Source organism: Dromiciops gliroides, chromosome 5, assembly GCF_019393635.1.
Source record: "Dromiciops gliroides isolate mDroGli1 chromosome 5, mDroGli1.pri, whole genome shotgun sequence".
Taxonomy (NCBI): Eukaryota; Metazoa; Chordata; class Mammalia; order Microbiotheria; family Microbiotheriidae; genus Dromiciops; species Dromiciops gliroides.
This window is the reverse complement of record NC_057865.1, coordinates 282,652,463-282,796,641: the sequence shown is the minus strand read 5'-3', so window position 1 is coordinate 282,796,641 and position 144,179 is coordinate 282,652,463. Positions and strand designations below refer to the sequence as shown.

General features: G+C 43.7%; 1 protein-coding gene across 2 annotated transcripts; it reads left to right on the top strand.

The window, feature by feature from the left end:
* The first annotated feature begins 37,362 nt into the window (after positions 1-37,362).
* NUAK1 (NUAK family kinase 1) lies at positions 37,363-104,881 on the top strand. Of its 2 annotated transcripts, none has more exons than XM_043967265.1 (7): positions 37,363-37,914; positions 65,374-65,494; positions 81,949-82,100; positions 83,778-83,843; positions 98,355-98,474; positions 101,703-101,835; positions 103,376-104,881. In XM_043967265.1, the coding sequence occupies exons 1-7, from the start codon at positions 37,594-37,596 to the stop codon at positions 104,530-104,532; spliced, it is 2,070 nt and encodes a 689-aa protein (XP_043823200.1). In that variant the 5' UTR covers positions 37,363-37,593; the 3' UTR covers positions 104,533-104,881. The 2 variants fall into 2 exon arrangements, with proteins under 2 accessions (XP_043823200.1, XP_043823201.1); XM_043967266.1 differs by lacking the exon at positions 37,363-37,914 and adding an exon at positions 38,936-39,008.
* Positions 104,882-144,179: the final 39,298 nt, after the last annotated feature.

Below are 144,179 nucleotides of genomic sequence, written 5' to 3'. Positions count from 1 at the left end.
TGATAGTGCAAGTACCAAAGGTAGTTTTTCTGTGCCTGATATGCTCTTGCTCCTCATTTCCAACTCTCGAAATCCCAAATTCCCTCCAAGGCTCCCCTAAAGAGTCACCTCCTACAGGAAACCTTACTGGAGCCCTGTTCCCCCTTCCCCTTAATGCTCTTCGCCCACAAATGACTTTGTATTTACTTCGTATACATTTTGTAATTATTTATCTCTATTTATGCTATCTCCTCCCAATAGAATGTAAGCCCCTCTAGGGCAGGAATGGTTTCCACTTTGTCTTTGAATCCCCAGGATTCTGCACAGTACCTGGAGCATACTAGGATGGGTGTGTCTTTCTTCTGCCCTATGGCACCTTTCACTCTCCCTGTAACTTTCTAAGCCCAAATCCCCTTTCTTAGCTGCCACTCCCCTATACCTACCTACTATCTCTCCCGTTAGACTATAAACTCCTTCAAGGCAGTGGCTGTCTTAGCTTTTGGCTTAACCCAGTTCCTGGTACATAGTAAGCACTTAATAAAGGCTCTTTCATTCATTCCTCACACTATCCTTCAGACATCATAATTGTTCCCACAAATGAACAAATGTGGATCATTCTTCCCAGACAATAGTTACAGCGACTGGCGTTTTCTAGAAGTTTTTTTGATCCTTCCTGCAGTTTAAATTGTTGTAAAGGTGAAAGCTTCTTGGGTATTCTTTGGGTCATTTCTGGATCTTACTAAGTGGATTTCTTCTGGTATAATAGTTCAAGAGATCCATGGAAGCAGAGCGGGGAGGTGGGGCTGGGAAAAGAGGTCCAGCACTGGGGGAGGGGGAGGGATCTGAGGAGCTGTCCAGTGTCTCTGCAGTGTCTCTGTGCTGACGCTCCTCCCCCACCTCCCCCACCTCAGCTGTTTTGTCTTCTAGTTTGCCACAGGAGGCCATGAAATTGGTCACTCAAAGCCTGTGCACAGCTGCAGGAGGTCAAATTCTGCCCTTCTGGTCTGGGCTGCTTTCATTTAGCCTCCTTGGGGACTTTGCTTTTAGCATGGGAAGGGCTCTCTTGGGAAGGAACAGCTTGGTGCAAAATGAGTTAGACAGTCGAGAGGACAACTCCAAGCAGGATTTTTAACCTCTTAGGCAATGCTCTGCAGTAAGATGGCAGAGTGTCCCTCCTCAGTGGAAACTGTCATTTCCCCCAAATGTAATGCATTTGTTTATGTGAAGCAGTATGGAAGGAAGACCTGGGTTCCAGTCCTGTCTCTGACATATCCTAGCTGAGCAATCCTGGGAAAGTCACTTAAACTTCCAGGGCCCCAGGAAACTTTCTAATGTATAAGTTAGAGATGAGTAGCAAATCTGCACGGGGGAGGGAATTTTCAACCCAGGAAATTTCCTATTTGGATGCAATCAGAAAGATGCATACATACATACATACACAGTAAACAAACATTCATCTATCTATCTATCTATCTGTCTATCTGTTTGTTTATTTATTAAGATCCCACTTCATGTTATTTTTTTTGTTTTTATTTTTTTAAATTTTTTTAATGTATGAGGTATTTTATTTTTTCCGTTACATGTAAAGATAGTTCTCAACTTTTGTTTATACATGCTTTACAATTTCAGATTTTTCTCCCTCCCTCCCCTCCCTCCCCCCTCCCCTAGACAGCAGGTAATCTGATATAGGATATATCTATATATCTCTATACATATACATATATATATATATATATACACACATAATAACATTAATCCTATTTCTGCATTAATCTTGTTACAAGAGAAAGAATCAGAGCAGTGATGCAAAACCTCAAAATAGAAAAAAAAAACACAACAGCACCCAAAACAAAAGAAATAATATGGTTCAATCAGCATCTATACTCCACAGTTCTTTCTTTTTTTTTTCTTGGATTTGGAGATCCTCTTCTATCATGAGTTCCCTGGAACTCTTCTGTACCATTGCATTGGTGAGAAGAATATAGTCCATCACAGTAGGTCAACACTCAATGTTGATGATACTGTGTACAATGTTCTTCTGGTTCTGCTCATCTCACTCATCATCAGCTCACGTAAGACCCTCCAGGTTTCTCTGAACTCTTCCTGCTCATCATTTCTTACAGCACAATAGTATTCCATTGTATTCATATACCACAACTTGTCCAGCCATTCCCCAATTGATGGGCATCCCCTCAACTTCCAATTCCTTGCTACCACGTAAAGAGCAGCTATAAATATTTTTGTATATGTGGGTCCCTTTCCCCCTTCCATGATTTCTTTGGGCAAAAGACCTAAAAGTGGGATTGCTGGGTCAAAGGGTATGCACAGCTTTATCTCCCTTTGGGCATAATTCCAAATTGCTCTCCAGAATGGTTGGATCAGCTCACAGCTCCACCAACAATGCATTAGTGTTCCAATTTTCCCACAGCCTCTCCAACATTTATTATCTTCCTTTTTTGTCATTTTAGCCAATCTGATAGGTGTCAGGTGGTACCTCAGTGTTGTTTTAATTTGCATCTCTCTAATCATTAGAGATTTAGAGCATTTTTTTCATATGGGAATAGATAGCTTTGGTTTCTTCATCAGAAAACTGCCTGTTCATATCCTTTGACCATTTCTCAATTGGGGAATGACTTGGATTCTTACAAATTTGATTTAATTCCCTATATATTTTAGAGATGAGGCCTTTATCAGAAGTACTGGCCTCAAAAATTGTTTCCCAGCTTTCTGCCTCCCTTCCAATTTTGGATGCATTGCTTCTGTTTGTACAAAAATTTTTTAATTTAATATAATCAAAATCATCCATTTTGCATTTTATAATATACTCTATCTCTTGTTTGGTCAAAAACTGTTTTCCTTTCCAAAGATCTGATAGGTACACTATTCCTTTCTCTCCTAATTTACCTATGGTATCACCTCTTATGTCTAAATCATGTATCCATTTTGACCTTATTTTAGTATAAGGTGTAAGATGTTGGTCTATGCCTAATTTCTGCCATACTATCTTCCAGTTTTCCCAGCAGTTTTTGTCAAATACTGAGTTCCTATCCCAGAAGCTGGAGTCTTTGGGTTTATCACTTCATGTTATTTTATCTAATGGAAAGGATACTGAACAGAGAACAAGAAGATTTGGACTTGAGTTTCTACTCTGACACTTGTATGATTTTATGCAAGTCTTCTCAGAGCCTCATCTGTAACATAGAGACAAAAATACATGCCCTCACTACTTTGTAGTGTTATTTTGGGGATTTAATAAATTAATAGACAAGAAAATGCTTTGCAAATGCTAAAAATTCTACACAAGTATAATCAATCAATCGATAAGTATTTTTAGGTACCTACTATGTGCCAGGTATGTGACAGGTGCTAGCTTTTACAGTCTCCTCTTTCATCCTCATCAAGAGGCTTCTTAATTCCTCTTCACACTCTGCCATCAGAGTGTTATCGTCTGTGTATCTGAGATTGTTGATATTTCCCCATGGCAACCTTAATTTTAGGTTGTTAAAAAATAAACATTTTTATTTAAAGTTTTGAGTTTCGAATTTTATTCCTTCCTCTTTCCCTCCCTACCTCCTCCCTAAGGCAGTAAACAATCATATACAGGTTATACATGTGCAATTATGTAAAACCTTTCCGTATTTGTCATTTTGTATAAGAAGACTCAAATAAAAGAAAAGAAAATGAAAGAAAGAGTGAAAAGTTGCGTGCTTCAGTCTGTGTTCAATTGATATTATTTCTTTCTCTGGAGGCAGATGATATGCTTCATCATTAGTCCTTTAGAATTGTCCTGGATCATTGTACTGCTGAGAATAACTAAGTCATTCACAGTTCTTCATCAAACAATATGGCTGTTACAATGTACAACATTCTCCTGGTTCTGCTCACTTCACCATATATCGGTTCATATAAGTCTTTCCAGGTTTTTCTGAAATCATCCTGCTTGTTATTTCTTATAGCACAACAATATTCCATTACAATAATATAGCACAGCTTCTTTAGCCATCCCCCAACTAATGAGCATCCCCTTGATTTCCAATTCTTAGCCATCACAAAATGAGCTGCTATAAATATTTTTGTACAAATAGGTCTTTTTCTCTTTTTGGTGTTGTCTTTGGGATATAAACCTAACAGTGGTATCACTGGATCAAAAGGTACGCACAGTTTTATAGCCCTTTGGGCATAGTTTCTAATAACTCTCCAGAAAGGTTGGATCAGTTCACAACTCCACCAACAGTGGATTAATGTCCCAGTTTCCCCACGTCCCCTCCAATGTCCAGCATTTTCCTTTTTGTGTCATATTGGCCACTCTAATAGGTGTGAGGTGATACCTCAGAGTTGTTTTACTTTGTATTTCTCTGATCAATAGTGATTTAGAGCATTTTTTCATATGACTATAGATAGCTTTGATTTCTTTGTCTGAAAACTGTTCATATCCTTTGACCATTTTTCAACTGGGGAATGCCTTGTATTCTTATAAATTTGACTGTTTTAGTTCCAGTTTTTTATTTATCTAGCCTGGCATTTCACATGATATACTCTGCATATAAATTAAAGAAATAAGGTGTTAATATCCAGCTTTGTTGTATTCTTTTTCTAATCTTATACCAATCAGTTGTTCCATGTTCAGTTCTAACAGTTGCTTCTTGGCCCACATACAGCCTCTTCTGGAGACAAGTAAAATAATTTGGCACGCCCATCTCTTTGAAGACTTGTCACATTTTGTTGTGATCCACACACTGAAATGCTTTAGTATAGTCAATGAAGCAGAAGTAGATGTCTTTCTGCAACTTCCTTGCTTTTTCCATAATCCAGAGAATGTTAGCAATTTGGTCCCTACTTTCTTTACCTCTTTGAAAACCAGCCTGTTCTTCTGATAATTCTCAGTTCACATACTGCTAGAGCCTAGCTTGCAGAATCTTGAGCATAACCTTGTTGACACATGAAGTACACACAATTGTTTGGTAACTGCTCTTCTTTAGAACTGGGACTAAATTAATCTTTTCCAATCCAGTGACCACTGTTGAATGTTCCAAATTTGCTGGCATATGGAGTGTGGCACTTTAACTGCCTCATCGTTTAGGGTTTTAAATAGCTCAGCTGGGATTCCATCCCCTTCACTAGCCTTATTGTTTGTAAGGCTTTCTAAGGTCCACCTTGCCTCATTCTCCAGGAGGCATGGTTCTAGATCAGTAACTACACCATCGTAGTTATCGGTGATGCTAAGATCTTTCTTATATAGTTCTTTTGTGTATTCTTGCCACCTCTTTAAGGCACTATAGAAATACTAGCTACTATTATTATCATTATCATTGTCATCATCGTTCTTTTTATTACTCAGCTCTAATTGTCAGGAAACTTTTCCTTATGTTGAGTCTACCTCTGCTTTTCTATAATTCCTACCCACTTTTCCTAACTTCTCCTAGGACCAAAAAGAACAAATGTAATCTTTCTTGCCCATGGAACACCCCTTCAGGTTCATTGTTGTTCAGTCATTTTAGTCGTATCCGACTCACCATGCCTCCATTTGGGGTTTTCTTGGCAAAGATACTGGAGTTGTTTGCCATTTTCTTCTCCAGCTCATTTGACAGATCAGGAAACTGAGACAAACAAGGGTAAATCACTTGCCCAGGGTCACATGGCTAGAAGTGTCTGAGGCCAGATTTGAACTCAGGAAGATGAATTTTCCCAGTATGTACTTTTTCTTCATGTACTTGACAGCGATTGTTGTGTTTCCTCTGAGTCTGCTTCCCCAGCTAAATATTCCAGGCTCCTTTAAGTGGTCATCCTATGGTACATATATGCCTAAGGCCCTTCACTCTCATAGTTGCTACACTCTGAAAATTCTCCATCTTACTAACATTCTTATACTGACTCTAGGACTGAACACAATAGGGAGAGAATAAAGGCCAAGACTCAGACACAACTGTTGGCTTATTGGAATTATAGACTGGGAGCTGGAAGGAACCTTGGAAATCACCTGGTCCAACCCTCCCCCTCCTCCCATTTGACAGAGGGGGAAACTGAGGCCCAGAGATGGGAAGTGGCTTTCCTAAAGTCCCACACATAAATAAACCTGGACAAGAACCCATGTTCTCTCACTCCAAATCCAGGGCTTTCTACTTCACCATGCTAGCAAAATGGAAACAGAGAACCCCACCCCACCCAGGGGAGAGGGAGCTTTCTGAACCACATGTTGTCATCTGGCTCAAGAGCTGGGGATCAGGATGTGAATGCATAAATGAAGACCAGAGCTAAGCTCCCCAAAGGTTGTCAAGCCAACCAAATAACAGCCTTCCTCTGGATGGAGGGAAGGGAAGATGGGGGCAGTGAAAGGATCTGGGGAATTTGGGCCTATTTGACTGTGCTCTGTGTGTAATAATATGCTCTGCTTGGATCAGCCACACAGTTTCAGCCCTGTTTCAAGTCCGTTATTTATTATTATTTCTCAAAACTGCCTCTGGGTTCTGTTTCTGAGAAATGACTTTTCAATTACACATTGACAGGAAGGTATTTTGATGGCTGAAAAATATTGCCCATTGTCATTTATGTTAATTCCTTGGAACTTGCTGTGAATATAGGACTCTGTCTTTGGAAAGTATGTACACTTTCTGTCACATGCTGGGCTATTGATACTTTTGATGAGAGAGAGACAGAGAAAGAGAGAGAGAAAGAGACAGAGACAGGGAGAGACAGACAGAGAGAGAGAAAGACAGAGAGAGAAATAGAGACACATACAGAGAGAGAAAGACAGACAAACAGAGAGAGAGAGAGAGAGAGAGAGAGAGAGAGAGAGAGGGGAGGAAGGGAGGAAGAGGAAAGAAAAAAGAAAGAGGGAGGAAAGAATAGAGTAAGAAAATGATCTTTGGAGAATTAATATTAGGGAAGAAAAATTGAAAAGCTTGGGTGAATATAGTTCATATCATTTCATGTAAATAGATGACATTATGTGAGAACCTAAGAACTGTTGAACTGGGTCAATTCATTCTCCAGCCAGGACTGGCTCCAATTCGTACACTGAGGGACATATGTGAGAGGACACTATTGTTTTTTCTGATGTCAACTCTATAATAAGCCCCCAGCAGCTTAATTTCCCCAGATGACTCATGGTCCTATCCATCTTTAAAATTAGGGGGTTGGACTAGTCAGCTTCTGAGATACCTTATAGCTCTAGAGCTAAGGTCCCATGAACCTCCCTGAGCCTTCATTTCTTCACATCTTTAAAAGGAGAGGGTTAGGGGGCAGCTAGGTAGTGCAGTAGATAAAGTACTAGCCCTGGATTCAGGAGGGACCTGAGTTCAAATCCAGCCTCAAACACTTGACACTTACTAGCTGTGTGACCCTGGGTAACAAAAAACAAACAAAAAAAGGAGAGGGTTGGATTTGGTGGACTCAGAGATCCTTTCCAGCTCTAAGTTCACCAAACTGAGGAGGGTGCTAGAGTGGAAAGTACAACAGGCTTGGGGTGAAAAGGGTTTCACACCCCACTTTAAATATGTACTTATTGTGTGACCTTGGGCAAGTCCTTTGTCCTCCATGGGTTTCAGTTTCCTTAATAATAAAAATGAAGAAATTGAACCAGATGGACCCTTCCAGCTCCTGTGATCCAAGGAAATATGTGATTGGTCATGAAGGCAGAGTGATAGCCCAAATGTCACCCTGCACTGCACTGATCATTCCTCTGGGCTATAGGAAGGGAAGGGGATATTATTGTGCCATAGGAAATGATGAAATAGATAATTGCAGGGGAAATTGGGAAGACCATTGTGAAGTGATGCAGGACGAAGTGAGCAGAACTAGGAGAACAATTTATACAGAGATAACAACACTATAGAGAAAAAAACACTTTGAAAGATTTTGAAGCCCTGATCAGAATAATGATAAAGCATCCATCCCAAAAGGAGGAAGATGAAACATGCTTCTCACTTCCTGACCGAGAAGTGATGAACTTAAAAAGCTGAAAGAGAAGCATGTTTTTGGATATAGCTGATGTGGGAAGTTTTGCTGGACTATGTTTGTAGATATATATTGAAGGATTTGTTAAATGGGAGAGGGAAATGGTGGGAGGGATACCTTAATTTAAAAAATTTTAAAATTAATTAAAATGTTTATTACTTGAAAAATAAATACTTAATCAAATACTTAAATAATTGAAAATACTTATTACTTGAAAAAAGAAATACTTAAATCATTAAAATACTTATCACTTGAAAAAATATACTTAAATGATTAAAATACTTATTCCTTGAAAAATAAATAGTTAAATAATTAAATGCTTATTACTTTAAAAATAAACACAATTAAATACTCAAATAAGTAATTAAAATATTTATCTCTTGAACAACAAACAATTAAATAAATAATTAAATACTGATTGCTTGAAAAATAAAACAGCTGGGTCTTATTAAGATCTTAAAGTACTTATTACTTGAAAATATAAATAACTACAATTTTTTTTTTTAGCTGAGTTGAGCCTTGAACTCAGTTCTTCCGATTCACATCCAATCCTTTTCTGGGCTGAATCAGGCTGCCCAGCCCTGAAGGTTACTGAGTCTTTAGTTAATGATTCAGAAACGGGCCTTACAGGACCCCAGAAATCTGTTTGTGTCTCCCCTGGGATCCATCATCTCAGTACTGGTGATGCATGCAAGTACCAGCTAAAAGAGATTTCCCATTGAGAGAATGACAGATGAAGCAGCTTTGAGTGCAATTTCCTCCCTTTGTCCTAAACTGACTCCTTCCAAGTTGTGAGGCCATGGCTTTCCCCAGTTCCCATGACTAATGTTGCTTAGTACCTTTCTTCCATAAAGTACAATCAGACCAAGCTGGGCCCTTTAGAGATCAAGGCCGCCTCACTGATGTTGGCAGGGACAGCCTAGAGCAGCCGCCGGTGACCCTGCCCTCCTTTCACAGACAGCTGGCCTTGGGAGGGGAGGGGGGAGGCTACTGGTGGTTAAGCTCCCCCTGCCTCGTCTTCCTTTCCTCTCCCTCTGCTGTGTGTGAGCGACTAGCCCTGTGACCCCTGTCTTTCTCACACTGCATACATATCAAGGCTGCCTTTTCCTTCATAGAGGCCCCTATTCTTCAGTCTGTGCCTTTACCACCCCTGCTCCAAATGACCCTAGGCCTTTGTTTCAGACACCCCATCTCTGCTGCCCACCAGGCTGGACTGCTGCTCAGCCCCTTTGCCTAGCTTGTCTAGGAACATCTGATGATGAGAGCTATAGTTATAGGAGACCATAGGGGAAACCGAGGCCCAGTGAAGATAAGTAATTGGCTCAAGGTTGCCATTCTTTCTTTGCCTCTAGTGGGGCCTCAGGAGTAAGTACAGTGGAAAGAGGCATGGGTTTGGAGTCAGTAGGTAGGGAGTACAGATGTGTCACTGTAGACAAGTCACTTCATCTCTCTGAGCCTCGGGACCAGAGAGAATCATCCTTGATACATCACGTATCTTCTACGTCATAGCTGGATTGTGAGCTGGGTACCTGAATGAGATTTCCACAATAGAAATTCCTCCCTACTGATGAGTCTTTACTCATTTGAGTAATGCCTTACACTTGAACCTTTCAGGTCATAGAGGTATGATGAGGGTTATAAAAATCTTCAAGTCCCGTGGAAATGTGAGTTAAAATTGTTTCTACCATCTGCCTAGAGGTTATTACGAATAGAGTACTTTGCAAACCATAAAGTTTTATAAGTGCAAACTATTATTTTTATGTAACAGTAACTATTGCTTTCCCCCCCCCCACTGGCTGATTGACAGGTAGATTACATTTCATGCCTCCTCTGAGTTATTCCAGGATCCTTAACGAGTTTGGGGAATCTTGCACTAGCCATTGTCTCAAGTCCCCAATGATTGTGTTTCTTCCAATCTGGGGGATTGAACTCAGAAACTGAAAAGGACAGATAAAACAAGACCAAAACCCCAAATCTATTTCTTGGGGCCACAAGGCCTAAGGAGAAAGGAAAGGTGACCCTTTTCCACCTAGCCTACTAAATGGGGCCTCTGCAGTGGGTGAACCAGATCTTCACTCCAGACACCAACAGAAAAGAGAAAAACTGTGTCTGTCAAGTAGGTTTAAAGATGCAACCAGGGGCAGCTAGATGGCGAAGTAGATAGAGCACCAGCCCTGGAGTCAGGAGTATCTGAGTTCAAATCCAGCCTCAGACACTTAACACTTATTAGCTGTGTGACCCTGGGCAAGTCACTTAACCCCAATTGCCTCACTTAAAAAAAAAAAAAAGATGAAACCAATTCCAGGTATGTAGCCAACAGAGAGAGGCTGCTCCCAACCCCATGGTAGGCCAACCTGGAATATCTTCTCCCACAAAAAGGTCCATAGTGTCTTCCATATAGGTGTCTCCATCTTAGGAGAACTGGGCAAGCCAAAACCCCATTACAATTATTATTCACAGGATCATTGGGAGGAGCTGGGGAGTATACTAACTCCAACATATCATTTTATATACAAGGAAACTAACTCCCATTGATGGGTCACACAGGTAGTAAGCATATATGCAGGATTCAAACTCAGGTTTTCCTACCTCCAAGTCTAATGCTCTTTCAATGGTGCAATGCTGCTGCTCCCTTATTACTGATTCTGTTTCAAGAGTGGGAGGATTATGGGTCATTTCTCTCTCTCTCTCTCTCTCTCTCTCTGGTGGGGCAATGAGGGTTAAGTGACTTGTCCAGGATCACACAGTTAGTAAGTGTCAAGTGTCTGAGGCTGGATTTGAACTCAGGTCCTCCTGAATCCAGGGCTGCAGCTTCATCCACTCTGCAATTATGGATCATTTCTGAAAGCATTTTTTGTTAGTAATTTTCTTTTTTTTAATTGAATAGAATTTTCTTTTCCAAAATATATGTAAAAACAAATTTTAACAATAATTTTTTTAAAAAATTGTGTTCCAACTTCTCTTCCTCCTCTTAACACTTGCCCATTAGAAATGAGCCAATGAGTATTTATTAAACACTTACTATGTATCTTCCACTGGGATTACCTAGAAGGGACCTTAAAGATCAACTGATCAAAGCTCTTTATTTTGCAGTTGGGGAAACTGAGGGCCAGAGAGGGTAAGTGATTGGCTCAAGGTTACCTGCCTCTAGTGGGGTTTCAGCATGGTAGAGTGGAAAGAGGATTGTGTTTAGAATCAGAAGGTATGGAATGTAGTCTGCTGTGTGACTGGACAAGGAGTTCGCTTAATGGTAACCTTAATTCTGGAAGAGCTAGGTGGCACAGTGGAGAGAGCTCCTGGGCCTGGAGTCAAGAAAACTTAAAATTCCGATCCAGCCTCAGATACTTACTAGCTGTATGACCCTGGGCAAGTCACTTAACCCTGTTCGCCTCAGTTTCGTCATCTGTTAAATGAACCGGAGAAGGAAATAACAAACCACTTTAGTATCTTTGCCAAGAAAACCCCAAATGGGGTCATGAAGAGTAAGACACAACTGAACAACAAAGAAAACCTTAATTCTGAGGTAAAAGATGGCAGGGGAGAAAATAGTCATTTTAATAGAAGCCTAATTGCATTAAGTCTTATTTTCCCCCGATTTTAAAATTGCCAGAAAGATAGAGACGGAATGTAATAGAGGAGATTATTGTGAGGCTATGGTTTAGACTAGATAGTGCCTTAGGTACTTTCCAGCTCTGAGATCCTGTGTGTGAGAGGGTGGTTTTTTTTGTTTGTTTTTTTTTTAGTGAGGCAATTGGGGTCAAGTGACTTGCCTAAGGTCACACAGCTAGTAAGTGTTAAGTGTCTGAGGCCGGATTTGAACTCAGGTCCTCCTGACTCCAGGGCCGGTGCTCTATCCACTGCGCCACCTAGCTGCCCCGTGAGAGGGTGTTCTTATCACAGAAATGGAACTAGGGTGGGTAGCCACCAAAGACTCAAATGAATGAGGGCTCTATAAGGAAAATTCCTAAAAAATTCATTATGAATTTGAAAAACATATTTTCACATAGAAAGGACAGGAAAAAAGAGATTATCAATGAAACCATGAATTCTTTTTATACCCAGCTTGTTTGAAATTTGTGTATAATAAACATAACATGATTATATCAACACTGCCTTGTTTTTTAAACAAGGGATCCTCCTTATTATGAATTTTTAAAAAAGCAGCTTGATGGCGCAGTGGTTAAAGCACCGGCCCTGGATTCAGAAGTACCTGAGTTCAAATCCGGCCTCAGACACTTGACACTTACTAGCTGTGTGACCCTGGGCAAGTCACTTAACTCCCATTGCCTGCAAAAATAAATAAATAAACAAATTAATTAATTAATTAATTTTTAAAAAAAGTAGGGGCAGCTAGGTGGCGTAGTGGATAGAGCACCAGCCCTGGATTCAGGAGGACCTGAGTTCAAATCCAGCCTCAGACACTTGACACTTACTAACCCTGTGACCCTGGGCAAGTCACTTAACCCCAATTGCCTTACCAAAAATAAACAAACAAACAAAATAATATAGAAGGGAGGTGGGCTGGATTACATTTGGGAAATTGCAGAACCTTTAACAACCCCACACTTCTTCCTTACACAAAAACCCATCTTCTTCTTTTTTTTTAAACCCATCTTCTTTTTTTTAATCTAACAGCAACATTACATTGTTGATGCTCTAGGGCTGTGAGTCATGGTACACTGAAATCTCCAAAGAATTGAAGCTGTGAGTCACCCAAGGGACAGTGGAGAAGTACACAGTGGGCGTGAGTGGGCTGTGGCATGTTACCTATAATGAAATGAATAGGAGAAAAAAGAAAATTTCATAGAAATTTGCAACTGGAAAAGGAGGTTGGCTTAGCCAAAAACAAGGGAAAGGACTGATGGGCAGCTGGCGTACAATTAGCTCCTTTGCTACCCAAACAGTGTTAAGTAGGAAGTTATTCTACTCATTGGGTGGGCCTCCTTGTGGTGAACATAGGCAAGGAGAAGAATAAAGCAGGATAGGCAAGTGTGGGTGAGTTGCAATCTTTGCCTTTGGTAGGAGAATGGAAACACACAACACTCTTTTGAATCAGGTGGCACTAGGGTCATCACTTCCATTTTACAGGTGAGAAAACTGAGGATTTAAGAGGAACTATGTCAATGGAAAGTGATATCTTTTATAATTTATAATGGACATCTTTTATTTTAAAAAATGATCTTTCTTTTTCACATTAATTTCTTTTTATCTTTTTAAAATTAAAAAAATTTAAAAAATCATTTGCTTTCTTTCTCACTGGCTTCTAAAATTGGAAGGAAAGAAAGGAAAGTAAAATCTTCTTAAAAATACGCAAAATATGGGGCAGCTAGGTGGTGCAGTGGATAGAGCACTGGCCCTGGATTCAGGAAGACCTGAGTTCAAATCTGGCCTCAGACATTTAACACTTACTAGCTGTGTGATCCTGGGCAAGTCACTTAACCCCAATTGCCTCACCAAAAAACCAAAAAACACGCAAAATACACAAAACAAAGTCCCACATTGGCCCTATCCAAAAATGGGTGTCTCATTCTGCCCTCTGAGACTATCACTTCTCTGTCCAGAGGTGGGTAACAGGCTTTATTGTTAGTCCTCTGGAATCACAGTTAGCCATTGCATTGATCAGGTTGCCTAAGTCATTCCAAGTTGTGTTTACAATGTTGATGTATTGCATAAATTGTTTTCTCACTTCGCTCTATATCAAATCATAGAGATCTTCCCAGCTTTGGCTGAAACTGCCCTTCCTTTGTTATGGTACAATAATATTCTGCTGCATTTATAGACCACCATTCGTTTGGCCATCCCCCAACAGGTAGGCACTTCCTTTAGTTTCCAGTTTTTTGCTACTATGGAAAGATCTACTACAAATATTTTTGTACATGTGAGTTCGTTTCCTATTTCTTTGATCTCCTTTGGGTATAGGCCTAATAGTGGTATTTCTTGGTCAGATGCACAGTTTAGTAACTTTTTGGACATGGTTCCAAATTGCTTTCCAGAATGGCTAGACCAATATGCACATCTCCCAACAGTGCATGAGCAGGTGCATTTTCCTGCTATCCCTCCAACCTTTGTTGTTTTCATTTTTTGGCCTCATGATAAAGAAGAAAAAATAAAGAGAAAAAAAAGGCAGTTTAGCAAGACTCAATAATAACACAGGAGCCAAGTCTTACCACATAGTGTTTCATACCCATAGTTCCTCACCTCTTATTGATATTACTTTTTGCTTCTTCAGTGGAATATTTTGGTTGTTCAGTCATTTTCAGTTGGGGTTTTCTTGGTAAAGATACTGGAGTGGTTGGCCATTTCATTCTTCGGCTCATTTTAGAGAGGAGGAAACTGGGGCAAACAGGGTTAAATGACTTGCCCAGGGTCACACAACTAGTAAGTATCTGAGGCTGGATTTTACTTCAGATCTTCCTGACTCCAGACCCAGCATTCTATCCACTGCACGACCCAGCTACCCTCTTCTACTCTTCCCTTATGCAAACTCCCCTCCCCTCCCTTTCTCAGCCTTCTACCCCTTGGGGAGTACTCAGATCAGGTACCCACTGAAGCTACAGCACAGGCATCATTGGGAAGAATGCCCCCATCCCCAAGCTGACCCACACTTTCTGCCTCTCCTTCCCCCAGACTATCTTGTGATTGTGGCAGTTGCCTCAAGAGGAAGACTTTGGTCTAGTGACCAGGGAGTAAAAGGTATACCTCTCTCCTTTTAATCTTTTAATGGAGGACTATAAAGAGAAGATAAAATTTTAATTGAAGAAATATGTACTAAAATGATTGACTCTTGGCCCTCCAGATCCCTCAGGTTTAGATCTTGGGGTGCCCCAGCAGTGGGTCAAAGCATAAATTTAGAGCTGGAAAGCACCTTCTGGATCATGTAGTCTAACCCCTTTACTTTACAAAGGAGGAAGCTGAAGTGCAGGGTGGGGGAGGGAGTCATACACATGGCAAGCATCAGAACCAAAAGGCAGCGCTCCCCCCCCTTCTGACTCCAAATGCCACATGCTAAATAGCAAGCAGGTGTTCCCCAGGATGGGAATCAACCCTGATTGGGAAACAATTAATGAGAGAACGAATATTACAATGAGGGGCTGAAAATGACATCTTTACCCTCTATACCCAGACCACTCCCAGCCTGGGGCAATTTAGACAAAAGGATCTGTCTCGGGGCAGCTAGGTGGCACAGTGGATAGAATACCGGCCCTGGATTCAGGAGGATCTGAGTTCAAATCCAGCCTCAGAGCCCTAACACTTACTAGCTGTGTGACCCTGGGCAAGTCACTTAACTCCCATTACCTCACACACACACAAAAAAAGGATCTGTCTCTACCCAAGCTTTGTTAAATGGAATTCACCTTAAACTAGAGGTTCCTTCTAACATTGGGTGGGGTTAGAGAGAGAAGGTTAACTCAGGCTTCAGAGACTGAGGTCTTGAAAATAGAAAAAGGGGAAATTCTGAATCTCCTCAAATCATTAGTTATTAATAATCATTTCTCTCAGTGACACAGTCAGGAGAATATTGGACTAGGGGTCAGAAGAACTTGAGTTGAAATCATGCTTTGGACACCTACTAGCTGTGTGACCTTGGGCAAGTGCTTTAACGTCTGGCTCGGTTTCTACCATTTCCATTGTAGGGTAGTTGTGAGGATCAAATGAAATAATACATGAAGCATTTTATAAACCTTAAATTCCTATATAAATGCTAGCAATTCTTTCTATGGGCAGGTCATTCCCTCTACCTAATTCCTTCTGGGCTAGAGCCAAGAGTTGATCATCTTATTGCATATTTTCAATTAATGAATAAGCGATCTATGATTTATTAATTAAATCCTAAGGAGTTGTCTGAAGAACATAGAAGTCAAGTCATTGGCCCAAGGTCACACAGCTAACAAGTATCAGGTGCAGGACATGGACCCACATTATTCACAAGGCCAATATTCTAACCATAGGAACCAATAAGATTATAGGACGGAAGGAGACTTAGAGGTCATGTTCTAATTTTATGAATGAGGGAATCAAGGCTGAGAGATATTAAATGGCTTATCTAACCCAAACAGCAAGTAAGTGGTAAGATTCTATCCAAATGCAGGTCCTCTGGCTCCAAACTGAACTGAAGTCCCAGATTGCTTTTTATTTGTACACTAATCTTATGAACTAGATGAGTCACTTTCTTATTGTTTCAATTAAAATAAAATTTTTATTGATAATAAGTTACCTAGCATTTATATTGTGTCTAATTATGTGTTGGGCACTAGGCTAAGTGCTTTCTTTTTTTCTTTTTTTTTTTTCTTTTGCAGAGCAATGAGCATTAAGTGACTTGCCCAGGGTTACACAGCTAGTAAATGTCAAGTGTCTGAGGCTGGATTTGAACTCAGATCCTTCTGAATCCAGGGTTGGTGCTTTATCCACTGCACCACCTAGCTGCCCTGCTAAGTGCTTTATAAATATGATCTTGTTCCATTCTCACAACTCTGAGAGGTAGCCCAGAGCACTAGCCGCTGAACCACCTTATTTCCTCTATTATCTATCTATTGATTATGTACTGGCCCCTTGATACCCTTTTAACTTTCATTACTTTCATTTTTTAATATACTATTGACCTACCCAGTAAGCCTTTCTTTGTATGAAAGATATGTACACAGCTAGGTGGTACTGGACCTGGAATAAGGAAGATGGGAGATAAAATCCAGCATCAGACATTCCCTGGCTATGAGATACTGGACAAGTCACCTAACCTATGTCTGCCTCAGTTTCCTCATCTATAAAATGGGGATAATAATACTACCTACTTCTCAGGATTTTGTTGTGAAGATAAAACGAGATATTGTTTGTAGAGCACTAGTTAAATGTGCAGCTAGGTGGCTCTGTGGATATATTACTTATTAGAAAATGCTAAGTAAAAGCTAGCTATTGTTATTATTGGATAGTGAGGTGATGTGGTAGACAGAACACCAGGTCTGGAGTCAGGAAGATCTGAGTTCAGATGTAGCCTCACTTACTAGCTGTGTGACACTGGGCAAGTCACTTTACCTTGTTTGCCTTAGTTTCCTCCTTTGTAAAAGACATTGGAGAAGGAAATAGTAAACCACTCCAGAATCTCTGCCAAGAAAACCACAAATGGGCATGAAGAGTTTGACTCTACTGAAACAACTGAACAACAGCAACCATGTATTACTACTACTGCTGCTATTATTACAAAAGGGGCAAAACCTGCCCACAGCAGTAGATAGAGCTGATAGCATTTGCAACGTTCTACACCCATCGTTCCTTCTTTCTTTAAAGAAAAGAGGGAAGTATTTTTTCAGCTTTTTCTAGGAACAGGCTTGTCATAATTCTACAATATTCAGAGGGTTTTTTTTTTTGTTTTTTTGTTTTGTTTTTTTTAGTGAGGCAATGGGGGTTAAGTGACTTGCCCAGGGTCACACAGCTAGTAAGTGTTAAGTGTCTAAGGCTGGATTTGAACTCAGGTACTCCTGAATTCAGGGCCGGTGCTTTATCCACTGTGCCACCTAGCCGCCCCCGGTTTTTTTTCTTTTCATTTACATTGTTGTAGTCATTGTGGATGTCATTTTTCCTGGTTCTGATTATTTCACAATGTATCAGTTCATCAACTTCTTCCCATGTTTCTCTGACTTCTTATATTCCTGGTTTCTTATAATGCAGGGTGTTAACACTTCTACACTTCAGTCTCTTATAACAGAGGACATCAAAACTATTTTACAAAACTATTATTAGCACCTACCTCCCAGAGTGGCTGGGAGGATCAAACCAGATAATATGTCAAGCACTTTGCCAATTTTAAAGCTCTAAATAAATCCTAGCTATTATTATTATTATTACTGGATAAAAATAGAAAAGTATGCTGACAGAACAGATAAATATTTTCTCTATTTTTCAGATGAAGAAACTGAGGCTAGAGAGAAGTTAAGAGACTTTGCCTGGGGCTCACACAGTTAATAAGTATGGAAGATAGGATCTGAAAATGAGATACAACAACCTATCCATTGTGTCAGCAAGAAAGAGAAATCAACAGAACATATTAGATAAGTGTTATCCCCATTTTATAGAAGAGGGAACTGAGATATTAAGTGATGGTACTTAAGTTCACACAGTAGATCGGCAGTTGAGCTGAGACTAGAGCTGGCATCTTCTAATGTATCTAAGATATCTCTTCATAATTGTAGATGAGAGCCACATTTTTCCACTCCTGAATAACAATCCTCTCTGAAGTTGACTGAATTCCGCCCACCCTTTCATCTCAACCCTTTTTTTTCAAGGGCGACCATTCTGGATTCCCGATGCTTGGAAAGGAGGAATGGAATTCAACTCCTTCCCTAGCCTCTGGAGAAGTGGTGTCTGGTTTCTGGGGCTTGTGAGAGAGGGTTTGAGTACATACATCTTTTGCCACTTGGTGGTGCTGGTGGAAGCTATTTCTGCTTCTAACTTCAGCCATCCCTTCATGCAGAACATTATCCATCAGTAGCTATGCCTTGTGCTTCTAACATTAGCACTTACCCTACTAGGCTGGTCAGTGGATATAGCCTGGCCAAACATTTTAGGCATAAGTGGGATTTTTTTTTTTCAAAGCATATGCATGAGGTAGGGCTTGGGATGAAGCATGCCCTTAGCTGGTCTGTCTGGTTGGTTACATAGTTGATCTAGGGATCAAAGCCCACGGATGTTTGCCAAATGCCCACTTTATTTTATACCAGGGAGACAGTCTGAGGCTCCTTCCCTTTGCCTCCCTATTTCGCAGACAGGCAGTCTCTTTCGTTCCTTCAGGGGAAGGGCTGTTGTGTTTGTGTCTCTCTTTCCCCATTGCTTGGCAAAGGGCTTGGCACGTTGGAGAAACTTATTAAGTGCTTGTTGGCAGACTGATGGGCTGAGAAAAAACCAAATTCTTGGGATTATCTTGTGAGCTGATCTTTAGGACTTTTCTTTATGTACAATTTGTTAACAGAAAGGTAATCCCTTATGCCTTGGAGGACAATACCTTCTGGCTGGGTTGGTATGGCAGTGGCAAAGGGAGAGTTGGTGATTATCCGCATAGATCTGCTTCCATGGCCCACAGACAACCTGGTCCTGGATCTGCCACTAATTTGTTCTGCCTCACTTAAATCTAATTCAGAGGGGCAGCTAGGTGGCGCAGTGAATAGAGAATTGGCCCTGAATTCAGGAGGACCTGAGTTCAAATCCAACCTTAGACAATTGACACTTACTAGCTGTGTGACCTTGGGCAAGTCACTTAACCTCCATTGCCCCACCAAAAAAAAAAAATCTAATTCAGGCGCAAGTCAAGAAATCACCCTTAAGATATCTTTAATCCCCTTCCAGAACAAATGACTCAACAACAACAACAACAACAACAATGAACCTACCAGACCCTATCAGGTCCCTTTCAGACCATCCATCCAAAAGTATTTGTGAAGTGTTAGGGACTAGAGATAAGATAAAAAAACAAAGATAAAAACCAGTGCCTGCCCTCAGGGAGCTTACGTTCTCAGGACTATCATTTTTATTCAATTCAATTCAAGGATCATTTATTATGTGGCTAATATGTGCCAGTCACTGGGAATGACAAGACAAAAAAGAAATGGTCCTTGCCTTCAGGGAGCTTACATTTTATAGGACCTAGCCAACCTACATATCTAAGCATACAAGGTGTTCCAACAGTCTATATAGGGTATATGTACACAAAAGAGATCCCATTAATTTTGCAAGGCAGGGCATTAGTGGCCAGGGCTGGAGCTGGGCTTTATGTACAAGGTAATGTTGGAAGTGAATCTTGAAGGATGCAGATTGATTCTGAGATGTGGAGGGAGGAGGAAGAACATTCTCAACACTGAGCATAGTCTATTCAAAGGCACAGAGAGGGAACATAGAGTATTGTGTTCGAAGAATAACAAGAATTCCAGTCTGACCGGACCATACAAGACAGGTGGTGTATGATGAGATTGGAAAGGCAGGTACAGAAAACCATGGGGTTGGACTTTGGAATTAGTAGAAAAACATCTCTCCATTTTTTAATATCCTTTGACTCCAAATGCTGTTATTAAGTATACCCTTTGAGGAATCATCTCCACTTTGGGTCATAGATCCCTCTGTTCTTTTAAGATGTAGCTTTAAAAAAAAGTAGCTTAAGCATCATCTTCTGCAAGAAGCCTTTCTTAAAAAACAAAAACAAACAACCCCCCCCCCCAACACACATACACACAAAAAGAAGCCTTTCCTGATGCCCCTGACTGCTGGTGCTCTCCCTCCTAAACCGCCTATTTCTTTAATGTCTTTTTATTTATTCATATTTATTTTTATATTTATGCTGCACATATTTCTAGATAGACTTGCCTACCCCCAATAGAATGAGAGCAGGGATTGTTTAATTCTTTGTACTTACAGCATCTGTCTGGTACATGGTAAAAAAATTAATAAATGCTTGTTGATTGATCGACTGAAAATATATGCAATTGTTGGTGTAGTTGTGAACTGGTCCAACCATTCTGGAGAGCATTTTGGAACTATGTCCAAGGGGCTATAAAACTGTGCTTACCCTTTGACCCAGCAATACCCCTAATAGGTCTTGTGGGGACCAATTTTTAATTGGGGAGTGCTAGCTAAGCGGCTCGCCGCAATATTGGGGCAAGGAAGGAGACCGGCAGCCTCCCTCAAAACAGAACAAGATTTATTTTAACAAGAACGAACTAAAAAAAAAACTCACACAAACAGGATCAGTAGGATCAAGGGAAAAGGAAATAAAATGGGGAAAGGGAAATTATAATACCTGAAAAAATACCACCGCCCAGGAATCAGCTGAAAATATGAAGCAGAACGCCTGTCTCTTTCCAGCTTCCACCTAGAATGCCCAATTCTCCTCCCCCAAACCTATAAACACCCCACACAGTCCCAGCCAATGGGATGGCCGCTCTGACAGTCACATGACTGCCCTCACTAGGCTTCCAATCATTATAATTTTGCCAGGCCCATGTAAGCTTTGGCGAGTGGTGATGACATGAGGTGCCAGAGCCCTGGCAACAGCTACAACCAGTGGGTGGAACACCCTGCGGTTTGCGGAGCCCCAGGCCAGTGAGCGCTGAGGCATAAAAACCTCAAATAACAATTAATTCTTTAGTCTATAGCCCAAAGAGATCATAAAAAAGGGAAAAGGTCTCATATGTACAAAAATATTTACAGCAGCTCTTTTTGTGGTGGCAAAGAACTGGAAATTGAGGAGATGCCCAACAATTGGGGAATGGCCGAACAAGTTGTGGTATATGAATGTAAATGGAATTCTATTATGCTGTAAGAAATGAGGAACAGGCAGGTTTCAGAAAAACCTAGAAAGACTTACACGAATTGATGCTGAGTGAAGTGAGCAGAACCAGGAGAACATTGTACACAGGAACAGCAACATTGTGTGATGATCAACTGTGATAGAATTAGCTCCTCTCAGTAATACAATGATCCAAGAAAATTCCAAAAGATTCATGAGAGAAAATGCTCTCCACATCCAGAAAAAGAGCTATGGAGTCTGAATGCAGATCACCTTTTTTGTTTGTTTGTTTGTTTTTTGTTTCTTTCTTCTTTCTTGTGTTTTTTTTCCTTTTGTTCTGATTCTTCTCTTACAACATGACTAAAGTGGAAATATGTTTAATATGATTTTACTGTATAACCTGTATCAGATTGCTTGCTGTCTTGGAGAGAAGTGAGGGAGAAAAATTTGGAGTTCAAAATCTTACAAAAATGAACGTTGAAAACTATCTTTACATGTAATTGGAAAAACTAAAAACACTATTGAAAAAGAAAGTTATGGGGCAGCTAGGTGGCACAGTGAATGGGGCACTGGCCCTGGATTCAGGAGGACCTGAGTTCAAATCTGAACTCAGATATTTGACACTTACTAGCTGTGTTACCCTGGGCAAGTCACTTAACCCCCATTGCCTCGCAAAAAAACAACAAACAAACAAAAAAGAAAGTTATAATGCAAAATATTCATAGTAGCATACACACACATCATATATATATATATATATATATTTGCAGTATCAAGAAATTATAGGACAGCTAGGTGGCGCAGTAGATAAAACACTGGCCCTGGATTCAGGAGTATCTGAATTCAAATTTGGCCTCAAACACTTGACATTTACTAGCTATGTGACCCTGGGCAAGTCACTTAACCCTCATTGCCTTACAAAAAAAAAAATTAAAAAAAAAAAGAAACTAAAAAAAATGGAAAAAACAGGAAAAAATAGGTCTTCATTGAAGGAGAAACAACTGAACAAATTGTGATATAGGAATGTATCAGAATACTTTTTACAACATAGGAACTGATAAATATGAGGAATTCAGAGACATATGGAAAGACTTATGTACCCAGTGCACAGGGAAGTAAGCAGAACCAGTAGAACAATAGAAGCAGTGACTGGAATAAAGGAGAGGAAAATGAGCCTAAGAAGGAGATTAAATGCAGTGACCCATTTCAGCCCTGGAGAACAGGTAATGAGCCACATTTTCCTCCTCTGGGTAGAGAGGTGGTAGGCTACAGGAACTGGATGTAGCATATGCTATCAGGCAGGATCATTTTATCACTTGGTTACATTTCACTCTTTTTTTTTTTCAGGGCAATGAGGGTTAAGTGACTTGCCCAGGGTCACGCAGCTAGCGTCGTGTCTGAGGTTGGATTCGAACTCAGGTCCTCCTGAATCCAGGGCTGATGCTTTATCCACTGTGCCACCTAACTGCCCCCTACATTTCACTCTTGAATAATAATGATAATAATTACGGCTAACATTTATATAGTGCCTACTATGTACTAGGCACTGTGCTAAGCACTTTACAAAGTGCCCAAGGGGCACTAGGTGGTGAAGTGGATAAAGCACTGGCCCTAGATTCAAGAGGACCTGAGTTCAAATTTGACCTCAGACACTTGACACTTATTAGCTGTGTGACCCTGGGCAAGTCACTTAACCCCAATTGCCTCACCTCCCCCCCCAAAAAAATTAGCCTGGTAGAGAAATCGTCTTTACATAGTGTGAAGTTAATGCAGCCCTTTCTCAGCAGCAGGAAATTTTCAGCCATTGGCTTCCCAAAGGAAGAGATAGAGAGTCATAATAGGGCTAAGGACTGAACCCGGGATTTAATTGGCATAGGGATTTCCCATGTGAGGAAACTACCTTTGCCAATGCATGTTGGAACCCCCTCTGCAACTTATGACCTTAGAGGATTGTCTAGACCTTTGGGAGATGAAAAGCCTTGCCCAGAATCACAAGCAGTGTATGTCAAAGGCAGAACTTGAACTCAGGTCTTCCTGGCTTTGAAGTCAGCTCTGTGCACCAGGCCATACTGCTAATATTTGTATTCCTGCTTCCTTAAGGTTTCCAAAGCGCTTAACAGACAAGATTTTATCTGAGCTGTATAAAAACCCTGGGAAGTAAATACCACAAGTATTTAAGACCCTATTTCATAGATGAGAAAGCTGAAGGTAAGAAGTGAAGTGATCTGCCCATAATCACACAGTATGTATCAGAGGTAGGATTTGAATCCAGGTCTTTGGTAATATCAAGTCCAGGCACTATCAGAAATAATCCTGGATTTGGAATCAAAGGACCTTGACTTTGTTTTTTGTTTTGTTTGTTTGTTTGTTTGTTTTGCGGGGCAATGGGGGTTAAGTGACTTGCCCAGGGTCACACAGCCAGCAAATATCAAGTGTCTGAGGCCAGATTTGAATTCAGGTACTCCTGAATCCAGGGCCGGTGCTTTATCCACTGCACCACCTAGCCGCCCCCTAGGACCTTGACTTTGAAGCCAGACTTTGTTGCTTATATAATCTTGGGTAAGTTCTTCTGGGCCTCAGTTTCCTATTCTGTCAAAAGAAGTAAATAAAAAACTATTAAAAAAAAAAAAGGATTGGATGAGGTCAGAACTATAACTAGGCCCAGGCAGTTGGGACTTTGTCAAAGGGGGTTGGAATGTAGAGGGCATTAACAGCATGTATAATGCTCCAGGAGGTAGAAACAAGTGAACTTAGCCCTTGGTGAGCTAAAATAGGAAGCTCTTTGGAGAGGAAGTGTTTGTCATCTCGTAGCTTCTTCAGTTGTGTTGCCAAATCATACATCCTCCCCCTGGTTGTTGCACCACAGGTGAAGGTCACCTCCTCCATCAGATGCCTCCATCTTGCTCTCTGTGCCTTGGTGAGTCCTGGGGCCTCCCCCTACCCACCACAGGGACCCCAAGGTCTGAGGCCTCTCCCTTCACCCCCTACAACTGAGTTGGCCCTAGCTGCCAATATCGTTAATTATAACTCTGGACCAGATGGACACTTAAGGTGACCTGAACAATCCCTAAGTATATATTAATATAATGCATAAGCAAAGATGAGAGAGAACACATTCAGGAGAGAAGTAAAGGCCTCAGGGAACTTTTTGCCTAGAGTTCAGTCTAGTTTTACCCACTGTCAATGTGACTTTAGTCTGCCAGTTCACAAACATTTATTAAGCACCTACCATGTGCCAGGTATTCTGCCAACTGCTGGGGATACAAAAAGGGGGCAAAAGACAGTCCTTGCCCTCAGGGGACCTTATACTCTAATGAGGGAGACAATATGCCAATATATATATATATAAAGCAAATTTTACACGGGACAAATTTGTTATTTTTCAGTCCGACTCTTTGTGACCCCTTTTGGGTCACACTAGTATCTTTACCAAGAAAACTTGGTAAAGATACTAGTGTGGTTTGCCATTTCCTTCTCCAGCTCACTTTACAGATGAGGAAACTGAGACAGAGTCGCACAACCAGTAAATGTCTTAGGCCGCATTTGAACTTGGAAGATAACTCTTCCTGACTTCAGGCCCAGCACTCTATCTACCTCACCACCTTCCCGCCCATACAGGATAAATAGGAAATAATTAACAGAAGTAAAGCTCTAGAATTAAGAGGGGTTGAGAAAGACTTCCTATAAAAGGCGGAATTTTGTTTGGGACTCAAAGGAATCCTGGAAGGTTAGTAGTTGGAGAGTAGGAAGAAGAACGTTATAGTTATGGGGGGGGGGGTATGGGGGGGAGGGAGAATGCCTCAACTCATTCTCAGTTGAGGAGGGGTAGAGATCTAGCAAGTATAATATCTAGACGTATGACTGGGACTAGAATTTTTGTCAGCTTGACAGCTATTGGTGCAGTGCATAGAAATCAGGAAGACTCATCTTCCTGAGTTCAAATCTGGTCTCAGATGTTTATTAGCTGTGTGACCCTGGGGATATTACTTCACCCTGATTGCCTCAGTTTACTCATCTGTAAAATGAGCTGCAAAAGCTAGATGGCGCAGTGGATGGAGCACCGGCCCTGGAGTCAGGAGTACCTGTAAGTTCAAATCCGGCCTCAGACACTTAACATTTACTAGCTGTGTGACCCTGGGCAAGTCACTTAACCCCAATTGCCTCACTAAAAAAAAAAAAATTAAAAAAAAAAAATGAGCTGCAAAAAGAAATGGTAAACCACTCCAGTATCTTTGCCAAGAAAACCCCAAAATGGAGTCACAAAGAGTTGGACATGAAACAACAACAGGAATGTTATCCTCCTGGGAAGAGCTTCAGTCTTAAAATCAGTAAAGTAAAGGGAGTGAATTTTGGAAAACAATTGAGAGCTTTTGAAAGGCATTGTGGGGTAATGGTTGAAGTGCCAGCTTTGGGTTCAGATCTTGCTTCTGACACAAATCCTGGCTGTGTGGCCATTGCTTATTTGGGGGTCATACTAGACAGGGCTTCTTAAACTTTTTCCACTCATGACCCCTTTTTGCCTGAGAAATTTTTACTCAACCCTGGGTACAACAGTATATAAAATAGGTATACATAAACTTTTTACTGTTGCCAGATTTTTCATATTGCCCACATTCAGTTATGGGATCCCATATGGGGTGTCGACCCACAGTTCAAGAAGGTGGGTACTAGATGACCTCTGAAGTACACCCCCTTCTCCCATGGCTATGAGCCAATGAATTATGCTTAAAAAAAAAAAAGTCACTAAAGTATAGGTACTCTTTGACCTAGCAATAGCATAGCTAGGAATACATTAGGTTTTATAAAATTCTTTACACTAGAGATTTTTACAGTATCAAAGAACATGAAGGAAAGTAAGTGCTCACCAATTGGTGAATTTTTTTTTAATTTTATTTTTTTCATTTGGGGAATTATTTTTAAAAAAAACCCAACCTCTAGCATAGAAACATGATGGAAAACTATAGCACTATAAGAAAAAGTGAATGTGAAGGATTCAGAGAACCATTGATAGATTTGCATGAAATGTTCCAAATGTTGTCTGTCCCTTGTAGAGTGAAATTGGCAGAACCAGGAGAATGACTTACTTGGTTAACCCACGAATGTTAAAGGAAGCAAGGCTGCAAGTCCATGTGGTGACTTTTTAGGAATTCAGAGGACTGGTGGGGAAGCCCTGCTCCTGTCTCTTGGCAGGGAGACAGAATAAGGCATACATACATGTATTTATTTACTTCACTTTCCGTTCCTCCAGACTTCTTTTTCCTCCCTTACACAACAGTCATCTCACCTTGGAAGATCATGCTGCCCTGTGGTGTCTTCCTTTGATTGCTCAGTTTCTTCTGGGACCTCTATTTTAAGGAAAGTGCATAGGTCAGCCGTGTTCATGCCTTCATTCCACTCCTGACTCTCTAGATTTCTTTCTTCACTGTGTATAGCCTCCTCATTCCCCCATCTATTCATCTTTGCTTTACGTGTCATCTTCCCCTATAAGAATGTAAGCTCCTTTAGGGCAGGGACTGGCTTTTTTTTTGTTTGTTTGTATTTGTATTCGCATCACTTAGTAAAGAGCCAGGTACACAGTAAGCCCTTAATTGATATTTGTGGTTGATTTGACTTGATTTTTCTTCTTTTTCTTCTTCTTCCTCTTCTTCTTTTCTTCTTCCTCTTCCTCTTCCCTTCTCCTTCCCTTTCCTCTTCCCCTTCCCCTTCTTCTTCCTCTTCTTCCTCTTCTTCTTTTCTTCTTCCTCTTCCTCTTCCCTTCTCCTTCCCTTTCCTCTTCCCCTTCCCCTTCCCCTTCTTCTTCCTCTTCTTCCTCTTCTTCTTCTTCTTCTTCTTCTTGGTTCAATTACTTGTGAGAAAGTCACTGATGTCTCTGGGCCTCAGTTTCCTCATCTGTAAAATGATAAGGTTAGCCTAGATGGCCTCTGGGGTCCCTTTCAGCACTGATTCTATCATTTGGGAATAGAACAAACTTGAAGTATGTAGCAAGGCATCCTCTCAGATGGGGAGTTGGAAATGGCTGGTAATTATGAGCTGGTGACAGTGGAATTTCAGGGGGCAGGGGAGGAGGTGTTGCCTGGACATTGGTGAAATGGGTAATGTCTTACTCACTGGGCAGTCAGCTGCGCAGCCTGTCTCCACTCAGGCCAGGCGGAGGGGAGCTTTGTACCATCTAAGGGGACATGTCACCGCTCGGGAACAGGTGGACGGCATGCTTCTCCCGTCACTGACAGGCTTGCAACATGCCAGAAATGTTCTTGTCCTCGTGCCTGCCTTTAGGAGCCCAAATCCCTGGTGACAGTAAACATGACTCAACAGAGGGCCCAGCACTAAGTCTCGGTACCTACCGTTTAGCGTGTTTGGGGAGAGAAGCCAGAGCTCCGCTGGTTAAGAAGAGAAAAAGAGACAGGCAGACAGAGAGACAGAGACAGAGACAGGGGAGAGACAGAGAGAGACAAAGACAGAGACAGAGAGATGAGGACTGACCTCAGAACTGTTTTTGCTTGAGATATATTGTCTGGTGGCCAAATTATGCAGATAATGATTTCAATTGTCATCGGGTTTAGAGATGGAAAAGACCTTGGACCTAATTTCCACCTTTTCTTCTTCCCTGCTCCACCTGAGAACTCAGCTCTGGTACTGACTCTTACCTGGGACCTTTTCTGATGCTCCTTCTGAAATTGTTAGCCTTCTCTCCTTTTGCAATGACTTTGAAATTATATTGACTTATCTTTGTACATACTGTATCCACTCCCTCCCCTACCCCTGAGGGGATATAAATAACCAGCCGATGAGAAATAAAAAGGGAAAATTGATATTCACTTGGGCTAATTACTTGATACCGCTGAGTCTCAGTTTCCTCATCTATGAAGTGAGGATGACGGATTAGATGCCCCTATCTATGGTGCTTTCTCCTCCCTTCCCCTTCCCTTCCTTTTATTATCACATTTTTAAAAGATGGTCTAGTACAAGGATTTTTTTGGTGAGGCAATTGGGGTTAAGTGACTTGCCCAGGGTCACACAGCTAGTAAGCATCAAGCATCTGAGGCTGGATTTGAACTCAGGTCCTCCTGAATCCAGGGACAGTGCTCTATCCACTGCACCCCCTAGCTGCCCCTACAAGGATTTTTAACCTGGGGTCTCAGGAAATATTTCAGGAGCCAATGCACTTAGTTTTAAGGTTATTTTAATAAGTGTAGTTCAATACACTTGGTTTAACTTTTGCAATCCTATGTGTTTGGTTTAATGCATGTAAAACTTCGATTCAGGCTTCACCAGACTATGCTCCGGGTGTGGGGGTGGGGGTGGGAGCTAGCACACAGAATGGTGCTAGTCTAGTAGATTCAACAATGGAACGAGAGTCACAAGAGCTGGGAATCCAGCTCTGCTAATGACCACTTCTGTCACCTGGGGCAAATCAAGTCACTTCTCTGGGCCTCAGTTTCCCAGGAACACGGATCCTATGAAAGCTGGAAGGGACCTCAGAGGCCATCCATTCCCACCTCCTCTTTTTATAGTTGAGGAAACCCAGCACAGGGGTGAGGGTGGGGGAGGGGGTGGGAAGTGACTTGTCCAAAGCCATGCAGGTAGTAACCAGTTGGAAGAGGTGCCCTGGGTCCTTCCCCATCCACCCCCATCTTGAGATACTATAACCCGGGACATCAGTGGAAGTCAGGGGATTCCAGAAAGCCTGAGTCAAAGGTAACTGCAGCACCAAAGCACTCCCTGCACTTCCTGGCTGGAGCCATCGGCTGTGCCGGCCCCCTGACCTTTGATTGTTCCCTTTTTCCAGGGTGGGATTGTGTTGTGTTTCTGGAGCTTGGCCAGCCCTTCCCCTGTGGCCTGGGAATTTTTTTCTCTCTTTATTTCAGCTCTCCCAGACTAATCCCTTTCATTTTATTCTGCAGGAAGAGACTGTATTATTTTTCAGTTTCAAGATACTATTGAAAAACAAAAGAAACAAAACCCCAGAGAAACTTTGAACCAGGAAAGGGAAGGTGAAGGTCCCTGAGAGGCAGTGTGGTAGGACTTTGGACCCGGCATCAGAATGACCTGGGTTCAGATGCTGCCACCTTGGCCACTTACTTGCTGTCTGACCCTGGGAACACCTCCTTAATCTACCTGTCTGGGCCTCAGTTTCTTTAACTGTAAAATAAAGAGTCTGGACTTAAAGACTGCTAAGGATTCATTTAACATTAAAGCTATGATTTTGTGACTTCTTCTTCTTTTGTTTTTAAGTGAGACAATTGGAGTTAAGTGACTTGCCCAGGGTCACACAGCTAGTAAGTGTTAAGTGTCTGAGGTCGGATTTGAACTCAGGTCCTCCTTACTCCAGGACCGGTGCTCTATCCACTGCACCACCTAGCTGCCCCAGATTTTGTGACTTCTTTTTTTTTTTTTTTTTTAGGCAATGGGGGTTAAGTGACTTGCCGAAGGTCACACAGCTAGTAAGTGTCAAGTGTCTGAGGCCGGATTTGAACTCAGGTACTCCTGAATCCAGGGCCGGTGCTTTAACCACTGCGCCATCTAGCTGCCCCCCCCCAATTTTGTGACTTCTTAAAGAATCTCAGGTCAGACCTAGAAGGGGTGTAAGAGATCATAGAGTTGGGGCTGCTAGGTGACATATTGGATAGAGCAACAATCCTAGAGTCAGGAGGACCTGAGTTCAAATATGGCCTCAGATATTTCTAGCTATGTGACCTTGGGCAAGTCACTCAACCTTGATAGCCCCCAAAAAAGAGAGAAAGAGGGGGAGAGAAAGATCATAGTTCATCCCTCTCATTTTACAAATGAAGAAACTGAGGCCCACAGAGGAGAAATGACTTGCTTAGGGTTAGATAGCTAGAATATGAATCACAGAACTGGAAAATGAGAAGGTGACTTAAAATGATCTTGGTCAACATCCTTGTGTCATAGAGGAGGAAACTAAGGCCTGGAGTTAATAATAAAATCAGGACATTAACTAGAACTCAAGGTCTTCTGAATTCAAGTTGAATGATCTTTACTAAGTAACCCAAAGTTCCATTGTGAACTCATTACAAGATATTAATACCACTTTGACTACTAAGTTGTTTATAGAAATTTTAATTATCTAAGATCTAAATATACTAATTTTACTTGAGTTTAAAAAAAACAACTTAGGACCAGTCAATTAATAAACATTTATTAAGTACCTACTATGTGCCAGGCACTGTGTTAAACCCTAGGGTGATAAAAAAAAAAAAGAGGTAAAAGACAGTCCAGATTCTCAGGCAGCTCACAGTCCAATGAGAGACAAAAATTAGTCAATCAATAAACATTAGTATGTGCCAGGTAAAATGGTGGGTATACAAAAAAAGCAAAAGACAGTCTCTATTTTTAAGAAACTTACAATCTAATGGGGGAGACAACATATGACCAAATACATTTGTTGTTGTTTATTCCTTTAAGTTGTGTGTGACTCTTTGTGAACCCATTTGAGGTTTTCTTGGCAGAGATACTGGAGTAGTTTGCCATTTCCTTCTCCAGATCATTTTATAGATGAGGAAAATGAGGCAAACAGGGTGAAGTGACTTGCTCAGGGTAACACAGTTAGTAAGTGTCTGAGGCTGGATTTGAACTCAGGAAGATGAGTCTTCCTGATTCCCAGGCCTGGTGCTCTGTGCACTTTGGCGCCACCTAGTTGTCCCTGCATTTTACAGAAGAGGAAAATGAGGCCAGTGATTCAGTAGCAGTAACTGATAGTAACCAACACTTCTCCCCCAGGTGCTAAATCCCTTTCTCCACTTATATTTTAACTCTTTTTGTAACTATAAATGGGTGTTTGCATCACCCAGATTGCAAGCTCCTTGAGAGCAGAGATTGCTTACCTTTGTCTCTGTATCCTTAGCACTCCGTCCAAAGTCTGAAACTCAGTAGTAGCTTAATAAATGCTCATTGCTCAATTAAGTTCAATGAATTGCTCTTGTGTGCAAAGCACACTGGAAAACCCAGAGAGGACAGGTAGTGGAGACTGGAAGTTTAGGTAAGACACAGCTCCAGTCTAGTAGTAAGGCTTATGTGGAGAAGGAAGTTAGATGCCTTGTAACTGCCCAATTCTGACTCCTTTCTCTTTGCTTTGGAAGCAATTCTTAGCGCTCATTTAGTCATCTGTTCTACATTAAAATCCCATGTATCCCCCAATGAGTTATTGTGGTTGGATGTTAGTGTAATGCCCCAAATCATACTCATCATTTACATATTTAATTTGTTTTTGACTGTTTTAGGGATGCTCAGTATTCCCCCTCCTTGACATTTAATGAAAGTTTCATGTGTGGTGTCTATACATACAAAGTCATCTAGAGAACCAAGATCAAAATGCCAGCCAAAGGAAACTGCCATTTCCCCAATTATGTCAATCCATGTCACATTCGACACACATTTGATTCAAGTAATCCAGATCTCTTCAGATCTATGTTTTGGTTTTGTAGTATGTAGAATCTTAGAATTGTTGTTGTTGGGGGCACCTGGGGGGCACAGTGGATAGAGCACCAGACCTGGAGTCAGGAGTACCTGAGTTCAAATCTGGCCTTAGACACTTAACACTTACTAGCTGTGTGATCCTGGGCAAGTCACTTAACCCCAACTGCCTCACTAAAAAAAAAAAAAAGAATTATTGTTGTTGTTCAGTTGTGTCTGACTCTGTGACCCCATTTGGGGTTTTCTTGGCAAAGATACTGGAGTGGTTTGCCATTTCTTTCTGTAGCTCATTTTACAGATGAGGAAACTGAGGCAAACAGGGTGAAGTGACTTGTCCAGGGTCAAACATTTAGTAAGTGTTTGAGGCCAGATTTGAGCTCAGGAAAATTCGTCTTCCTGATTCCAGGCCTGGTGCTCTATGCACTATGGCAATTCCTAGAATCCTAAGGTTAAAAGGGACCTTAAAGTTAGTCTAGTCCCACATCACTCAACACAAGACTCCCCTCTACAGTATCCTTGACACATGGCCCATCCAACTTCTGCTCAAACACTTTAATTTACTGTGCTGCATTGGGGCTACAAAAACAAACAAAAATAGTTCCTGCCCATAAGGAGCTTACATTCTATTAAAAGGATATTTGTAGGGGGCAGCTAGGTGGCGCAGTGGATAGAGCACTGGCCCTGAATTCAGGAGTACCTGAGTTCAAATCCAGCCTCAGACACTTGACACTTACTAGCTGTGTGACCCTGGGCAAGTCACTTAACCCCCATTGCCCCACAAAAAAAAAAGGATATTTGTGTACAGATAAATAAAAACAAAGAATATAAAACATTATACAAAGTGATTTCAAGAGCAAGTCTCCAAATGGGCTTGAAGGAACATGAAGGCACTGTGTAGAATAGAAGTTCTTCATCTGGGATCCTTGACTTATTTTTTAAAAATAATAAATATTTTTATTTACTGTTTTGAGTTTCAATGTTTATCCCTCCTTCCCTCCCTCCCTCCCTTCCCCCCTCCTTAAGTCAGTAAGCAATCAGATATGGGTTATACATGTGTGATTATGTAAAACATGACCGTATTCGTCATTTTGTACAAAAAACACTTGAACAAAAGAAAAAATGAAAGTGACCAATAACATGCTTCAGTCTGTGTTCAATCAGTATTAGTTCTTTCTTTGGAGATTGACTTTGTTTTTCAAATCACCTTGAAAACTATTCAATACATTCGGTTCCCTTTGCAATCCTAAGTATCTTGTTTTATACATATTGCTCGTGTATCTCCATCATCATTCTGGTTGTCCTCCCCAGGATGGGTTTGTTAGCATCCTTCCTCAAGTGGGGCTCTCAAAACCAAAACATTGTGTTCTTGACATGGCTTGAGTAGGGCAGAGGTCAGTGGGACTATCACCTTCTGCAATCTGGACACATGGGCTCCATCGATGCAGTCTACTGTCCCATTAGTTATTTTGGGATGCTGACTCAGGTTGAGCTGACTTTAAGAAGGGGTCCAGGGCACAAGAAAGATCAGGGACCCTTGATGTAGCTAGAAGGGTGTGCCCAACTTGTTGGGGATAATGAGAGGCAGAGGGGAGGAAAGACTACATGCTAGACATAGGAGACTGTCTATGTAAGGAGCATGGGGAATGAGGGTAGAATGTGGGGCTGGATAGTTTGACTAGGAGACTAGATAAGGAAAGTGATATGGGAAAGACTGGGAAGGTAGGTGGGAGCCAGGTTGTGGTGGGATTTATCTGAACATTTCAGAATTATTAAAAAAAAGAAGAAGAAATAAAATTTCAGAATTTTGTTTTATTTTCTGCCACTAGTACATGGGAATCACAAGAACTCTTTCTTACTAGATCAAAGAAATAGACAGCGCTTCATTGGACTGGATAGATATTTTGATTCTTTCCAAATGTGAGGGTCTGAGGACTACTTTGATATATTCTACAGAAACATTTTAGAACCTTAGACTAGAAGGACCCTTGTTCTTGTTCAATTGTGTCCAACTCTTTATGACCCCATTTGGGGTTTTCTTGACAGAGACTGGAGCAATTTGCCATTTCCTTCTGTAGCTCATTTTACAGATGAGGAAACTGAAGCAAATAGGGTGAAGTGACTAGTCTAGGGTCACACAGCTAGTAAGTATCTGAGGTTGAATCTGAACTCAGATTTTCCTGACTCTGGGCTCTATTCACTGTACCAGATGCTGCTCCAGGGGGACCCTTACAAGTCACCTAATCCAATGCACTCATTTTACATAAGAGGAACTGAAGCCCAGAGAAGGCAAGGGCCAATGTTACATGGTGAGTGAGTAGCAGTCAGGACCAGAAACCCAGCTCTTCTGATGACCAGTTCAGGGTTTTTCTTCCCCCATGAGATCATAGAGGGCTCTACTCTCCCTTTTAAATTAATATAAACATTAACTTATAGGACTATTTAAAAATTTTAATTGATATTAAATATTTTTGTACGGAGAAGTCATTTTTTCTTTTCATAATGTGTTGGGATAGTTTTCATCATAGAGCTAGAAATGGAAGGGGCCTCAGAGGTCATCAAATCCAATGAGAGGGTGCTAGATTTGGAGGCAGATCACTTGGTACAGTCATTTACCATCTATTTTCTCATCTGTACAATGGAGTTAGACTAGCTGTGAAGGCCTGTCCACTTTACCTTTGTAACATCTCTTACATATGCCCCATTTTTTCCTCTGACATGGCCGCCATCTTGGTAAAGGCTCTCATCATCTCAGGCCTGGACTACTATAATAGCTCCTGGTGGGTCAGCCTGCTTCCAGTCTCTCCCCAGTCCAATCCATTCTCCATTCAGCCACCAAAGTGATTTTCCTAAAGTGCCGGTCTGACTGTCCTGCCTCCCTATAATAATAATAATAAACTCCAGTGGCTCCCGATTGCTTCCAGGGTCAAATATGAAATCCTGTTTGGCGTTCAGAGCTCTTCATAAGGTAGCTCCCCACCCACTTTCCAGTTTTAGCCCTCACACCCCTCCACACAGGCTACAATCCATAGGTAACACCAGCTTCCTTGCTGTTGCTCCCTCAAGATACTCCCAACTCGGGGCACTGTCACTGGCTGTCCACTCATGGGGTGCTCTCCTCATTTCTGTACCCTGGCTTCCTTCAAGTCCTAGCTAAAATCTCACCTTTCCCAAATCGTCTTAATTCCTCCCCTCCGTTGATTCTTCAGAATTGATTCCGTTTATGTGTATGCAGTTGTTTACATGTTTTCCTCCATTAGATGGTGAGTTCCCTGAGGGCAGGAATGACCTTTTGCCTTTCTTTATAACTCTAGCACTTAGCACAGTGCCTGGCCTATGTCAGGTACCTAATAAATATTTATGCGCTGACACTGGAAATGGGAATGAAGAGAAAGACACTCCAACAGGATGCTTGCTTCACCACACAAAGTAACACTCGGATGATTTTCAAAATTCTGGACAGAATCCAGAGTCCTTCTTAATCACCCACCTTCGTGCTTTTACATTATAGGGAGCAGTCTGGACTTGAGATTTCACTTCCTCTCTCCAAATAGACCCTCACCTTCACAGCAACTTAATCATCATATTAGAATGATCCTGGGGGGAGGGGGGGGTATGTATTGAGGGGTAAAGGGACTTGCCCAGGTTTACAGTCAGGTTGTGTACAACAGGAACCCCAATCTTCCTTGTTAAGAGGGAGGATCTCTGTGTCCTTAGTAATTCTGCTCAGCTACTAAAAATCCACTCAAATCCCACTTTGCATTCCAGGGGCTTCCTTGTCCCATAGCATCCTTTCTCCTTTCCTTTTCCCTACCTAGAGGACTGAGGCCATGCCCTAGTTAAAGCTTGGGTCTCTCTTAGAACAAAGCTTCTTAAACTGTGGGTCTCCACCCCATATGGGGTCCCCTAACTGAATGTGGGGATCAATTTGGCAACTGAGAAAGGTTAGATATGCCTATTTTATATATGTATATGCCCAGGTTGCATAAAAATTTTTCGGTTGAAAAGGGGCTGCAAGTGCAAAGAGTTTAAGAAGCCCTGTCTTAGGGGGCAGCTAGGTGGCACAGTGGATAAAGCACTGGCCTTGGATTCAGGAAGACCCGAGTTCAAATCCAACCTCAGACACTTGACACTTAACTAGCTGTGTGACCCTGGGCAAGTCACTTAACCCTCATTGCCCTGCAAAAAAACAAAACAAAGCAAACAAAACAAAGCAAAAAAAAAGAAGAAGCAGCCCTTTCTTAGAACACCCCTAGATACTAATTCCAGCCCCTGGGGAGCATGGAGGAAGCTTGCCCTATTTATTTCTCATGGCTTTTCTGGGAAGTGTCTGGTCATTTGCAGTTGGCAGAAAGGAAACATTTTTTTCCAAATGGAGCCCAAGCCTGCTCTGGGCTGTAGGAATGTTTCAGCAGCCCCTGGACCTTTGTGGTGGGGCTTGAGGGCCCTGTCAGGCCCTGAGTCTGGAACATCAGCAAGCAGGAGGGCTTGCATCTCTCTGCTCTGGCCACAAGGCAGACTGGCTGGTATCTATGCATACTGTCCAGCCCCCTTGCAAAAGAAGGTCCTCACCAGCTGGTTCTCTACCTGGAAGTCTACTTGGGTGAGGGGAGGAAGGTAGGCCATGGTCAGGGTCCTGGCCGGCCTGGACTTCTCGCCAGCCTCCGACCTACTACTACCCCCGCCCTCCGCCTCCAGCTCCACCCTGCTTCACGGAGGCGGCCCGGGCTGGAGGGAAAGGGCCGCTTGGGGCTCCCCCAGCTCAATTCTCCTGCCAAAGTGGGGGTGGGGGGCTCCGAAGGCCGGGGTGCGCGGCCAAAGGCCGGGAAGGAGGGACTGGGGACTGCGTGGAGAGAGGGAGGAAGGAGGCAGTGACTCACCTCCTGTAACCGTACACCCCTCCCGGTCTGCCTCTCCCCTCCCTGCCCAATCACCTCCAGGCCTCCGGCCGCCGCTGCCCTCCCCTCTGCCAGCGCTGCATTTAAAGGAAAATGGAGGGGTGGCCCGGGCCCCCAAGCCCCCCGCCCCCCCTAGCCCCGGCTCCACCGTGACGGTGACGGTGGGGGCCCTGAGCTGCTCCAGCCTCCCCCCCCCGCCCCGGCTGCGTCCACTGGCAGGGAGAGGAGGCCGGGAAGGCCTGGAGAGGGGGGAGAAGGAGGAGGAGGAGGAGGAAGAGGAGGAGAGGAGCGCCGGCGAGCCGCTGGGGCTGGGGGCTTGCAATAGGCACCCCTGAGGCTTCAGTACTGCCCCGCCGGCCGCCGCCGCAGCCCGGGGGAGGGGGCTGCTTCCTCCTCCCCCTCCCCCCCCCAGTCTCTAGCCTCCCCCTCCCCCTCCTCTTCCCCGGCTGCACAAAGAGCAAGCTCAGACTCGCAGCCCCTTCCCCTCCCTCCAAATCCCGGGGGTCTCGGGGCAGGCTCCGCGGTAGCCGCCGCCGCCGGCTGGGAGGCGGGGAAGCCCCGGCCGCGCCGGCCGCTCCTCCCAGCTAGTGCTGGGGGCCGGGGCCAGCGAGCCGCCCCGCCCCCCGCCCCCTCCCCTCCCCCGGCCCGCCCCGCCCCGCGAGCTCTCTCGGGAGGGGTCGGGGGCGCGGCGGCCGGCCAGCCCTCCCCCTGCTCCCCTCCCTCCGCCCTCCCCTTCACCAACCCCAGCGGCTCGGCTGCCCCCGCCGCCACCTCTGCCGAGCCTCGGCTGCGGGCGGGCGGGCGGGCGAGCGGCCGGTGCGGGCCGGGCCGGGGCGGGGCGCGCGGGCTCCGCCAGATGTGCAGCAGCTGCAGCAACAGCAGCCTCCGAAGCGGCCGCGGCCACAGCAGCCTCGGCAGCCGCCGCCAGTGACCGGGCACGGGCCGGAGCGGGGGGCGCTGCAAGGCGCCGCGCCGGGCAAGACCGAGACTGAGCCACCGGGGAGTCCCCGGGACCCTCCTGCGCAGCCCAGCCCACGCCTCGGGCTCGGGCTCCGGCTCGGGCAGATGGAGGGGGCTGCGCCTCCGCAGCTGGCCGGCCCCCCTCCGCCCCCCGGCTGCGGCGCCTCGGACCCAGGGTCGGGAGCTGCAGCGGCCGCGGCGGCTACGGGGACCCCAGCCCCGGCGGGCTCGGTGGCCAGCTTGGGCACTCTGGCGTCCGGGGCGGCCACGGAGCTGAGGAAGCAACAGCAGCAGCAGCAGCAGCACGGGGTGAAACGACACCATCACAAACACAACCTCAAACACCGCTTTGAGCTGCAGGAGACCCTGGGCAAGGGCACCTACGGCAAAGTCAAGAGAGCCACCGAGAGGTTCTCGGGCAGAGTGGTAAGGGCAGCCCCCCTTTGCCCCCTCTGCTTGGGGGCAGCTGAGGACCGAGGTGGCGAGTGTGCGTGCGTGCGTGCGTGCGTGTGTGTGTGTGTGTGTGTGTGTGTGTGTGTGTGTGTGTGACAGTCCTTAGGAACTTGGCCCGGAACCCCCTCCCCTCCCTTGCCCACCCCGACCCCTCGGGCCAACTATGAAACAGACGAGTGCCAGTATCCATGCCCAAACACTTGTTACTCTTGTCTGCACATACTTGGGTGGGTAGGGGGGCGTGGGTATCGACCCCGCTGCAAAGTGGTATTTTTGATTGGAAAGCACTTGGTGGTGCGTTTGTATTCCCCCTAACGCACACCCATTCAGACGCGTCCGCGGGGATGCCTTCATCCCTCTCCTCCAGACACACATCTTCTGGTCAGCCGCAGCCCATCGCCCATCCACCTCCTCAAGCTACGGCTGCAGGAGGCACACAAGCACACGCGGACCGTCTCTTCCGACATCCACCCATACACTGTACGTTCACGCACCTACTTGGGCCCCGGGGTTGCCTGCATTGCTCCTAAGAGGCCGGTGGCAGGCTCTCGGTTTAGCTGCTGGAAATGAGTATTGGTCTCAGCCAGCTAAGCAGGGACAGGGAAGAACCTTGCGTGCAAGGGAGCTGCTGACAGTTTTGCTTGAACTGAGGGTAGGTGGGTGCGTGGGGAGAAGCTCAAGTTTTCTTCATCTGCGACCAACCAGCCAGAGGCAGTATTACAGATTCCTTTGCCTTTGAAATCTTGCTCCCTCCTTGCTCCAGTGCCCAGGGTGATCTGGCTCAGAGTGACTGACTATTGATTGCTTCTTAATGGATGACTGGCCAAAAGCTTTGCTAGCTCAGGTGGGCTTCTTCTCCCCCAGCCCGATACAGTCATTTTAGTGCTGCCTTCTGCCAGCCATGCATTGAGCTACATACTCATTGGTCTTTTTGGAAAGTGACAGGCAGCTAGCTGCAGGGAGATGCGTCCCTGAATCTTTAAAGCAGATTAAAGGCATTTCCATAGCTTCCAAATCAGAGCCAGAAACTAGTTTAGGAACGCGTTTATGGAGTGACATGGTGCATGGTGAGGTTTAAATTTGTTGTTGGGGGTAGGGGTGTGCAAATGGGGGTTCTGATCTCTGCCCTGACCACAGGCTAATAGGAAAACTAAATCGTTCAGTGAAGTGGGATTGTTGATTTTTTTTTTCCCCTCTGAGTCTGCATACCCACAGTGATATGGAAAAAATGAGGTAACCATCTGGATAGTAATATAACACTAAAATGCCTTTAAGTATCTGGTATTTCAGGTAAAAGGTCTTTTTTTTTTTTCTATTTGAGGGAAAGGGGGTAGGTAGGACTGAAATATTTGGACAAATGCCTTCTTCACTATACTCGTGTTCTCCTATCCTGGGTTGGAGGAGGAAGCTAGCTGCTCTCAGAGGTCTCTGAAGGTGGGATGGTGAGCCTTGCTTACTTTTGGGGGAAGTAGCTGTGCCTTGGATGTTGCGTTCAGCTAGGACAGCTGGCATCGGCTTAGGGCACTTAGACTGAGCACTCAGGTATGTTCTGTGCCACACTCGTACTGGAGGGGACATTCACCAGAGCAGAAGAGATCCATCATCCTCGGCCTTAGGAGAGAATGAAGACTTGAAAAACATGAATTGGTTTCTTGGAGTGGATATGATCTTAGCTCAACCTCTCAGACAAGCGAAAGCCTGGCTTTTCCCCTCTCCTCCAGCTGCTGGAGATCCTGAAATAAAATTGGACAGATTCGGAGTTGTAGCTGGCAAACTGGGCTGTAAGGGTAGCTAGATTTGGCTCTGGGTGGAGATCCTGCTGTTGAGGAGGGGGGGAATGGCCTGGGGGGGAGCAGGGGAGGTGCTCAGGTGCTTAAGACAATCAGCTTTTTCAGTCTGGGGATTTTTGTCCGTAGTGGAAGGTGAATAGTAATTCTCCTTCTGGCCATTATTTCTGCTGGGGGAGGGTAGAGTAGAAGGGAATCTATCTGCAGAAGGGAATCTATCTGCATCAATGAATAGCAGGCTTTCTTCCTTTCAGTTTGTCTTTCTAGAGAAGCAAAGTATATGCGTTCTTTAGCCACCAGGGGGTGCACTGAGAAAAGGCTTGACCTCCCTCTGTTCACAGTCGATTGGCACCAGGGGTGCCAAGGTCACTCTTGTAGCCCAAGTTGGGTAACCCTGTATCCTTCTGGTTAGTGCAGCTACATCTCTTGCTCCGTAAATAATAATCACTCAGATTTATCTAACACCTTCAATTTGTAAAGTGCTTACTGTGCAAAGAAGAATACAATGCTGGCATTTCTGTAGCGGATTGCTTTGCAAAACCTTTAAATGTATTTCGGTGCCAGCTGAGCCTCTGAGTGGACATGGGAGGGAGGTACTATTACCCCCATTTTACAGATGGGAAAACCAAGGCATAAAGAGACCTCCTATTTAGTATGTGCCAGTTACTGGGAATACAGAGGCAGAACCCAAACAGCTCCCTGTCTGTCTGTCCTTCAGTGAATTTTGTTTTCACATCCCTACTTATCATGTTATATTGTCCATGAGAGTAAGGACTATATCTTATATAAACTTTTGTGTTTTCCTCAGGGCTCAGCACAGTGATGTGTTGGTGCTTAAAAAACATTTGTGGTCTGGTGTGGGAGCAGTGCCAAAGAGATCTGAATTCTCTTCTGAGCTTTGCCAATTACCTGCTGTTTGACCTTGGGCCAGTCACTTCCTTCTCTGGGCCTTGGTGTTATCATCTATAAAATGGCCTGAAAGGCTTCCCTAAGCTCCTTTCCAGCTCTCAGGTTCTATGCAAAGTAGGAAGATACAGGGCACAGTATCCTTCCTCCCACCCCTAAATATATAGTGTTGGTGATCATTCTTTCCATGTATTCATTGGTGAATTAAAAAAGGAAGGAGAAACAATAGTTGCCAGATTATAAGCAAGGATTTAGCAATTCACTTAGCACAGTGGATAGCAGCAGTCTGGGCCTGCAGTCAGGAAGACCTGAGTTCAAATCCAGCCTCTGACAAGGACTAGCTGTGTGACCCTGGGCAAGTCACTTCATTTCTATTTGCCTCAGTTTTCTATCCATAAAATGGGGTAATAATAGCACCTACCTCCCAGGGTTATTATGAAGATTAAATAATACTCGTCAAAGGCTTTGCAAATCTTAATGCATTCTACAAATGCCATTACTATTGTTACTAGGTAATTCTTGTTCTTGTGGGGGTAGATTTTTCACCTTGTTTTGTTTCTCATTGATTATTGCTCACATTTCTACAGCAGTTTAAAGGTTACTAATGGCTGCTGTTTCTGTAAAGCTTTAGAATGGGAAAGCGTTGTGCAAACAGAATCTTGGGTCTCACAACACAACCTTATAAGGTAGTTGCTCATTATCCCCATTTTGTAGGTAAACAAGACTTTGAGAGCCCAAGAGGCCTGGGTTCAAATCCTGCTTTAGGTCTCAGCTACCTAGGTAATCAGGTACAATAATAACAACAATATAGTTAATGTTTTGTAGACCATTTTAAGGTTTGCAAGGTACTTTGCAAATCTTCTCTCTTGATTCTCCATTTTACAGATGAAGAAACTGAGGCACAGAGAGGGTAAAGTGACTGACTCAGGGTCATGTAAGGAGTCAGTGTCTGTTGTGGGATTTGGAACCCTAGTTTTTCCTGACCCACAAGTGTCATCATTGCTCAAAACAAACCCATGATGGAGACAGTACATAAATTATTATTATTTCAGTTCAGTACTACTAAGTGCCTACTATGTGCCAGGTCCTGGGGGTTACAAAGTCAACTATAAAATAGTCCCTACCTTCAGGGAGGTTATATTCTTTTGCATTTAGCTGGCATATATAAAGCTTGCCAAGGTCTTTCTGCATACTTTCTTGTTTGAGACTCACAGCAACCCTGTGTGGTAGGTGCTATTATTATTTTAAATTATTTATTTAAAACTTTGCCATTTAAAAGATGAGGAAACCATGGCAGACTAAGCTTAAGTGATTTGTCCAAGGTTACACAGCTAGTAAATATCTGAGGTTGGATTTGAACCAAGGTCTTCCTGACTCCAGAACGGACTTTCTATCCACTGAGGCACCCAATTAACTGTCCCTAATCTATCTCACTTCAATTCCAGACCTGGCTTTATTATCTTAGTCTCGGGTCCTTCTGAAAAGTGGAGAAGTTCAATGGATTATGATGCCCATTTTCCAGATAAGGAGACTGAGCTTCAGAGAGGCAAAGTTGAACACCCAGGTAGTAAGCATCAGATCTAGCCGTCACCTGCCTCTCCATCCCCACCCCCACCTCAGTGTACTCCCCATCTCTTCATGTTGCCTCTCTCTATTCGTTGGTGGGACTGGAGTATTCTTCCTCTGACTTCAGTAAATAATCAAATAATCAAGAACATGCCCGGTGTAATTAGCAAGGTGAGATCACAGGAAATAGTGAAAGGAAGCTTTGGTCTCACAATGGATCCTGGGGCATTTCTGGCTTCCTTGGGTGTGTTGCAAAACTTTTGTTTTGAAAGTGTGTTCAACCCTTTGGGTCAGTACAGATGACACAATTCAGGTGCCTGCCCTCGGTGTTGACTTGCCCTCCCCTAACCTTGGGGTAAGACTCAGTAGGTATCACATACAAACTAATTCCACGGAGGAGGGCATCATGGGATCATGAACAAGGCCAAGTTCTGATTCCAGACTGAACCTCATTATCTCTAGCCTGGGGCAGCTTGCATCAGCTGCCCTGGGAGACATCAGGAACACAGTGAGGGAACCAGACCAAACCTGGATCATCTCTGGGGCGCCCCTGTGCCGCCATCTTGGAATTGGTTGTTTGCTTGAAGTCCTGGATACTTGCTGAGCAAGGGGAGCCTTCTGACCAAAAATGGGTATTTCTAGCACTGGCCAAAAGTTATTCATAGTCTAGGGCTGGAAAAATAAAGATTTGGGAGGCTAACTAGTCGGTTGGAGCACTTGTGGGGGCCTGTGAGGATGTTCCTGGAAGCCAGTGGAAAAAGTTGACTGCCACCAGTATTGATAGCTCTTCTGTAAAGGTTAAGAACCACTGGTGTGTTTTTTGTTTATTTTAACGGCTGTAAGTGACCTTAGACATCTTGTGGTCTGACTACCTCCAGTAACAGACTAGGAAGTAGAAGCCAGGGAAGGGAAGTGATTTGCACAAGAACAATAGAGCTAGTGGGATTGGGGGCGGTGGTGGTGTAGGACTGGATCACTTGACTTCTAATTCATCTGTCAAACCTTTCCTCTCTTTTCTCTTTCTTTCTTTCTTTCTTTCTTTCTTTCTTTCTTTCTTTCTTTCTTTCTTTCTTTCTTTCTTTCTTTCTTTCTTTCTTTCTTTCTTTCTTTCTTTCTTTCTTTCCTTCCTTCCTTCCTTCCTTCCTTCCTTCCTTCCTTCCTTCCTTCCTTCCTTCCTTCCTTCCTTCCTTCCTTCCTTCTTTCTTTCTTTCTTTCTTTCTTTCTTCCTTCCTTTCTCTTTCTCTCTATCATCTATCTATATCATATGCATAATATATACCAAAAAATAAATGCACATTAATTTTTTTTGGGGGGAAAGTACTAGCAGTGGATGGGGGTATAAATCTAGAAAGTCAGGTGGCTTAGTGGATGGAGCACCAGACTGAGTTGGGAAGACCAGAATTCAAATCTTGCTCCAGACTCTTTGTGACCCTGGGTAAGTAATTTAATCACTGTCTGTCTCAGTTTCCACATCTGCAGAATGGTTATAATAATAGTACCTACCTCACAAGGTTGTTTTGAGAATCAAATGAGGTATTTTTGTTGTTGTTGTTTTTGTTTTTTCACGGGGCAATGGGGGTTAAGTGACTTGCCCAGAGTCACACAGCTAGTAAATGTCAAGTGTCTGAGGCCGGATTTGAACTCAGGTCCTCCTGAATCCAGGGCCGATGCTTTATCCACTGCGCCACCTAGTGGCCCCAAATGAGGTATTTTTAAAGGGCTTTGCAAACATTAAAGGGCCATATAAATGCTAGCTGTTGTAGAACGACAGGCTTTTAGCCATGTTCATTAGGAATTCAGGCCATGCTCTAGAAGGCCTAAGTTCAAATCTTCCCTCTAACACTTTTATCATGTTGTTATTGTTTTTATTATTATTACTACTGTTATGTCAGCTGAGTTTTGAAAGAATCAAGGTATTCTAAAAAGTGGATGTGGAAAAGATTTAATTCCAGGCCTAAGGGAAGGCCTGTAAAAGAATGGTGTAAGTGGTGAGTAAGCCATGGTAGAGCATAAACCTTGAGGTCAGGGAGCTCTTTTTTTTTTTGTCTCTATGTCCCCATTACCTGGCACATAGTAGGTGTCTTTATGAACGCATTGAATTAAATATGCTTGAAGAACTAAGCCAGGCATGAGAAACATGACTGGATATAAGGTAAAGACTACAAAGGTGGGCAGACCTTTCTCCACAGCCTACTCTCTCCTGTTTTACACTTGATGACCCCAGGCATTAGAAAGACAAGATCAGGCACACCTTCCTTCAGTAGCTTTTGTTTCCTGTAGTCACTTCCTGTCCTCTGAGGCCTTCTCCAGCAGACACAGTGACCCTCATTTCTTCTACCCACATGAAAGTCTGGAAGCGTGTGGGAGCTATGATTTGTTAAGTATCTGCTCTGAAACAACAGATTTATCATCGGGCTGCTCAGACAACAGGGAACATTGTATGAATCAGGAGATCTTGGGCCACTGAATGCTAGGGGGCTGGGCTAGATGACGCACCACCGTGAATAGAGTCTGGCCATATTGGTAAAGTATCCTGGCAATTTACCAGGGACACCAGATGTTTAATTCATGTAGAACCCTGCAGAAACCTTTAACTGAATGTAGAAGCTGGAGATGGGGGTGGGAAGGAGGGGAGGAGGGGTGTTGTGGAAGCCTCTAGTTATCCTCTTCAATAATCTCTACTGAAGCAAAAAAAGAGCCTTCATTTTCATATTGCTTATAGTATACATGCAGAGGGAGTGTGGTATAGATGCAATAGGATATTTGTTCAATTGTTTCAGTCATGTCTGACTCTCTGTGACCCCCAATTAGGGTCAGAGATACTGGAGTGGTTTGCTATTTCCTTCTTCAGCTCATTTTATGGATGAGGAAATCGAGGCAAACGGGGTTAAGTGACTTGCTCAGCTAGTAAGTGTCTGAGGTTGGATTTGAACTCAGGAACATGAGTCTTATCTCTAGGCCTGGTGCTCCATACACTGTGATGTCACCTAGCTGTCCCACAATAGGAGATGCCAGGGCTCAAATCCTGCCTTTGACAGTTACTGGCTGTGTGACCTTGGGCAGGTGTTGGAGCTTCCATTTTCTTGTCTGCAAAAGGGAGGCGATAACACATGTTCTCATAGGACCTGTTGTGAGGATCAGATGAGAGGATGTAGGTAAATTACATTCTGAATCTTGAAGACGTTAGAAATCAGGATCAGCTATTTTATTTTTACATATGATTTACATATAATAATTTCTATTTTATATATATTACACACATTGATTTTATACATTTATATATTATGTGATATGTTTATATACTCTATGATATATAATATCATTGGATTATAGATTTACAAGCAGAGGGTACCTGAAAGATGATCTGGTCTAACAGTCTCCTTTGATAGTGGTCTTAAAAAGAGAGGAAGTCACTTGCCCCGAATCATGCAACTTTAAATAGCAGGGACAGGATTGGATCCAGGTCCTTGGACTTCATATGGAATTGGAAAGAGTGCTAGATTTAGATCTAGAAGACCATATAGAATGTTAGAACAGGGGAAGCTCTCCCATAGAGGGAGGGCAGAAGGTGGCTCCCATTTTATCCACATCTCCCATAGTCAATGGCCATCTCCATCAGTGGGTAGTTTTTGGAGCTATAGCATTCTTGCAACTTCCTCCCCTCTCCTCCCTCCTTCCAGTCCCCCTGAGATGCAAAAATGATGCAAGGTGGGCAGCTAGGTGGTGCAGTGGATAAAGCACTAGCCTTGAATTCAGGAGGACCTGAGTTCAAATCCAGCCTCAGACATTTGCCCCTTACTAGCTGTGTGACCTTGGGCAAGTCACTTAACCCTCATTGCCCCACAAAAAAACTTTTTTAAAAAAATGATGCAAGGTGAGCATTGACTGGTGTCCAATCATCTCATTAGGTTCAAATCTTGTCTGAAAATTACTCCCTGTGTTTCTCTGGCCAAGTCCCTTGACCTCTATAGGACTTAATTTTTCCTTATCTGTAAAATGAGAGGGTTGGGGTGGATGGCTTCTGAGGTCCCTTCTGGTCCTAGATCTTAATATCATATGGGTCCAAGCTTTCCCCACACCTCAGTTTACCCATTTGTAAAAATGAGGGAATTGTGCCAGGTGGCCTCTGGGGTCCCTTCAGCCCTAAATCTGTTATTAGCCTATGATCCAAACCCCAAATCACATGGACCACATTGTCCTCAGATCCAGTCTTTGGCAGATAGGTAGAAGGGGGTGGGTGGATAAATGTCAGGAGGAAGAAGGACCTGCTTTGTTGAAATACAAGAGTGACCAAGATGAGATGGATTTAATTCAAAGTACTCACAGGACTTACTTTCTATACATCAAGGCTATATAGAGGAATTAAAAGAAAAAGAAAACACTAGCAACTGCCTGGAATCATGGATGGCCTGCTGGAAGAAGTGGTCCTTGGGATTTGTTTCGATAAAAATTAGGGATTGGTAGAGGAAGGGTGTGCCTTCCAGATCTGAGGGACATACCATACAAAGGCAAGGAGGTGGGAAATGGTTATATTGTATGTAGGCCAATTGGACTGAGATGGAAGGCAGGTGAAGGAGAGTAGGGAATTTTTTGCTCTAGGAAACCTCCTGGTCGGGTAATGCAGGCCAGCATTTGTCTGGTGTCACATAGTTAGTATATGTCAAGGGAAGGACTTGAACCCAGATCTTCCTGGACCTGAGGCCTGCTCTGTATTCATAAGGCTCAGTGAGGGAGAATACTTTGGCAACAAAGGTAGGAAGGTCATTGGGACCCAGATTGTGGAGGGTTTTATGTGGTGGGCTGGGGGGGGGGGTGGTCGTTGTTGTATTATACCCAACTCCCAGATCCTCCCATTGTCCCTGCCTCAGGTTACAGAAGGAGCCATTTTTTAAGTGTCAGAAGTGAGAGCCAAGCTGAGATTTTCCAAATGGAGTGTGTGGAATTTTTCATTATTTGCTAAAGAGACAGCTAATCCTCTTATGGCTGCTGCCGATGGCAATTGTCCTGCTTGTGGCAGGACTGTCTTCTGCTGGATCCCGAGTCCTTGTGACGTCACTGTAACCCAGCTGACAGTGACAACAAGAGCTACTCTTGACAACTCGCCTGACCCTCTTTCCCACAGGCAAAGTACCTGGCATATAGTAGGTACCTAATAAATTCTTCTTGGCATTCCCACCATATTACCCTTTTATATTGACAAGACCTTTGAGAAACTGGAACTTTTTCTCTATGAATGAGAGATTATGAAATTCATTTGCTTTTTAGATGGGTACAATTTGGAAAAAAATGAAAACATTAAATAGTAATTATAGTCATTTTGGGTACATAGTTCCAAATTGCTTTCTAGAGTGGCTGAACCAATTTGCCACTCTGCCAATATCTCACTCATGCCTATTTTCTCTTACTTTTTAAATTGTCAAACATTTTATATTTTTCTCTCTCCCATTTCTTTCTACTTTCTGAAAAACAGAAGAAGAAAGGAAGAAAACAAAAGAAAGAAAGATATCCTGTAGTATATATGCAGAGACAAACAGAATATCATTCCATATTGGACAAATCCAAAAATGTATTTCTTTTTCTGAATATTATTAGTCCATTGTTTCTCTAACATGAGGTGGGCAATGCTCTTCTTTATCAGTGCTTCAGAATCATGGTTGATCACTTATTGATCAGGGTGCTTAAGTTTTTCAAAATTGTTCACTTTTATAATTTGTAATAGTATTATTTTTCCTAATTCTGCCTAACTTTACCTCGTATCAGTTGATACAAGTCTTCTTAGGTTTCTCTGAAACTATCTCCTTCATTTCTTTCAGCACTAGAGTCTTCCATTATTTTCATTTGTGCTAATTAGTTCAGCCATTCCAATCAAGGTATCCATGTCACCCCTTAGTTTCCTTTTTTTGCCATCACAAAAAGAGCTGCTATAATGTACTTGTTTCCTACACCTTCTCCATTCATCATTTGACATTTTCCTTGTTTCCTCACCTTTGCAGATCTGATTGATGGGCATAAGGTAGAACTTCAGAGTTGCTTTAATGTGCATTTCTAGACTTATTAATGATTTGGTCCCTTTTTTCACATGGCTATGGATTGCTCTGATTTCTTCCTCAGAAAACTGCCTGTTGCTATCCTCCAACAATCTATTAATTGGAAAATGGCTCTTATTCTTATGAATTTGAACCATTTCCTTACATGTTTTGGAATTGGGATGTTTATTAAAGAAACTAGCAGTAAAGATTTTTTTTTCTTCCCAGTTTTAAGGAGGAAGGAAGAGCACTGATAAGTAAGGGCTCTTAGGAAAGGCTTTTGGGAAGGTAGCAGATGAACTGAGCCAGAGTTGAAGGAATCCAGGGATTCCAAAAGGTGGAGTGCATTCTCCGTGTAAAGGACAGCATATGCAAAAGTGTGGAGGTGGGAGATAAAATACCAAGTTTGGGCATGACTACCGAGGGAAAGAGGCTAAAAACCTGCATTTTATATTTGAGGTGCTCAGGGCACCTCTCTGTGTCTGTGTGTTCTGATACAGAAAGATGCATTTGCTGCATTTTTTTCCTCCAGTTAGCTAATCACCCCCAGTTTCCCAAGCTGACTGAAGTGGCCCTGTCAAAGGAATGAGCTGTGTGGGTGTGTGGATGGGCAGCTAGCAGCAGAAATCCGGAAAAGCAGAGGACTGGAAGGATGCGTGCACTCAGCACTTGGCCAGGGCTTAGCATCAGCTGGTGCTGGTAACTTCTTAGAGCTTGCCTTGAGGAAAGAAAACTGTAGGCTTTTTGGACATCAGCCCTGGGGGAATTTCATGATTCCCTAACATTCAGTTTCAGAACTTAATTTAGACTTAAAATTTCAAAGGCCCAGCAAGGCAGGATTGGAATAACTTTGTTCTATATAGAATCCTGATTTCCCCCCATACTGAACAAGGTGACAAGGTGTGATTCATTTGTTAAGTGACTTGGCCAAGGTCACAGCTGGTTGGTAGTGATGTTGGGATCACAGATAGAGAGCTTGGAAGGTTCTTTAGAGGTCATCTAGCCTTTTTACAGACAAGGAAACGGGTATCCGGGGGGGTTCAATGGATTGGCCAGGACTGCTAATTGGCAGTATTCAACCCAAGTGCCGGGTCTTTAGAGGGTTTTTTCACTGTGTCCTTCCATTATCTGTTCTCAGAAAATGAAATTATTATTCTGCATTTGCCTTTGGATGAGGTTATTGACAAGCGTGTGGATAACCGGGGCAGTCCTGGTAGAATCTTTTGTAATTGTTAAGAGCCAGACTATGGAAGGAATTGCAGAAGAAACCATACTGACTTTCCCAAAAGATTGTAGTCATTTAAATGCATGGCCCAGGGGCTCTCTAAAAGGCATGTTATCTCTCTTCCCTGAGTAATTAAGGTGTAACTCCCTCTGGAATTCGGGGGCTGGAAATGCTTGGACTCTTCCCTCCTCTCCTCAGAGATTTGCATAAATCCCTTTTCCTATTTAAAAGTCAATAGAGAGGAAAATCATAGCAAATATTGTGCACCCCCCTCTTCCTCCTCCCTCCTGAAATTCCATCTCATTTCCTTTTGGTCTCAAAACAAGGCCTAACTGGGTGAGCTGTTTGGATTAGCTACCAATTTTCCAGTGGCCATCGGAAGGGTTGTCTTTGTGTTCACATTCTAAACTCTGATAGATTCTTAGGTTGGTTTGGTATCTGGTACTCAGCGGGATGGCCCATCCTGGGATACCGGGCATCCAGAGGGAACAAGGGAAGACCCCTGTGCATCTGAATGCGGAGCAGGAGGAGGGTTTCTTTCTCCAGGCTTGGAAGAGCTACATACCAGTTGGAAATGCTAATGGCCTATAAAAATACCAGCCCCAAATAAAACACCATTATCTGCCCCTGTTATTTCAATTCTTTGAGTAGGAGAAGGGGTGAGGGGTGGGGGTGGGGCATCTGGTGGTGTGGAGAGAGGTACTGCATAGTTTAATTCCATGGTGGCAGTTGGTAAATTCCATAGATGATTTCCGATTACCCCTACTTCTTTAATCACCCAGCATGTGTTTATTAAATGCTTACTGTATGCCAAGCAGTACCTCTTTCTATTATGATAAATGGGGGAGGAGGTCCCAGGATCTTAAATAGGAGACAGTCCTACCCAGCTTACCTCTCCTTTCCTGACTCGTCATTCTTCTGTATTATTTAAAAGTCAATGAAGGAAAATCATAGGAAATATTGTGCATATTTTTCCCCCGCCCCGTTCCATCTCATTTCCTTTTGGTCTTAAAATGAGGTCTAATCTCATGAGCTGTTTGGATAAGCTACCAATTTTCCAGTGGCATTTGGAAGGATTGGCTTTGTGTTTCTACTCTGAGCTCACATAGATCCTTAGGTTGGTTTGGCATCTGGTAGGTACTCAGTGGGATGGCCCAGTTCTTATTACTGCTATTCAGGGTACCACCTTCCTGGTCACCCAGGCTCTCAACTTAGGTGTCATCCTCAACTCCTCCCAGCCCCAGCCAATCTCTTGCCAAGATTTGGCAATTTTACTTTAATAACATCTCATGCCTATGCCCCTTTCTGTCTGCTGACACTGGCGCCATTCTGGTATATGCCCTCACCACCTCATGTCTAGACTATTGCAATAGTCTGGTGATGGGTTTGTCTGCCCTAAGTCTCTCCCCACTCCAGTCCATCATCCATTCAGCTGCCAAGTGATCTTCCTAAAGCAAAGGGCTGACCATGAACTATAGTGGTTTTCTGTTACTTCTGTGATAAAATATAAACTCTTCTGTTTTGCCTTTAAAGCCCTTTACTACTTGACCCTCAGCCTATCTTTCTAGCCTCATTGGACATTACTCTGAAATCAATCAATCCTTCCTTCCTTCCTTCCTTCCTTCCTTCCTTCCTTCCTTCCTTCCTTCCTTCCTTCCTTCCTTCCTTCCTTCCTTCCTTCCTTCCTTCCTTCCTTCCTTCCTTCCTTCCTTCCTTCCTTCTTTCCTTCCCTCCCCCCTCCCTCCCTCCCTCCTTCCCTCCCTCCTCCCTTCCTTCTTTCCTTTCCTCCCTTCTTCCTTCCTCTCTTTCTTCCCTCTCACCCTCCCCTTTTTGCCACCTCTCATCTCTGTGCCTTTGCATTGGTCATCTCTCATACCTGGAATACACTCCCTTCAAAGCTCAACTGCATAGAATCACTGTCTTCAACATGTGCCACTCACGTACTACTTTTCACACAAACCAGAGTGTCAGTGTGGTGTGGTGGAGTGCTGAATTTAGGGTCAGTAAGACCTGGATTCAAATCCCATTCCTGATATTCACTAACTGCATGACCACAGGCAAGTCACTTAACCTGAGTCTCATCTGTAAAATATAGGGGTTGGATTTGATGACCTAAGGTCCCTGCTTTCGATGATCCTGTCCTTCTATCCAGATAAGTGTGTTGCTCCAAAGCAGGTAAACCCTCATTTTCGTCTTAATGCTCTGGAGAGTGCAGGTGAAAGTATTTATCTTGGCCCCAGCTCTACTTGGCGCTGGTGTAGAGTCTCTTTGTTTCAACATCAGCCAGGATTAGTGGCGGGATGGGCCCTGAGATGCACTTGAAAGTGTCTTGGGCTATTGTCTGCAGCCTGGATTACTTTCGATGGACCGCCCCATCATAAAAGCTGCATAAATCATGGAAAGTGCTCTCTCCTCTGCCTTCTCATCTTTCCCTCAGATGGGGTGCACACATTGGAGTGGGCTTGCGTTCAGATGTCGGCTCCAGGATACTTTAGCTGAACCGTACAAGACCATTAAGCAAATGTAATGGCTTTCTGGAAAGCAGGGCAGGGTGTTTCCAACCAAGTGTTTTACATAGAGAACATCTGGGGAGTATTGGTATTTGGGTGTATGGTAACATCAGAAGGCGGCTTTCCTGAGCTCAGCTCCGATGTTTCTGGGCTGTGGCTGCTGGCTATGACAATGCTGTTGTTAGGGGATGCTTCTTTTGAAGTGTTGCCATTGAATCGGTGCCAGTCCCAAGAAGGAGTGTTGTCCTTCTCGTTTCCCCTGGCATTCCAATTGTTCCTATTCTAAGCTCTGCCAAGGCCTTCGGTGGACACTTTTATGATATGTTATCTGAAACAATTTTCCCGGTGGCCCAAATTCTGAAGAAATTTCATCTCTTCTCTCAACGCCTTTGCGTGAGCAGACTCCTTTGACTGGAATGCACTGTCTTCTGCTTCTTAGAACCCCTAACTCTCTTCCAAACTAGTGGCTTCTTCTACATGAAGATCCACTGTGCCACCTAGCTGCCCCAAAATATATATTTTTCAAAAGCAAATTGACAGGGGCAGCTAAGTGGCGCAGTAGATAGAGCACGGGCCCTGGATTCAGGAAGACCTGAGTTCAAATGTGGCCTCAGACACTTTGATACTTACTAGCTCTGTGACCCTGGGCAAGTCACTTGTCACTTAACTCTCATTGCCCTGCAAAAAAAAAAAAAAGGCAAGTTGACAAGCCTCTAGGTTAAGAAACTGCCCTAGGTCGGTGATTGTATGATCTTGACTTCACCTCTCTGGGTCTCAGTTTCCTTGTCTGTTCTAGGACCAGTTGATTCCTGAAGTCCCTTCTAGCCCTAGAACTGTGATCCTATACCTGCATTAAGCTTGGATCCTTTATTTGGTGGACAGACTGCAGGGAGAAAGAGATTATGCATTCAGTGGAACTGGGAGAAAGCTTCTGCTTGCTACCTCCAGTTAGTATTAGGGCTTGGAGCTGCCCCTACTGGAAGAACCCGAAACTGTAGCTTTTGTGTCAGTGATGTTTTAGACCTGAATAAAAAGCAGAGTTTTTGCCCGGAGCTTAGTTTTTGCTGGTCTCCACACCCAGGCGCATTCACATACCTTTGCCCAACTTGAATGCTGTAAATCATGTGAGCTACACGCATAAAATAACAGTGCTGAAAGAAATCAGCCTTAGATTCTATGTAATCAGTGCCCTTATATACTTCATAGTCATAGTATTATGTAGTGAAAGATGTGGAAGGGACTCCTTTATTTTATTCTGAGGCTCTGATAGGGGGCAATGACTGTTCCAGGTCTTAATGGTAGTCATTGACCAAAGCTGGGAGGGATCTTGGAGGTCCAATTCACTCACCCATTTTGCAGATGAAAAAACTTGGTGCAAGTCACTTAACATCCACATCCTAGGGGGGTTGGACTAGATAGTGAGGATTCCACGAATAAACCATACCAAAAGAAACATATCTCTAGAAAAACCTTTCCTTTGGTTAAGGAAAAGAACCTCTTATGTGGCTTAGACTTAAAAAGCTATTTAAAGATAGACCATGAATTGTTCTTTGCAATCTTTTTATTTTCTTCATGTTGCCCATTTTCGATGTCAAAATCAGACAGATCAGTTCCAGGTTAAATTAAAAAAAAAAAAGTTTTATTGACTCCTTGCCCCTTCCTCTATCAAAGTCGTATTTGGATGTCCCATCCCCCACACTAGTAGAACTCTTCCTCTAAACTAGTTCTGCCCAAAATGACAGTGACTACCTCTTAGCAGTATGCAACGTTTTACTGCAAGACTCTCCTACTTCTCTGCCGAGGTCGTTATTTGTTTTCTGAGACCAAGGTTCAGATCAGTTTTGTGTTCTGTCTAAAAGCATTTACATTCATATTTTGGATCTCTGAGGTCTGTGATGTCAATAAGTCCACAAGCGTTTATTCAGTGCCTACTGTGTGTGCGCGGCATAGTGCTAAGAATACAAAGTGCTTAGGATACAAAGAAAAGCAGAAAGATAGTCCCCATTCTTAAGGAGTTCACAGTCTGATGGGGGAGATAACATACAACCACCATATATGAACAAGGTAGATACAGGATAAATTGGAGGTAACAGATGGGAGGAACTAGCATGGATGGGGGGCTTCTTACAAAAGGTGGGGTTTGGGCTGAGACCTGTAGGAAGCCAGGGAAGTGGGGAGGTGGAGATGAAGGTGAGCATTTCAGGCATGGAAGACAGCTAGAGAAACTGCCTGGAGTCAGGAGATGAGTGTCAGTAAAGTGATGCAATAGATAAAGTACTTGGGCCAGGAGTCAGAAAGACCTGAGTTCAAATCTGGCCTCAGACATTTACTAGCATTGTGACCTTGGGCTAGTCACTTAACCTCTATTTGTTTCAATTTCCTTATCTGTAAAATCTTGATAACAATAGCACCTAGCTATTGTGAGGATCAAATGAGATAATATTTGTAAAGCTCTTAGCACAGGCACATAGGTAAGTACTACATAAATGTTAGCTGTTATTATTATCTTCTGGGAGCAAGGAGACCAGTGTCACCAGATCAAAGAGTACATGAAGGGAAGTAATGTGTAAGAAGACCAGAAAGGTAGGAAGAGGCCAGGACATAAAAGGCTTTTCCAGATGATCCTGGAGGTGATAGGGAGCTACTGAAATTTATTGAATGGGGGTTTGGGGCTGGTTACATGGGCAGAACTGAGCTTCAGGAAGATCACTCTGAGAGCTGGGGAACAGGAGATGCACTGGAGGGGGAGGGGATTTCATGTGCCTTCAGAATGAAATTAATAATGAAAAGAAATGCGCTAAATGAATTAATCATACACGTATGACAATGTTCCAGCAATGCCTGTTCATGTGGGATGCTGTCAAATGGGGTTTTGGAGGCTAGCAGAAAGTTTTGATGGAGAGTGATGTCCTGGGTGTGTCTGACTTGAAAGAATACTGCCACGCCCTTCTACCCTGGCAGGTTGAGATTCATCAGGTTGCCAAACAAAACATGATTTGGAAAGAGGCTAATGACTATCTGTCACTCTCCATCTTAGCTTATTACTGGTGGAATAGAAGATATGTAGCAGGAACGGAAAATAAAGAATGTCAGATAGGGCCTAATTGGAAGACTTGGGTTAAGTATCTGTGATAGTTAGAGGCGTGGTAGCACCCATCCTGACACAGTGAAATGAGACTGAGGTCCTGGGTTCAGATCATCCTGATTCTCCTACTTAGCACCTGTGACGCTTGAGTAAATCATTTCAACTCTCTAGCCTGCGTCTCCCTTTGTAAAATGAGGGGGTTGGTCAACATGATCCCACAAAGTTCCCTTTCAGCTCTTCTGGGCCTAAGTTTCCTCCCTTATAAAATGATGAGCTCTATGCTTTCTAGCTTTCTAGCCTCTGTTGGCCTGAAGTCACTTCCCCTCTCCTAGCTGCAATTGCATAAACTCATGGACTCATATGTAGTAAGTGACAGAAGCAGGGTTTGAACTCTGGTCCACCAATTCCAAAGCTAGTGCCTTCCTGTCGGACCACACGGTTTTTCCTTCTCTTTGGAAGGAGCGGACTGTACTTCATGGAAGATAGCCTTGCAGCTTCTCACCCTGGGAGATCCCTTTCTTCCTGATGTTCCCTCTTCCAGTTGGTGACTTCGTCCTTGAACCTCCATTTTAAGGAAGTGTCTAGGGCAGCCATGTCTACTCCTCTCCTCATCCCTTTCCTGACTTTCAGAACTCTTCCCTCACACCCCTTTCTCTTCCCACCCCACCCCCCCCTTCAGCTCTCTCTCTCTCTCTCTCTCTTTTTTTGCAGTGCAATGAGGGTTAAGTGACTTGCCCAGGGTCACACAGATAGTTAAGTGTCAAGTGTCTGAGGTCGGATTTGAACTCAGGTCCTCCTGAATCCAGGGCCAGTGCTCTATCCACTACGCCCCCTAGCTGCCCTTCAGCTCTCTTTTACATACTATCTTCCTCTATTAGATCACAAACTTCTTGAGGGTAGGACTATCTTTTTGCTTGTATTTTTATTGAGTGCTCGGCAAACAATAAGTGCTTAATCAATGCACACTGTTGACTTTATAAGATGTTCTCCGAGGCTCTTTTTGTCAATGACAAGTTGATGGCCAAAATTTATTCTTTATTCTTTCTGGGCCTCATTTTCCTCTTCTGTAAAAGAGGAGTGAGTTAGGGCAAGATGATCTGCAGATCTTTTCAGTTCTAAATCCTAGGATCTCCCTCTTCTGGAAGGAAAACTCCAGCATAGAAGAAGGACCAGGCCCTGCGACACTGAATTTATCTCTTTGCCACGTGTGTGCTGGCTTGGGTTCCATCATGCTCGAAGGCTGATAGATAAAAGTTGTGTAAGCCTGGGCTTCCCAAGCCACCACATAAACAGACTCAGAACAATCAGATGCTACTCGTTTGTTCCTCCAGTTTACATGTAACCTTAGCCTTGTGGTGTTCCAGGAAAATTGTAACCTGGAAGCAAAGTGACTTGACTTCTCTTCTGCAGAAATTCCAATCGGATATTGCATTTGGCTTTGGACAGTGGGGGAAGGCAGAAGTCAGCAGCTGTTTGGCAGCTGGAGAAACGAACTGGGGATTGCCTCATTTTTATGCTCTCTGGTTCTGGCCTTTGTAGACACATCTTAAGTTGAACTAGGGGAATTTCTCACGTTGCCCTTTGTGTTAACCCACAACACTGGCAGACGGGACTGGGAGACTTGCAGAAAATAGTTAATGTATAACTGGAACCCTCCAGCTGCTGAATAAGAAGCCCACTTTCCTCCCAAGGGAGTTGTCTTTTGGGATATGTAATTGTTAAAAAAATTATTGATATATTTAGTTTTTATATCACTTTGGTTATTCATTGAGCTATCCATTGTATCCGAATCAAAAGGAAGGGGGAAAAAAAGCAATCAAACAAAATTAATGAAAATGTCAGCCAAAGCTGACAGTTGATGCCCTATTTTGCACCCATTGTTCTCCAGGTCTCCAAAGCAGTGAGCACTTTTTGAGGGTCAAGCTTCGTGACAATTACATAAGCTGAAGTTCTTATCCTTTCCATTTCCACTCTTGCCATTGTACATATTCTTTTCTGGCTCTTCACTCTGTCAGTCTCAATTGTTAACAACGATAATAACAGGAATAATGATGGTGGTCGCTAGCATTTATGTAACATTTTAAGGTTTGCAAAAGCACTTATGTTATCTCATTTAATCCTCCCAACAAACCTATAGTAAAGTAGGTGCTATTGTTATCCCCATTTTAATTTTTTTTAATTTAATTTTTTTTTTAAAGAGGAGGAAATTAAGCCCAAGAGAAGTAAATTGCTTGCCCAGGGTCCCACAGCTAGTAAGTATCTGAGGCAGAGCCTGATTCAAAGTCCAGTGCTGTAGCCAAATCACTGCCTAGCTGCCTCCCTGCCCTCTGTATCATATTTATTGTTTCTGACTGGGCTATAATACCGTAATTTCTTCTAGCACTATTAAGTGCTCACTTTATGCAGAGTTCTGTGCTAGGCACTGGGGGAGACAGAAAGTTTATATCAGATGCAGTCTCTACCTTCCTAGATCTTGTGGTATAGCAGAAAAAGTGTAAAAAGATAACTGGAACATAGTCTTCTTTCCTGGAATTCATCTAGATGACACTTGATAACTATGGGTGCCCCATACAACTCTGTCCTGAGCCTCTTTTCTTCCTCTTCTATACTCAGTGGTCTCACTAGCTGCATCCCTGATGCCGATGATTCTTGGACCTATTTCTCCAGTGCTAATTTCTCTTCTCACCTCTGGTCTTGCATCTCCAACTGCTTATTAGAAATCTTGAATTAAATGTCTGGATGTCTCATAGACATCTTAAACTCAACATGGCCCCAAACGGAACTTTCATCCTTAACTTCTCATTTTCTCTCACCTGACACACCTTGCCCCATATCCAATCATTTGCCAAGTCATTATTTACCTTTGTAATGTGTCTCAAATGTTCCTCCTTCTCTCCTCTGACACCATCCCCACCCTGGTGCAAGGTTCTCATCACCTCATGCCTAAACTATTACAATAGCCTGATGGTGGGTCTTCCTGCCTCGTCTCCCCCCACTACTCCAATCCATCCTCCATTCAGTTATCAAGTCGATCTTCTAAAGCTGAAGACTATCTCTCCCTCCTTCCCCCATTTAATCTAATAATTAAATCCTCCAGGATCAAATATAAGATCTTCTGTTTGGGTTTTTTAAGCTCTTCAAAGCCTGGTCTCTTTCTGTCTTACCAGTCTTCTTCCACCCTACTTGATAATACCCTCTTCTGCTGCTTAGAGGAAGCTCACTCCAGGCTTAGCACAATGCCTGCTACATCACAAGCAGTTAACAAATGCTCGTTGGTTGACTTTTCATTCATTAGTCTTCCTGACTAGGTACTAAGCTGTTGTTGCTGTGTTGGTGAAGGATTCCTGAGTACAGTCGACATCCTCTAAATTTGGTGCCCTGGGGCAAGGCCCTGTTTTCCAATCTTAGTTTTCACACCATTTTTGAAAATTTTTTTATGCTTTGTTTTTGGGGGTGGAAGTGCCATCAGAACTCAAACCCTAAGAGAAAATGCAGAGAAAAAGGAGACGATTTCCCGCCATCCCACAGTTCCTCATGCCTTCTCCTCTTGCAGAATCACTCCTTGCAATGATAGGCTGACATTTTTAGCTCAGTCCTTGAAGGGCAAGCAGAGGAAAGGGAAGAAATCCCCATGTTGATAAGTCTTTGAGATTCCAAGCTACTTCAACCTCTTCAAATAAAATCAGACTAGACATTTATCACCCTAACATGGAAAGCATCAATGGAATTCTGAAAAAGTGTCTCAGGGCACTTAAAAGGACCTCAGGGGAATGAGTCAGGCAGGATTTTTGTTTCCCTTTCCATGGGCTTTTTATCCACACAGCTTACAATCCTCTTCCTTACCCCACTGCTCCATCCAACCCACACTATTTGCTATTTATAGATTAAAGACCCCACACTAATATGGTGAGGTAAGCAGCTCCTTCATTTCACAGATGGAGAAACTGAGGCTCTGAGGATTAAATGATATCCTTAAGGTTAAATGGGTAGTAGATATAGGTCAGGATTTGAACCCCAAGTCCTCTTATGTCCAGTCCTCTGTACTTAGGACTCATTGGAAAAAAAAAAAAAACAAACAGAATGTTTTCTTTAAAACAAAACAGGACAAAAATTTTTGTTGATGCAATTTGTCTTTTTCTGAAATGGCCCATCTCTATATTTTAGCCTCCCTTATTACAAAGAAAAATAATTATCCAAAAATAGTCAATAGTGAGACTGCAACAGACTATATACCATTTTGCCCATAGAGTGCCCCACCTCTCTGCTCTTATCTGTTCTCAAGGCCTGACACTGTTTTTTCAATTACTCGATTCAGTTTGATCTTGTCATTTAAGTTGTTGTAGTCCCTGGGAGGCAGCTAGATGGCTCATCAGATGGAGTGCTGGGCCTGGGCCTGGAGTTAGGAAGATCTGAGTTCAAATCCAGACTCAGATACCTACTAGCTGTGTGACCCTGGGCAAGTCACTTAACCTCTGTTTGTCTTAATCTACTAGAGAAGGAAATGTCAATCTACCCCAGTATAAGAAAACCCCAAATGGGGTTATCAAGAGTTGGACATAATTGAACAAGAATAATCCTAGAGTATTCTGTATCTATATTTTAGTCTATCTCATTTTGGAATTCTTCGTACTTGTTCTTTTTTGTTGCAAAATAATATTTCATCACATTCAGATACTGTTGTTCAGAGGTGTCAAACTCAGGGCTTGTCCCAGATTAAACTATAATGGGGATATGTTTAACAAAATAAGGGAAAGCACAATATGACATAGATAATGTGAATTTGTAGTTTTCTAAATTAGTATGGGGCACAATTTGAGTTTGAGGCCACTTCTGTAATTCAGTCAGCCTTTCCTCAGTCCATGGACACCTACTTTGTTCTCAGGTCTTTATTTACACCAGGATGGCTGCTATGAATATTTGGGCATACACATAAACATACGTGTGTGTGTGTGTGTATGTATATATGTATGTACACACAACCTCAATTACCTTTGTTCTTATCTTTGATCCTCGTGGGGCATACTTTGGAAGTGGAATCCAAAACATGGTTGGTCATTCTTGGGTTCAGAAAATCTCTTTTCCTGCTTCTGAGAAGCAGAAAAGTTATGAGTTTTTTTTTTTCTCTTTTGATAGGTTCCAACAGTGTTGGTAATGAAAGGGTAAAACCTGTAAAGTTTTTAAAATGTTGTAGAATGTGGGCTATAATTACGGCTATTACATTAGTAACTGTCTATGGGCATGTTGACATTTTTTAAAGGGAAAACAACTCCCTGAAGGTATTTCCCTTCTACCTCTTCTGCGGTGGGTGGAACCTTCTCTCCACCCAGTCCTTTCCCTTGCTCTCTCCCCTTCCTCCATCTGGGGCCCCCTCCCCCCAGTGGAGCTTCTCAAGTAGAAAAGATCCAAGAAAAAAGTCTAAGAAGATCCATGGTGGACTTTTCTCAAGCCTCTTGAGGGACATACTACATCACGGCTTGCTGCCAGGAAAGTGATTTGAATGAGGCCTTCCTGATTGTTTTATAGCAATGATGGACTCGGATCATTCTTTGGCTGCTTCCATATTGCTCCCTGAATAACAGGTGACTCAGTGGATAGAGCATCAGGCTTGGAGTCAGGAAGACCTGAGTTCCAATCCATCCTTAGACACTTACCAGCTATGTGACTCTGGGCAAGTCACTTAAACCTGTTTGCCTCAGTTTCCTCATCTGTCAAAAGAGCTGGAGAAGGAAATGGCAAACCACTCGTATCTCTGCCAAGGAAACCTCAAATGGTGTCATGGAAAGCTGGAAATAACTGAAACAACTCAACAACAATAACAACAATAAAGGTGACCTTGGGGACAGCTAGGTGGCACAGTGGATAGAGCACCGGCCCTGGAGTCAGGAGTACCTGAGTTCAAATCCGGCCTCAGACACTTAACACTTACTAGCTGTGTGACCCTGGGCAAGTCACTTAACCCCAATTGCCTCACTAAAAAAAAAAAGTGACCTTGGAGGTAGGAAGAACCTCAGCTGCTGAATCAAGATCCAGGAGGATGCCTTTGACTTTAATGTCCTTTGCTTTCATGATACTGAATTTGCAGTCAAAGGATTAGGGTGCAAGTGCCATCTTGCATTAGCTACTGATTGGCCTTGGGCAAACCATTTGAATTCTCTGCGTCTCATTTTTCTCATCTGAAAACATGTTAACCAGGTGTCCCTTGAATAAAAATGTGTGTGTGCAGGAATGTGTGTTGGGGAGGGCAGAGAGGACTGAGGCTGGGGTACAGTATGATGTGCCCCAACCTTTGTTTATCCCGGGAATGTCCTTGTGCATAAGACCTCCCTGGGAGCAAACCTTGTAGATTTATAACTGTCATCTATGGTCATCAAAGCTCTTCTTGTCTCGAGCATCCCTGGTGGGGAAAAAATACATTCGGCAAAACTCGGTGTTCAGTTGTTCAAAAGAGAAAACCGTTCAATCTCTCAATGAGAGGACCCAGGCTGGTCAGATTTGACAAGAGGTGGGAATTAGCCTGGCCAAAGTTCTCTTAAATGTTTAGGCTCCAGAGGTGGGAAATCATCCCCAGCTCTAATATTGAGCCAGGTGCTCTGCTGAGGTTTGAGGCCTCAAGCTGTAGGGTGGCCCGTGCAAGAAAGGCCCTTTTACAAACCACCCTGCAATGTCTAGACGAGAGAATGTATTTTAAATGGGCCACCTGGAGTAATATTAACCATGACACTTGATTTCCTGGGCTGGCCAACTCCTGTCTCCTTTATAGGTGAGGCTCCTGTGTCTTCTGAGAGTGAGCTGTAACTTTTTGAAGAGCTTATTATAACAGGCATTAAAAAAAAAAATTAGAGGCCACTGAGTCCTCTTTTACAGATGAGGAAACTGAGGCACAGAGCACTCAAGTGACTTGGCCACAATTACTAAGCATCTGAGGCAGGCTTTGATCCTAGGGTCTCTGCCTCCAGAGTCAGCGTTCTTTCCACCATAGCATCCTGCCTCCTTTGCAAAGGGTGGCCCGTGAGGTCTCTTCCTGAATTAACAGTCTAAGATTCCTCCTCAAGAAGCATGTCCCTCTTTTGTACTCCCTTCACAGCATCCTTGGGAGGTGAAAAGAGGAGGGGCTTCGGTAGAGCTGTGGGGAGCAGGCTTGTCCAATGTTGGTTAGACACCTTTAGTTTCCCTAGCACTTAATGGAGTTGTATTGAGAATCCACACATTTTCTCTTTTGTTCTCCGTCTCCAGCATCCCCTTTGGCAGATGGGGAGAGGGGGAGCTGGGATTGCCTGTTTCTTAACTGTTAGCTGGGATTCACAAGCCAGCTGGTTTTTTCCCCCTAAATCTCTCCCCTCTCCCCCCCCCCCCCACACAATGGCATTATGCCTCCATGGACCAAGGATGGGGAAAGAATTTGTCCTTATTGTACATCTGACAATAGAGGCCTTCTTGAGTTCTTCTGCATGGCCAAATGCAGGCCCTTGCATAATCAGAGGAGTGTTTCCCCCCCCCACCCCCACCCCCCAGGCCTGTATTTAGTTCATATAAGAATGCAGGAGTGAGTCCAAGAGCCACCCACATCCTGGTTGTATACATGGTCTAGACATGGGTTCACAGCCTCCTTCCCGCCCCCCCCCCCCGGAAAAAAGAATTAAGGATCCTGGGGTTCAAGGAAGAAAAAGAAAGGATTTTGAAGCAGTTTTGCCGTTATTGTAGCAGGATGACAGAAACTACTGGAGGTATTTAGAGAGGATGATACTGTCTGATGTTATAACATTGGCCATGAAGGAGCCTGGGGCTCAGCTGGGGGATAATGAGACTCTGGTAAGGTTTGTTTCTGGTTCATTCTGTGAGGGTGCCCCCCCCCTGCCCCTGCTGGTGATGGGGGTGGGGGGTGGGGAGGTAAGAGAAGGCCACCCTTTGTCTCCTATATGTTTATATAATGAAGGGATTGGAGTTTTTAAAAATACATTTGAACAGATAGCTTTCATTTTTACATCACCCAAATTTCCCAATGTATTTTTTTCCCTCCCAGAGAGCTATAGAAATAAAAAGGAGGGGAAAAATTGCTTGGCAAAAAGACCAGATGGTCTTCAAGGTTTTACTTTAAAAAATTAAATTAAAAAAATTCAATTAACAATTTATTTTCTCTCCTTCCCCTTTATCGACTCCCCACTGGGGAAAAAAAAGGAAAAACAAAACCTTTAAAGTCCCTTGGGGGGTTGGGGGTGGGGGAGAAACACTGAATTTGAAGCCAAAGGACTTGGATTCCACTCATAACTCTGCTCCTTACTAGCTTTGTGGCCTTTGGGAAGTCCCAGGCAACCTCAGTTTTCTTATCTGCAAAATGAGAGAGTAGTAAGACTTTCCTTACTTCTCTCTAGGACGAATGCATTTAACAGATTGTAAACTGCCCCATAAGTGCAAGCAGTGGAATTAAGGAGTTCCCAGGAACTTTCCCCCCTACCCTCTGATATAGGACTGAGAATAGAAGTGAGATGCAGTCAGGATTTGCCATGGGATTCCAGATAAAACAGAGCTGGGAACCCTTAGAACAGAGAATGTCTCAGCTGGGAAGGGGCATAGAACAGGGAATGTCAGAACTGAGAGGGGATTTAGAATGGGGTAAGTCAGAGCTGGGTTGGCACTTAGAATGTGGAATGTCAGAACTGGGAAGGATTGTAGAGATGATCAAGTTCAACCTCCTTATTTTGTTATTGGATATAAAGTAAGTCTTAGAGAAGTGATGTGATTTCTCCAAAGATATAGACAGGTGGTTAAAGCTGGATTTGAACCCAGATCTCCTGGCTCCAAACCTTTCAATTATTATTTTTTTTTAATGTATGAGGTATTTTATTTTTTCCGTTACATGTAAAGATAGTTCTCAACTTTTGTTTATACATGCTTTACAATTTCAGATTTTTCTCCCTCCCTCCCCTCCCTCCCCCCTCCCCTAGACAGCACAAACCTTTCAATTATACTGGACCTTGCTAATTGATGGATTGATAGATGCTTATGTTCTAGTAATGTTTCAATTTGGTTCTTGATGAGAGAGTGAGGTTGGGGAAGAAAAATCAGTGGTTGTCATGATCATTACCTTTATCTGGGGAAGGAAAAAAAAGAAAGAAGTTCAAGATTGTTGAAGCCAGTTATCTTTCATTTTGTGAAGTGGAAATGAGGCTTAGTTTGATGAAGTATCATTGACTGAGGAAGGATTTTCTCAGGGGAGCCTCATGCTCTCACTGTCCAGATGGATGGCTGACCTGTCTCTCATATGTGAAAGGAGGCCTTGGGGTCAGACCTGAGGTCACTGGTAGAGGGTTTCCAGGGATGGTGGGCGCAGCAGAACCTGGATTTCTGTAACTGGCAGCAATTATTCTGATCTTCCACCCAAGTAGTTAATTTTTTCTTATTCTTGAGGCCAGAACAGACCAATCACATTACCAGCTTGTTTACAGATAGAGATGGTTCCGTTGGCAGGCAGGATTTTCCTTGTTAGGTTGTCATCATTTTTTTGCCTTTTATTATCACTTTGGGTTACATGAGGGCTGGATAAACTAGCCCATGGTGGTTTTCTTCTCAAGTTAAGTGCTTTATTTTGTGCCTGGATACAAAGGCAAAATCTTTACAAAGTGCTTTCCTTAGGACAACCCTTTGAGATGGGTTACTATGGAATTATTATCCCATTATAGAGATAAAGAAACCAAAGCTTGGGGGGCAAAGTGACTTATCTATGGTCGCAGGGCTGGTAAGGGCTTGACTGGATTACACATGTAGCCTGGGCTCCAACGCAGGACCCTTGGTACCCTTTTCACTTTCCATGTTGAAGGCTGATGTTTCTGGTCAGTTTCAGTAACATGGTGAGTGGGGGGAAAAGTGATTTCTAAACTGGTCATGCCCATAGCATGTGATGGAGGCTTCGTTCCTCAGTCACAGATGTAACAGCCGCCTGTGTGGATTGGTTGGTGTATGTGACCCATTTAATCCTTGGCACTCTTTAAACTAGGTTCTATCTTGCTCTGTTTCAAGATGTTGGCATTCTATTGTCAATGGCGCAATCAGCCCCCATCATTGTGAAGCTTGAGCCATAGGAAGACCCCAAACCCAAACCCTTGGTGCCATGCCCATCACACTTCATGCTCCTGGGGTCTGTGGGAAGCGTGTTTTTGCTATAAACCAAAGAAATGAAAGAGATTCCCCCTCCTCCCCCCACCCCCCAATCTCTGTTTTCTTCATTGTGCATCTTGCCAAGTGACATCTGTATTTATTTTCCCAACTCTCTCAATGGCTGATTTGCATCTGTTTAGATCCCTGAATAACATTTCATTTCCTGACTTTATAGGTTGCCATAAAATCCATCCGTAAGGATAAGATTAAAGATGAACAAGACATGGTTCACATCCGACGGGAGATTGAGATCATGTCGTCCCTCAGCCATCCTCATATCATCAGCATTTATGAAGGTCAGTGATGCTTCCTTGGCACTCCCTACCATGACACACTCCAACAACCCCACGTCACAGACCAAAGGGCCTTTCAGGGGATTATGTATCAGGTGGGATGTCGGCCTACTTAACCCTCCTGATGACCTTGGATGCACCTGGTTAGACCACTTGTAGAAATCCTTGGTGTGTGATGAACTGGGTCCCATCAGTTACATGCCACACAACAACCCAACCACAGGTGATTTACAGGATAGAGTCTGCCTACAGTTTTCCCTGAAAGACAAACAAAAACAAGCAAAGACAGAAACTTGGGAGGGGGATTTAATTTAACAAGGATTTATTTATTTATTTTTATGCATTTTTTTTCTCAGTCTTTTGTTTTTTATCATTGAAATTCCTTCTTCCCTCCCAGAACTATCCCTTATAACAAAGAATTAAAAAAAAAAAACAACGCAGCAAAACTGATCAATATATTGAAAGAAAATGACAGCTTGTGTAATTCAGCAAGCATTTATTAAATGCCCACTGTGTACAACACATCATGCTGGGGGCAAAGGATTAAAAGACAGATGGGACCAAAAAAAAAGATAAATGTCCTCAGTGTGGTGTAGTGGATAAAGAGCTGACCTCAAAGCCAGGAAGAACTGGGCTTATATCTTGATTCTGAGATATACTGGATGTGTGACCTTGGGTAAATCACTTAACTTTCCAGTACTTTGGGTAGCAATCTGTGACTATGCATTATTAAGAAGGTGCTAGAACTCCCTGTGCCAGGGAAATAACAGGTCTGGCCTAATTCCTCCCTGTCTTCAAGGAACAGATTATATTTTCTCTCTCTCTCTCCCCCTGTCCCTCTCTCCCCCTTTTCTCTTTCTCGCTCTCTCCTCTCTTTTTTCTTTTTCTCCTCTTTTCTCTCTCCTTTCATTTCTCTCTTTCTCTTTCTTCCCCTTCTCTCTTTCCTTCCTTCTTTCTTTTCTTCCCAGTAGCTAGTGCAGTACCTCATACCTAACAAGTACCCGGTGGATGCATGTTGGCCTGAGCTGCCTTGTGTATGGCTTGTGCACAGATAGACAAATCTGAGACCATTTGTGGAAGGGGAGAGAGGCTTTCCCGAGTAGATGATAGCACCTGGGCTAGGATTCACGAGACAGCTTTGGGATGGAGTGGTTGTTCTTTTGATAAACACATGCCCTGATCTTGAATCAATGAATAAACTCCAAACTGGCCAGAGGGACACCAGGAGGGAGGGGGCTACACAGCCAGCAGATGGTTTGCAAATGTAGCCTGAGTTATCTCTTGTATATACTGAGGGGAAGGAGGGTGAGAGGGGGAAAGAGAGGGGAAGGCAGCTGGGGAGGGGTCAAGGGGAGGGAGAAAGGCAGCTCTAGGGCAAGTCACTTAAACCCTCTGAGTCTATTTGCTTGTCTGAATAATATCTGTAATACCTCCTTCCCTGGGTTGACACAAAGATTAAATGAGATGATGAAAGGCCATGTGGTACAGTGGATAGAGTCCTTGACTTAGACTCAGGAAGACCTGGGTTCAAATCCTACCTCAGTAAGTCACTTATTCTCCTTGGGCCTCAGTTTCCTCTTAGGGTCTCTTGGGTTTCTCCCGGCCCTAAGTCCATGCTTCTGTATATGTCGAACACTGTAACCATGAAGTGTTATGTAAGTGATGTCAGCTATACCTAATATTAGAAACTAACTTTGGTACTATCTCGCCCTGAGTGTTTGCCTGGGCTTCTTTCTCAAGTGTTTTTGGAGGCTTTTTGCTGTCGTGGTTGCTGTGAGACTGTGAGCACGCTTGTCTGTGTCGGAAGGCTAGATAGGGGCCAGGGTTTGGAGGGTGTGGAGAATAACAGACGCACAGAGTGGTTTACACTTTTTAAAAATTTAAATTCTTTGTTTAAAAATGACTCTAAGTCTGCCTTCTCTTCTTCCCTTTCCTCCTCTCCAAACCATGAGAAAGCATGAAAAACCAATGTCCTGCTACAAACATCTACAGCGAGAACAAAGTTAAATCACTTCTTATTTTGCCCGAGTCCAAAAAAACCACCTTATCACTATGCGTGGAGACTCGTAGGATGTGAGAGCCGAAAATGTCACAGGGTGGTTTACTTCAACTCTGCTCAGCTCACAATGGGGAAACTGAGGCTCACAGAAAAGACTTGTTCCATGTCACATGACTGGTCAGAGGTGGCGTCTTGCTGGAGCTATGACTGCTGATGTTCTGGTCAGCATGTCAGACTCATCTTCATCTTATGGATGAGGAAACTGAAGCTTAGAAAATGGAAGTGACTTGTCCAGGGTCACATGGCTAGTAATACCTGAGACAGGATTGGACCCAAGAGTTCCTGACTCTCAAGTCCAGTGTCCTCCTATTTTGCATTGCCTCTCATCAATTCCTTTGTTTGAGGTGCCCTGCTGAGATCCTAGGTAGAAACTTGGATGTTACTATTAGCCCCTTGGGTGTATGAAGCTTGTAGGCTTATAAAGATGCTGACACTTCACTAAGACCATATTTAGTGGCCATGCTGGGCAGACAGAATTCATCTAACTGAACCCCCTGGTCCTTTTTTTAAGGAGAATCCCAAAAACCAAGAGAAGGGATCACCTAGCTTGCTGTTTTCAGAACTGGGACTTGAACCATGATATATTGGAGGGCAGCCATTCTGTGGAAACATCTACATGGCTGCTTCTCTTGCCTCTCCATGCTGGGAATGTCTTTCCTCCTTCCTTCCTCCTTCAAAAGCCCCCAACTTCCTTCAAGGCTTAGCTCAAGGCTTTCTGTTGCCAACATGAACCCTAACCTGCTCCCTCTCTCCGTCAGGGGTTCCCCCCCACCAAGTAGATCTTTGGATTTCATGTTCTGAATTGATTTCTCTTTTATGTGCATAGAATATCAGCTCTTTGTGGGCAGGTGCTATGCTCACTTCTGTCTTTGTTCCCCTCCTGCCTAGCACATTGGGATAAGAAAAGGGACTGAACCTGTGATTTCATTAGTAGAGGAGACACCCAGATGAGGAGCCTCCCCCTCCCATTGCAGGTTGGCACTTTCTGAAAGTGACGGTCTTAGGGAGTCCCCTAGAGCCTTGAGAGGCTAAGTCAGGGGTCACCCAGCCAATATGTGTCAGAGGCTGGTCTTGAATCTTGATCATCCTGCTTCTAAGATTGCCTCATTATCATATAGAATAGTGATTCTAAGCATGTGGCAGGCACTTCATAAGGACTTGTTGAAAAAGCTCTGGGTCTAAAATCAAACGGCTTGTCTCCAAACCCCGCTTTTTGATGCATGCTACCTGGGTGACCTTGGACAAGTCACTTAACTTCCTGGGCTTCAGTTATCTCATCAGTAAAATGAGATAGTTGGACTAAGTGACCTGAGGTCTTTTCCAACTCCAGATCTATAATCCTTAGGACAAACAAAACCCAGCATACCAGATGATCTTAAAAACTACCATCCTTGGCGGTACAATAAGTTAGTATCTTTCTTACCCCATTGATGGGGGGTGGTAAGCAATTAATCCCCAAATTTGTCAACTCTGCTTCTGCCCAAACAGGCCCCTATCTTTAATACTAAGTAAATATAAATGGATTTTAGAGAGCTTTCTAACCAGGCCATCTGATGTATTTTGTAATGGGGTGGGGAAAAAATATCTTCCCCCTTGATCTTCAAGAGGTGGGACCCCTGTTCTCAGTCAAAAGAAATTCCATTTTCTCAGCAGGGCAGTAATTGGTAATATGGAGAGGGTAGCTGAAAAGGAAAGGCTTTGTCAAACCTTTGAAGTTCTGAGAATTGACTGGGAGAGATAAAAACAGATCTTTGCCCCTAGTTCTCATTTCAGGACCTGAGCTCTGACTTCAAAGCATGATGTTTCATGGGACCCTCCCCAGCCCCTCCTCTCTCTGAAAGCCCGTGATATCCAATATGCGAAATCGTCTTTCTTGAGCCGACCCATGGGAATCCCCCAATCCCATCTGGTCATCATTCTGTGCGTGAAAACAAAAAACTGAGGAAGTCTGGTGTCTGCCTATCCCTCAGTAATTTCCAGGCCCTCATTTCTGTGACCAGAAGCTTTTTTTGTTTTGGTTTTTCACGATGGTGATAATAACGATTTCCACTTTGAAAACCAGTCAATCAGCAAACATTTACCGCTAATGTGCTAAGCATTTTTTATGTGCCAGATATACATAAGAGGCAAGTATGGCATAATGAAGACTTCCTGAGTGGCACCAGGAGATCAGTATAGACTAGAATGGTCCAGGAAGTCTTAACAAAGGCTATGTTGGAACGGGCCCTAAAGGGTGGACAGCATTCAAATATAGGGAATGTGGTATCATATTCCATGTTGAAAAAATGCTATGGGTAAAGGAGGTAATCAGTCTGACTAGAGTGGAGGGTTTGTGTAGAGGACTTGTGGGAGATCAGTTTGGGAAGAATCGATTTAAATCATGATTTTAGTAGATGTCTGGTAAAATATGCCCCTTGCCTTTTATCTCAGAGGTGGTAGAATGTAGGTGTGGAATAAGATATCCATTGTCAAACAGCCAATGGGCTGATTTTTTTTATGCATTGACTTTGTTGGTTACAGTTTAAGAGAGTTGCTTGGGGCACTACAAAGTTGTGACTTAAGTGCCCAGGGTGATATAGCTAGCATGAATCAGAGGAGTAAAACTTGCTTCCCAGGGGGCAGCTAGGTGGTGCAGTGGTTAGGGTACCAGCCCTGGATTCAGGAGTACCTCTGTTCAAATCCGGCCTCAGACCCTTGACAATTACTAGCTGTGTGATCCTGGGCAAGTCACTTAATCCCCATTGCCCCGGGGAAAAAAAACCCAATTTGCTTCCCAGTCTTCTTGACAGTACCCTGTACCACACTTTATCTCAACTTGCCCATTGTTGTTATTGTTTAGGTGTAACTTTTTGTAACCCCATTTGAGGTTTTATTGGCAGAGATCCTGGGGTGGTTTGCCATTTTCTTCTCCAGCACATTTTACAGATGAGGAAACTGAGGCAAATGGGGTAAACTGACTTGCCTAGGGTCACACAGCTAGTAAGTGTCTGAATCTAGATTTGAACTTATAAAGATGAATCTTTCTGATTCCAAACTGAGCACTCTATCCACTGTGCCACCTAGCAGCTCCAACGTGCCCAGAGTAGGCCCTTAATATTTGTCAAATTGAATTAAGCTGGGACAGCTAGGTGGCACAGTGGATAGAGCACCAGCCCTGGAGTCAGGAGGACCTGAGTTCAAATCCAGCCTCAGACACTTAACACTAACTAGCTGTGTGACCCTGGGCAAGTCACTTAACCCCAATTGCCTCACTAAAAAAACCAAACCAAACCAAATTGAATTAAACTGCCTACTATGTGCTCAGCACTGAGGGGGATGCGAAATTCGGATAAGACACAGCCCCTGACTTCATATAGCTTACAGTCTGTTGTTCAGTCATGTTCAAATCTTTGTGATCCCACGGACCATAGTACATCAGGCCCTTCTGTTCTCCACTTTCTCTTGAATTCTATCTTTCTCATCCTCTGCCATCCTTTCCCAACATCAGGGTTTTTTCCAGTGGGTCCCATCTTCTCATTATGTCGCCAAAGTAGTTAAGCTTCAGCATCAGTATTTGACCTTCCAGTGAAAACCCTGAATTAATTCATTTGAATATTGACTGATTTGATCTCCTTGTAGTCCAAGGGCTGCACTGTTTCTGAGGAGCAATTCTCAGAGCCCTGCATTGCTACTTGAAAACCATAGTTTTGACTATACAGACTTTTGTTGGCAAGGTAACGTCTCTGCTTTTTAGTCTGCTGTCCAGATTTGCTGTAGCTTTTCTTCCAGGGTGCAGTCGTTTAATTTCATGGCTACAGTCACCATCTACAGTGATCTTTGAGCCCAAGAATAAAAAAATCCAGCCCTGCTTCCATTTCTTCTCCCTCCATTGGCCAGGAAGTGATGGGATCAGTGGTCAGGATCTTAGTTTTTTTTTATGTTAAACTTTAAACCAGCTTTTACACTCTGCTCATCAGCCTCATCAAGAGGCTACTTAATTCCTCTTTACTTTTTTTTGTTTGTTTGTTTTTTGCAGGGCAATGAGGGTTAAGTGACTTGCCCAGGGTCACACAGCTAGTAAGTGTCAAGTGTCTGAGGCCAGATTTGAACTCAGGCCTGAATCCAGGGCCGGTGCTTTATCCACTGCGCTATCTAGCTGCCCCTCCTCTTCACTTTTTGCTATCACATTGATATCATCTGCATACCTGAGATTGTTGATATTTTCCCCAGTAATCTTAATACCTACTTTTGATTCATCCAGCCTGGCATTTCACTTGATGTACTCTGCATATAAGTTAAATAAATAAGGTGATTACATACAGCTTTGTTGTACTCCTTTTCCAATCTTAGACCAATTGATTGTTCCGTGTTCGGTTCTACCTGTTGCTTCTTGGCCCACATACAGCCTCCTCAGGAGACAAGTAAGATGTTCTGACACTCCTCCCTCTTTGAGGATTTGCCACATTTTGTGGTGATCCACACATCCAAAGGCTTTACTGTAGTCAATGAAGCAGAAGTAGATATTTTTTTTCTAGAATTCCCTTATTTTCTCCATCATCCAGTGGATGTTGGCAATTTGGTCTCTAGTTCCTCTGCCTCTTCTAAAACCAGCCTGCTTGCAGACTCTTAAGCCATAACCTTGCTGGCATGTGAAAAGAGCATAATTGGTAATTTGAACATTCTTTGGCATTTCCCTTCTTTGGGACCACCACTAGCCTTATTGCTAGCAATGCTTCCTAATGCCCACTTGACTTCATTCTCCAGGATATCCGACTAAATCAGTAACTCTCACTATCTTGGGTATCAGTGATGTTGAGATCTTTCTTGTATAGTTCTTTAGGCTTGCAGTCTAGTAGAAAATGATGAAGGAGACACTCTCAGCATCTTTTAAGCCCTTACTATGTGAGGGGAAAAAATCCCACCACTCTCAAGAAGCTCAAATTCGAATGGGGGAGACAATATGCAGACAAGCACATATATCCAAGATACAGACAGAGTAAGATGGAAGGTTATGTCAGAGAAGTCACTAGTAGGGATGAGACAGGGAAGGGTTAACTAGAACAGGCTCCCTTCTGAAGGTCCAACTTGGGATGAGTCTTGACAGAAGCAGGGGAAGGCAGTAAGTGGAAGTAAGGAGGCAGAGCATTGCAAGCATGGGGAACAGGGCAAAGATATAGCCCCAGATGGCTAAAATGAGAAAGAATTTCTAAGGTCCCATCCAGCTTTGTATTCATTGTTAAGAATTATCTGATAAGGGTAACAGAGGTACCAAATACACTTGAGGTCCCAAGGAGAAGGTTCTCACTGACAGAGGTCAAAGGGAATGAACTCTGTTGGTTGCTTAATTGTTACATTCAATACAAGAATATTCTCATGATTACAGACATTTAGAATTAGCAGAGGGCCATTGACATGAAGAGATTTCAGATCTAGAAGGACTTTCTGAGACCCTCTAGTCCAAACCCTCATTTTGCAGAATGTAGAAATGAAGGATGAGGAACTGAAGGGACTTGGCCAAGGTTACGGGGAGTAAAGCATCAGAAGTGGGAGTTCACCTACATCCTCACATTCCAGAGCTGATGTTCTTTCTGGTTTGGGTCCTGTGGCAATCGCAATCGGCAAATGAGTGTTGATATCTTCATGGTCCGGTTCCCAACCTAATGCTTTGTTTAGTTACCCAAATATCAACTCCCCTTCTTTGGGACTCCTAGCACATTGAGGTAGGTTGTTGAGTTTGGCAGAGAAATACGATGTACTTATGTTGACTCTTTTATTCCCATGGCTAATGGTCAAGTAGCTGGGGAGGGGGAAATTACCCTTTGATGTCAAGTTTCACTATTTCCATGTTAAGTCCTCATAGATTGGATCAAAATCAAGGGTTAATGACAAGGCATTAGAAAGTAGCAATGGATTTTCTCTACCTCCAATCAAGGAAGACCCCTTTTTCCTGATGTGGTCATCTACTTTTCTAATTAGCTTCCTATTAAGTGAGCTGTTTGACCTTCAAGTCTATTATTTTCATTGTTTTCTTTGGTGATTAAGGACAACACAAAGAAAGGCAGTGCTTCTCCACAGCTGTCCTGCCTTACCCTTTGGAGTTTCCTAGAATTCAATGTTTTCTCTTGCTGAAAGAATACCTCTTCTTAGACTAGCAAGTTGTGTCTTTAAAAACCATGGAAAATGCTTTTGCACTTTAGTATAGTGACTTTGGGAAGTGTCCAGTATACTATGATGTTTAAAATCTAGATTGTGTGATCGCCTTAAATAAAAAAACTTCAGTACTAGTCTTTGGGCATTAAGCATTTATTAAAAGCATACAGGTATTCACATGGAGTTCAGAAAGTTAAGAAAAAGAAGGCCTACCTAGTCTGGAGTTCCATCCTTGTCTGGTTCCTCCTCAAGTCCTCCGTCACCAGCCTGCTTTAATCCGGAACTCCCTCACAAACTGGTTGAGGAAGATTTTTATAGGTCTGGAACTGAGGCGGTCCTTACACACTGCTTCAAGCTGATTGGTTGGCATCATCCAAATCCATTGGTTTTGAAGGTGTTCTCAAATTGAATTCACAGTCTAGCTTCTGAGAACAATACCTTCTTAAGGGCTAGCCAGGTGTGATTACAATCCAGTTAACTTGAAGTAGGCTAATCAGCAGTCAATCACTCTCACTTGATTCAATCAGTCTAGATTAATCTCCAGGTGGGTCTTTGAGTATCTGCTAAATCCCATTATTTCATCACAATACAGTAGGTGCTTAATTAATGCTCATTGACTTTCCATGGTCAACAATAGCACGGTAGCATGGTCCTTGGGAAACAGGACCAGGCCAGGAAAGGACCTTTGACGCTAATTGGAATCATTTTACTTTTAGCCTCAGTTTCCGTATGGGTAAAAGGAAGGGGTTGAACTGGATGAGCTCATAGAAACACAGAATTTAGAGAGAGGCAGGGGCCTCGGTGACCATCTACTCCAAACCAAATATGAATGGAATCCCTGTTATAACAGACCTGATAGGGGGTGGTCCGGCCCCTGTTTGGAGGCCTCCAAGAAGGAACCCATCACCTATTGGGCAGCCAGTTCTGTTTTGGAATAGCTTTAAACATTACAAAGTTTTCCCTGATGTCCAACTCAAATTTGCCTCTTTCCAGTTTGTGCCCATTGCTCCTGATTCTATCCTCTGTGGTCAAATGAGCCTAATCCTTCTTTCCCCTGGTCAGTCCTTCAAATACTTGAAAACTGTTATCATGTTCCCCCTGAATCTTCTTTTCCAGCTAAAACATGCCCACTTTCTTGAGTGGTGGTTGTTCAGTTGTTTCTGACTCTTTTTAAATTAAATTAAATTAAATTTATTTATTTTGTTTTTGTATCTGACTCTTTATGACCCTGTTTGGGTTTTTCTAGGCAGAGATAGTAGAGAGGTTTGCCATTTCCTTCTCCAGCTCATTTGACAGATGAGGAAACTGAGGCAAAAAGGGTTAAGTGACTTGCCTAGGGTCACATAGCTAGTGAGTGTGTGAGGCTGGATTTGAACTCAGGAAGACGAGTCTTCCTGCTTTTATTCACTGCATCACCTGGTTACCCCTTGGGGTGATTTGAAAGTGTGCTTAATTTAGTCAGATAACTTGAACTCCGTTCTCAGCTCTACTGCTTTTGTAAGACTGGGCAAGTTGGCGAATGAATGGCAAACATTTATTAAATGCTTACTGCATACCAGATACTGTGCTAAGCCCTGAAGATACAAAAAGCAAATCAAGACAGTCTCTGATCTTTTGGAATTCACATTCTAATTGGGGGATCTCAGTTTCCCACTCTATAAAATGAGAGAGTTGGACTTAATGGCTCTTAAGGTCTCTTTCAGTTCTTAGTTGATGAGGCAGTGATCCTCTCTGGGCCTCAGTTTCCTCCTCTGTAAAATGAGGAGGTTGGACTAGTTTATCTCACAGGTCTCTTCCAACTCTAAATTGATGAACCTTTAATCTGTTCTGGGTCTCAGTTTCCTCCTCTGTAAAATGAGGGGATTGGATGAGCTGAGTTTATAGTCTCTTCCAATTTTGCATCTGAGAGCTCGGCTGAGTCGCAGATGCTCAGCTCTCACCCTGCGTTTCTTAAAGGAGAGGCAGTCCATATGGTTGGATCCTGCAGACCTTTAATCAGGCAACTGTCTTTAGCAGTGGAAAGGTACTTAGGATCCGGGACTGCTCAGCAAGTAATAAAAATACCATCGAGTGGAAAGACTCCAGATGGAAGGAATGTCAGCGTACTAGGATTGGTTTAGAAGATCGCCTCGATAGAAGGGTAAGGCATGAGGAGAATTTGGAGTAGGTGCTTGCCCCTCTCTTTTAACACCAACAAATGAGCATTTTTAGCTCTGGGTTATGTGAAAGTGTAGGAACCGGGCCATGATGAAGTCGCACCATTTTCTTTTTGCTTAAAATAAAAATAAAACCCAGTTTCTCTTGCATTTTGGGTCATTGTGTTAAAAAGAGATTTTTTTTTTTAAAGTGACTACCTTTTTCTTCTGCCTTTAGAAATCACTTCTTTTAGGGCCCTAGATTGATCAATTCAGAAACCGACAAGGAAAGCGGACCTTTTAAGTCTTTCTCCAACTGTCCCTGTTTTCTGGGATCAAAGCATGTATAGATCATATCTATATATCTATATCTACATCTACATTTATATCCATACCCATACCTATACCTCTACTATCTATATGTGTCTTACATATCACATATATGGAATTATTATTATATTATGGGATCAAAGCATATACATATATATGTGTATGATCAAAGCATACATTCATACATATCTATCTATCTGCTTTGATCCTAGAAAACAGGAACATAGATATGTATGTGCATGTATACACACATACATATGTATATGCATGCATGTATTCTTTTTTTCACTGTGAACTTAATAATGATCAATACCATGATTGTACTATACAAGGGAGCTCGGAATGAGAGTTGTGTAAGAAGCGCTGAACTTAAAACCAAAACCAGTAGATTCTATCTTTTGGAAGGTGGTAAAAAAGTCACTCCCCCCCCCCCCTCCCCCCCCCCCCCCCCGTCCCGTCCCGTCCCGTCCCAGCCCCTTGGCCAAAGTTGTTTTTCGTATATGAGAGCCATCTCCTTCTGTTACATAGTGTTTGGGTATTAAGCTCCTGGACAGCAAGGAGGGCATCGTCAGGGGTTGGGTCATTGACTGGTCGAAAGCCATACAATCATAGGGCAAAAGCAAACTTGACAATTCACCCACTGATGAAATCCACAGTTCCTTTGGAGAGGAGCCTGTTGCTGCAGCAACTAGACCTCCAAAGGAAATGAGCAGAATCCTTCCAGTTTCTGTTTGGGAGGGAGAGAGTTTCTCTTTCTAAAGAGTTTTGTGTGTTGCAGCATAGCTTGGCAAATGTCAGTGTGTGCCCAGATCACGCGAGATTCACCAGAGAACCAGAATTGCCCCCATCATTCAAGGCCTAGCTCAAGCATCACTTCTTTTGGGAGCCTTCCATGATTGTTACATTTCTCACAAGGCAGAGGGAGCTCTGTGGGCTGGAGCAGTTCAGGTGGGCTTCCTGGAGGAGGTGGGACTTGCCTTCTTTCATGGATAAGTCCCTCCAGGGACCTGGTCCTCCTGCATTCATCCCAAAATGCTGCTGCCACGAACTCCAAGTGATGAGCTAAGTTTCTGGGCTGGCTTTTACAGCTTCCCCTCTCTCTGGCAATGAACGGACGCCTGTCCTACCCTTTTGGGGGCCTGATTAAATGGTCTAGGCAGGAGACGCAGGTTTTGGCTCTTCAGAAAGGAAACCTTCCCCTCCTTGTGGAATAAAAAATTTTGCCTCGTGACTAGTAACATAAACACACGCTCATCCACTCTTAGAGCCTTATAAATAGTCGGCCGCACACTGATTCAAGGGAAGCAACATTTTTTTTCTTCCAGAAGAGTGGTGAAGTGTCCTTTGATTTATTTCAGCCCAGTTACAATTAAATTCCATTAGTCATTTTTAAAGGGAGCTGGGTGGTGAGGAGGGTAGGGCATCAGGATTGAAGGGAGTTCAAATCCCACCTCAGACACTTGCTGGCTGCGTGACCCTGGGCAAATCACCTAACTCACTTTCCTCATGTGTAAAAAGGGGATAATAATAGCTCCCAGGGTGGTTGTGAGAGAAAATGAAATGTCATTTATAAAGTGCTTTGTCAATGCTGTGTCAATGCTAGCTATGATTATTTTATCTTTGTGCAAAGGAGGCAGGGGATTCTCTTCCTCCCACCCCCATCCCCAATTAATTCTATTTAAGAACCAAGCATGATCAGATTATAGAACTCAGGGACATCAGAAGCCAGATGGTCCAACTTCTTCCTTTACTAAGGAGGGAACTGGGGCTTGGTGACTGGTGTGCCTTGCCTGGAGTCACAGTTAGTAAGTCTCTGAGGCTGGATTTGAACTCAAGTCCCTTGACTCTTGAACCCTTGTTCTTTGAGTTCAGCTTCTGTGACTGTGACCCTCCTCCCTGCTGCCCTGGGTTACTGATGCCATTTCTTAACAATGGAGATGTCAATCCATCCTTCTAGACTCTTCTCCACGTGCCCCTGTCCATTCTAAGTAGATGTTTCGAGACGTTCTAAAAAGCGATGGTTGGCCTTGTCTGCCCCTTCTGTCAGTGCAGGGCCGGAAGGAGGCCAGGCAGCATGGAGGCCCGTCTTGTATTTTCCTTTGTTTCGCTGGTTGTCATGGACAAGGAATTCATCCCCAAGTGGCCAGCCTATTGGAGATGAGCCCCAGTGCTTAGCTAGGCTGGTCCTTGGAAAGCAGACACAGACTGTAGCCAGGAATGTAGGGAAGACTCTTCGTCATGGCTCGACCTGTTGGGTTTCTACTTTTCTGGCATTCGTAGCCTTTGAGAGTTCAGGCCCCTTTCCATGCCAAGTGGCCCTTGTGGAAGAGTCTCTGGGGATGCAAACTTGACCTTGTATGTGGTCCAGGTGCTTGAAAGAGCTGACGGTTTGGTAGGATAAACAAGCCACTTTCAGACACATGATTAGGACCGGACAAAGGGTTGAGGAGGTAATCGTCAATCCTGGCTGAGGTAGGGAGGCAAGCCGACAAAGACAATAATAATAAAGATTGGGGGGGGGGCAGCTAGATGGCGCAGTGGTTAAAGCACCGGCCCTGAATTCAGGAGTACCTGAGTTCAAATCCGGCCTCAGACACTTGACACTTACTAGCTGTGTGACCCTGGGCAAGTCACTTAATCCCCATTGCCTGCAAAAACCCCCCCCCCAAAAAAAAAAAAAATAAAGATTGGGGACAGCTGGGTGGTGCAGTGGATAGAGCACCAGCCCTGGATTCAGGAGGACCTGAGTTCAAATCCGGCCTCAGACACTTAACACTTGCTGGCTTTGTGACCTTGGGCAAGTCACTTAACCCCAATTGCCTCACACACACACACACACACAAATAATAATAATAATAATAAAGATCATGATAAAAATAGCAGATCTTTACAAAGCACCTTAAAATCAGCGAAGCACTCTCCGTGCTATTTCCTTTAGTCTTCACAACAGCCCTTATAAAGGGTAGGGGACTACGAGGATCCTTATTTTGCATGTGGGGAAACTGAGGCAGACAGAGGTTAAGAGTCTTGCCCAGGATCACACACTAGCTAGTGAGTGACTGAGGCAGAACTCACTATTAGGTTTTCTGATTACAAGCCCAGAGATGTTTTCACCATAACCCTTGTCTGTCTCAAGAAAGCTTTCAGATCCACTAGGCAAACCATCACAAGACCTTAGCCTCTGAAGGAAAGAAATATCTTTACTCTAAGGCATCCGAATAGCTGAATGTCTCAACATTAGAAACCAGATTTTAAGACAGATGGGATGCTTTATAAAGTACATTGCAAACCTTACCGTGTTCCAGCAATGACGGGAATGACTGTTGACTTTGATCTCTCTTCTCCCTCCCCACCCCTTTCAGACCTGACACACTCAGGCTAGATTTTGTTATTTTACATTTAGGGTGTTTTGATTTAAAATTCATAGGTCATAGAATCCTGGCTTTTGAGCTGGAAGGTGCCACGGAAGTCATCCCATTTATTCTATTCATTCACTCAATTCAACAGCCATTCATTAAACACCTAACTTGTGCTGTTAGGTGTTGGGGAAAATAAAGAAACTAGGCTTAAAACTGCACTAAGACTTTTGGGATACTGCCTACATCAGTGTAAGGTATTTGGTATTATTATTATTACTGGAAGACTTAAGGAGAGTGGGCCTGTGAATTAAGAAGACCTGGGGGCAGCTAGGTGGCGCACCAGCCCTGGAGTCAGGAGTACCTGAGTTCAAATTCGACTTCAGACACTTAACACTTACTAGCTGTGTGACCCTGGGCAAGTCACTTAACCCCAATTGCCTCACTAAAAAAACAAAACAAAACAAAAAAGACCTGGGTTCAAATTTTACCACTGGCATATTCTGGCTAAGTCAGTGAACCCTTTTTCTTGCCCTGGGTCTCTCTCTAAGACTCAGAAGATGCCACACAGGTGCTGGGGGTGGGGAGTTTCATCCTCTGTCCACTCCCTGCATCCATGCAATCATAGGTGTGGCCAAATGATATTCTTTTTTTGTTTGTTTGTGGGGCAGTGAGGGTTAAGTGACTTGCCCAGGGTCACACAGCTAGTAAGTGCCAAGTGTCTGAGGCTGGATTTGAACTCAGGTCCTCCTGAATCCAGGGCTGGTGCTTTATCCACTGCGCCACCTCACTGCCCCACAATGATATTCTGATTATAAAAGATGCCTTCCTTGGTTATCTCTCCTTATTCACAGCCCTCCCCCAAAGACCTTACCTCACTGTTGTGTGGCCTCTCGGGGGTTGGGGGGTGGGTGGTGGGTGGTGGATGTTAAATGCCTTCAACACCAGCTCTGACTCTGTTCATTCCTCCCTTCCTATTTGACTTTAGGGAGGCCACTTCATCTATTGGGATGTCCCCTTTCTACTTTGTGAATGAGATGATGGGATTAGCTGATCCCAGAGGGAGGGCCTTCCAGGGATGGATCCCAGGTGTGATTGTGTGGCACCTGTGTGGCATCTTCTGAGTCAACTTGCTTAGGGATACTCAGCTAGCAAGTATCTGAGGTTGGATTTGAACTCAAGTGTTCCTGACTCCAGTCCAAGCCCTCTATCTGATGAGCCACCTGGTAACCCTTTGCTGTGTTGAGTTCTAAGGGAGGGGAAGCTGTGTGTATTGACACTGGCCCACCAACCTGTTAGAACCATGCTCCTACTTTTTTTTAAATGTGGAAACCAGACCTCCCTAGGGTATGCCGGTTTAATCATTCTTGCACTAGGAGCCAGAGCTGCATCCAGAGATAGCTCTCCCAGTTTCCAAAGTTTATTGTTAATGGATGTGCATGCAGGCTAAGGTCTCTGGCAGAAGCCTGTGCTTCGGGGTGCGGGGAGGCCAGCAGATGGGGAGCAGCCAGTTTTCTCTGGCTCTTCCTCTCCTTCCTCATTCTCTCTCAATTCATTTTATCAGAGAGGCTTGACTGAGGTTTAGGAGCTAACAGGGAGGACTTCTAGATCCCAAATCAAGGTAGGGGAGACCAAATGATGCATGAAGGGATGTCTACATGTGAATGGAACTTCAGGTTTAAATGCCAATCTCCTGGGCTCTGTTCCTTGTATATGGATTCATGACATCTGTGCTAGGGAGAAGGGGGATCTAGAACAGGATGACCAGCCCTCCCTCCCTTTCTTCCCTCCCTCCTTTTCTTCCCTCCCTCCTTCCCTTCTTTCTTCCTTCCTTCCTTCCCTCCCTCCTTTCTTCCTTCCTTTTCTTCTTCCCTCCCTTCCAGAATGAATACTTCACATTACCCCTGATGTTTCCTAGTTAGATAAGAATGGAAGGAGTGGAAAGAACATACAGTTGAGTCAAAAGACCCAGGTTTGAGTTTTTCCATGACTCTTTACCAGCTGTGTGACCTTGAACAAAGATGCCTGGTCCTCGATTTTCCTCTCTGTAAAATGAAGAGGTTGATCTAGTTGCTTCTGAGGTCCCTTCGGGGGTTCAAAAGAAAAGCCAATCTAGACCTAGGATTTTACTTCTTTCTGAGGCTCAGTTTCCTCAACTGTAAAATGAGGGAATTGGATTTGATATGCTTTAAGGTTCCTTTTAGTGCTAAAGCTTTTGGCTAAGTACATTTCTTTAAATTTAACAAAGTCAGTCAAACTATAGGTACTCTTGGCCTACCTGAGTAAGGAATCTGCTAGTCTGTGGGAAGATGCCTTGACATTATGAATGCTGGATTCTTTCTGGCTTCTCATGGATCCTTGAGCTTCCTGGCAGATTGGTCTCCTCTAGTGTTTTCTAATAAGCTTGCTCCCTGAATTTGGACTTTTCTCCATTATTCTCCTCTCCAGTGTTTGAGAACAAGGATAAGATTGTGATCATCATGGAGTATGCCAGCAAAGGGGAGCTGTATGACTACATCAGTGAGCGGCGGAGGCTCAGCGAGAGGGAGACAAGACACTTCTTTCGGCAAATAATCTCTGCGGTGCACTATTGTCATAAGGTGAGAGGCAGAATTGGCCCTGGGGATTCCTTTCTCTGTTGTGTATATCAATTCAATGTCAATTCAGTTAAAAAAGAAATTGATTGAACCTGTTAGAACAAAAGAACCCATTGACTTAATACAGTAAGGAGCAAGATTTAAAGAACTACAATACTTAGCAACAAGTCACATACCTCTGACTGAAACTGAGCTGGAATCTTTTCTGGAGACAATTTGTTGTAGCAGAACGGGCAACTTTCCAAGAGTGATCAAACTTGGACTTGTGACTTTGTTCTGTAACTATGTGACTCTGGGCTGGTTGCTTACTTACTTTTTGTTTGTTTGTTCCATTTTCCCCTTCTGTAAAATGATGAGGTTAGATTTGCTGATCTCTAAAAATGCCCTTCCAGGATTAAGATTCTATTGCCCTCCCCTTCCACCCCTTATGGAAAAAAGCTTTTTGAGGGGTTCTTGGGAATCATCAAAGCCCAAGTTAAAGAGCCAGTGTCTGAATTCTTTGCTTTTGCATTGGGAAAAATGATGGTACTCCAAAAGTGTCATCACTTTATTGGATCAGGCCAATGGCTGTGTTGGTATTCTCTTCTCCCTTCTCTCTATTCATGTTCTCCTCCAGCTCCTCATGTTGTTATGCTCAGCAGAGTGAGGTGTAGCAAGTGCCTACCACACAGACCCTCCCTGAAAGCTGTCTGGGCCCTGTACGACTTTGAATGATTTAGAGAAAGACTTGGGAGCCCAAACGGACTTGTTCTTTCCTATTGCTAATCTTCATTTGTGTGAGGTTAGAGCTCCCCAGATCTGAGAGGACCTGAGAGGGGGAAATCAGTGCTTTCCTCAGGACTGATGTCAGTGGCAGATACTGTTTGCCGGTGTCTGGGAAGAATATATTGCATTTACACAGTGGAATTACATTCCAAAAAAGAATCCCCCCCACTGTTTTACAGGCATTGGGGGAGAAACAGATTCCAGTCATTCTTCCCTTAACCACACACAGCAAGTGACTAATACGGTTCTTGTCACTAGTCCCTGGGTTGGGAGTGTTATGACCATAAAAACAGCCCCAAAGTGTAGATACAGAGACCACCCCTGCTGGTCCAATTTTTTAATCTGTCCAACATTTCCCTTGGTTCACAGTCTCCCTTCCTTCTTCTCTTTCTTTCTTTCCCTGTCTCTTTCTGGCTCTCTGTTGCTGTCTTATTCTCTCTCCCTGTCTCCTTTCTCTTTGTTTTCCACCGATTCTGTCTCATTCTTTTTGTTTCTGTCTCATTTCTTCTCTCCATCCGGGTATCATGCTGTCTTCTTCTGTCTGTCCCTGTCTCATTTTCTGATTCATTCTCTTTTCCCTAGTCTCTCTGTCTTTTTCTGTCTGTCTCATTCCATTTTTTCCCATCTGTCTTTGCCTTTCATTTACTGCCCCTGTCTTATTCTTTCTGACTCATTATCTTCTTTTCACTCTCTCTCCTCCTCCCTCTCTCTCCCATCCTTCCTTTCTTTCCTCCCTCCCTGTCCCCCTTCTCCCATGTTCCCTCTCTCTCTCTCCCCCATCTCATTCTGTTTCCCTCTGCTGTCTTTGCCTTATTCTCTTTGTCTCATCATTCATTGTCCCCATCCCTCTTTCCTTGTTTCATCTGTCTCCTCCCAACCTTCTTCTCATCCATGTCTCTCATCTTCTTATTTCAGAATGGTGTTGTCCACAGGGACTTGAAGCTGGAGAACATTTTGCTTGATGATAACTGTAATATTAAGGTAAGACTCTGGGGTAATTGATAAATGTATAAGCCTCAGGGATTTCAATGAAGGAGTAGCTTCACTCCATCTCTGCCTTTAACAACTCTTACTTTTTGACTAGTCACCAAGGGGTTAGGGATACCCCTCTTAGAGCCAGCCTTGTCTGTAGGTCTCTGGTTAGCAGAGGTAACCCACAATACATGATGTAGCCTTTGGGGGGTATTTCAATGAAGTAGAGGCTGGACCTGCTCTTGAATAATCTTGTTCATTCTCCAGGTAAAGGGGTCAGTACCTCTATGAATTTGGCTTGAAGGAAAAGTTGGTATTACAGAAAGAACACTAGTTTTAGAGTCAGGACCAGGGTTCAAATCCTACCATGGACAACTCACTTCCCTTCTCTGGGACTTAGTTTGTTCATCTGTAAATGAAAAGGGTTGGACTGGATGGCCTCTAAAATCCCTTTTGGCTGAAAACCCCATATTAGGAGCACCAAAAGCAACTGAGGCCAAGTGGAGTTTGGCATCATTGTAGGGCTGGGAATCATTTTTAAGAAATATTATCTTGGGGCAGCTAGGTGGCACAGTGGATAAAGCACCGGCCCTGCATTCAGGAGGACCTGAGTTCAAATCCAGTCTCAGACACTTGACACTTACTAGCTGTGTGACCCTGGGCAAGTCACTTAATAGCCTCATTGAAAAAAAAAAAAAAGAAAAGAAAAAAGAAACATTATCTTATTGATGCTTTTTTAAAAGCATCACTCTCGCTTCCCAATCAATGACTCTCCTTTCCCCTCTTCCTCCATCCTTGTAACAAAAGAAACATGGGTAAGCTAAACAAATCAACACATCAGCTCCATCTGATAGAAGTATGCTTATAGCCCATGTGTGCCCTACCTCCCACTGAGATAAGACAAAATGTAAACTTCATGAGGGCAGAATCAGTGTCATTTTTTCTTTCCCTTCCCAGAGCCTGGTTGAGGCTTGCTTTACCAGCCATCCTTCTGCAGTCATGATTAGTCACCACATCATTCAGAGTTAGAAATATTTTCTTTGTTGTTTTCCTTTATGTTATTCCAGTCATCATGGAAACTGCCTACCCTTCTTACTTCTCTGTGTATCAGTTTATACAATTCTTCCCAAGTTTCTCTGAAATCTTCACATTCATTATTTTTCACAGCACAGTGAAATTCTTTTTAAGGCCAATTTTTATTTCAACCTTTTGTTTTTACATCACTTATATTTTCCCAACGTGTTCTTCCACATCCTCTCAGAGAGTCATCCCTTATAAGAGAGACTAATAAAGAAAGGGGGGTGGGGGGGAGTAATAATCTAACAAAACTAACCAAGATTGAAAAAGACCCTTATAAGCAGTGTCCCACACCCATAGCTCCCCACCTCTGCAAATGTAACGATTGGAATAACGCCATCTTATCTCCCATTTGTCTGGTTAAACAGACTAAAATCAAAAATAGGATAATTAGGGAGTTTAAAAGGTCCATTCGAAAAAATTTAAAGGAAAACACAGCCAGTACACCAGTACTTAGCAGTTAAAGGGAGAGGGAGGGGAAATTTCTTACCCAACCAGCAGATCAGAAGACTGAGGGTTAGCTTTCCTCTTCGTGGTCAGCCATCTGTTAAGGGCTAAAATTCTAGCTAAACTGTCTAAAATATCCAATGAGTGGTCGCCAATAAATTATAAGCTTTAGCAAGAGTTAGACTTTTAAGCATTTATTAAGGAGAATAAGAATTTGGTAAAGAGAGAGAGAAAGGCCTAGATTCCTATCTATTAAAGGGAGAGCACATTTCTAGCTCCCTTCTCCGCCAGCGTCCAAAGGAAAAAGCGCGAGACTGAGCGCCAGTCTCTTCCTTCCTCCTCCCACTAGTCCGCGTCACTTCCTGACTCCTGAAGAAAAGACTCCTGGTCTTGCCCTCAAAGACCTTCCCTTCATGGGCAGAACTCTTCTACAGTAAGTATCCAGCAGGTGGCGTTATTCCAATCGTTACACAAAGTAAGTGAGAGAGAAGATACCCTTTCATATGCATTCTTTGGAGAAATGCTTGGTCATTATACTTTCCACGTATTTGGTTTTGTTAGTTCTTTTCCTTTACATTATTGTAGTTATCTTGTACCTTGTTTTCCTGGTTCTGCTTCCTTCCCTCTGCATCGGTTCCTATTCCTCTTCCCATGCTTCTCTGTATCCACTACACTGATCATTCTAACAGCACAATAAGATTCTGTTCATGTGCCACAATATGGTTAGCCATTCTCCAGCTGATGGGCATTCGGGTTGTCTCCACGAAAGAGATAGCAAAATAATATCCCATTACATCCACATGCTCTGATTTCTTCAAACATTCCCCAGACAGTGGGTACCCACTTTACTTTCTTTGATTCTTTGCTACTGCAGTAAGTGCAGCTGTAAATATTTTAGAGTCTATGGGACCACTTTGAGAATGCTTCCCTACCCATCTTCTCTTCTGCTTCATTCCCAGCTCTCCGCCAAGCCCCTGATAAAACAAATCATGGAGGCTGCATCAACATTTGCTTGTGGAAAAGAGCAAAGTGTGTTCATTGAAGAGTTTACTTTATAGATAGTATTGTTGCTGGCGGCTGCTGGGGTTAGAAAGAACTCTCTTGGCCCACAGGGTTCAAGTACCTCCTACCGACTGCTCCGAATGTCCTTTTGATCACGTCTAGAAAATAAGCAAATGCAGTTTTAAAATAAACCTAGTGCACCACATGAGCTTGAATATGGAATGGCCTTAGGTCTCCAGGCACTGTCGGGGCTTCCCAATTGGCCATCCATGACGTCAGAGACATGTCAATGATCCCCAGACAAAGCATGGGAAGGGTCTTTTTCTGTCTCCTTTGTTGTTGTTTCTATCCAGGGAACTGAGAGGCCTGGGGAGAAGATTTCCTTTACTCAGATGGAGTTGCTTTGGCCTTCCGGGTTTCTGTTTATAATGCACTGTGACTCCCAGATCCCATGGCTCCCTTCCCTTCGCCCTCAATGAATGAGTGGTCATCTTAGCTCAGTCTTCTCTTCCCACAGTCTAATGGGCAATCCATGGAGGGAAAAGAAAATGTCGGTCAAGGATGACTGCCCATCGAAACAGAGAGGGACAGCATGGGACAATGGAAAACATAATGGATTGGGAATCAGAAAACCCAGGTTCAAATCCCAGCTTTGACACTCCCTATGTGACCTTGGACAAATCACTTAACCTCCTTGGGCCTCAGTTTCCTCTTCTGTATAATGAGTGGTTTATACTCGATGACTTTTAAGGTCCTTTCCCACTTTAAATCTATGATCCAAAAATTGTAAGCAAATGCAAAACACTTGAGTTGGAGTCAGAAGATCGGGGTTCAAGCTGTACCTCTACTTCTTCCTACCTAGTTAGGTGACCTTGGGTAAATCACCATCTCTAAGCTTTTCGTTTCCTAACCTGTAATGGTGATCATGAAGTCCACACTCTCTACTTCATGGGATTGTTGTGAGGTTCAGATGAGATAACAAATTGGGGATAAGTGGGTTTGTATTCCCACTTCGCCAGCTATATCTTCCCCTTCCTCCTCCAACCTTCTCTTGAAACAAAGGGAAAAAAAAAAAGTTAGGCAGAACCAATCAATGTATTTGATAGCATATACAACATACCATACCCATAGTCCCACACCTCTCCAATGAAAGGAGGGAGGTGCATTGCTTCATCTATTCTCCATAATTGAGATCGATCATTGCAATTACATAAAATTCAGTTTTGTTTTATTGGGGTTTTTTTTTTTTGTTTACATTGCCTTATATGTTGTTCTCCTGGTTCTGCTTGTTTTGCCCTGAATTAGTTCAGAGAAGTTTTCCCAGGATTCTCAGAATCCATCATTTTTTAAATGTTGTAGTAACATTCCTTTAATTCATGAATCTTCATTCCAGAACTTAAGGGCACCCACTTTCCTTCCATTTTTTTTTAACTGCCTCCAAAAGAGCTGCTATGAATATTTTCTCAAATATGAGCCTTTCCTTTCTCTTGGTGCCTTCCTATTTTTTTCAATAGGAGGGAGGCAGTTAGGAACATTGCTTCCCTCCCCCATGGCTTTCAAAACAAAAAAAGAACCCTTTTCAAGGCACTGAATGAGCCGGGATCGTGTCTTTTGGTCTGCATGATGTAGTCTCAGTAGAGGTAAGCCAAATAGCTTTCTAGCTAGTCATAAAATTCCCCAGTGGGAAAAGAAGAATGGTTAGAATTCTACCCAGTGATTGTGCGGGTGACAATGGGCCAGAATCTTGGGAGAATGGCTGATTTGCATAAGCTAGAAAGGAAACTATGTCGGGTCAGAGGGTTCAGTGGGAGCTGAGCTGAGCACATCAAGCCTGGGACCATTGTACTTCCTGTTGGGAGTAGCGATTTTTAAATGAAAGTTCTGATGCGCCCAAACTAAAGCTTGTACTTGGAAATTATGGCTCTTTTTTTGGGGGGGGGGGGACATTTGCTAAATTAAAATGAAAGAACAGAAAATGTATCCTTCACCCTGAGCCACCATATTTTTCATTCCATTTATACAGGGGATAACATTAGCATCGTCACCATATTTTTATTTTTATTTTTTTTGTTTTTTTTTAACAAGAAATTTTATTAATGTCTTCTTTTGAAAAAAATCATAGTCATTTTCATATATCCTTCCTTCCTCCCTCAACTCTCCCTAGTAACAAAAGAAAAACAGTTAAGCACAAACAATTAGCATAGTCAATCAATCAACAAATAGTTATTATGTGCCCACAATGTGTCAGGAACCATTAGGCACTGGGGATACAATGCTTACTTCTAACAATCTTACATTCTGATGAAGAATGCTGTGATTGAATCTGACAATAGTTCTGCCTATGCAGCGCCACTCCCTAACCCCCCTCCTCCAGTGATGAGAGGAAAGCATTATCCATTCTACCCCAACCATCGTTGGTTTTTCAGTTATTCAGTTTGCCTTTTGTTTTCATTTAATCAATTAATATTACATTATTATTTTGTATATTCTTCCAGTTCTGCTTATTTCACTCCGTATCAGTTCATGGAAGTCTTCCCACATTTTTCTGAATTCCTTTGCCATTTCTTATTACACAATAATATTCCATTATGTCCATGGTTTTGAGGCAGCATGGTACATTGGAAACACTACTGGCTCTGGAGTCAGAGGATCTGGATTCAAAACCTACCTCTTATCCTACCTGTGTGATGCAAGCAGGGTCCCTCCTAGAAGCTGAGTTTTCTTATCATGAAGAGGTTGGACTAGACCATCTCTGGGGTCTCTATCAGCTCTATAGATATGATCTTGTGCCATGTCCCTGTTGTTCCCCTGGACTCCTCATCCCCAACTGGAATGATAGAATTCAAATCCCAGATCTGGTTCTTGGTGACTCTGGGGAACTTCTTTGAACCTAAGTTTCTTTATCTATAAAAAGAAGGGATTGGGTTTGATGGCTTCTAAGGTCTCTTCCAGTTCTCTGTCTATGCTCCTAAGACCTTGAGGGCCAGAGGGAGCCTTGGGGAAGCTGGGTCTTGCCTCTGGACTCCCCACCCATTGTACCTTCTTAGAGCTCCCTGACTTTTGTTGCATTTCCTCCAGCCTTTGATTGTGTGATCTCTCTGTATTCTCAGCTCCTCCTGACTCAGCCTTTTTGCAGGAAACATTTATAAAAGGCGTTTTCACCCAAACACATGGCCACAAGCTGGCCTGCAGGCCCATGATGTTCAAGTTGGCTTTGCCTTCACATAGTCGGCAGCCTAAACCGGTTTAGAGGAACCGCTTCAACAGATGGCCTCTTAGGCAATCACGGGAGTAACAGCAGTTTCTATTTTGAAGCACACCTCCAACAATACTTTCAGGATTTGGATCCTCTTTTTTCCTTTTATTCTTATGGGGGCCTTAGGCTTCAAAAGCCTGCTCACATCCTGTGGATGCCCAATCTGACCTGAGTCTCTGTGGTCTCCGTGTTTGCAGGGCAGCTTACCCCCCTTCTCTGGCATAGCATGCTTGACAGTCCTCTGCACCCAGCACATCTGGAGCTGGAAATGAGCTCTCTGGCAGTTGCTAGGGGTGTAGATTCTAAAAATAATCACCCCCGTCGGTCGACAGAAAAAAAAAAATGAGAGAAATGCACTTCTTCCTTTGGCTGCATTCCGTACTCTGTGGAAGCTGGCCTCTAAAATAAGAATCCGCCCGGCGTGGTCATTAGCTTCCAATTAATAACGATGGGAGAACGGAATGCTGACAATTCCCATAGCATTTTCCTGCAAAGTGACTTGTAATGAGAACCCAGTTCCAGTGGCCTGGGGCTGGGGACTTCCCTCTAGGAGGGCTGGAAGGCTCTCTTGATGCCAGGTCACTGTGTCCATCGGTGGTAGGGATGGACCCTGTCACTTCCCCTTGCTGCAACGGAAATGCTGTTATTCTGTATAAGAAAGGATGATGAAGGAATTGGCCCCAGAAGCAAAATGAACACCTGCAGGTACTTAAACAGGCAGCTTGGACTTACAAGGTTCAACAAGAAGAAAGGTCATGGACTTGAAGCAGGAAGGGATATGGCTGGGGTCACACAGATAGGAAGCTCCGGAGATAGGATTGTAACTTACGACTTGACCCTCCCGTGACAGTTCTTTCCACTGGACCTCAGCATCACGGGATGTAGACTCAGAGCTCTATTTAGGGCCAATTTCTTTATTTTATGGATGAAAAAACGGGCCTGTCCAGCATCACACAACTGATAAGTCTGCATTAGGATTTGAATCCATATCTTCTGATTTCCAAGTTCAGCAGTGAGACAAGCCCCAGCATCCATTGGAGCTCAGGATTCTGCCTCTGTCAAGGGCCCTGAGAGAAGGCTCATGGCATTTTGGGGAGTTCCCTTTCAGTGACACCATCTTTGATGTCTAGCACTGGACCCCAGGCTTATTGATTATTGTTGATTATTATCTGTCATTCATTTCCTCCACCCCACTTGTTTTGTCCAACTGGATTACTCTTCCTCTGTCTCTCTCGCTTGCATCCTTCAAGGCTGACCCCAAAGTCTATATCCTTTTGAAGACTGTCATGGGGAACATCCTGAATCAGTCCACTCTATTCTCAGACAGTTTTCCAAATTGCTTTTCCCCCCTTTTCTTTTTTTTAAAAAATCTTTTTTATAGTTCTCTTCTTTTTTTTGAATTTTAAAATTAAATTATATTTTAAATTCCCTTTATTTCCCTCCCTCTTTCCCTTACCCAGTGAGCAAAAGTGTAACAAAGATTGTAAAATAAAGGGAGGGATGGTGGGAAGCATTTCATCAAAATCACCCAATACATCAACTGTGTCCAACAGTATTTGCAATATTCCACATCCATAGGCCCCCTACCTCTTTGAAGACAGGTGGAGAGGTACATTTCTCATCTGTTCTGTAAAGCCAAGATTGGCCAGCTCATTTTACAGAGTTGGTTAAGTGACTTGACTTATCCAAGGTCATACGTAAGCTTCCCTCGTTACTCTGTTTAGTCTTTGTCTTGACTCAGAGTAACTGACCCTGAAGCCCATTCTCAGAGCTGAGCTGTCCAGCTTGATTCTAGTCATGGTGAAAAGCTGGGCTAAAGATGGCCACACTTTGTGGTGAGGCTGCCTGGGGGACTGTCTGCTTGGTGGTGGTCTCTGGGAAGCTGCTTCTGGGACATGTTGGGAGTCATGAGCCCACCCTCCAGATACAGCATTTCTGTTGGAACAAGTACAGGCAACTAGCTGGATCTTTGCTGGACTTTGAGTTGGGAAGAGCTGAGTTCAAATCTTTCCTATGATACCTACTAGCCGTGTGACCCTAAACAAGTCACTTCATTTCTTAATAACTCTCTAAGACCAAAAGTTTGTAGTAGGCACTAATAATGATGATAAAAATATGAGTCATTACTTGTCAGTATATTCAGTAGACCCTGAACAGCCTCATGATCTCGTCTCTGAACAACCAAAAAAGTCCTTTTTTCGGGGGGGAGGGCATTTTCACATCCTGGTCACTTTATCTTCTGAACCACATTATCTTTTTTTTTTTTTTTTTTTTTGTGTTTTTTTTTTTTTTTTGCGGGGCAGTGGGGGTTAAGTGACTTGCCCACGGTCACACAGCTAGTAAGTGTCAAGTGTCTGAGGCCGGATTTGAACTCAGGAACTCCTGAATCCAGGGCCGGTGCTTTATCCACTGCGCCACCTAGCCGCCCCCCACATTATCTTTTTTTAACCACATTATCTATTACTTCCTTCCACACTTCAGTCCATCAACCCTGGCCTTCTTGCTGTTCCTCACACACATCACACCTCTCCCATCTCTTTATCTTTGCATTGGCTGTGCCCCCTGCCTGGTCCTCACTCTCTCCTCACCTGTCTCTTAGAATTCCTGGCTTCCTTTTAGACTCAGCTCAACACCCACCTTCTTCAGAAGGTCCTAACTGATTTCCTCAGCTGTCTTATCAGCTAAGTTTCCTTTGTATCTCTCCTTTATGTATCTTCTGTGTTCAGTCACTTTTCAGTTATGTCTGACTCTTCATGGCCCCATTTGAGGTTTTCTTGGAAGAGATACTGGAGGGCTTTGCCATTTCCTTCTCTAGCTCATTTTACAGATGAGGAAACTGAGGCCAGAAGGTCAAATGACTTGCCCAGGGTCACACAGCTATTGTCTGAGACCAGATTTGAACTCGGGTCTTCCTGACTCCAGGGCTGGTGTTCTATCTACTACTCAACTGCTCATGTATCTTCTATATAACTAATTATTTCACATGTTGTTCTCCCAGTAGAATGTGAACATTTGTTTTGCTTGGAACCACACATATCTGATATGAGGGGTTTATTATTCTTTCTTTCCTTCCCCCCCCCCCCCCAGGAAGGGAGAGTTGGAGAAGGAGTAGGTTACTAAAATGGAAAAAAAAAAAAAGAGGATCATCGAAGTATTTAAAAAATGAAAAGAGCAGAATGAAGATTTGTTGCAAACAGACTAGAGTGCTCTGGCCGCTTCAGGCCAATTGGGTCATGTGCTCAAAGACAAAAGTAACACCCATTTGTGGCTTCATATGGAAATGCTCATGTTGTTGGGTGTGGGTTAAGGTCCGAATTTAAAAGTGGGGGGGGGGGGGGGAGGATGCAAACTCCTTAAGGGCAGGGCCTAATTTTGCTTTTTCTTTGTGATCTCAGCACTCTGCATAGTTCCTGGCACACTGAAAAGGCTTAATGAATGCTTGCTAGAGGGTAAAGGGAGTTAATTCCATTCCAAGAACTGTTAGATTAAGTTAAGGATTTGGAATATGATGGAGGGTTTACAAAAAAATAATTTGATGCTTTTCAAATTACTCTGCACCAACAAGCTATCTAATTATTCCTTTAAAATAGATATGATGATATTGTGCCCATTTATAGATGGGGAAAGTGAGGCTTAGATCTGCATGGGCTGATGAGACCACACATACTCGCTAGGTGCTAGGTGCTGGCGGTGGGAGGGAGGGATATGCAGGGATAAGGTTCCATCCCTGCCCTCAAAGAGTGGATGGTCTAGTTGGGATGGTAAGATATGACTATAGTACAAATCAGTCCTGGACCAAGAACAACCACATAGGTTTTATTTCCTAGTGGAGAGGAAAGGGAAGGCTTCATGGAGAAGGTGGATTATGAATCAGGACTATTTTCAGTCATTTTTCAGTCGTGTCCTACTCTCTGTGACCCCATTTGGGGTTTTCTTGGCAAAGATACAGGAGTGGTTTGCCATTTACAGATGAGGAAACTGAGGCAAACAGGGTGAAGTGACTTGCCCAGGGCTAGTAATTGTCTGAGACCAGATTTGAACTCAGGATGATGAGTCTTTCTGTTCTGGTTTTGGTTTTGGTTTGTGGGGCAATGAGGGTTAAGTGACTTGCCCAGGGTCACACAGCTAATAAGTGTCAAGTGTCTGAGGCTGGATTTGAACTCAGGTCCTCCTGAATCCAGGGCTGGTGCTTTATCCACTGTGCCACCCAGCTGCCCTGTCTAGTTTATATAGTAGGTGTTTAATAAATGCTTGTTAATTAATTGTTTGAAAGCAGATCTATAATAAATATTTGAATGAATGGTTGGATACCCTCCCTCATAAACAGGAATGATTCTTCCTATTATTGCTGCCTGGAGTTAACATCCAGGTTTTTCAACTCCTTAGAAAGAGGCAAGATTTGTTTTTTCTTGTTTTGTTTCAGTTTTTTGGAATTCATACATTTTCACGGAAGTGCCCAGCACATGAAGTCATCTTGATTTCTATTAATCTTGTGTCAGGGCCTCTGACAGCTTTAATGAGGGAAGTGGATAAACATCAGTCTGTGAGGATGGGAGTTGGCCCCAATGTAAATATTCTCAGCCCGAGCCATAGAGAAAACTAGACTGCCCTGCCTTGGCCGATATTGGTGTGTGAAAGAGGTTGGCTGGGTGTATGCACATGTGTACGTGCGCTGGCGTACCTGTGTGTGTGACTGTGTGTGTGTGTGTGACTGTGTGTGTGTGACTGTGTGTGTGTGCGTGAAACTCACACTGTGACAGTATGAGACAGTGTGTGTGTGTGTGTATGAGAGAGAGAGAGAGAGAGAGAGAGAGAGAGAGAGAGAGAGAGAGAGAGAGAGAGAGAGATCCAGTGCCCATACCCACAGATGGCAGGGAGGGATTGTGCTGTCTCGAGGACTTTGGTGACACAGCCTCAGCTATGGGCTTAGCAGCTTCCTAGAGATGGGTGTTTGAATGACCCCTGGAGGGTTCTCCCCTGAGCTAGCTCCATTGGCCCTGTGATTGACAGGGCACACTTCATGGGCCTTCAGACCAGCTTTCTACCAGCTCTGCAGGGGGGGGGGTTGATAAGAAAGTGGAATTTCAGTAATTAAGTGCAATCCGAGCTCAGTGAATGGCTTTCTCTGAGACCCATCCTGCCCCAGCTGCTTTCAATGACATTCCATTCATTCAATTGAAATTTCTTTTTCTTTCCTTTTTTTTTTTTTTAAACAAAATAGGCTCATTCTGGTGTCTGCCTTTGCAAGCAAGCAAGCATCTGCTGTGTCCCGGTTGGGGCTCTGAACTAGTAGCAATGAGCAATGGAGATTTCTCAGCCAAAGCTCCTCCCCAGCAGAGAGAAAGGGAATTGCATGGGGGAGAGGAGAGGGAAGAGGAAAACAGGGAACGACAAGGGGACAAGGGGAGGTTAGGTGATGTAGTGGTTGGAATGTCAGGCCTGGAATCAGGAAGACTCATCTTCCTGAGTTCAAATCCAACCTCAGACACTTCCTAGCTGTGTCACCCTGGGCAAATCACTTATCCCTGTTTGCCTCAGTTTCCTCATCTGTAAAATGAGCAGGAGAAGGGAATGGTGAACTACTCCAGTATCTTTGCCAAGAAAACCCCAAATGGGGTCATGAAGAGTCAGACATGACTGAAAAATGACTGAACAACTGCAATGTGCCAGATGCTATGCTAGGCACTTTACAAGTACTGTCTCATTTGATCCTCACAATAACCCTGGGAGGGAGGTGTAATCATTATCCTCATTTTACAGATGGGAAAACTGAAACAGACAGGTTAAGTGACTTGACTAGGGTCACAGAGCTAGATTTGAACTCAGGTCTTCCTGACTCCAGACCCTATGCCCATTGGCTATGGGGCCACCTAACTTTTGTGTGTGTGTATGTGGGGGCAATGGGGGTTAAGTGACTTGCCCAGGGTCATACAGCTAGTAAGTGTCAAGTGTCTGAGGCCGGCTTTTAACTCAGGTACTCCTGAATCCAGGGCTGCTGCTTTATCCACTGTGCCACCTAGCCACCCCTGGGGGCCACCTAACTTTGACCTTTGACTAGTAGTGTCTTCCTAATCTTCAGGTTCCTCACCATTCTCTTTCTTCAGTGATTTCATTGATGCCTTCTTCATCAAGGCCAAGAACCTTAATCTGGCATTCAAGGTCCTCTATCATCTGGCTTCATTTTCCTCAGTTTCCTCTTCTGTAAAAGGAAGGAGTTGAGTTAGACAACCCCTGAGGTCCCTTTTAGCCCAACATCTATGATTCTATACGCGGAAACCCTTAGCACTTAATAGGAGAGGGCTAGGGACAGGACGTGTGATTTCACTGGTATACTGTTCAGATTGGCACTGTAAGGGGCTAAAATTCTAGCTATGATGTCTAAAATCTAATGAGTGGTCACCTTAAATTAGAAGCTTTAGCTCCAGTCTTCGGGCATTAAGCATTTAAGGGCTAGCCAGGTGTAGTTACAATCTAATTAAGTTGAAGTAGGCTAATCAGCAAAGTCAATCACTCTCACTTAATTCAATCAGTTTGGATTAATCTCCAGGTGAGACTTTGAGTAGCTGCCAAATCCCGTTATTTTCTCACAGCACCTTGCCTGCCTTGTTTGTTCAGGGTCCCATAACTAGTCTCCATGTAAAGCTTTGAATCTGGGTCTTCATGGCCTTGAAGCTAGCTCTGTATCTATCCACTAGGCCGTACGGCCTCAATGCCTCAATAACAATCACAAATTCATGATACTCCCTACATGACCTTGGGTAAGTCATTTGATCTCTGTGGGCCTCAGTTGGGTCATCTGTAAAATGTGAGGATTGGGCCCGATGCCTTCTTCCCCTCCAGCTCTGATCCGGCATCTTCTGATGCTCCGGATTTCATCCCTGGATTATTGCTAACTAACATTCTGCCTGAAGTATAAGACTGTCATCCAGACTGTAGGGTCCCAAGAGAGGGGCCTCCCTGTTGATACTCAGCATGATTCAGTCTGTCTCAGATAATGCGTGGTCAAGCTTGGCTACCATGAAGAACGTCTCTGATTTCAAGCCTCACCATTTCCATTGTTTTTTAATTTTGCCGTTACAAAGCAGCTCAGACTGAACAGAAAAGTTTCAAAATACAAAAGCTGCTTCTTAGAGAACACAGCCCGGCAGATGGTCCCCGGGTCAGCTGAACAGAGAGGGGATGGGGTGCGGGGGGAGGGATGAGAAGGGGAGCCAATATGGCTGGTGGGTCTCTGAGAGACGAAGAGATCCTTGGGCAGGTATAAAAAAAACAACACTACCTTTTTTTTTTTTTTTTTTGGTGAGGCAATTGGAGTTAAGTGGCTTGCCCAGTGTCACACAGCTAGTGTTAAGTGTCTGAGACCTGATTTGAACTCAGGTCCTCCTGACTATGATGCTACCTTTTAATTGTTTTTGTTGGGTCGTTTCAGTAGTGCCCAATTCTCTGTGACCTCATTTGAAGCTTTCTTGGCAGAAATACTGGAGTGTTTTCCCATTCTTTCTCCAGCTCATTTTATAGCTGAGGAAACTGAGGCCAATTAGCACACACAGCTAGTGTCTGAGGCTGGATTTGAACTCAGGTCTTCCTGACTCCAGGCCTGGTGTTACCTAACAGCCAAGAGGGTCTGTGACACATAGAAGGTTAAGAACCTCTAGTTTAGAGGGACTAAGAAAACCCCATGGGGTCACAAAGAGTCAGACACAACTGAATGACATAAGGATAATAAACCTATGTACCCCATTCTCAGAACATTATTTTAAACACATTATTTAAGACAAAATACACAAAGGATTACAATGGAAGCCAATTATAGTGAGATACAGTTATTAAAATACATACATATATATCTATACATATATACATACATACATACATACATATATATATCTTTTTCTTTTTCTTTTTTGCGGGCAGTGAGGGTTAAGTGATTTGTCCAGGGTCACACAGCTGGTAAGAGTCAAGTGTCTGAGGCTGGATTTGAACTCAGGAACTCCTGAATCCAGGGCTAGTGCTCTATCCACTGCACCACCTAGCAGCCCCCTAAAGTATATATTTACAGAAATAACTCAGTTCACAGACCCTAGATTAAGAAACTCTGCTCTAAATTTTAGCCAATTATCCATAATGGGAGTTGATACGAAACAATATTTATAGTAAATTTAAAACCGTGCTTATGCTATAAATGGGGGCCTCTTATTTTATATTCACTCTGCTAGACTGGTGCTCAGTTAAGTGAGTAAACATCATGTGTCATTAGGCACTTGCAGTGATTATTTATAGGCAGACAGGAAGCCAACTTTTTGGTCATGAGATTTCAAAAAATCAATTTCCAGTGAATGGCTTCATATAAACAACACATATGATAGTGAACATCTTTGGGGTGTGTGTGTGTGTGTGTGTGTGTGTGTGAGAGAGAGAGAGAGAGAGAGAGAGAGAGAGAGATCTCATACCATAACTTTTTCTTTCCCTAAGTGAAAAGGGCCTTCTCCTGGAGAAAAAATGCAAAGGCAAAAATGGAGATGTAGCCCAGTGGTTTAAGGGAAGAGCACTCCTGTGGGAAATGAGGCTCTCCCAGCAGATAGCCACTGTTTGGCGGGAAAAAATGTAGACGTCAGAAACGTTGGTCAGACTTTTGGTGAATGAGGCGGTTGGCACCTTGGAACTTAATGAATGCTCAGTGAACCGGGTTGATCCAAATTGAATTAATGAGCAGAACGACATGTTGGTTCTCTTTGCAGATTGCTGACTTTGGTCTCTCCAACCTCTATCAAAAGGATAAATTTCTGCAGACTTTTTGTGGAAGTCCCCTTTATGCATCCCCAGAAATTGTCAATGGAAGACCTTACCGAGGCCCCGAGGTAAGTGACGTGGCTGGGGTGATGGGTAGAATTTAAATACAGAAATAGATTTCGATAGATTCTTCTATTGGATGAGAAATACACATACACATTTTTTTCCCCCTTTTCTGTTCTTCTTTCCCCCTCACCCTCTCTGTGTCCCAAGGCTGCTTTGCTATGAGACTTAGATGACTATCACATTTGCAGATGACACAAAGGGATGTTTTAAAGGATGATAGTCAGGAGCTAGAAAGATAAGAAGATGGAATGCAGTAGGAATAAGCATATGATCACTGAATGTCAGGATTAGAAAAGAGTGTGACCTTGGGCAAATCACTTTACCTCTGAGTCTCTGTTCAGTCATCTTTAACGTGAGAGACCTTGGAAGACTCTCCCATCTCTAGGTCTGTGGCCCTATGAGACCTTGAAGGCACTCTACTCCAATCCCAATAGTATCTCGTCTATAACAAGCCCGATAAGGACCATCCAGCCTTGCTTGAAGCCCTCCAGCGACGGGAGCTCACTAACTATGGAGACATCCCGGCTCACCTTTGAGCAAACTAAGCCTTAGCTTTTGGGGCTGCCACATTCCACAAAGATTAAACATAGAATATGGAAGGGCTCTTGGAGGCCAGAAGTTCTTTTTGTTTGTTTGTTTGTTTGTTTTTGTGGGGCAATAAGGGTGAAGTGACTTTCCCAGGGTCACACAGCTAGTAAGTGTCAAGTGTCTGGGGCCAGATTTGAACTCGGGTACTCCTGAATCCAGGGCTGGTGCTTTATCCACTGTGCCTCCTAACTGCCCCCTTATACTTTGTTTTTGTTTGTTTGTTTGTTTTCAGAAGTTCTTAACTTAGGGTCCCATGGGTAGATTTCAGGGGGTCTGTGAACTTGGGTGAGCAAACAGCTCCATCTCTTTTTCACTGACTTCTAATTGAACTTGAGCATTTCTTCAATCATGAGTGTAGGTTACAAGCATGACCAGACTGCCCAGAGAGGTCCATGATGCTAAAAAAAAGGTGAAGACCGGGCAGCTAGGTGGCGCAGTGGATAGAGCACCGGCCCTGGAGTCAGGAGTACCTGAGTTCAAATCCAGCCTCAGACACTTAACACTTACTAGCTGTGTGACCTTGGGCAAGTCACTTAACCCCAATTGCCTCACTTAAAGAAAAGGTGAAGACCTCTCTGATATGGCCCAGCCCTTTCATTTTACAGATGAGGAAACTGAGGCCCAGAGAGATGGAATGGTTTGCCCAAGGTTGTGTGGGTAGTAAGTGGCAGATGCTCTGACTCCAAAGCCAGCTCTGTTTTTATCATTTGTCTGCCTGGTCATCGCAGGGCATGACATCCTGTCATGTGCCACCTGAACACTCTCCCCAGCTTAGCAACATCATTTCTAACAAGGGAACATTGTACCCCAGATGCAGTATTCCTAGGGCAGAATCTGGTGACATTATCACCTTTTTAAGCCCAGCTCCTGTGCTTCCATCGAGGACTCCAAGTCTTAGCTTTTTGGGCTACCATATTCCCCAAGGAGAGGCAGTTTGCGTGTCATAAAGATGTATGTTCAAGACCTGCCTGTGATGCATGCTGGCTGTGCGACCTTGGGCATGTCACTCCTCAAACCAGAAGCAAACATGCTAGGGCTTCGATTAAGAGTGAATGATGGGAGGGGCAGCTAGGTGGCACAGTAGATAGAGTACTGGCCCTGGATTCTGTAACGATTGGAATAACGCCACCTGCTGGATACTTACTGTAGAAGAGTTCTGCCCATGAAGCGAAGGTCTTTGAGGGCAAGACCAGGCATCAGGAAGTGACGCAGACTAGTGGGAGGAGGAAGGAAGAGACTGGCGCTCAGTCTCTTTTTTTTTCCTGAGGACGCTGGCGGAGAAGGGAGCTAGAAATGTGCTCTCCCTTTAATAGATAGGAATCTAGGCCTTTCTCTCTCTCTTTACCAAATTCTTATTCTCCTTAATAAATGCTTAAAAACCTAACTCTTGCTAAAGCTTATAATTTATTGGCGACCACTCATTAGATATTTTAGACAGACTAGCTAGAATTTTAGCCCTTAACAATTCAGGAGGATCTGAGTTCAAATCTGGCCTCAGACATTTGACACTAGCTGTGTAACCTTGGGCAAGTCACTTAACCCTCATTGCCCCACAAAAATTAAAAACAAACAAACATTTTTTTAAAAAAAAAGAGTGAATGATGGTAATAATAATAATGGCTAGCAGGCTAATAATAATAATGGCTTTGTGGAGTGCAAAGCACTTTACATATATCATCTCATTTAATCCTCACAGTAACCCTCTATGGTAGGTGTTCTAATTATTTTCTTTTTATAGATGGGGAAACTGAGGCAAAGTGAGAAGAAAGTGCTGCACCTCTATAATTGATACCTAATGATGATTATAATAGTTAGCATTTCTATAGCACCTACTATGTGCTTTATAGTTATGATGACTTTTGTTTGTTTTTGTGGGGCAATGGGGGTTAAGTGACTTGCCCAGGGTCACACAGCTAGTAAGTGCCAAGTGTCTGAGGCCGGATTTGAACTCAGGTCCTCCTGACTCCAGGGCCGGTGCTTTATCCACTGCGCCACCTAGCCGCCCCCTGATTACCAATTATTATTATTGTTCTGTAGTCACTGAAAGGAGGAATCAGACCTTCCTCCTGGATGCCCCTGTGACATTTAGCTTAAGTGCTTGGAGAGAGTTACCACATGGCAGTTGCTAAATGCAGCCTCTGGGTGATTTAGGGGGGACTAGGGTTGAGGCCAGCTGCCATCTTGGCTCTGCTAATGGGCTAGGTCAGGGGTTCTTGGCCCGGGTTCTGTGAACTTGTTTTTGTTTTCATATATGTGTGTATTTGTGTGTATGTGAGAATACATACACACATATACATATGAGAATATATGTGTGTATATGAGAATATATTATATAAACTTGTTTTTGTTTTCATATATAACAAATGAATATATTATATAAATAATATGTGTGTATATGTTTATGTATGTGTATATTCATAGATATACACACACATACTATACAGGGTGTTCCAAAAGTCTTAGTAAAATTTTAAGCTATTAAAGCTTAATTTAAAAAATAATCCTCTATATTTTATATATTTAAAAACATTCTGACTCCCAAGGGGACTACCGCATAAAAAAGGGTTAAGACCCCCTGGTCTAAGGGCACTTTGCCGGGCTTGGCCTTTATTTCTCTTCTGCTTCTCATCCTTCTTCTCCAGGTGGACAGCTGGGCACTGGGTGTATTGCTTTATACTCTGGTTTATGGGACAATGCCCTTTGACGGCTTTGATCACAAGAATCTCATCCGCCAGATCAGCAGCGGTGAATACCGGGAGCCCACGCAGCCTTCAGGTGTGTAACAGAGCTGGAGGGAATTGCCACCAAGGGCTGATGGGAAGGCTCGGGATTGCTGCCTTCCGAGGTCCAGTTAATAGTTGGGGAATCATTTTGTTACAGCAAGCATGTCGGGAGTCCCCAATCTCCCAATTGTGTCCCCTCCCCAGCCCCTGACAAAGAGAGCTTCACCCTACAGGGAAACATGGGTGAGCTGGAAAATTCTCCTGCATCAGGAGGTCTGTAGGCCCCCATCCTGCTCCCAGTCACTCCCAGCCACAGAATTAGGCCAAATTTCCCCATTTCCCCCTTCTCCTTTCCTTTTTTTTTTTTTTTTGCGGGGCAATGGGGATTAAGTGACTTGCCCACGGTCACACAGCTAGTAAGTGTCAAGTGTCTGAGGCCAGATTTGAACTCAGGTCCTCCTGAATCCAGGGCCAGTGCTTTATCCACTGTGCTACCTAGCTGCCCCCTCCTTTCCTTTTGAATGGCTTTTACTTGGTTGCAGGATTCACAAATCTCAGTCTAAATTCACATGCCAGATAATCCAGCCTGAGTTTTTTTGGATCAAAATTCTTGTTGGCCTACAGAGAATCCTCTCCCTAAGTGCCTAAGTGGCAGCCTGGGAGCAGCCTGGTAGTCCTGAGGCTGCTGGGAGGAGTGGGGGCAGGGGGCAGCCAGGGACTTAGCTTCTGGAATATTTGGCCTATAAACTGACCCCAGTTTGGGAACTTTTTTTCCCCCTCTTTAACCTCCAAAGGTCAACCCCATAAACCGAGATAGATGGTAAGTTTGTCTGGCCTCCAGGAAGTTCCAATAGGGACCTTTCAGCTAGGTCTGGGAGAGCAGAAGGTTCCCGACGCTTAGTGCAGACAAGCTGTAATTTGAGAGCAGGCCCTGATATAGATCAGTTCTTTTGCCTGACCCTGAGGTGAGAGGGGGGTTATATGAAAAAAACAGAGGGGATAGAGAAGCAGCATGGCACCAAGCATTGGTCTTGGCATTAGAAAGGCCTGGGTACAAGTACTGCCGCTGGTTCTTCAGAGAGAGAGAGAGAGAAGTGTGTGTGTGTGTGTGTGTGTGAGAGAGAGAGAGAGAGAGAGAGAGAGAGAGAGAGAGAGAGTGTTTGTACAAGTGTCCCTTCCAAGGGATGAAAGAGTATTTGATCATCTGTGTTTCTCTTTTGTTGGGGAGTGGGGTTGGGGGATACCCACTAGAAGAATTTGATAGGCCTGTTCTAGGTCAAGTGCTTTTTTCTCTCTCTGCCCATTTTTTCCCTTTAAACAAAAAAGACTAGAGTTGGTGGAAAGGTCAGAAGCTCCTTGACATTCCTTTACCAATATGGCAAAAGATGCAGCTTCTTGATAACCCACTAGCACATTGCTCTGAATTCTGAAGGTGCTCAGCCTCAGATCCCACAGGGTAGCCTGGTCCACAGCTCCCAGTGGGCCCATCCATCACGGCGCCTCTTTAATCATTTACCTGCCCAGCGATCATTCTTCATAGTCACATTTTCACCTTCTTTGTTAACCAAAGACTTTTCTGCTCTTGGCCTTAGATGCCCGAGGACTGATCAGGTGGATGCTGATGGTCAACCCAGAACGCCGCGCCACCATCGAGGACATTGCCAACCACTGGTGGGTCAACTGGGGCTACAAGAGTAGCGTTTGTGACTGTGATGCCCTGAGGGACTCAGAGTCCCCGCTGCTGGCTCGGATCATTGATTGGCATCACCGTTCCACTGGCCTTCAAGTGGAGGGGGACACCAAGGCCAAGGGTTTGGCCAAACCTGGTGCCCCGGAAGGTGTGTTGGAAAGGCAGAGGTCACTGAAGAAGTCTAAGAAGGAGAATGATATTGCCCAGTCCAGCCAGGATGGACCAGCAGAGAGCCCGTGCAAGTCCGGCTCCAAGAGGCCCAAGAGCATCCTGAAAAAGAGAAGCAACAGCGAACATCGATCCCACAGTGCGGGTTTCATTGAAGGGGTGGTCAGCCCCACGCTGCCCTCTGGTTTTAAGATGGAGCAGGAGCTGTGTAGGACTGGGACACCCCTGAAGAGCCCCGTGGAGGCCGAGGGAGCTGGCAAACTTGGACCCAAGCAGTTGGCGACGATGCCCAAAAAAGGCATCTTGAAGAAGACCCAGCAGAGAGAATCAGGTTACTACTCTTCTCCCGAGCGGAGTGAGTCATCCGAGTTGTTGGATGGTAATGATGCCCCGGGAGGCAGCAACCTCCCCTCGCCGGGGGTCCCCGACTCAGCCCGGGGGGGCCCCCACAGCCTCTCTTACCGGAGGAAGGGCATCTTGAAACACAGTAGCAAATACTCGGCGAGTAGCACAGACTCCACACTCCTCAGCCCCGGGGCGCCCACGCTGGAATCCACGGAGGAGCGTGGTGTGCCGGGGGAAGGGCTCTCTCGGAGTTACAGCCGCCCATCCAGTGTGATCAGTGACGATAGCATCCTGTCCAGTGACTCCTTTGACCTCCTCGACCTGCAGGAGAGCCGGCCTGCCCAGCAGCGGATCCGGAGCTGCGTCTCCGCCGAAAACTTCCTGCAGATCCAGGATTTTGAGGGGCTTCAGAACAGGCCACGACCTCAGTACCTGAAACGGTATCGAAACCGGATGGTGGACAATAGTTTCTCCCTGCTCACGGACATGGACGATGTGACTCAGGTGTATAAGAAAGCCCTGGAAATCTGCAACAAACTTAATTAGCGGCTGGGTGGTGGGGAGCCTGGGGAGGGGAGGGTGGGCCGAGGGGAGTGACGGATCACCTTTGTGCTGGTGGGGATACCTGCCTGGTTCTTAGTTTACTGACAGATAGCGAGGATCTCCAAACCTGTTGGAGGAGTCTTCCTCTGCCAAATCCTGTGAGTGTGCCAAGCTGCACAGGGTGCATGAAAGGAAAGGCCTGCGTATCTGCCAGAGCCGTGTGGTCTAACTAGCATATACCTGATGCCATCTGTTCTGAGGTCCCAGTGGCTGGCACGAGTGTCTAGGAGGTCTCTCAGAATTCTCGTCCAGAATGCTTCTGGGCAACGGCAGTGGGGGGAAAGTAAAAGTGGGGAGAAATACCCTGATAGTCACCCTCAAGCTTGGCCACAAGAGTGTTTTGGATTCTGGGGGACAGACATGTAACCAGTGCTCGGGTCCTGGCCCAATATGTACACTCTCCATCTTCTCGATGCCTGCCATCTTTTTATCCATCTCACTGCCCCGTTCTCATAGATGCCTGAAGGGGCAGGGGCGGCGGGGGGGGGGGGGGGGGGGGGGCAGCAGGGGAAGAGAGAGGATAAAGTCTCCTGGGTGTGCCACTCGTTCTTAGCTCTGAGAAGGGTCTCTGCGGGAGCGGGAGAGTAACATCAGCAGCAGACATAAAGCTGGGGGAAACAGTCTCTTGGGTTTTAGCCTAGGTGACTGAGAGCCAACTCCCCCTCAGGAAAAGACATCTCATCATCGATCGATCTTTTCTAAGGTCACAGTATTAACTGGAATGCTGCCTTGTGGGCCCCCAACCTTACAATGGACATCCTTTTTCATGGCTGTGATCTCCAAAGGGTTGGCTGGTTCCTCTCTGCAGTGTTCCCCATCTGCAAGCAGTGCCCTCTGGCCAGAGCGGGTGTGCCCAGGAGGAGTCGCAAAGGTTAGATAAAGTAGGTAGCTTCTAGAATGTTAGTGTGTGGGAAGGGTGTTGGGCCTAGTAATGTCCGTCCTGCCCAAATGGAATGTGACTCATTAGGGCTTGGAGGATGCATCAAAATTCTGGGCTTTTAAAACGAAAACTGCCGTGGATCGTGGATTAGTGATGGAAGGGACTTTGGGGGCCAGTGAGTTCAATCCCCTCATTTTACAGATGAGGAACTGAGGCCCAGAGATGTTAAGCAATTTGCCCAGGGTCACACAGCTGCAGGGTGTCTGAGGCCAGGTCTTCCTGACTCCCAAGTCTAGAGTTGGTGTGATGCAGTTGCAGGAACGGTTGGGATTCAGGACCTCTAAATGGGAGAGCGCTAGACGGTTGAACCCATAAAGATTGTCCATCCTCCTACTGGATTATTGTAGTATGAGTCTTAGCTGGGGGGGAATTGCAGAGTTCATTCTTTGATTGAAGACTGCCAGGCTCTGAGAGGCAGAGAAATGTGGGGGAAGGCCTAGGAAGGTGAAAGAGGACATACCCCAGAGACTGGAACATCAACTCATCTGGCTCCCCACGAAGAGGGCACTGCCTCGCTCCCATCTTAACCAGTCAACCAATGGACATTTATTAAGCACTTACTGCATACCAGGCAATGGGAATACAGAGAAAAAAGCAAAAAAACCCCCAAACAGTCCCACCCTTGCCCCTCTCCCGAGTGGAGGATTGCCCCCAGGATTCCTTAAGCCAGAAATGGGGCTAGAGGAAGGACTCAGCCCTGTGGGAGTGTTAGAACCACAAAGGATGCTGGGAGAGGTGGGGGGAGGTGGGTCTTACATATCAAAGAAGTGAAAAGAGTCAAGAGGTGAAGTGCCTTCCTCAGCATCCCATAGAGAGAGTTAGCCGGAGAGGCAAGACCTGAACTGGGTTCTCAGGATGGCCAACCGATCTGTGCTCTTTCTACCACATCCTAATGCTGTTGTTCCCTGTTTGAATTGATTCCCCTTCCTCTCCCACATACACTCAACAAGGAAAATGGATGTTTCCCCCAAGTGCATGCGCCAGGGGCAAAGGCTCTCAATAACTCACCCCCTGTGCCATTTTGTACGTCACAAACTCAACGACCAAACCTTCTTTGCTACCAGCCATCCGTGGATCGTAGCTGGCCTGGTCAAGAAGCCCCTGCATGATTCAGGTACAGAGGCTGCAGAAGTGCCTCTTACTTTCAGCACCCCATTTTTTTCTCTGCCAAACAACTGTTAATAGTCTTCAAAGGACTCTGGTGCAGTGTATTTCCAAACCCATTGAAATACCATTTTCTTCCCCGGTACTCTTCCCCTCTTAACTCTCCCCTCCCCCTTGACACCCCTGCCCCTCCCCGGTGTACTTCTTTATTCCATTCTGTGGGCAAAGATCATGAGTCCAGAGCTGGAAGGGACCTCAGAGGACATTTTACAGAGGGGGAAACTGAGGCCTTGGGAGTTTCAAAGACTTCATCAAAATCACACAAGTAATACGTCATAGCATCATTGACCCAGAGCCAAAGGAACCTCAGTGGCCATTTAGTCTGACTGACATATTCCCAGGTGAGGAGATTGAGGCCCACGTGACTTTCCCAAGGTCGCAAAGGTAGTATCAGAGGTGGGATTCTGAACCCAGGGCCTCTGACTCCCGAGCAGAAGAGTCCATGGATTCTTTTAAAGGAAAACTTCAAATAGGGAGGAACACCTTCAGCCAACTTTTCTGCTGGATTCTGGCCTGCCTGTTAACCAGTGCTCACAGGAGTGATGTTTAATTAATTTCCATGGAATTAATGATGCTGGAAAGGGAACCTGGTGTTCCAGGTATCCATCCCTCTTAGGCAAGACCCCCTGGTGTCTTCGTTTACACATCTGCCCAATGGGTATACCAATCCTTCCCTTCATGGGTGAGCTGCAAATCTTCCCTAATGTTCAGAAAGTGCTTTAAGATGCCAGGTGAAAAAGTGTGCTTACCTGGATTGACCTCCCTGTTTGAATAGCCAATACAGGGATTAGAAGCATTTTTTTTTTCAGGTTGAAATCAGGGAGGGGGGTATTGCCCAGGCCTGCTCTCTCAAGAACAAATGTGAATGAATGATCGATCGATTGCTTCTTGTCAGACTGGAAATGTTCTGTAGGGATTGTACTGGCATGTTATCATTCCTAGAAGATTAAAAAAAAAAAGGAAGACAGAGAGAGAGAAAGAAAGAAAAAACTTGACTGCACATAGTTGTTTCACTCAGTGTTGTGATTTTTATTTAATTTCTATTTTTTTTGTAATACAAAGTTGACTTTTTTATTTGAATTTGTCTTTTTTTTTATTTATTGGTCTGAAAGCCATTTCAAAGGTATAATATATTTGGTGTAATTTAATTGGTGCAGTGCGTTGGAAGGCTCCAGCCAAAATTGGTTTTCTCTCATTGGTTTGTTTGAGCTCAGCAGCACATGGGGAAAAGCTGGAGAACTCACCCAAAGTGGATTTTTCATTGGATACTGATTTTTTTTTTTAAGGTTAAATAAAAAATGCAAGCTGATCTGAATTGCTGTGACCTGGCATCTTTTCATCATATTTGGTCTGGTCTTCGGTCTCTTCTCTTCGACCCCTCCCTGCCCCGTGAGCCTCCCATTACTTAGTTGGAAGAAGCATGAATGAACTTTTCTATCACAGAAATGGAGAAGCTTAGAATTGGTAGGGACCATCTACTCCAATCCACACTTAGCATCCCAGGACCATAGATCTGGAGTGGGAAGGGGTCTCACAGGCTATTTAGTCTGACCCTTCATTGTATAGATGAGGAAACTGAAGCCCAAGGAAGTGACTCATCCAAGGTCAATCAGGCAGTAAATGACAAAGCTAGGATTTGAACCAGTATCCCATGACTCATTCTAATGTTTAAAAACTTGCCACTACACTTACTACTCATTTTGGTCAGTTTTCTTTCTTTCTTTTTTTTTTGGTGAGGCAATTGGGGTTAACTGACTTGCCTAGGGTCACACAGCCAGTAACTGTCATGGGTCTGAGGCCGGATTTGAACTCAGGTCCTCCTGAATCCAGGGCCGGTGCTCTATCCACTGCACCACCTAGCTGCCCCTTTGATCAGGTTTTCAAGCAGGGACCTCGAGAGTTTTCCATGAATATCCACAAGTCATAAAGATATTGACTGGGCAAAGGTGAAGCATGGGGACTTGGGCCCTGCCAAGGACTAAAACAATTTGGTTTGATTCATGATGTAACTATTGAGTGTTTGCTGTGTGCCTCCCCTTGTGGGGAAGAGAAGAGGAACTGACGACTTCAGCTTCCTTGCCCTCAGGGAGTTTACACTCTGACTGGGGAAACATACCCACAGTGAACAAAATGTTTCCAGACCAAGGACCAAGGAGGCTGAGTCACTTGCCCAAATTCACATGCCTAGTAAGTAACCCTAAAATGTGTTTCTAAGAAATTAATTTCATAGCAGGTCAGGCTATTCTTTCTCCATGTGTTCTCTCCCTCTTTCTTTGTCCTTCCCTGCCTCTTTCTATTCCATCTCTCTGTCTCTCCCCCCCTCCTCTCTTTTTCATTTCTTTGTCTTTGTCTCTCTGCCTCTCTTCCATCTCTCTGTCTCTGTCTCCCTTTGTCTCTTCCTCATCCCCTCCTGAATCTCTCACTTCCCTCCCCCACCCTTTAAAAACTAGATCCCAGTGTGGACTTCATCTGGGGACCACGTGTTGGGGAGAGCAGCCATCTTTCATTAAAACAGTATAATCACAGCTGATCCAATTTACGGGATTGCCACACATGCCTAACAAAATATTGTATGACCAATAAAATTACTGTGTTCCGTGTAATGCACCAGTAATTAATGTTGTAAACCAACTTTCTGAGCAGCCTGCATATTTTGCACACAAATGAAAAGGAACTTTTTCCACATTCTCATTCCTGGTGGTTGTGCTGAAACGGTTTGCTTATGCAAGCCAGGTATCTTGGCCAGAGATGTTGCTGAGTGCCTTGGATTTGCAGTAATGGCTTCTCATCTGGTGGCAATTGCCAACCTCTTCTCTTTCAACTCCTAGCAGGCTCTTCTCTGTCACCAATTGGTGCCATGTGTTCCTTCAAAAGAAGAGATTTCCTCCCCTTCTGCTCTATTCCCACTGTCACTCCTTCATTCCTTCCCTGTGCTCTCATTACCTGACATTTTGATGGCTGTGATATCTGTCTAGCTGTTGTTCTTGACTCCAGGAAGCACAGTACCATGGAGAGAACACTGGCATTGGACGCACAAGACCTGAGTTCATGGTTTGGTGACCTTGACCTCCTTGGACCTCAGTTTCCTCATTTGTAAAATGGAGTTAGATTAGATGGCCACAGAGTTCCCTTCTAGTGCTAGATCTGTGGACCCTGATATTGTCATAAAAGGGCATACTTGTGATTGGAGCTCTTGGTTTTGAGGCTCACTTCAAGAGGAAGAACTCTAGACTAGCTCCAATGAAATCAAAACAAAACATTGTCATGGTCAGAGAGAAAGAATGGAGGGAGATTTGGTGGAATGAGTCCTAGATTTGGAATCGAGAGAATTTGAGTACAAATTTCAATCCTTCCACTCATTGTTCCATCCAATCATTCATTGATTCAACAAAAATGTATTAATTAACAAGTGTTTATTAAGCACCTACTATGTGCCAGGTGTTGACTTAGGTGCTGGGGATACTATGAAATAATCCCTACTTGTAAGGAGTTTATGCCCTTATCACCAAGATAAGCCACACACAAACATATACAGAATAAATACAATGTGAATACATATGAAGTCATTTGATACAACGTGGTTTGGGAGGAAGGATGGCACTAGCAGGTAGAGGAATCAGAAGGGACTTATTGTGTGAGATGGTGCTTGAGCTGAATCTTAAAGGAAAAGAGGGATGCTGTTGGATGGAGATGAGTGAGGGAATTCCGTGCATCAGGGATGGCCAGTGCAGATGTCCAAAACATGGAAGATGGAGAATCATGTGTGAGGAACAGAGAAAAGGAAAATGTGGCTAGGTCACAGAGTTTGAGAAGGGGAATAATGTCCAATGAGTCTGGAATGCTAGGCTAGGGACAGTTTGTATGGGGTTTTAAAAGATAAACATTAGACTTAAATATATTTTATCCTAGAGCCAATAGGGAACCAATAGAGTTGAGTAGGGTACTGCACCTATGGAAAGTCCCTTTGGTGGCTTTGAGTAGATACCTTGAGAGACCTGAGGCAGGGAGGTCAGACAGGAGGAAGCTCTTGCAATAATCCAGGTGAGAGGCGATAGGGGGCCCGAATGAAGGTGATATCTTTGTGAGTAGAGAGAAGGGATCCAACATGAGAGATGTTGAGATAGAAATAGCATGATTAGGTGTGTGTGTGTGTGTGTGTGTGTGTGTGTGTGTGTGTGTAGAGAGAGAGAGAGAAGAAGAGAAAAAAGAGAATTAAGGATAATTCTGGGATTATGAACCTGGGAAAATGGAAGGATGGCAATACCTTTGGCAGATATAGTGATATTTGGGAGAGGGAGGTAGTTTAGGGGCAAAGATAATTAATTCCATTTTGGGCATAATGAGTTTGAGATGTCTCGGGGGAATCCAATTAAACATGTCCAATAAGCAACTGGTGATGGAGCTCCAGAGACAGACTTGGGTGGGAAATGTAGATTAGGGAGCCATCTGCATAGAAATCATAGTTAAACCCAGAGGAGAGAAGAGGGCTAGGATAGCACTTTGGGATAGAGTAAGGAAGCATGATATGGATGATGAGCAAGCAAAGGAAACTGAGACCATATGATCAGCAACAGGAGAGTCATATCTCAAGTCAGAGAGGAGAGTATATCCAAGGAAAGAGTGTTAAATGCAGCAGATAGATTGAGAATGATAGAGACAGAAAAGACCATTACATTTGGTTACTTTGGTGAGAGCTGTTTCACTTTTGAAAGAGAGGAAGTGGAGGTGTGGCATATAGATAGTTTTTTCAAGGAGGAAAGGGAGGAGAGATATGGGATAATATAAAGGGATGATAAAGTCTAGTAAAGGGTTTTTAAGGATAGGGAGACTTTGGCATGTTTGAAGGCAGCAGGGAAGGAATTGGCAGGTAGGGAAAGAGGTTGAAGATTTGAGACAGGATGATTGAATTTGTAATCTGCTGGGAGAAGATGGGAGGGGAGGGGATCAAGGACACATCTAGAGGGGTTAGCCTTGGCAAGGAAAAGGCTACCTTTGTCAAAAACTGGGAGAAAGGAATGTAAGGGAGGGGTTGATTGAACCAATCAATCACCCCCACCTCACTTAAGGTAATAATCTTAATCAGGAGAAATCACCTCTTTAATCAATCATCAATCAACCAACCAAATGACATTAACTAGGCACAAAAAGCCCTTACTCCATTTGGAAGGACTGAAAGCCATTGGATAAAATGAATTGATGCTGTGCAGGAAATGTTTTGAGGTCTGTTAAGAAGATCCAGTCACACCCTTGTATAAAACAGTAAGCCCATACAGAGCCTAGATATTTGAGTAGCAGGCTAGCTCAGTTATGGAATCAGTTCTAGCCAAACCCTTGAGAGGAAATTCCTTGGGGGTGGGGAGGGATTGAGAAGGAGAAGAGCCATAACCCTTGTGGACTTAAAAAATTTGGAAGATCAAGAAAGAAGGAAGTTCAGAAGCCAGAAGCAGTCAATCTCGCTTCTAGCATCTAGCCCAGCCTGCAGAGGAATAACCAGACCAAAGGGGAAGCAACAATTCCACTGTGCTGAACCAACAGAGCTTCCCAGCTAGCTGATAGGGGTATCTACTGTTTCTCAGATCTAAGCCCAGGTAAGGAACTTGCAGAGCTCAGACCAGTAGGACAGAATCAGACTTTGCCCTGAATCAGACCACTTTTGAAGCAATGAAAGCTTGCATGTTCCAGCCAGTCCCTCAGAACCTGGAATAATGTAACACTTGATGCTCTAAGCAAGTAGCAACAGGACCAGCCCAGACCTTCCCTCCAGCCCTGCTGAAGTCAGGAAATAAACTGGAAGAATGGGCAGACCAACAAACAAAAAGAACTCCATGATAATGATCTTTTCTGTTGGCAAGTATGCTCAAGACACAAATGTAAAAGAAGAAAATGACTCCAAAATGTTTACAAACAATGCCTCAGAGAAAAATACAGCTTGGGCACAAACTCAACTAGAATTCTTTGAAAAGAGAAAGAAAGAATTAAAAGAAGAGTTAAAATATTTTTATATAGAGAATGAGAGCAGTTGAGGAAAAAAATTGGAAGAGAAATGAGAGCTATGGAAGAATAAATTGGAAAAGGAATTAACAGCTTGTCACAAGAGGTACAAACCCTTGTCCAAGCAACAAACTCCCTGAAAATTAGAATGGACCAAAAAGAAGGCAATGATTTCATGAAGCAACAAGAAACAACAAAACAAAGTGAAAAAGCTGAAAAAATGGTAGACATCTATACAAGCATGGAAGAAGGGGTGGGTAGAGCAGCTAACACTTGAATTTTACTCTCATCTGAACTGGTCAAAAGCAGGAAGAATATGCACACACAGTTGAGTACAGAAAGACATTTTACTCCACAAGGAAATACCAGGGAAGGGAGAATTAGAAGGAAGGTAGATGAAAATAGGGATTATTCTTAAGCAAATCAAACTCTGAGAATGTTCAAAAATATTTATTGCTCTTTTCAAGGTGGCAAAGAATGGGAACCTGAGAGGTGCCTATATGCCTATAAATTGGGGAATGAATGAACAAGTTATGGCATATAAATATGATAGAATACTATTGTGCTGACCACTGTAATAACTAATTAGAATTCCATAGGACTAATGATGAAACATGCTACCTACCTCCTAACAGAAAGGCAAAGGACTCAGAATACAGAATGAGACAAAATTTTTTTTGGACATTGGTCAATGTGGAAACTAGTTTTCATTGACTATACCTGTTTTACTCAGTTTTGTTTTCCTTGTGTTCTCAACTGGGGATCAGTTGGGATAGGAAGGTAAGAAGACAGATCTTGACTAGTTAAAACAAATGAAAGAAAAGAAAAAAACCCCAAAAGGTTTGATAATTTTGGACTTCCCATGGGTGTCCTCCAGTGTTTCTGGAACAGCAGTGGCTGACAGAAGTCTCTAGTCTAGAAGGGAAGAGAAAATGGACACACAATGAAAAGGTAGCTTTAAGATTCTACAAGACTGTGTGACCCTGGGCAAGTCACAACTCTTATTGTCCTACCAAAAAAAAAAAAAGATTCTACAAGAAGCTCTGCAGAAAGCACATTACACCAAAAGGTAAATGTGTTCTATGAAAGGAGAAAAGGAATTGTATCAAAACAGAGGCTGTGAGTTACTCCTCATGCCAGAAGTAATAAGTGGAACTGACCCTAACAACTGGAGGAATCGGTATGAACCTGGGGAGATCATTGCCTTTCTTTGGCATCCATCGATTCCACTGCAAAATGATGGGGCTGGACTAGAAGACCTCTAAAATCCTTTCTTGGGCTGGATCTATGAAACTATTCCTCCAATAATGTTCCAAGACAAAAGTTGCATTGATGGAGAAAGCCCCTCAATGATAGTTCTCTATCCACCTTCCCCCCCCCAAGGGTCTGTGCTTCTGTGCTCTTATGGGCTTTTTTTTTTTTTCAGGGCAATGAGGGCTAAGTGACTTGCCCAGGGTCACACCTTAGTTAAGTGTCAAGGGTCTGAGGCTGGATTTGAACTCAGGTCCTCCTGAATCCAAGGCCAGCACTTTATCCACTACACCACCTAGCTGCCCCTCTTATGGGCTTTTAAAATCTTGAATGTCATTGAGTATATTACTATTCTTACCCAGCTTTGTGTCATCTGCTAATTTAACAAGCCCGCCTTCTATGTCTTTAGCTAAGCCGTTGATAGAAGTGTTAAACATTCAGCCTATAAAGGAACTGCATGGATATAATTAAGTCTTAGAACAGTGTGGGTCCAGTGAGATAGGGGCCAAAGGGAGAGGAATCATTTCCCATCATCCTCTCCATTGGTGCCACATTCATTTAGGTCCAGATGACACTGACCAGACTCCATGGTCTATGTTTTCCTCTCTTTAATTCTCCAGCCATATAATGGGAGGAGGGAAAGAATGTGCCTCTTTTAATTTTTTTCCCAACAGCTTGTCCATCTGCTATTCCTTAAGTGTCCATGGGAAAGGAGACCTCCAGCTGATGGGCCGCTCCCACCAAGCCATTCGATTCCAATAGCCGTGAGCATCCAGAGCTGATTGTTCTTCTAGTCAGTGGGGAATGGGCACCACACACCAGCAGCCCTGCACATGTTTTCCACTGCAACCTTGCCTTGAGGGAACTAGGACTCCTGGGGCCTGGATGCTGAGGGGGTCCTTCTGGGTGCCATGTGGAAGTGCCAAATGCCATGCCCTAGATACAAAAATCCAGCTGGGGTTGAACATGGTGAGAGCGGCTGCTTCCAAGGTCAGTCAGACCTCCTGACATTTTTCAATCAAGGCCTGTTTGATGGTGTACAGAACTCTAACCGCTATTTCCAGAAAAGCCATAGATCCACCAATTTAGAGCTAGAAGGAACTTTATAAGTCAATCTAGTTCACCCCCTTCCATTTGACAAAGGAGGAAATGGAGGCTCAGGGAGTGAAATTCAAACCCACGTCTTCAGAATTAAAATGTAAGGCTTTCTTCTGGCTACTTCTTGTAGTTAGGAATGAGAATCAGCAAAATCTGCCTTTGCCAACTTCTTTTTCCAGACTGATTCCAGATTGCCCTGTCCCTCCCATACTCACCTACTGTTCCCTGCCCATGACATGCCATGTAGCATGTCTTTGTACCAGGCTGACCCCTGGGCTGCTTGAAGTACTCTTCCTCTTTGCCGTTCAAGGCTTAACTCAGGTACTGCCATTTATGGGGAGACTTTTTCCCACACCCCTCTAAGTGATAATTCTCTTCTTACCTAAATAAGTTTGTATGTCTGTGTGTATGAAGGTGGGGGGAGGGAACAATACAAAATATGATTTTTAAAAAATTGATGTGTCCTCATAGCTACCACTAGAACTTAAACTCTTTTGAGGCCCAGGATTGATTTTATTTTTGTATCCCCAGACCTAGCATAAAGCCTGGCATACAGTAGGTGCTTAATAAATATTTATTAGGTTGAATTTACTTGAACCTAGAGAGGTTTGGGGTTTTGTTTTTATTTTTATTTTGTTTTTTTTGGAGGAGGTAATGGAGAAAATGAGTCCAGGGATCTCATTTCCGAATGCAAAATGAGAAAACTCAATGGACTGGAATTTGTGAATCAGTGAGGATAAAAAACATGCCAATTCAGCAACCGTCTGAGTCAGGAGGGAAATCTTTAAACCACTGGCCTTTGGTCCATGGGCCAGGAGATGTGTTTGAAGCAGAGCACGGCACATGTGCCAGGACTAAGGAAGCCAAGGTCACTGGGTCTGTCCTCACATGGCTCATTTTGCTATGTTCTTTTCTAGGTCTTTTTACAGACACTGTGCCTAACCCCAACTAGGCAGCTCTCAAATGCTGGGGACCAAAAGGAGGAAGCCAAGGGTTCTGGATCATCCCATTTGCCATGGCCATCCTAAAGAACTGGAAAAACAACAACTTGCTTCACAGATAGAGCAGAATGATACGTTTCTGTAGTTGGAGGACCTGAGTTCAAATTCATGAGCTTAGACAAGTCATTTAATTTCCCTAAACCTCAGTTTTGTGATCTGTAAAATGAGGAATTGGACTGAGTAACCATTAAAGTTCCTTCTAGTTCTAAATCGATATTTCTAATTCAGCAAGCACTTATTAAGCACCTACTGTGTGTCCAGGTATATGCTACAAAGACATAAACTAGTCTCTGCCTTCAAGAAGCCTATTATCTACTCAAAATCAAATGCCCTGTTGATAGGATAGTGTCTGAGCAGATGTACGCAAGCAGGTCCATATTATTGTTTACTAGATAGAGGTTAGAACAAGATGTGTTTTAGACAAGATCCTGAAGTTCAAGGAACAAAATTTAAAAGTTAGAATATCAGTTTTCCAAGGAAGTTGTCTATTTGTATATCTTGTACTCAAATTTGGGTCAATGGCCCATGATAGAATCTGCAGAGACATGTAACAGAGACCTGGCATTCATTTAGTAGGATTCCTCTGGCAAATGGGATGCTGTGGTATAATGGAAAGACCTGAGCAAGAAAAGTGAGGAGATTTGAGTTCCTCTTTGCTTTGTTGTTAATTTCCTATGTGACATTGACTAAGTCATTTCCCTTCTGTGGGCCTCAATTTCCTTTTCTACAAAGTGAAGGGTTTGGAAAAGATGATACCAGGGTTCCACTATCTCTGACTGCCAAGAGCCTGTGACTTATGACAGCAGCCCAGATAAAAGACCAGAGAGGACTCAAAAGGTGCTGTGAAGGACAGTTGCCACTGATGTCACATAGTTATGGCTGCTTAACCCTTTGGTTAACTCTGTTGAAGATTTCCAGGAGAAACTTTTCTAGGAATGCATGAAGCATGGAAATAGAAACACATCCAGGAAAAGATCCCCAGGTAACCAGACTCCAGAGCTCAGCCAAAGATTTCTTACCTGGCTCTCTTGTCCAGAATGTCAGAATGCCAGCCCAGAGACTTGGTATCTCCCTCTTTATATATACCTACAGGCAGCATTACTGTGGGAGAGAGGATGTACATCATATTGATATAGCTAATCTCTGGACTTGCCCTTCCTCCCTTACCTTTGGATGGTTAGAATAATATAAAGAGGCCATTTAGAGTTGGGACAGCAACATATTCTAGAGAGAAAGGATAGAAGGAGAGGTACATTGGTTTTTTGGGGGTTTTTTTGGTTTGTTTTGTGGGGCAATGAGGGTTAAATGACTTGCCCAGGGTCACACAGCTAGTAAGTGTCAAGTGTCTGAGGCCGAATTTGAACTCAGGTCCTCCTGAATTCAGGGCCGGTGCTCTATCCACTGTGCCACCTAGCTGCCCCCAGGTACATTGTTTATGTGCCAGATGTCTCCAATTGTTGTGTTCTGCCCAACGTCTGGGAAACTGAAGGGAATGACTGTTTGAGTAGGAAGTGAGAGGGTATCTGAGTTTATTCTTCTGGAGAAAATAGAAGGTCTTCCCCTTTGGAGAGCAGTGATGTTGTGAGATTCTTCATTCAGGACAGGGGCACTACCAGCCATTCAGTGAATGTCAAGCAGGTAAGAAAACACATTTACTGCTTTGATGCAAGCTTTGTTGCTGAAGAATTATGTCACTGTCAGTTTAATAAAGCTGATATGATAGGAATGTTTGACAGGTTTTTCCCCCAGCCTTTTATCTTGTCGTGACCTGAGTTTCAAAGCCCATTGGCCTGGGACCCTTTCCTCACTGGTGGAGATCAATGCCCCACACATGCATAAAGGGAGTTGGCAAGAGTGGGAGAGAAGAGATCTCCACTCTCTTCAATCTCATCAGGTTTTGTAATCACCTTGGGTACGTCTGGCTTCCAGCTTTAAGAGAGATGATGGATGATGCCAACCCCACTTTAGGGGACTTCTGAAGGTAAAATAAGAATCTGGAAAGAAGCCAATAGAAAGGGAGCTGGCAGTCTCCAACATGTCTCTATCCCCAGCTTGCTACACTAGAAATTTTGGGGAGTTTCCCCTTAGGTGAACTGGGTCTCTCTCTCTCTCTCTCTCTCTCTCTCTCTCTCTCTCTCTCTCTCTCTTTCTCTCTCTCTCTCTCTCTTTCTGCTGAGATGACTTACCTCACTCCCAATGGGAGAGCTCTTTGCTATGTATTGACTGGTATACATTCTCCTATGCATCCCTTCTTTGTTTTCTGCTGCGCTTTTCACTTAGATAATTTGATTATTATTATTTTTTTTTGCTATTCAGTATGTGTATTTATTGTGGAATTGGTATTTGGTGGGAAGGGAGTCAGGCCTTAGATATAGAGCTTGGTAACTCCCTCCCTCCTCCCTCCTCCCTCCATCCCTCCCTCCTCCCTCCATCCCTCCCTCCCTTCCTTCCTTCCCTCCCTCCTTCTTCCCTCCCTCCCTTCCTTCCTTCCCTCCCTCCTTCTTCCCTTCCTCCCTCCCTCCCTCCCTCCCTTCCTTCCTTCCTTCCTTCCTTCCTTCCTTCCTTCCTTCCTTCCTTCCTTCCTTCCTTCCCCTTTCTCAGTGTTCTAGGCACTAGGGAAACCAAGATGCTGCCTTCAAGGAGCTTACATGTTTGTTATTGTTGTTGTTGTTTTTGGGCAGGACACCTTCAACACAGATATTAGGGCTATAGGATTATAGGTTAAGAGTTGGAAGGAACCTCAGAGGTCACCTGGTCCAAACCCCTTATTTAACCCCTTATGTGTAACTCAAGACCATAGAGGTAAAATGACTTATCCAAGGTCACATGGCTAGTAAATGCTGGGGTCAATAGAACAATAAAAGATGACATTGATATAGCAGAAGCACTTTACATATCATATTTGACTCCCCCCCACACACACACTCAATGGCCCTGTGGAATAAGGACTAGGGCTTTGTTATTCTCACTTTTCCCATGGGGGAACAGAGGCTTGCGAGCAAAGGGACTTGACCAAGGTCACCCAGGGAGTTCCTAATCTCAGGTTGGTGCTACTTTGCCTGTACTGGGCATTCTTCCTCTGGTGGCAAAATCCAAGCTCTTCCTTCTCCACAGTGTTGCCTTTATAGGCCTTCATTTCTTTGTCTATAAAATAAGAAGGTTAGACTAGAACAGGGGTTCTTTGCCTTGGCTGTATCATGGACCCTGATGGCAGTCACCTTGGGGAAGCCTCTGGGCAAATCCATAGGATGACAAAGGTTATCAAGACAGTGCAAATAAGGATGTTCCAAGTTCATGGTCCCCTCTGGAATCTATCCCTCCTTGGGGTAGTGGTGGGGGGGGGGGTGGAGAAGGACAGTCAGCATCTTTGCCAGACTTCAGAACACTCATCAACAAGGTGACCAACCATGAATCCAGAGGAGCAGTGATGAAACATGCTGCCCATCTGAGGCTCCTCTTCCCATCGCCTGAAGACCATGGTAGCTTAGGCTGTCTGGTAACATCCCTGGCAGTAGCCCTTCCTTGTTCTGCTTTGGAGGTGTTTGTTCCAGCCCCATGGCAGGGGAGTGGAGAGGACGCTCTTATTTTGGAGATATCAGCTGTGGTCCCAGTTTAGAGTGGGATGGGCATTCCTTTCACACCCTTCTTCCTTGTTAACTGGTACAGTACCCTTGGCAGTAGGGTTCTCCTTTCTTGATCCTGCCCATTTGATCCAGTTACAAAGACACTGCTTTTACAGGTAGTCTAGAGCAGGGCTTCTTAAACTTTTCCCACTTGTGACCCCTTTTTGCCCAAGAAATTTCTAAGTGACTCTGGGTATATAGGCATATAAAATAGATATACATCATCTTTTACTGTTGCCACATTTTTGTGACCCTCACATTCAGTTATAGTACCCCATATGGGATTGCAACCCACAGTTTAAGAAGGTAGGGTCTAGAGACTAGATTGTAGACCATTGCCGCCCCTTTCTTTCCACAATGCTTTGCAAATGGCACCCTGGGAGTTGTAGTCAATCTGAAGAGAGGTCCTAGAAGGGGCAGTTTCGGAATCAGGAGAATCTATAGTCTGCAAGCACATGTAGGAAACCCACCAAAGGTTCAACCAAAGACATCGACAAAGGGGCAAAGTGATTAATGAACACATGGGTGTGAGCAGGCAGGCAACACATAAACCAGAAGCTGGGGAATCACTTGTGCAAGAGGAAGGCTTGGTCAACAAGCAAGGTAGGAGTAAGTGAGCTAACAGCACAGAAGGACCAGTTAAGGTAAAAGCCTGGGTAAGCACCTGAGATCAAAGACCTTCAGGAGAGTCGGGAGGGACCTCAGGGTCATCCAATCCAATTCTCTCATACAGTTAAGGAAACTGAGACCCAGGGACATGAAGAGACTTGCCCAAGGTTACACAGGTAGTATGCATCCCGGGTAGGATTTGAATATAGATCCTTTGACTCCCAAGTTCGTGTTCTTTCCACTGTAAAAAGAAGTTGGGTAGAAATTGCAGAGAAGCTGATGTAAGGAAAAAACCCCAATGATTAGAACTGTCAGAGTTGAATAGATTGTTTTTCTTTCTTTTTAAAAAAATTTTCTCCTCCTCCTCCACTAATTTTTTTTTTAAGAGAGGGATTGTTAGGTAGGAAGGTAGGAGGGATATATTCAGAAATTAAGGTTATATAAATGAAAAAGATAACAATAAAATGAAAAAAATTGGTTAAAATAGAAAACTACCAGACCACTCCCAGAGGGGCTTCATACCAGTGATCTAGGCTCTCTCTTTCTCTCCTGTGGTAAGGTATCTCTCCTCAACCACTTGCCCCAGGTGTGGTTTGAGGCACTTGCCCTGTGCACTAATATTCTACCAGGAATGACTCTGCCTGGGCATATGGGCAATTGGACTGGCATCTCGAATGAGTTACCTTTTACTTCAAAGGTGCAAGATGCCACTGAGGGTCTAAAAGCAATAAAACAAAGTCCTTTATCAAATCAGTCAGGAAAGCAGACTGAGTTCTAGATTATGTTCCAGGTGTGAATTAAAAAAAAAAATGAAAGCCCACTGATATAAGCACACCCCACTGCTCCTAGCTCCCAAGCTGTGTTGTCAAGATGCTTGATAGTTTTCTCCTTCTTCCTCTGTCTCTGTCTCTCTCTGTCTCTCTGTCTCTCTGTGTGTGTGTCTCTCTCTGTGTCTGTGTCTGTGTCTCTGTCTCTCTCCATCTCTCTCTGTCTCTCTCTCTCCTCCCTCTTCTCCCGTGCTTCCTCCACCTTTCCTTTTCATCTCCTATTCCTTCCTCCAAGGCTTAGGGGCCCAGAAGGGGGAAAAATCTCCTGGAGATTGTATTTCTGATGCCCAATTTTGGAAGAGTTATCAGCTGCTTCCTTTCTTTTTCTTTGTCGACTTTTACCTTCTCCATGCATCCTTCTTTCTCTTTTTTGATTTTCCTCTTCCTTTTGACTCCCTTTCTTCTCTCTGGTCACTTTTTCTATTCTTTTCCTTTCTCCCTCTTTCTTTATCATTTGGCATTTGAGACTCTGTACAACATGATGCCATCTGACTACTTCAGCTGTTATGTCATGTGATTATCTTCTATCCTTCAGCCAAAGTAGAACACCCAGTATCCTAGTGCACTGTGCTTTCCTACCTCCAGACCTTTGCTTACTCTGTGCCCTCTGCCTGAAATACCCTCCTGTTAAATTCTTACTCACCTTTTAAAGGTCAGATCAAATACCATCTCCTGCTGGAATCCTCCTAATGCCACTAATTAGTAATGACTTTCCTTCCCCGATAGATCTCAAACTTCACCTCTGGCACCTCCAAATGCACTTATCTTGCATTTGTATTAGTTTGTTTTAGTATTATGTGGGTATATGTCAACTCCCTCTACTTCAACAATAAGAAATTATTGTTATTATTAATATATTTATCTGCTTATTTATACATTTATTTATTTATTCATCCATTCATTCATTTATTTGTTTGTTTTTGGTGAGGCCATCAGGGTTAAGTGACTTGCCCAGGGTCACACAGCTAGTAAGTGTCTAGTGTCTGAGTCTGGATTTGAACTCAGGGCCTCCTGACTCCAGAGCTAGTACTCTATCCACTGTACCAGCTAGCTGCCCCAACAACAAGAAATTATGAAACTGAGCACATGTCAGGTAGTGAGCTAGGCACTGTGAACACCGACATGAAAAACAGCATATCCTCTTGTAGGTTCTGTGGAGGAGAGCAGAGTGTAAGATGCTGGGAAAGGGAATAAGATGCTAAGTTGGAAGGTGCTTTAAATGCCGAGCAGACATCTTTCTTTTTTGACCTTGGAGGTGATAGGAAGTCACTGGAGCTTGTTGGGATGGGGTGACATGGTCAGACCTACATGTTGGCTGCTGGAGGGTGGGCTGGGGTGGGGAGAGACTTGAGGCAGGGAAAGCCAAGAGGAAGCCATTGTCCTAATTCAGGTGAGAGGTGATGAGGGTCTGATTTATTAGCTATGGTAGGATGAAGTCATCTTGAACAGCAAGACTTTTGAATATGAAGTTTGCAGTGCTAGAAATGATGTCTATCACCTGTATAAACTCTCATGCACACTTGAATGATTTGGCATCAGAAGTTTCTAAACCATTTCAAAATCTTCCAAATGAAGAATTTGAGTGGGTTTTGAACCCATTTGTCAAAAGCATAAAAAAATGTAATGCTTTCTGATTAGTAAGCAAGAGCAACTGATTGACGTCATGGAAATTTACTCAATGAGTTTCAACAAAAGCTTTGTGTAATTGTGGCTGGTTTTGAAAAATGACTATCATGGTTTTGCAAGCACAGAATACTGTGCTTACTAAATGACACACTTATTCTATTTGAATTTTCTGTAGCATGGGTGAGGTATTTCAGCTATGCTAGCCACTAAAATTAGGTGTCAAAATTAGATTAATTTAGAACCAGACTTTCTTTTGAATTGTATTACAAAATTAAACCAAGATTTTCAAAAATAATGAAGAGTATTAAATTACATTCTCTCTAATCCTATCTCAATGAGAGTTTAAAAAATAATGATAGTTAAAAAGCAGTGTCTATTTCATTGTTATCTTTCCCTTTAAAATGTCTTATTTTTATTTGGAATTTGTGATGTATATTGGACAGCCCTGGCTAGTGGCAGAATCTGGGAAGTGAACTGTGTCCTTTCATAATACATTATTACAGTAGAGCATGTACATAATTTATAAATAAATATACATATATCAGGAGGTTTAAAGATGCTCAGAAATATTTTACTCTTAGGGATTTGAGATCTAAAAAGTTTAGAGAACACTGCTCTAGTTAACAAATTGTTTTGATTAGTCAAAATCTGGGCTCACTGACTTGAAAAAAGCAACCGAGTAACTAATAATAATATTGTTAATAATAATACAAAGAACAACTCAAATTTTATAGGACTGTGAGGTGCTTTCTTCATCGCAACCCTCCAAGGAAGGTTGTGGAAGTATACCTATTTTGCAGATGAAGAAACTGAGGCTTGCCTAGCAACTAGTAAACATCAGATCCAGATTTGAACTTGGACTTTGGCTCTGAAACCTCTGTAACTCCCTCCCCAAAAGTTCTCACACCACTCCTTTGGCTGAATCAGCTGTCAGGAAACCCATCCCCAGGCACCCCAGGGTCCTAAATTAGCTTGTCTTCTGGGCTTTACCAGGCTGATAGTTTTCTTCTCTTTTGGATTTCACAACAGTGCTTCCTCCCATCTGTTTTGCATTGGTCCACTCTTTGTTCATTTTTACTGTCTGCCTCTTCCCATTATCCAGCCACTGCCTCACCCAACTAGAGGGTCATTTACATAATCTAATTGACCCTCTTTTTCTCCAGCCTGCCCACACAATCCTGGTTTTTCCCTGCATCCACCACCTGCCTTTCTGCCCACAATGATTTGCAAACACAATATGCTTCTGGGAACTTTATGTCCATTTTTTTTTTTTTTGAGTGGTTCCTTCAGAGGATGAATCAATCCCATCACCGATTTACATTCTGTAGGGCTCTACTCACAGAGAAGGCTTCCATCAGCATTGGTGGAGGGCATTTCCTCACTTGGGAGTTCCCTATCCCCATGACATTTCAGGGCCAGCTCCTTTATCTACATTAGTTAGGGTTAAGGGATCAGTTTCAGGGTTCTGAACCATTCAGGGTCCTTGGGCAGCAGTAAGCAATGGGCTCTCTGCCCCATTCCTTCCCAACCCCTTTACTTTCCCATGTTGCAGCAGGCCAGGAGAAGAAAAAATGACCTCAACTCCTGTTCACTCATCTGAGACATACTTCCTCAAGCAGTCACAGGCACACAGCAATGGTCTAAATAAACCAGAGACAATCTGGGGCTGAGCTAAGTGCCAACAAATACACCAAGTATAACAAAATCGTCCAAGAAATGCAAGCACCAATTGTACCATGCTGTAGCTACACAGGTGATGAAAGAGCCCTGCATTTGGAGATGGAGAACCTCTATTCAAATCCTGCTTCTGATTCTGGATAAAGAGTCACTTCATCTCTGAAGGCTTCAGTTTTAGCCTCTATTAATACTGATGGGGATAATAATAATAATTCCCATTCTGTCTGTATCATAAGGGTGAGGCGAAGATTGAATGAATCAGGGGGCAGCCAGGTGGCACAGTGGATAAAGCACCTGCCCTGGAGTCAGGAGGACCTGAGTTCAAATCAGGCCTCAGACACTTGACACTTACTAGCTGTGTGACCTTGGGTAAGTCACTTAACCCCCATTGCCCCACCAAAAAAAAGAAAAAGATGAATGAATCAGTCTGCCACTAACTAGCTGTGTGACTTTGAGCAAGTCCCTCTGGGACTCAGTTTCCTTTTCTGTAAAGGGTGCATCAGTCAATCAATCAATCAATCAATCAATCAATCAATCAAACGAGTCTCCATTACTTTGTATAAGCTTTGGAGATTCAAAGAAAGGCAGGGATAGAACCTGATGGATGCTTATGCATGCACAGACCAAGCCCAGGGGCCCTGAATAGGCCAGAGCACTGAAATTGGTCCCTTAACCCCGACTAATGGGGAGATAGGGACTAGCTTTTCAGGGGCAGGGGACTGAAGAAGAGAATCAGACCCGTAATCTCAATACCATAGGGTGGGGTACCCAGGTATCTTTCCATTAGAATACAAGCTTCCTGAGGAGCCAGGCTGCCTTAATCACCAGACTGGATTGCGGGTTGGCATCGGGAGACTTGGCCCAATCAGCTTTTTGATGGGCTTATTATGTGTCGGAAGCTGAGAGATGAATTGTCTTGTGGGAGGAAGAGAAGGAGGCCAGTGTCACTGGGGTAGGGTGAGGGTGGGTGGAGGGAATAAGGTATAAGAAGACTTGAAAGGATTTGGGGTTGGGGCTAGGCAGAGGCACCCAGGTTTCAACAGTGGATAGAAAAAAAAAAACAAACACAAAAAAACAAAAACAGTGGATAGAGAGCCAGACCTGCAGTCAGGAAGACCTGGATCCTACCACAAACCCTTACTAGCAGTATAACCCTAGGCAAGTCACTTAACCTCTGTTTGCCTCAGTTCCCTCATCTATAAAATGAGGAGAACAATAGCCCCCACCTCCTGGGGTTGCTAGAAGGATCAAGTGAGATAATATTTGTAAAGTATTAAAAGCAGCTAAGGAAATGCTAGCTGATTTCATAATCATGATTATTATTGTTCTTCTGCCCTGCAGGTTTCTCAACTTTGGGGTGATGGGGGAGGATGGGTAATCTCCCCTGGACCATTCCTTCACCCTTCCTCCTCACCTGCCCCTCTTCATGCCTCTGGCATTCACTGGGTATTTTCAGGTTGGCAGCCCCATTTCCCCTCTACAGGAGAGAATCTCTGTCACATTCATGTAGGAGGGACTGACCTTACCCTACCCAGAAAGCACTGCAGCTGGTGGTAGGGAAGGAGACAGGAGGATATGGGAGTTTCTATCTAGGTCAAGCAAGGTGAGAAATAAATTTACATGGAAAGGGGCGGGCAGCTAGGTGGTGCAGTGGATAGAGCACTGGTCCTGCATTCAGGAGGACCTGAATTCAAATGTGACTTCAGACACTTAACACTTACTAGCGGTGTGACCTTGGGCAAGTCACTTAACCCCAATTGCCTCACCAACCCCCCCCAAACCCCAAAACAAACATGGAAAGGGGCACCAAAAATTGCTTGGGGGTAGGGGGTGGATAAGCCTTAGCTAAAAAAAAAAATGGCCTGGCACCTTCTTTGGAGAAATAAAGAATACAAATCAAATGATGGGACAGGAATGTTTCTTAGCTGGCAAACGGAAGTCTTAGCAAGTCTGCCTACAGAAAATGAATGAGTATGGGATTATACTTAAATAGTTTAGGAATTTCAGTAGAAAGGACTGGGGTCAGGGAATGAGCAAATTCCCCTTTTGACTTCTTCAAGTATTTGACCACTCGCTGCTCATGCAAGAATCACTTAGGCTGGGTTTCAACTCTCAAAGGCAAGCTTCATCCACTCCTTTGCTTACCACCTTTGTGACCTTAGGCAAGTCATTTCCTTTCCCTAAGCATGGGTTTCCTCACTTGGAGATGAAGGAATTAGATTAGATGACCTATGACCTCTGGGGTTTCTGCTAACTCTAGGTTCCTGATCCTAAATCCAAGATAAGCCTCAGTTTCTTCATCTGTAAAATGAGAGGGTCAGATTATGACGTCTCTGTTCCTCAGTTTCCTCATTTGTAAAATGAGGGGGTAGGACTCTATGGCTTCTGAGGTACTGTCCAGTTCTAGATCTATGATTCTATAAAAATATATGTTTGACATAGGCATCAAGGAATGCAAGGCAACCAACCGTAATAGATGAGAATATTGAGAAAAGAAAGAGAGTCAAGCTCTGGCCCCTTTGGGGCCTTATGCTGCTCCCTGGTGGGGTTCTTTCATAGTGTAAAGCACTCTGATAAACCAGTTTGCTCTGAAGAGTCAGTGCTTCACTGTGTTATGCCCCTCCCAGGGATACTTGTATTGTAGAAGGGTTCTGTTCTGGAAAAGAGCTATGCTTAATCCAAAGGCGTGACACCTCAATGGCAGAATTCCAAGCCTCAGGGATGGTGCCACTGACCTAGTTGTGCACACTCCATGCCAGCTATTCCCTTGCCCTGGATTTTGGTCACACATTGTGCTTGGGACCTTCCTATTCCTCCTCGGAGACTAAAATTTGTCCCTTGGATACAGAAACTCAATTGCCAGCATCCTCATCACTGTCTCTCAATCTTATTATCACTGAGTGGCTATGGGGTTGGGATCCAGACTCCCACACACCAGGGGCTCCTGGACACTTCCTTACACACGTCCTTCTGGTCCTCCCTTCAAAGTCATGACCCGGTCAGTCATTCACGGTTCCTCTGAATGGCCCAAAGCTTCATGACTCTTTCTTCTCTTAAGCATACATGTTTATAGGGTCCTAGACTGGGAACTAGATAGAATCTCAGAGGCCAGAGATCCATCCCCTGTTTTACAGATGAGGAAACTGAGGCACACAGAGGTCCTTGCTTTAAAGTTGAAAGAGACTGCGGAAACCATCTACTCCAACCCCCCCCCCCTTTTTTTTTTTAGTGAGGCAATTGGGGTTAAGTGACTTGTCCAGGGTCACACAGCTAGTAAGTGTTAAGTGTCTGAGGCCAGATTTGAACTCAGGTACTCCTGACTGCAGGGCCGGTGCTCTATCCACTGTGCCACCTAGCTGCCCCCCTTTTCGTTTTATAGATGGGGAAACTGAGGCCTAGAGTGAGGACATGAGTGACTGGAGGTCACACAGATGGTGAGTGGCCGAGGCATCCCTTGAGCCCTGGCCTTTGATTCCTGGTCCGCTAGGCTGCCCAACACCCAAAAGGCCTTTCCTGCCTGTATGGAGTTCACGTTGCACCGGCATGGTTGGGAAGGGAGAATGATAGTGGAAATGAAGAGGAGGGGTGGAGGAAGGACAAGATCCAAAAGGATGTTCCAAGAACTAAAGCCATCTCCCTTTCTTTTTCAGGGGCCAACTTGTCATTAGAAGCTTAGCAACATCTGACCTCCCCGTTGCTAATAAACAAACCCAGTATTTGATGTAGCCCTAAGCCAGCCCTCCTGCCTGATCGGGGTTCTGACAGCTCTCCCATCCCACCCCCTGGGCCTCCCCACCCCAATCCAGGCTTAGGGTTGAAGTCTTTTGCTCTGGGGGGGGGGGGGATTTTTTAAAAGTTAGTGCCAGCTGCAAATCACAGCAGTCCACGGGGAGAGCAGCAATCAGAGGCCCCAGCTGCCTCGAAATCAGGGCTGGGCGGCTGAGAAAGGCCTTTTGGAACAAGGCAGTAACTATGGAAAATAATGACGTGGGGCCACAAAGGTTTCTTGGCCTCAGGCCTGGGGCTTTCTTCTGCATTTATAGCATGCTCTCTGGTTATTGCTTGTTATTGAGTATGTTTACGGTGCTTTCTGGTGGTGGGGCCCTTTACAATCACTTTTTATCAAATTTGCAATGGGTTTTACAGTCATTTTCAAAAATATGCTATCCTCCTTACTGACAGGGAGTGCTTGCACCTGGGTGGGAAAGCTGAATGCCCTGTTGTCCTTTTAAATATTCAAGGGGAAAAAAAATCATGAGGACTTTGTACCCACCCAAGGGGGGAAGAAATCAAAACATCAGCATAAAGCAAAGGATGCTGGGTCTGGAGCCCAAAGACCCCTAACTTCAGATCCCTTGTCAGCTAATCATACTGCCCCAGTGACGTGGTAGGGCAAAGTGCTTCCATTTCTTCTATAAAATGGGGAAGTTTGTATCAGAAGACCACAGCTAAACCTTCCAGGTCTAAAGTCGGCCGTGGTATGAATCCAATTCCAGAAAACACAGTGGAGAAGCAATGAGATGCAGTGGATAGAGTGCTTGTTTTGGCATCTGGAAAGCTAGGGTGGGAGTCTACCCTCCCATGCTCAGCAAACAGTCTCTGATTCCTTATCTGTAATATCAGCGGGGTGGCTTAGAGCGTTTTTTCAGGTCCCTTCTATCAGTAAGTCTATGATCAGGAACTTTTGTTTGACAGCTGGACCTGGGAAGGATAGAAAATGAACAATTCAGCTCAATTTAATTCAACAAGCATTTATGAAGTGCTTTCTGGGTGGTGGGCACTGTGCTAAGCACCGTGGATGCAATTATAACAGCTAACATTTCTATGGTAGCTGTAAGAATTGCAAAATGCTTTATGCACATTATCTCATTTAATCCTCACAACAACCCTGGGAGGGAGGGGTTGTTATCATTCCCATTTTTTTGTTTTTGTTTTTGGTTTTTTGCCAGTCAATGAGGGCTAAGTGACTTGCCCAGGGTCACACAGCTAATAAGTGTCTGAGGCTGGATTTGAACTTGGGTTTTCCTGACACCAGGCAGTGCGATATATATCCACTGCACCACCTAGCTGCTTCTAGATCATATAATCTCATTTTATAGAGGAGGAAACTGAAGCCCAGAGAGCGGGGGAATGATTTGTTCAAGGTCATAGGCAGGAATTAAGAGAACTTGCCCTTAGACAAAAGTTTTCAAAATACAAACATAGTATTTTTTCTGTTATGCCATGCTTTGCAGAGGACCTGCTTATTCTTGATTTTTTGTGAATCTCATTCATATATGTATATATATATGCAAATATTATATATATATATATTTGCATTGCAATGAGGGTTAAGCGACTTGCCCAGGGTCACAGGGCTCCTTCATGTATTTTTATGGTAGAATGACTGTTAATGTCTTTCAAAAGATACAGTATAAATCTTCATCAATTCAGGAATACAATTTGGGATAGAAAATAGTTCTTTACACTTGCCCAAAGGGGCAGTGACTAGACACTGATAATTTCCATATTATCCTCAGTGAAGGAGCTGGTGACCCTAGAGCTATGGTCTCCCAATCACTCCTACTGATGTGGGCAATGCCCTCCTTTGACTACCTTCTTCCTCCTATTGAGTCGTCTCAGGAAGTGGATGAAACTTTAGACTTGTAGGTTTTGGTCCTGGTTCCATGGCCCTTCTCTTGGCCAAGGCAAAGCCTCTCCATGTGCATGTGATCCCATTCCATCTGGTTTCCTCCCTCGGATTGCACCTTCTAATCATCCCTACTCATTTATCCTCAATCTAATTTTGTCTACAGGTTATTTCCCTACTGGCTACAAAGATGTTCTTGTCTTCCTCATTCTTTTTTTTTTTTTAAAGTTTTTTTTTTTTATTTTTTAATTTTTTTAGTGAGGCAATTGGGGTTAAGTGACTTGCCCAGGGTCACACAGCTAGTAAGTATTAAGTGTCTAAGGCCGGATTTGAACTCAGGTATTCCTGACTCCAGGGCCGGTGCTCTATCCACTGCGCCACCTAGCTTCCCCGTTCCTCATTCTTAAAAAGGCTCTCAAGCGATCTGACTATTTTCCCCAGCTATCTTCCCAAATCTTCCTTTTGTGGCTAAAGTCTTTAAACTAATTATCTACAATTCTCCTTTCACTCTCTTTTTAATTCTCTACTGCCTGACTTCTGATCTCATCATTCAAATGAACCAACTTTCTCCCCAATTACCGAGGATCTCTTAATCACCAAATAGCCCTTAATCCTTCTTGACCTCTCCAGCCCTTGATACTGCTGAGCACCCTTTTTTCCTTGATATTCTTTTCTTTCTAAGGTTTTTGGAAACCTGGTTCTCTTTGTGCCTTCCTGGTCTTTTCTGTTCATCTAGATCATACCTGATAATAATGGGTGACCCCAGGACTCTGTCCTGAGTCTTCTATTCTTCCTCTTTACCAATTCGCTTGGTGATCTCACCAGCTCTCATTTTTTAGGGAGGAGGGGTGGGGGGAGGAGCAGGGCAATGAGGGTTAAGTGACTTGCCCAGGGTCACACAGCTAGTAAGTGTCAAGTGTCTGAGGTCGGATTTGAACTAAGGTCCTCCTGAATCCAGGGCCAGTGCTTTATCCACTGTGCCACCTAGCTATCACCTAGCTGCCCCCTACCAGCTCATTAAAAATTAACATCTCTATACTGATTATTTTCAAATCTACTTATCCAGTCCTAACTTCTCACCAAATCTCTAGACTCACATCTTCACCTGCCTATTGAATATCTCAAATTAGATATCCCATAAACACTTTAAATTTACAGCTGTTCAAAACTGAACTCTATCTTTCCCATCAAACATTCCCTCATCTCAACTTTCTGATTATTGTTCAAGGGTACCAGCATCCTATCACCCAGATTGAAAACCTAGTGCCATTCTCAACTACTCAGTCTCTCTCTCATGCCCCTATATCCAATAAATTGCCAAGTCCTGTCCTAACATCTCTAGTTTGAGCCCCTTTCTCTCCTCTGACATTGCTGTCATCTTGGTGTAGGCCTACCTCAACCCATGCCTAGATTATTGCAACAGACTTTTTTTTTTTTGGTAGGGCATTGAGGGTTAAGTGATTTGACCAGGGTCACACAGCTATTACAAAATCCTTTGGCATTTGAAACCTTCCATAACTTCACCCCTTTCTACCTTTCAAAGATCTTACACTTACTGTCATATACTCTGTGATCCAGTGGCACCAGCCTCTTGGCTGTTCCTCACACATGATGCTCCGTGTCCCAACTCCATGCATTTTTTTTTTGTGAGGCAATTGGGGTTAAGTGACTTGCCCAGGGTCACACAGCTAGTTAAGTATTAAGTGTCTGAGGCCGGATTTGAACTCAGGTACTCCTGACTCCAGGGCTGGTGCTCTATCCACTGCGCCATCTAGCTGCCCCCTAACTCCATGCATTTTTCCTGCCAGTCCCTCACGTGCAGAATTCTCTCTCTCTTAGAGTCTGCTTCCTGCCTTCCCTTCTTCCTTCAAGTCTGAGCTAGAATCTTACTTTCATACTGAAGCCTTTCCCAATCCCCCTTAATCCTAGTACCTTCCCTCGGTTGATTATCTCCTATTTATCCTGTGCATATCTTATTTGTACCTAGCTATTTGCATGTTATCTACCCCACTAGACTCCTAGCACCTTAATCAATACTCATTGACTATCACTTACTACCTGAGTGACCTTAGTAAGTTATCAACTCAAAAGATCAAAGATTTAGCTGGAAGAGACCTTAGAACTAATTTTAAACAATCACTGCATTGGACAGATGAAGACACTGAGGTTCCAAGCAGGTAACTGAGTTGGAATTTGAGCCCTGATGCTCAGACCTTAAATTTATTTCTCTGACTGCTATTATATTTACTTTGGTTTCCACATCTGTCAAATGGGTATAATAATAATATGCATATTATCTGAGGCTATGGAAAAGGTGCTGACCTATCTGCCTTAAACTTTAAATATTAAGAGTAGAGAGACTGTGTTTGAGTAAATGACCTATTTTTTTTTTGGTGGGTCTATAAGGGTTAAGTGACTTGCCCAGGGTCACACAGCTAGTTAGTGTAAAGTGTCTGAGGCTGGATTTGAACTCAGGTCCTCCTGAATCCAGGGCCTGTGCTCTATCCACTGCACCACCTAGCTGCCCCAAATGACCTAATTCTATATGAAGTATGACAACACTCCCAAGCTGGAGAAGGCAAAGGGAAGAGGAGGAGGAGGAAGAGGTGAGGAAGAATGATGAAGGGATAGGTAATGATGAAATTATACTGGTGGCAATGAAGTGATAATAGAGGTAACATAGTATAGCATTGGGATCAGTAAGTTTGTTTTAAAATTTTTATTAATTCCATTTTTTAAAACAGAGAAATGAGGGTTAAGTGACTTGCCCAGAGTCATACAACTAGTGTCAAGTGTCTGAGGCCGGATTTGAACTCAGGTCCTCCTGAATCCAGGGCCAGTGCTTTATCCACTGTGCCACCTGGCTGCGCCCTTATTCATTCCATTTTAATACAATTAATTCGTTTCTTCATAATCTCATGTATTTTATTTTGTGCCTTTCAAAGCATTGTCCTGAGAGCAGATCCACTGGCTTCACTAACCCTAACCCAATGCCCAACGAGTACATTAGGCCAAACTTGAGGAAAAGTCTAGACTTGGATTCAGGTGATCTGGGTTCTAGGCTCAGCTGCATCACTCCTCACCTATGTGATCCTGACCGAAGCACTCACTTTTCTGGACCTCAACTTCCTCATTTGTTAATGAGAGGTTTGCGCTCCATAGTCTTCTAAGATCTCTAGTAGTTCCGACATCGTATATGCCAAGGTCCCTTGCAGCCCTGAAATTCTAAATTCTAAGGGTCCATCCACCTCTTTCAGTCTACTCTCAGGTTTCCTTGAAGTTCCGGTTTTCAGCCCTTCCTGGCTCTGACATTCCACATTCATAGGTCCCATCCAGCTCAGTCCTTTTGTGTTTCAAAGTCCTTTCCAGCCCAGAATTCCATCTCCTAAACTTCCTTTGCCAAAATTCTAGAGTCTATATTGCACTGCCAGAAGTCACATAAGCTTATGCAATTGCTCTGATTTTTTTTTTTAGCTTTCATTTTTCTTTCTTTCTGTTCCTAATTTAGGCTTTTTAAAGAGATTAACATTTTTTGAAGGACAGAAATATTGTGGTCTATCTTAAGTAGGAGATAACTTGCCAAAGAGCCTGGCCTAGAACCTTCCTGGGTAGTTTGTGAGATAGCCAACATTTTACCATTCTCTCATGCTGTGGTAATGATAGTAGAGAGCTCATTAAATGAAATCCACCCACATTATTTTACTAGCTATTAGTAGTTATTTGTTGATGGATAAGGTTTATTATTATTATTATTATTCTGACTATATCTACTTAGTTAGCTCATCTGAGAAGCAGCGTGGTTTAGTAGAGGGAGTAGTAGACTTCGAATCAGGAGACCGGGTTCAAATTCTTGCTCCCTTTCTGAGCCCCAGTTTAGTCATCTGCAAAATGGTGATATTTATCTTCCATACTACCTATCTCACCTATCAGATATGTTGAAAAGAAAATTCTTTGCAATCCTTTAGGTCCTAGAGAAACATGGGTCAACTGAAGCTAAATAAATCAGTTTAGATCTCTGTTTGCTGAAAGGGCATATTAACTTTCATGAAAGCTAAGTGATACAGGCAATAGAGCACTGGGCCTGGAATCAAAAAGACCTGAGTTCAAATTGACACTGGACAAGTCAATTGTTGTTATTCAGTTGTGTCTGACTCTTTGTGACTCCTTTTTGGGGGGGGATTTTCCTAGCTGAGATACTGGAATGGTTTGCCATTTCCTTCTTTACCTCATTTGACAGATGAAGAAAGTGAGGAAAACAGGGTTAAGTGACTTGTCCAGGGTCATACAATTAGTAAATATCTGAGGCTGGGTTTGAACTCAGGAAGATGAGTCTTCTTGCCTCCAGGTCAAGCACTCTATCCACTGTGCTACCTAGCTGCCCCAGGATAAAAAAAGACCTGAGTTCAAATCCAGCCTAAGACACTTATTAGCTATGTGACCCTGAGCAAGTCATTTAACCTCTTTTTTTGTTTCAGTTTCTTCATCTGTAAAATGGAGACAATCTACTTCTCAGAGTTGTTGTGAAGATCAAATGAGATAATAATTGTAAAGCACTTAACACAGTGCCTAGCATGTAGTAAATACCATATAAATGTTACTTATCATCATTACTATTAAAACCACCAGATTGAACATGGACATTCATTTCCAGGAATCCAGCAGACAGGAGAATGTGGGATGACCCAAATGTCTTTCTCAGTACTGGGAATCAAACAAGCCACCTTGAATTTTTAGCCCTGTTGAGGGTGGATCAGTGATGTCATTTTCTTTTTTCTTTTTCTTTCTTTCTTTTTTTTTTTTTGTGGGGCAATGAGAGTTAAGTGACTTGCCCAGGGTCACACAGCTAGTAAGTGTCAAGTGTCTGAGGTCAGATTTGAACTCAGATCCGCCTGAATCCAGGGCCAGTGTTCTATCCACTGCGCCACCTAGTTGCCCACCCCCCCTTTTTTTAGTGATGTCATTTTCATATGTGATGGCACGATGGGCAACACATGCCAATATTAATCTACAAATTGCTGTGAGTCAGTTGCATGTTCTCCAGCCTTGAACCCAATTCTCCCAGCTATCTTCATAACTGGATCAAATGAGATAATATTTGTAAAGAGCTGAGCACAGTTCCCAGCACATAGTAGGTGCTTAATAAATACTTGTTCCCTTCCCCTCCCTCAAGTTCATATACAAAGTGAATTGCAGTCAACCCTCAACTTTCACAGGGTAAGGTTCATAGATAACAATGCAAAAAAAAAAAAAGGAATGTTGGTAAATTGAACCTATGGGAAATATAGGGTTAGGTTCCTGGGACCACCAAAAGCATATCTTTCTCTAGAGATTGCTGAAAATATGCTTTTTTGTATGTGATTCTTCTAAAAACATTAATTTTGGTAATATGCACTTTTCCTAACACAGTAACCATAAAATAACCCATAAAATGCAGTACACAAAATAAAATTGGTAACATGCAAAACAATTTTTCTTGTTAGTAATTCCCTAGAATTCCATTACCTTTTGTCCTAATATCTCAAAAAAAATGATTTCAGACAATATTCCCTTCTCATATGAACACATGAAATCTACAGTACCATAAATACTGCACAGCAAATGAAATTCTCAAAACTAAAACATTTTTTTAAACCGGAATCTTACCTTCTACTATGCCAGATGTTGGTGTGAAGACACTGCACTGTATAAAGAATCACTAATTTATTAACACCAAACTTGTGGCCAACGTAAGTTTCTCTACAACCTTTATTTTCTCACTAAGCGTCATCACTGACTTTGCACACTTGAGCTTAGAGCCCAAAAGACTTGCATTGCATGTGGGTGGCATAATTACAAGACACAATTTGAGCTTTGAAGGCAAATTGACAATATGTAACCAGTGCACAGAGATCCCTTTACAGCGGTGGGGTGAACAAGACCAGAGAAGCTCCTAGTAGGATACCAGGGCTCCACAGCCTGGGGGCACATCATGCCTCTCATTCTTTCCTCTATTGCACAGAGCCATGAATATGTGAGGTTGTCAACAATGAAAGTGAAAGTGAGATTGATAAAATCACACAAATCCACTCAGTCATGAAAGTTAAATGTGGGAATGTGGAGGGTTGAGTGTATTTCATTTCACCCTTTCAATGTTCATTTGATAAAATGTAAGCTTCTTGAGGGTAGGGACTGTAGCTCCCAGCATAGCACTAGCACACATAAGGTAGGTACTTAATAAATGGAGTGGGAGGGGGCAGCTAGGTGTCACAGTGGATAGAACACCGGCCCTGGATTCAGGAGGATCTAAGTTCAAATCTGGCCTCAGACACTTGACATTTACTAGCTGTGTGACCCTGGGCAAGTCACTTAACCCATATTGCCACACACACACACACACACACACACACACACTGAACGAATAAATAAATAAATGGAGTGGGAAATGTTTCATTCTTTTCATTTGTTTTTGTGTCCCTAGTGCCCTAACACAGTCCTTAACATAGAGAAGAAACTTATGAATCAATTATTGATTAATTGATTATTGAATTGAAGAAATAAACTCTGAAATAAATTGATTAAATCTATAGGAATGAATGAAATGTGTGGGTGTGTGTGGGGGAGGAGCCACTATGCTTATTAACTGTGTGATCTTGGAGAAGTGAGTTCCTCTTTCTTAATCAATCTCAATTTCCTCAGCTATAAAAGGAAAGTATTTGACTAGATGATTTCGAAGTTTCCCTTTGAGCTCTAAATCTGTGATCCTACCACTTCTAACCTAGAGCTTTTCCCATTATCCGTGTTCAGTGCCTCAAATTTGGGCTTTCTCCAAACCAGTGGACAGCCTGCTCTCTAGCCACGTCCTCCACAGTCTCACCAATGACCTTAATGCCAGTTGAGTCCTTTCCTTGCTTTTTCCTCGTCCCCAGTTCTGAATGATGAATCATAACAAAAATCAACTCTAGCCTGATTCCTGGATGGGAATCCTTCCCAATGGTTCCATTCATCTTCCCTCTAACTTTCAAATCAAACTGCCTGGAATCAATGCCCTTCCAGCTTGTTGCCTTCCACATTACGATGTAAGTTCCCCGAGGGCAAGAATGGTCATTGCTTTCGTATTTGTATCCTGGTCGCATAGAACTTTATAAACGTGTCTTAATCAATTGGATAAGTCTTTTATTGGTTCCTGAAGAATGAAATGGACCTGAGATGCCCTACTGCCAATCCCTTTCAATGAAACCTTCAAAAGATTTCCAGTTGCATTAGGATAGAAACATGGCTTAGCTTTAGGAGTGAGAAAGCTCTCCTCTGGGGCAACTAGGTGGCGCAATGGATAAAGCACCGGCCCTGGGCTCAGGAGGACCTGAGTTCAAATCTGGACTCAGACACTTGACACTTACTAGCTGTGTGACCCTGGGCAAGTCACTTAACTCCCATTGCCCTGCAAAAAAAAAAAAAAAAAAAAAAAGGAGTGAAAGAGAAAGCTCTCCTCTGGAGACAATAGACCAATTGGGAAGGCCCACACTTGATCACACAATGAGGCACAGTCAGCCAGGAGTCCACACTGCCTGAATTTTGCTCATTCACTTTATAGTGTTGTGGGTCAATTTACTCGTGGTAGTGGGAAGTCCCTTTGACGTGCACCAAAAGTGGTTGGGGTGCCTTGTCTCCATGCCTTGAGACAGTGGGGCTTCTTCTTCCTAAAGGTAACATTTGGAACCAGTATTTATTTCATGGGATTAGAGATTTGGAGGTAGAAGAGACCTTACAGACTGTTGAAGCCAACACCCTCAATTTAGAGATGAGGAAACAGGTGTGGAGAGGTTCTGTGATTTACCCAGGATTCCACTGTCGTTAAATGTCTGAGGTGGGAATTGAATTGGGTTCTTTGGATGCCAAGTTCATTTCTCCCTTCATTGCCTTGGTCTAAGATATCTTTCTTCCCCTCATCTCCCATCAAACCCAGGTTTGGGGCACTGAACACAGATAATGGGAAAAAAAGTCCTGAGTTAGGAGTGATAGGATCACAGATTTAGAACTAAAAGGGATCTAGGTATAAAGTATGCTGTAGGATTTTGGGCCAGGGACAGAAAGGAGAAGGTGGGCACTAGAAGGGTGGTCAAAGCCGGTGATTGCTGCCACCACTGTTGTCAGGTGATGGACAGATAAATAAGGATGTATTTGCAGCAAAGAATCTTCGGTACCCTCTACATTTCCCACCTCGGGGAGAAGTTTGGCTATTTCACCCTAGTTATAACTTTGGGCTTTGCATACAGACTCAGAAATGGATGGTACATTGTTAGAGGACCCACCTCCCTAGACCTGGAGAGGCTCATTACTAAGTTGGCTATAAGGTGATGAATTCTTCCAGTTCCATCAGCCACATCTTAGAGGCCATGAGATCTGATGAGTAGGTGGAGTGAAATTCAAAATCATTGAAGTATTGAAAGATTCCTTGGCCAAATCATGAAAATGCCTGCACATAAACTATGGGGAAGCAACGTGGTATGGTGGAAAGTGCATTGGTTCTGAAGTCACAGGAAGTGAATTCAAATTCCACCTCACACACTTACTACCTGGTGACCTTGGTCAAGTGATTTCACCACCTTGGGCCTCCATTTCCTCATCTAAAAAATAAAGGGTTGGACTAGCTGGCCTCTGAAGTCCTTCTCAGCTCAAGCTCTATGACCCAGAAGGTGTTCCTTGCAAAGGACAGGAAACTGGGGGAGGGGCGGGGCAGAGAAGTGTAGTTTTACATGTCCTGGAAGACTCCATTCAAATGGACACTCACTTTTTTGTGAAGGTGGTAAGAGGCTGGATGAATTGTCAAGAATGTTCCTTATAGTGGGCAGCTAGGTGGCACAGTGGATAAACTACCAGCCCTGGATTCAGGAGGACCTGAGTTCAAATATGGCCTCAGACACTTAACACTTATGAGCTGTGTGACCCTGGGCAAGTCACTTACCTCATTGCCTCATCAAAAAAACAAAACAAAAAAAGAATGTTCCTTATAGAAGACCTGACCTCCCAGAAGATCACACAACACTTCTGTGAGTTGGTCAATCTTTTGCCTGTTTAAAGCCCCAGAAAACTTCTCACCGTCTTCCATCTTCCCGACTCAACCATCCAAGGACTTGCCTTTGTAGGGGATGGAGGGATGACTCTTTTCTCATCTGGTTTAGAGAAAACTCCACACTGAAGTAGAGACAGGCCCTGCAGCAGAGCCTGCTGGTCTTGCTGTATAGGTGTGTTGCATCATCCCAGGAAAGCCATGTGGCCCAGCAAGGAGAAACTATTTTTAACTTTTTCCTTCAAGTGATCTGGAGGCTGCAAGAGCTTTGAGTTGGAAGGGAAGTCGATGTGAGTCACCCACAGCACAATCCTGCTGAGGAAAGAGCTGGCATCGGGGTGAAAGGGAACACCGATGTTCTGTGCCAACCTCCTGCCTGACATTCATTTTAAAAAGGTGCTAGAGAAAAAAGCCAGGGGTAGCGAGTGGAGTGGCCAAGATGCTGAATCGGGGAAGCTCCAAAGTAGTGGGGAGAGGCCCTTTGTCATCAAAGGTCCCTGCTGCTTATTTCCAAAATGTTCCTCCCTCTAGATCTACCGCTGGGATTGCCGATTTCAGTGGCATTTCGGGATGTGACATGTCTTTATCCGCTTCCAAGGAGGAAGGAGAGAGGAGTGGGAAGTCCTGCCAGATTCTGTGGTGGGTGAGCCATCCATCTGGCTTTCAAGACAGTGGGGTCAGATTCTACGGCTGCCCTGGGCCTAGGGTGTAGGCTGACTCTCTGGGTAGCACCGATGAGGCTGTGTGTTGACCCCTGGGTCTGGAGCTGCAGCTGATTTTCTGGGCTGGGTGGAGAAGGCTTGATGTTAATTCCTGAGAATGGTTATTGACCCCTGGGCCTAGATTGGAGGCTGATTCTGAATAGCAGTGGGAGGCTGGGTGTTAACCTCTGAGTTTAGAGCTGCATCTGGCTCTCTGGACAGTTTCCTGGAAGAAGTGGGAATTAGGATAAAAAATTTAGAACTGGAGCAGCCCTCGGAGGCCGTCTGGTCTGACCCAGCTCCTTCATTTTACAGATGAGTAAATTGAGGCCCATTGGAGGGGAGTAATGCACTTGAGGCCACACAGATAGGAACCTCTGAATCCAGAGCTAATGCCCCTTTCTGGGTTTTAAAGGTAGTGTAGGATTTAGAAGCAGAGCATTTCAGGCAGGAAGAAAGACCAGGAGGTGGAAGTGCACTAGGCAATGAAGGCTGGATGTTAGCCCATGGGCCTAGAGCTGGGACTCACTCTGTACAGGGTGGGGAAGGCTTTCTATTAACCCTGGACCCATTTCTCCTGGGGTTGGTCCTAATCAAGGAGTAAGAGCCCTTAGTCCAAATGAGATAATGGCATGACCTCAGGAGGTGGAAAAAGAGAAGAGAAACTTGAAGTGCAGCTGTCAGGGCGGATTCTCAGAGACCAGTGGGATTATCCAGCCCTTTACTGGAGTGATTCTGGGGAAAGTCTATGGGGAAAGGAAGCTGGTTTATGGCTGTCTTCAACATGGTCTGCCACAGAGGGGGAGATCTCAGGGCTGAAATGCTGAACTGTACATTCATTTCCTACCTAAAAAGGGGACAGAAAAAGCTCTCCACCAAGGCATCTTTCAGTCAGATCCCCTATTAGTGTCTACCCCTCTGACCAGGGGTTACCTCATATCTACTCTGTGTGTATGTACGTGTCTTCCTCTTAAGTTATGTTGTTGTTTTTAGTTCTGTCCTACTCTTCATGACCCCTTTCAGAGTTTTTTGGTTTTTCTTCGCAGAGATACTGGAGTGGTTTGCCATTTCTCTCTCCAGCTCATTTTTACAGATGAGGAAACTGAAGCAAACAGGGTTAAGTGACTTGCCCAGGATCACACAGTCAGTAAGTGTCTGAGGCTGTATTTGAACTCATCTTGCTGACTACAGGGCTGGCCACCTAGCTGCCCAAATGATAGGTTACCTTGTATCTTCTCTTTGTGTACCTATGTGTCTCTTTACACCCCAACACCTCTCACTACAGGTTACTTAGTATCTGCTCTCTATGTTTCTTGCACATGCTTATTTACTTTACATGTTATCTCCCATTTTAGAATACAAGTTTCTTGAGGTCATGGTCCATTTCCTCTTTGTTTTTTGCTTGTGGATAAAGCACTTTTTTTTTTCTTTTAGTGAGGCAATTGGGGTTAAGTGACTTGCCCAGGGTCACACAGCTAGTTAAGTGTTAAGTGTCTGAGGCCGGATTTGAACTCAGGTACTCCTGATTCCAGGGCCGGTGCTCTATCCACTGCACCATCTAGCTGCCCTGATAAAGCACTTTTAACATCTGCAAAGCTCTTTATTCTCTTTTCTCATTTGACTCACAGAACAGCCAGTGTGGTAGTTTTGGTTTGCTTTATTGGACCGGTAAGTTCCTCTGTGTAAGTAACCCCAAGTGAGGAAACTTATACCAATGCAGATAAACACTTGCTCTGCATCTTATATTTTCTCTAAGAGTTGGCTCCCAAAACGTTAAGTGACTTGTCCAGGGTCACTCAGCCAGTTTATGTTGGAGGCAGGTCTTCTTGACCTGAAGGTTGATTTTATCCATTATATCATAGTGCTTCTCACGGTAGCATTTGGTGCATTAGAGGTATTATTGCCACCTTGTTATCCATGAGGAAATTGAAATTCAGAGAGGTTAGGTGACTTGCCTAGAATCACACAGTTCTTATCAGAGGCAGGATCTTCCTGATTCCAGATCTGGCATTCTTTCCACTGTACCATGTGATTGTCAGTAAGATGGGGAAATAAAGAGATTTGACTTAGCTAAATACTTGCAGGTTGTCCATTGGTTGATGAAGTTTCTTAGGCATAACCACTTACCAAACTACTTACTAAGTAAGGTGTGAAGGAGCTGCAATCTTTGTTGGGGAGGGACTGCCCCTGAGGGTGAAACCATGAATCTTTGGAAGTATTGAAAAAAGAATCTAATTCTATTCATCAAAAGAAACCCCTAAACCATCACTGCTTTCAAAGAGCATATATTTTATGGGAAACTTATAAGAACACTTTAAAAATGTGCATATGTGGGGGGAAGGGTTGACGCTGGGGCTTGGGCATCTTCCCAATGAACATTATTCCCTTGTTCAGTCCTGCTGGCTTCCTTCCAGTTCTCTTCGCTATTTCTCTATCCTTGGTCCAAGAGAAATGATCAACCTGCCTTAGTAAGAAACATTCCTAAGTGGTGACTTTCTGAAGTGACCTGCTTCAGATGTGATGGCTAACTTCAAGCATCCCTTCCAGATAATCTTACCTTCCATATTCCCACTTTCAGCAATTTATCCCATCCCCTCATTTTGCAGATAAGAAAACCGAGGTCTGGAGGTTAAGAGACTTCCCCAGGTTTAAACCTCAGAGGTAGACTATGAATACAATTGTAAATCTATGGCTCTTTCCATCATATCCTACAATGGCCAAGACAAGACTGTAGAATAAATAGGTAGTACAGTGGATAGAGCACTTGGTTGGGAACTGGCACGATTCATCTTCCTGAGTCCAAATCTAGCCTCAGATACTTACTAGCTATGTGACCCTGGGCAAGTCATTTCATCTTATTTGCCTCAGTTTCCTCATCTGTCAAATGAGCTGGAGAAGGAAACGGCAAACCACTCCAGTCTCACTCTTTCCTCCAGAACCCTCTGGGTCTGGTGACCAGATATAGATCAGGATGACTGGAGATGACCCCGGATGTTGAAGGCAGTTGGGGTTAAGTGACTTGCTCAGTGACACAGTAAGTGTCTGAAGTGAGATCTGAACTCAGCTCCTCCCAAATTCACTTGGTACCCATTTAATAAATGCTAGTCGATTAATTGACTGCAAATTGATTGGCTGCCCACAAAGTCATTCTCATCATTTCATTAAAGCCACCTCTTCTCCCCTCCCCAATCATTTCATTTGCCTCCTTTTGGTTCCTGCCTGTGATTGAAAGTGTTCCAAGAGCATTTCTTTAGCATTGTTCTTGGTCTAGACTCATGCAGAGTGGCTTGGACACTTGAACCAAACTGAACTGTGAACCCAGAGCCCTTAGGAGCCATACTCATTTTCTGAATCCCAAACTCAAGCCGAGTATGAGCTTATTATTACTTTGCTGCAAAAGCAGCCAAAGATTTTCCCCAACCTGCCCACAAACCCACTCTGAACCTAAACCAAATCATCTATGTTTTCAATGACTATTGAACTGGAACAAAACCGAAATATCCAAATTGTCTCCAAACCAAACCCACAGTGAGCCAATATTTCAGCTGCTTTGAATCCCTGGCTGGCCTTTTTCTCTGTTCATCCTAACTGCTGAGGTTTGGTTGTACATCAGAGCTGTAACTGAGCGGAGTGGTGGGAGCTTAGTCCCAGGGTGCTCACATTAGAGTGAGTGTTTGCGGTTGTCTGCTGCTCCTTTGCCCAGCCACAGGACTCCTGGTCCCTTGCTCAGCCTTGGACTGCCTCTCCCAGTGTCCTTCCATTGTTTTGTCTCTTTTTCTGGACCCCTTTTCCCCTGCTCACCGTTAGTCAGTCAACAAGCATTTATTAGGAGATGTTATGTGTAAAAAAAACCCCAAACAGTCCTTGCTCTCAAGGAGTTCACATTCTAATGAAGGAGATGACACGTACTCCCCAACTGCCTCTTTTCCTTCAGACGTTTAGGAACTGGCAAGGTCATGCCATGGGGTTGGGAGTGGGAATAGGGGGTGACAAGCTGTAATCCCTGGGGGTCAGATTATCTTCTGGTGCAACTACATTCAACTGAAGTAGGCTGTCCTCTTCACTGCTGGGAATCCGTGCCTTTCAGGGGCAATGCCAGCAACATGCCTGGAGTTTCTGTCTCAGCCATCACATAAGATCAGGCAGATTAACTGTTTTGTAAATCTTCAATCTTCCCCTATATAGGGAAAAGAGCCCTGGAGTCAGAGGGTGCAGGGCAGGACACCTAGAGAGGCTCAATAAATACTCACCGACTAACTGGCTGGCTTATTATGTGTGTGATCCTGCGCAAATCCTTCAACCTACCTCCAACCTACCTGGGAGCCTTTGTTCTCTCATCTATAACCAAAAGGGTTGAACTATGTGACCCATGACCTTTCCATTCTAAATCTATGACCTACAGATCTC

Coding starts and splice junctions, on each gene's coding strand:
- NUAK1 (XM_043967265.1), top strand. CDS start 37,594: ATGGAGGGGGCTGCGCCTCCGCAGCTGGCCGGCCCCCCTCCGCCCCCC. Junction 37,915..65,373: donor AGAGGTTCTCGGGCAGAGTG/GTAAGGGCAGCC, acceptor CTGACTTTATAG/GTTGCCATAAAATCCATCCG. Junction 101,836..103,375: donor GGAGCCCACGCAGCCTTCAG/GTGTGTAACAGA, acceptor TCTTGGCCTTAG/ATGCCCGAGGACTGATCAGG.